The sequence below is a fragment of the Aythya fuligula genome, chromosome W (genome assembly GCF_009819795.1).
Source record: "Aythya fuligula isolate bAytFul2 chromosome W, bAytFul2.pri, whole genome shotgun sequence".
Taxonomy (NCBI): Eukaryota; Metazoa; Chordata; class Aves; order Anseriformes; family Anatidae; genus Aythya; species Aythya fuligula.
The window spans coordinates 1,915,519-2,059,697 of NC_045594.1; the positions used below are offsets into that span (position 1 = coordinate 1,915,519).

The following is a 144,179-nucleotide window of genomic DNA, read 5'->3' on the forward strand; positions in this document are numbered from 1 at the left end:
TAATATAGAGAGCCACACCACCACCCCTTCTGTGCTGCCTGTGCCTTCTGAAGAGCTTATAGCCAGGCATTGCAGCACTCCAGTCATGAGAGTGGTCCCACCACGTCTCCGTGATGGCAACCAAGTCGTAGCCTGCCTGCCGCACGATGGCTTCCAGCTCCTCCTGTTTGTTACCCATGCTGCGTGCATTGTTGTAGATGCACTTCAGCTGGGCCTTATCCTCCGGCCTTGCCATTGTTCCCCCTGGCTCAGCCCCAACAATCCTAGCCTCAGCCCCATCCCCCTTCCTACCTAGTTTAAAGCCCTCTCAATGAGCCCTGCCAGCTCCTGGCCCAGGATCCTTTTTCCCCTAAAAGATAGGGACCCGTCTGTGGCCATCAGACCAGGTGCTGAGTAAAGTGCCCCATGGTCGAAAAAACCAAGATTTCTGCGTTGGCACCAGCCCCTGAGCCACGTGTTTAACAGGTGGGCTTTCCGTGTCCTCTCTGTACCCCTCCCTGCCACCGTAGGGATGGATGAAAACACCACCTGCACTCCCGCTCCATCCACTAACCGACCCAGCCCCCTAAAGTCTCGTTTGATAGCCTTCAGGCTTCTCTCTTCGATGTTGTCACTGCCCGCCTGGACTATCAAAAGAGGATAATAATCAGAGGGGCTTACCAGGTTGGGAAGCTTCCTGGCAACGTCCCTGACCCTGGCCCCAGGGAGGCAGCAGACTTCCCTACGGGTAGGGTCAGGCCGACAAATAGGGCCCTCTGTTCCCCTAAGAATAGAGTCTCCAACAACAATAACCCTCCTGTCTTTCTTGATGGAGGCAGTCCTGAGGTGTGGAGTCGACCTCCTCGCCCTAGGCATCCTCCTGGGAACACTTGCTACCTCTTCCTCAGCTACAGGTCTCTCGAGCTACAGGGCACCTGGGAAGGTGGGGCCAGAAGGGGAGGGTGTCGCCTGAGATGTCGAGCAGGGACCTGTTTCCATTCCTCCTCAGCTCCCAGATCCCCTCCCTCTGCCCAACGGCTACAGGGCAGGGGGTCCACCCCCATTTGAGGAGTCTCACCTCGGTACCTCTCCTTGAGGCCCTGCAGGGAGTTACTCCACCAGTCTATCTCCTGCTCACACTCCCTGATATTCCCTCAACCTCTCCACCTTCTCCTTGAGCTCCACCACCATGCGGATCAGGTCATCCACCTGCTCACACCTCACGCACACAGTTTCTCTGCCTCCCGCCGATGGCAGGAACAGGCTCAGACACTCCTTGCATCCAGTGACCTGAACCGCTGCATTTTTTAACGGGTAGTCGGTCTGGGTGTGAACCGACTTCCTGGAAAGCGCACCGTGCCTGGTGGAAACCATTATCACCTAGCTAACGGCTGTCCTTAAGGAGGTGTTCGTATGGGCGGGGGGAAGCACTCTGCCCTGCCTGCGCGAACTGCCGCGCCACTCCCTTCTGACGCACCACACCCTGTTTGCCCGCCCTGGTCGCCGCGCTCCCTAGGGGCAGCTTTTAAACGGCTGGGGAGGGTGCGCTGCTGGCTCCGCCTTCGCCTCGTCAGCCTCCCTCACGAGGGCTGCTGGGTCCTGGCGGCTCCCTCAAGTAGGCTCGATGCCGGAAAAATTAGCCCTGCCTGGCCTGATCCCCCGCTCCGCTGCAGAACGCGTCTGCCCCGGAGCCGATCGCCTCGGCAAATGGCAACAGAAATTAGAGGGGAGCTTATGAGCAACAGAAATTAGAAGGGAGAGTTTGGTAACATCATGCCTTGCTTGTCCTCTAATGGGATAAAGCTGCTTCTTCCAGAACCATCTCCAGCTGAGCTTGACGTGGTTATAAGGCATTTTGCTCTTTTTGTCTTCATATATGTGAAAATATTGTCCCATTCAAGACCTCAAGTTTGCTTCTGCCGCCTATCCTCCATTTCATTTACCCTCATCAACATCACGTCTTTCCTATAGTATAAAATATGTATATATACATGTTTCTCTCATATCCACTTGCTGGCTAAAAATTTGTGGTAGCTGTCAAAGAGTCTGATACAAGAGCACAATGAAAATACCTTCCTATTACCCTTAATATTCTGATGATTAATAAATAATAGTAATTAAAAAAAAATCAGAGTAATACTTTATCTAGGGTTCTCTAAGCCCAGGATACAGGAATAAATATCACCTGTGACACTCCCAGCACTTCTCATCCTCGGAGATGTTTCCAGAGGTTCAGCAATGCAGGAGCCAACAAGAGGCTTCTCATGGATTGGCCGCTTCCTGGGTTTCAGGCTGGCAGTGTGGGCAGCAGCATTTTATTGACATTGGCATTTTATTGACATTTTATTGACATTTTATTGACATTGGTGGCTACAGAGACCAGAAACCTTGAGGCTTTCTGCCAAAGTCTGGGGCAGCCCTAGGTGGGCTACAGCTGCTCAGGCACATATTTATTGCTCTAAACACTTCATTTTCTTTCCTGTGAGGGTGCTCAATCACTGCAAGGCTGATGCCCTGTGCCTCTCGCTGGGCAAGAGGCATTTGGATAATGCCCTCATCTGCAGGCTTCAACATCTGCTTAGCTCTCAAGTGCTCAGGCACTTGCACTCAACTGTCTTGGTACGTCCCTGCCAACTGAACTATTTGATTTGATTCGATTCTATCATGTTCTGCATCACAGGAATGAGAGGGGAGATTTGGAAATTCCCACCGACAGGTTTTGTGCTGGTCTACTTCTCTCACCTTATCTCATGGCCTTCAGGCTCAGTGTGTCGGCGGCTGGTGCTCTATCAAGGCCCTGCACCGAGCAATTTCCCCCCATTGTCCTACCTCTGGAGCCTGCCCGAGTGGCTCCCACAGGCACTATCTCCTCTCCCCACCTGCTGGGTGCCTCTGGGAGACGCTTGCACAGCTCTGCAGCCAGCTCGTGTCCTGGGCTGCCCTGTGGTCCTGGCCCTACTGCTGGGGCTTTGCTGGTGCAAAAGTGCATCCCTCTCTTTGCTCTTCCAGCTCTTCACCCTTTACAGAGCATCTCTCTGTCTGTGTGCCCTGTTTATATGGAAAGGCTTCCCTTGGTCATCCCCATGGGCTCGGTGCCCCATACAGCCACGCTGGGCTGAGCTCCAGGGACAGATTCATGCAAGTGGATAACAAACTTACCAGGACCGACGTGGTATTTCAGTATTGGGCAACTGGGACCGCTTCACTGCCTGCAGTTACCTGATCCTGGCTCCTCTTACAGTACAGAGAAGCATTTGCAATGGCAAGCAGGGAGAGAAGAGAATCACAACCAGCCCCAAAACAATCACCTTCCTTTTCTTGTCTATAGAAATGGTCCATCAAGCCCAGTACCACTCTTCATGAAAGTCCACCCTTGGACACCCATGGAAGGATGTCAGAAGATGCGATACTTCCCCAGAATAGTTCCCTGACCTCCGACAATTTTCTGTGACTCAGAATCCCTGAGTCAGAGGTGTCTGTATGTAATAGTCTTCAGCAGATTTTTCTTCCATTAATTTATTTGGTTATTTTTGAAGTTGACTACATTTTAAGCATTTGCAACATCCTGTGGCACACAGCTTCCCTCTCTAATGACCTGTTTGGGTGCAAAATCATTTCCTTTGGTTTGTTTTAGTTCAGGTTTGTTCAGCTCTTTAGTCGGCTGAATATGAGCCAGCAGTGTGCTCAGGTGGCCAAGAAGGCCAACGGCATCCTGGCTTGTATAAGAAGCAGTGTGGCCAGCAGGTCTACGGAAGTGATCGTCTCCCTGTACTCAGCTCTGGTGAGGCCGCACCTCGAGTACTGTGTTCAGTTTTGGGCCCCTCGCTACAAGAAGGACATCGAGGTGCTTGAGCGAGTCCAGAGAAGGGCGACGAAGCTGGTGAGGGGCCTGGAGAACAAGTCCTACGAGGAGCGAATGAGGGAGCTGGGCTTGTTGAGCCTGGAGAAAAGGAGGCTCAGGGGTGACCTTATTGCTCTCTACAGGTACCTCAAAGGAGGCTGTAGTGAGGTGGGGGTTGGCCTGTTCTCCCACGTGCCTGGTGACAGGACGAGGGGGAATGGGCTAAAGTTGAGCCAGGGGAGTTTTAGGTTGGATGTTAGGAAGAACTTCTTTACCGAAAGGGTTGTTAGACATTGGAACAGGCTGCCCAGGGAAGTGGTGGAGTCACCATCCCTGGAAGTCTTTAAAAGACATTTAGATGTAGAGCTTAGCGATATGGTTTAGTGGAGGACTTGTTAGTGTTAGGTCAGAGGTTGGACTTGATGATCTTGAGGTCTCTTCCAACCTAGAAATTCTATGATTCTGTGATTCTGTTTTGATCCTGCCACCTGCTAGCTTTTTTGATGCCCTTATCCTCACGTTGGAGGAGATGATGACCAATCCTTGTCTGCCCAAGTGCTTTCTGCCCTTCATTATTTTACAGGATTTACCATAAAGTTTCCCATGCACATCTTCTGGGGACAGGAGAATCTCATCCTGCACAGCTGTCCCTTCTATGGATGCTGAGACCTTAAGCTATTAGGATCACATGAAGACGACTTCCCTTTGGTCTCCATCCCTTTCATGACAAGCACCACAAGTCTCAGGTGCACATCCACAAATTGTCTAAAAGACAAAAAAAAGGAAAATGCCCCCAAATGAGATGTCACCACCAAGGTGACTTCAAATTATCCCCTATCTGTATTTTCTCCCTTGGGTGCTACTGCTGTCCTAACCTAGACTGCAGGACTGGGGGAACCCATCTCTTTGTGTTTGCTTGCACACACAGGGGACACAAAAAACCCTTGAGTGATAGCAGAGCACACAGAACAGTGGCACTTGCTGTCCTGAGGGCTTTAGGGTTTCTGTGGGGAACCTGAGCGAGAGCCCAGGACAAGAGCCTTCCACACCCACAGGACTTCTGACAGCTGTTTCTGCAGAGGCAGAGCTTTCACGCCTGGTCTCTGCTAGCACCTGCTTGTGTGGACTCTCCAGTGGCTAGTAATGAGTTTGGTCCGACTTTGGTCCTTCTCCTCCCAGTTAAGCTGCCTGATCCCACAAAGCATCTCCAAAATTCCAGCATCTGGGGGTGAAGCTGCCCCCATTGGTTCAAAGTTAGGAGTGAGAAGGGATCTGGCAGCGACAGGCAGCGTGGTTGCATCATCTCTGTTTCCGTGGGAAGCGAGAGAAGAATGGGAACTGTGAGGGAGCTGCCTGACCGCCAGTGCCAGCCCTGGCTCAGCCCTCCTGCACCCGGGCAAACCCTGCCACTGCTCTGCCTCAGTTTCCCCATCGGGTGAGCAAAGAGAATGGACCCCAGTGGTCTTGAAGGGTTATTGGGAGCTGGGACAAAGACAAAAAGAGACAGAGCGGTTAAATCTGAGCTAGGCATGCCTTCTGCTATGCAAGTCATCATCATCACCCTCACCATGCCAATGTTTTCCCTTCTTGTCCAGGTGATCCCTTTGCCCTGGCACTATTCACTCCAGCTCAGCCCCATTTGCCCTTCCCGGCTCCATGACAACCAGTGCCACATGAAATGAGGGAAGGATAGAGGGACGGAGGGGGCACTGGGTGCCTTGGTACTGGGAGCTTTAAGCCATGGATAAATAAATGCCACATTTACATGTTCCTGGCTCTCTCCACTACATTTAGTCTCAGAAGCTGCCTTGGAGATTGATTTTTTTTTTTTTTTAATGGAGCAATATTCTGCTGGAGGGAGATTGCCAAAGGCTGTTTTAATGGGATCATGGCAAACAAACCATCGCTGATAATGCATTGCACTAATGCGAGAGGTCCAAGCTTCACAGGTCCTTCCCCTCCCTTGGTGTCCCTGGTGTGATTTTTGGAGGCTGCAGGTTGTTTCTTAGGATTAGAAAAAAATAAAAAAAGGAAAAGGTTTATCCTCCCTGTTGCTATGTGTAAAGCCCACAGCAACAGCAGGGAAATCAGGCAGACTCACTCTCTAGCCTGTTACAGAAAGCAAGCCAAAAGCAAGCAGAAGATAAAAACAAGGACGCAAAACCTTCTACGCAAAAAGCAAACTGGCAATTTAAAAGGAGGCAGATGCTGCTAGTGTGCTATGAAGTGTGTGAGCTTCCCATCAGCTCTCTGTGCAATTCAGGTCACCCAAGTTTTGTGATAAAGCTGTCGGAGCTGCTGGCTTTGGGCAGTCACAACCAGTACATATGGATTATTTAAGTCCTCTCTGATTTTATGACCTTTTAGGGGATTTTTTTGTTTGTAAGTGGAGCATGTAACACACTCTCCCAGAGCACAGCCCACTCGGAAGGGCTCTGGATGTTGTGGGATCCTGGACACTTTTCCAAAGATTATAAACCCTCTTTTTTCTCCTAAGCTCAAGCCACAATTCTCTGTTGAGCCAGGCTGGTCTTCTTCCCCGCCAGCTCGTCTTTGGCCACGTGGGGACAGACCGTTCCTGCGCCATTAAGATTTCCCTCTTGAAGAGCACCCAGCCTTCCTAGACTCCTTTGCCCTTCAGAACCGCCTCCCAAGGGACTCCACCAACCAGTGTCCTGAACAGCTCAAAGTCGGCCCTCCGGAAGTCCAATACAGCGGTTTTACTGGTCCCCTTCCTGGCCTCGCCAAGAATAGAGAACTCCACCATTTCGTGGTCACTCTGCCCAAGACAGCTCCCGACCACCACATCCTCCACCAGTCCTTCTCTGCTTGTGAAGAGAAGGTCTAGCGTGGTGCCACCCCTGGTAGGCTCACTAACCAGCTGCATCAGGAAGCTATCTTCCACGCTCTCCAGAAACCTCCTAGACTGCTTTCTCTGGGATGTGTTGTGCTTCCAGGATATGTCAGGGAAGTTGAAGTCCCCCATGAGAACAAGCGCCGATGATTTCGCAACTTCTGTCAGCTGCCTGGATGGGCCTTTAAATACCCTGACAACCTGAATCTAGCTGGACCTGAGTTTTGGAGCTGTTTCTGCAAAGGCACCATCTTAAAGGGAACATTTCCCCTGCTCCAATAACTCACTTGTAGGCTTCAACCAGCCCAGCTGCACTTGCTTACCCCAGCCTTACAGGAGTTTCCCTACGCAACCTGGGCTCTGCAGTTTTGCCTTGTGCACTCTGCAGATTACATGCAGGATGCCCACCCTGACAAATTGTGAAGTAGTGCTCCCCTGGCTGCTCTGAGCTTGTCCTACCCAGGAGCATACTGGAAATGCTGCCTGTGGCCTGGCTCCTTTGGGAAACAAAGCTATTTTCTGGGTGTGTTGAAAACTTCAGGCATAGTATTTTTGCAATAACTCAGTTTGGTCAGAAATCCTTGTGCCAGAAGCCATGCACAGTTCCTGCCGAACCACCTGAGACATCACTTGGTAGGACAGGGCTGTTAACACCCAACCATGGAGAGCCCATCCATGTGGACAGAGCAAACCATCTCTGCTGTCTGCCAGGAAGATGAGAGGGGGGGCCCTAGATCACTCCTTGGCCTTGTTTCTGGCACTGTGGGGACCAAGCTGCTCGAGTGCAAATGTTACAGTGCCTCCTGCTCCAGGCTGGGTTGAAAACTGCTGTGGGATGACTTTTGCAAGGAATGGTTGGCCATTTTGCCTGGAAGCTAGGAACTGACGGAGAGCTGCAAACACTGTCCTGAGTGCATTAAGAGGATGTATTAGGAGCAAAAAAAAAAATAAAAAAAATATGTGAGAAAAACACCAAAAGTCCTGTTCTGAAAGAATTTTGGAGATGAGCAAAACCCCTGGGGGATGTAAACAGAGGGCTGGAGCCAACCTGAGGCTGCCCCCATCCCCTGATGACCTGTGGTATTAGGACTGCTGCAGTGATGTGACTGGGGGTGTTTTGTTGCAAACTGTATGTAAGCTCATGAAAATTATAGGGCATGTGGGGGCTCTCCTCATTTAAAGGTTGGATGTGGTGCTTAGGGACATGGCTTAGTGGTGATATTGGGCGTAGGGAGATGGTTGGAACAGATGATCCTGGAGGACTTTTCTAACCTTTCTGATTCTGTTATTCTATAGTTTGACTCTGTGGTTCCCCTAGCTAAGTGGCTGTGGCGTCTCATGACCAGACCACAAAATCCCCACAGCTCTGCCCTCAACTCCGTTCCCTCTGCAGCCACCCTGTTCTGTGACACCTCAAACACACACCCCGCAGCGCCAGCCCTGCCCGAGGCCTGGAGCACAGAGCCACACGGCCCCACAGGCTAGGTGCTGCCTGTATCAAGGTCAAAACCCCAAACAGCCCCATTTTGCACCCCCAATCCCCTTTAACACTGCCCCCCAACCGTACCGCCAAGCGCACACAACCGCTGCACCTTCCGCTGCACCTCTCCAGCACGACCTGCCACAAAGCAATGAAGAGCTACCCCTCCCTCTCAAACTTGCCAGGGGCGGAGTGGGAGGAGGAGGCAGCCAATCGGGAGCCCGAAGCGGTGCGTGCGGACCAATGGGCGGGCGGTAGGCGGCCACTAAGCGGGATGGGCTGCGCCATGGGGATGACAGGGAGAAGGAGGCGGTGGCTGTTATGGTGGTGAGGGTCTGTGCCCTTTCCTCCTCGCAGGGTTTAAGGAGCCTGCGCAGGGTTCGCAGCCCCCCTGGGCAGGAAGAGGCCGGTCCCGGTGGGTAGGCTGAGCAGTGAGGAACTGAACCGCCTTAAGGAGACAGAGGATCTTTTCCACTCTAGCCTGCTCCGCCTGTCGATGAGCCCCATCTGTGCTTAAGGCCTGGGGGGGTGGGGTTGGCGTCAGGCTGTGAACAGGCTGCGGAGCTCTCCTAGTGTGTCCCCTGTGGGAGCTGGGCTGGCGGACAGTGGGCATGGTGCAGGGACAAAGTGCAGGCTTCACGAAACTTAGATTATGGGATCTCAGCTGTAGTTGTTATTGCTATCCCACCCTGAGCTTTTTGCTTCATTTATTGCTTTAAAATCGAACATTTCTAGCAGGTGGTTGTAGTGTGTTGGAAGTGTGAGTGCCACATCTTGCTGTGTGGTGATTTATTGCTTATCAGGGTTGGGGATAACACCACCGTGTGTACCTGGTTGCTGCAAATCTTCTGAGTGGGACAGGAGGGTTTTTGTGTTTCAGGAAAACAAGCAGCCTGTGTTAGGAGGGGGTGCTAAATAAATAGTACCTGGTGGCCCTCACATCTGTGGGTTTTATCAGGAGCAGCTCTGATTTCCTGGCTGCTTCCTAGTTTTGGTAGCAGGATTCCTAGGATCTCATTCACAATGTGAACCTGCAAGGTTACTTCTTGAAGCTGGCACTTTGTCATGCAAAAACCTTTATAAGAGTAAAGCCTATGGGTGTCATACCACTTTTTTCATGTCTGGAACTCACACGGAAGTCAGTGGAATGGAGCTGAATTCCATCTAGCACCTCACAGGAGAGGGCAGGAGCTACTGCAGAGGACTGACAGTTCTCTCAGCTCTGAGATGCATTTTTGCAGAGACACAGGCATTGCCCAGCTCACTTTCTGTCTTCTTTACCTGGCTTGCCATCAGTGGTGCAGTTTTAGTATTGTAGCTGCTCTTCATGGTTCCCTTTCCCCTGCAGATTGAAGAACTTCTGAAGGAGGTTATGCTGAAGGAGATGAAGAAGAAGATCGATGCCTTCCTCCATGAAATTAACAGCTTGCTGAGTGCCATCCCGGAGACCATCAGGAAGTGATGTAGGTCCCAGGGGGCTGGAGGAGGCAGGAAGGACCATATGTGAGGGACCTTGTGTGGAGCAGGCTCTGCTGATGACAGAGCCAGTTCCCTGTGGGAACCTCCCTTAGGCACTATTTTTTTCTGTTGCTTGCTTTACGTTGGAGGGGTCTTGAAGTTCTGGGTGTGGGTGCCTGCCAGCTCAGGGCAGTGCTGTGTGGGAAGAGGGGTCTTGTTCTGTGCCCATCTGCTCTTGGTGATGCTTACAGCCTTTATTTCTCCTGCCTGTCCCCAGCTCACCGACCAGACGTGGCTCCCTGGGGATGTGAAGGTGCTGTTCCTGCAGGTGCCTTTTGGTGTGAAGGGCAAGTTCAGCTTCCTGCCCCCAGCCCAGCTGAGCATGGTGGGCAGCTACCTGCTAGGCACCTGCATTAAGCACGAGATCAACACGGATGTGGCCATGATGGTGCCATCACAGAACTGTAGGGGTTGGAAGGGACCTCGAAAGATCATTGGGTCCAACCTCCCTGCCAAAGCAGGTTACTCAGAGCAGGCTGCCCAGGTAGGCATCCAGACAGGCCTTGAATATCTCCAGAGAAGGAGACTCCACAACCTCCCTGGGCAGCGTGTTCCAGTGCTCTGTCACCCTCACCGTGAAGAAGTTCTTTTGCATGTCAGTGCAGAACTTCCTGTGCTCTAACTTGCAGCCATTGCCCCTTGTCCTATCCCCACAAACCACTGAGAAGAGGTTGGCTACATCCTTCTGTCCCCCACCCCTCAGATATTTATATACACTGAGGAGATCCCCTCTCAGTCTTCTCCAGGCTGGACAGACCCAGTTCTCTCAGCCTTTCCTCATAGGGAAGATGCTCCAGGCCCTGTATCATCTTGGTGGCCCTAAGATGATGGGTGAGTCTAGCTGTGCCTGAGCTGAGCCCCATCTCCTGTACCCTGTGGTCCTGCCCCTGTCCTCAATTCTGGACACAAACACAGCGTGGCAACTTCTGTGAGGAGCTGGGGAGTGAGACATCAGTGCTGATGCTGGTTCAGAGATTTTAGTGGCTTTGGTTTTAGCTCCTCGTTATGATCTCCATGCCCTCTCCCTGGGATGAACCTCCTCTATGTTGCTAGGAAAGTAGAATGTTGTCTTGCTTTGAATGCCATTGCATTTCTGCCCCTACTGCCAAGTCTGTGTTAGAGGGAGGCTGATGTTTGCAGGCTGTTATTGGCTTAGAGCTGCCTCCTCTTGCTGTTCAGTGTGTCTCTGATGGGTTTTGAGAAGATAGTGTCCTGTTAGGCTGTGCAGTTTGGCTCTGTGATCCTAGAGCCTGGTGAACCAGCAAGGCGGTGTTCCTCGCTGACCTGGAGCTCCCTCAGGCTGTAGCTGTGTGTCGGAGATGGGGGGAGCTGTGGGTGTGGTGCCTTGGGCTTAACCAGGCTCTGCATGCAGGAGAGCTGAGATTCCCCTGTCCCTCCCCTTGCAGGAAGTCTTCCAGGACAAAGACAACCTGAACCAGTGCTACCATTACAAGAGAGCTGTGTACCTGGCCCACATTGCCCACCACTTCTTCAAGGAGAAGCTCTTTAGCAGCATGAAGTTTCTCTACGTGGAGAGCAACCATCTCAAGCCCATCCTGCTCCTCAGGCCCCAAGGTAGAGCCTTCACCTTCCTCCAGCAGAGGGATCAGTTTGGGGCTGTCCTTGCAATTGGTGGTAAATGTTGGAGCTTTGCTCCCAGTTCTCCCTCTCCTCATCCCTCACCCATCCTCATCCTTGATGTCTCTTCCCCTCCTAGGGTTCTTGAGCCTCCCTCTGCAGGTTGGCTGGGCTCTGCAGGGAACAAAGCAGGTCCTACAGAAACGTGGCTCTGTCTGGCACTGTCCTTCCTGTCCAACCTCCTCACCCCTGCTCCCTGTTATCATCTTCCCCCTTTTTCGTGCTTACAGGCAAGGATGAGAAGCTGGTTACTGTTTGACTTCACACCTGTCCTGCCCCGGTTTCTTCAAGCTGAGCCGCTTCCAAACAAGCAAGAACAATGTTTGGAGAGCCTGGTTCATGGAGCAGAGTGCCCCCAAAGAAGGTAGGGCCTGGGCTGGGGAAACACGAGGCTGCTTGTTGCACCTGGAGCTGGGCTCGCTGCAGCCCTTTTCTGCGAGTGGGAGGTTTGTGATTGGATCCAACATGTTGGTTGCCTCCTTGCACAGGAGCCCCTGAGCTGCCCATCCCACACTACAACTCAATCCTCTGTGACATGGTGCTGCTGTCCCACCTGCAGTTCTTGTCCACTGCCTCCACTGGCTTCCCGGGCATGAAGGATGGCATTGCCCTTCTCAAAGTGTGGCTGAACCAGAGTCTCTGCATGAAGCCTGAACAGAGTAGAGGAAAGGGCGGGGGGGGGGGGGGGGGGTATGGCTCTTCTCCCTCTGTTGCTGAGCCCCTGTGGGCAGGATGAACAGGAGGGGATGTGGTAGCAGAACGTGTTGGAGAGGGGAGGGTAGATCCCAGCACCTTGTTGCAGCCCTGTTTGACATAGCTGAGGACACAGTGGCATTGGCAAATGGCTATACCACCCTCACCAGTGGGGCAGACACAGGTGGCAGCATGACTTGTTCCTTCCTGTTTGCCCACAGCCATCACTGACCTGAGTGTGATGGGGATCAGCCTCATGAAGGATGTGGATGCCTATCTGGTGAGCAATAGCAGTGCTGCCAGCACAGCCAGGGCAGGGAAGTGCCTGCTGTGGAATGGTAGCAAGGTGATGGTTAGTGCTCTGGTGTCTGTGCTGTGGCTCTGTAGGCTTTCTCTGCTCTTCCAGCCTGCCCTGTCTGACTTCCACCAGGCAAAGTGGTCTTTGTGGATCCCTCCGGGCTGGTGAACCTCTGCGCGGGTATGACTGCTAGCAAATACCACCAGGTACCAGCAGGTTGTCAGGGCATCCTAGGATGCTGCCTTAGAGAGCAGAGGCATGCAGAGTGGTTGGGTGTCTGAGAGGAGGCTGTTGGATGTGAGGAGGGGGGTTCAGTTCTGCATTTCAAGCTTTTAATGCCTCTCCTTGGCTCTGAATCTTAGGAGTTCATTTTAAGACTTGGATTTACCTATTGGATGGTGGAAGAAAGTTGTTTTCCTTTGTGTGGGTACCTTCAGGTGAAGCCAAACAGCTGTTTAGCAGGGAAAAAGTTTTGGAACAGAAAAATCCACTTTGATGGCAGGGACATCAAGGGGGGGTGTTTAGCCAGCAGCATAGTGTGCAGTCAAGTGACAGATGAGGGTGGAGGCTGTCTCACCTCAGTGTCTGCTGGGGACCATATAGCTGGGGTTCACTGGGGGACACTGGTGACAGCTGTTGGAGGGATTTGCTTTGCCCCTCCCTTCCTGTTCATGCTCCTGTGTTGTCTCCTTGCTCAGGTCCAGTTGGAAGCCAAGTGCTCCATGGAAATTCTGGATGACAGGATGGTGGATGGCTTCCAGGCATTGCTCATGACCCTGAAGCCCATGCTCAGAACCTTTGACCATGTCTTCCAGTGAGTCTGCTTGTGCTGGTGGGGTGGTGCTGAGTGAGCCTCTTTGGGGAGGAGTGGGCTGTTTCTAGTCTCTGACCAGAGTGGATTTAGACCTGTTTAGTGGGAGATGGCTCTGCTAGCTCTGGGATAGATGTTGGTGTCTCTTCCATTTGGCCCTTCCACTTTTACTGTCTAGATTGACACCCTCCTTCTGGGAAGCTGTGCTTTGGCCTGAGATGCCAAAGTACAGTGTTTCTTCTTGTAGCCCTCATCTTGGGCAAGGACCCTCTGCTCCTTCACTTTACCCATCCTCTAGCATCTCTCTCGCAGAAGGAATTTGGTGAAGGAGGCAGAGGTGGGTGACTGGCTTTTTTCCTCCTGTAGCCTGAAGCATGTCTCCAAGCTACAAAGTGCCTGCAAGAAGATGGAGCTGCTGAACAAGCTGATGGATTGCAGTGGGAACTATGTGGCTGCAGCCTTTCCCTTCATCATCTCGCTGCTGGCCCACAGGCTGGCTGGAAGAGCGCTGCTCATGGCACACTCCTTCTCTCAGACCCCTGAGGTAACACAGTGGGCAGTGACACTAGATCCTTTGCTCCTTGTGGGGTCTTGTACATCCCTCGTGGCACTGCTGGGTGCAGGGAGTGGTTTTTTTACTCACAGGGGAGGAGATGTGCCTGTCCCCTTTGTGTAGGAAGGTAGGACCTGGGGCATGAGGTGTGGCTGGGAGGCTTGGTCTAGGCGGAAGTTGTGGCCCAGCAGTAGGGCAAGGTGAAGGCAAGCAGGTTTCTCACCAGGAAACCTGTTAAGACCTTTCCTGTCTGTGCCCATCTGGGCATCTGAGAGCATATCCTGTGTAGCAGGAAGCTTACCTATCCCAGCAGACACTGCTCTAGCAATGTCATCTCTCCATGTCTTCGTATTTTGTTTCTTCTCAGTGGCCAATTGATGCTGAATCCCCAAAGCACAAGGATGTTGGGTCCCTGATATTTGGGCTCCTGTTTGTTCCTGAGTTTGCTGCCAGCACACTGGAGAAGGGACTGCAAGCTGATTGCTCTGAGATGAGGGGAGTTCCCCTTGTGGGGTGGTGTTAGTTGGGGATGCTAGTGGTTTTGGGGATGCCATGTGTGATGCTGGGTGCCTGCTATGGACAAACCGTTACAGGTCAAGGATGAAGGCACTGCTGAGCTGCTGGTGCTGGCTGTGAGATGTTGATGACATGACGTCCTGGCCCCTGGGATGCCCCTCTGTCTGGGAAGGGTGATGGCCTGTTGAGGGATTTTTGAAACAGCAAGGAGGCCATGACTTGCTGCAGCTGAGCAAACCAAGCTATCAGGACAACTACGAGTAGTTGCCATAATGATGTTCCTTATTGCCCGAGTGAGGAATTAAAAAATACTGTTGCAAGCAGCTGGCACTTCCTTCAAGGACAAGGTCTACATGACTGCTACCACAAGGGAGTTGTTTTCTTGCAGTTGTTTGTCTGAGTGCTTTCAACCAATAATTTTGTGTTAGATGCTATCTGCCCCTGCTAGATTGCTGTAAGAATCAGGCTATTCGAATAATAAAGAGAGAATGATCTGACCATATTGGGGTATGTCATGACTTCGGTTGTTCTTCCTGCAACAAGTGGAGCCTGAGACATGGGACATTGGTGATCGAGCCGGACCTCAAAACTTCTATGGGAGAACAGAGGAGTTGGTGAAGACAACGGAAGAGTAGCGCTGTGAGCCCAGAAGAGTGGTGGGAGGTAGGAGACCGCTTATGGGATAAAGCCATTTCAAGTGGAAAGCTGGATAAAGAAGTATGTGGAACATGGCAGACAGTGATTAATGTGCTATGTGGTATGAAAGCCGAGCAGCAGGAGGTGATGGTGGCTGTGCACGCTCTAGCAGTACCGTGTGGGACTGACAGAACGCCTAGGGCAAAGCGCTGCCAGTCCCACCGCCCACCCTGCTGTCAGCTCTGGGCGCCCGCCCACCTGCCCCGCCGCTGGCTGCTGCATTTCTCTGGTTTGAGCGCCCACCCGCATTGGGTTGCTCTGTCATGTTCTGCCTGCTACTGCGCCCGGGCCTGTTGCCCCGCGGGCCACACTCGCTGCTGCCACTGCTTTCCCTCAGCCCACCGGCCCCTCTGCTGGCGCTGCGGGCTGTCGCTGGCAGCTCAGCCAAGGATGTGGGTGGATCCCCTGAAAAGGCGGACACAGATCTCAGCAGTGAAAACAAGAAACTCAATAAATCCCAGTAGCTAAAAAAAAAAGTTTTCAAAGAGTGTGGTGCTGTAGGGGTTTCATTCCATGTTGGAATTTCATTAGTATTTCTAGGAATCTTCTACGTAACTGTACCAAGTGGTGTGGGAATGACTGTAGTGTATTGCTGTTAGGATGACCAAGTACTTTGTCGATGCCGATTATAATGGACAAAAAAAAAAAGATGCGGGATGCAATATTGTATCAGACTTGCAGTATGTTGAGCAGGACCAGTTTGGGTGCCAAGCCGATTTGTGAAGGCCGCCCAAGATGTCTCAAGGGATGGGGAAGTTACTGATGGTGATTCTAATACTGCCAGCAGGGCTTGCACTTGTGACCAAGACTGCAGATTCCATGGCGGCTCAGGGATAGGGCCTGGCAAGGTATCCCTGCAAATGCTACTGGAGGTCCATGTTACTTAGGTAAACTTACTATATTTGCTCGTAGCTTGTCACAGTTCTGGAAGATCACCAGACATAAACGGGCATTGCTCGCACCGGATTGCAATGATAATGTTCAATTGCTTGGTGTTGCAGCTAGAGCGGCATTGACAAGTTTAGTGCCAGGAACAGCAGCTGCGGCCACACTTAATAATTTAGAAAAATTGGCATGCTGGGCTGAGAAGCAAGCCTATGCCACGACAGAGATACTTGAGGAGATGTTACCAGATCAAAATAGTCTGCGACATGCGCTCTTACAGGATCGAGCTGCTATTGACTTCTTGCTCCTGGCTCAAGGGCATGGGTGTGAGGACTTTGAGGGAATGTGCTGCATGAACCTTTCTGATCATTGTGAGTCAATTCACAAATCCATTACTTTCCTGAAGGAGCACGTGGGAAGGATTCAACATGATATTAGTCCTTTCGATCAATGGATCACTGATTTGTTTGGGACAATGTGTAGATGGTTACTGGGACTAATTAAGGATTCTGTTTGTTGTGGTGTTAATCATCATTGCATGTTGTATTAAATGTGGTTAAAGGGTTACTTGCAAAACTGTTACATCAGACTTGGATTGCTCAAAAAAGAAAAAGGGGGAATTGTTGAGGAATTCTTGAAACAGCAAAGATCCCATGGCTTGCTGCAGCTGAGCAAACCAAGCTACCAGGATGATTACGAGGAGTTGCCATAACGATATTCCCTTATCGCCCAATTGAGGAATTAAAAATATTGTTGATAGCAGCTGGCACTTCCTTCAAGGATGAGATCTACGTGACTGCTAATCACAAGGGGGTTGTCTTCTTATAGTTGTTTCTGAGTGCTTTCGACTAATAATCTTGTGTTAGATGCTCTCTGCCCCTGCTAGATTGCTATAAGAATCAGGCTATTTGGGTAATAAAGAGCATGATCTGACCTTATTGGGGTATGTCATGACTTCAGCCGTTCTTCCTGCAACAGGCCAGCATCGTACAAAGCTGCCCTGGAGATGGGAGCAGCCCTGTTTCTTGTTCACTCTTGCTCTGTTCCCACCTGTCCATGTTTTGGGAGATGTAGGGACAGTGTCTCAATTTCTGCTTGTTTCTTTTGCATGGAGAGGAAGGAACAAGGGGGGAAGACGCCCCTCAGGGCCCTGGAGAAGGGGAAGCACCTCATATTCTCACCTTGAGCATCCCTTTTTGGGCTGTGCGTGGCCTGGGCGTTGCTAAGTCGCTCCCAAACCCTGTTTCTGCTGAGGATCCAGGATGGGGGAGCAAATGCTGGTATCAAACTGTTTTGTCTTGTCTGCAACTCTCCCTAGGTGTGGGGTTCCTGTGCTTCCTCAACTTGCTGGTGACCTTTGACTGGAACAACAACCCTTTCATCATCAACCTGAATGCTGGCCTCACAGGTGAGCGGGCAGCATGTGGGCTGGGGTTGTGGGAGAGCTGTGGTTGTGAGGGTTCTGAGCCCTCCTTTGGTCAGCCCCTGGCTCTGGGGTTTTTGGATATGTGAGTACTTCCAGGCTTCTGTGTTGAACATGGAGACTTTCCTACTCATTTCCTCTTCTGCTGTGTTTAACCTGGCTTTGGAGTTGGGTTGTGGCTTTGAGAGCCCCACTGAGCAGCCTACATCACAGGGGCTATCTGCTGGTTTCCATGCAAGGAAAAAGGGCTACAGTCCTCTACTGTTTGTTACTTATTGAGCTTTGAGGATTTCCTGGTAAAAGTCTCTGTTTCCCAAAGGAACATTTTGGCACATCCAAGTGGACCTGTGGCCCTACACTCTTATTATTTTGTCTGCTGATCGCCTTTCAGGTACATGCTCTATCTTCCTGGGAGCCAGGAGAGACCACAGGATTGTTTTAGCTTTGTTGGGGTGCTAGGGTGGGTGGGAGGGATAGCAACAGCTACAGTGTTTAAAACTGATTTATAAAAGAAGGAAAAGCTGCTTGGGAGTGCAGGCAGGCTCATGGAGGAAGCAGTTGTTTCTGAGGGTTTCAGCACTCCTCCAACTTTCTCTTTTTTGTGAGTTTGGGAGAATGGGTTTTGGAAACAGATTTTTCTGCACTCCATTTTTTCCTAATGAACAAAACAGGAAATGTTTTTGGCCAAAGAACTTTTTCCACTTAAAAAGCAAAGCAGAAGACTCTTCAGGTGCAAACTCCTTTCATTAGCTTCTGATGTGAGCTCCCAGCCCTTGTTAATCTCAGCAACTGCACCTTGAGCTGTGTCTGGGCCCACATGAGAGCACCTGGATGAGTTCAGAGCCAAGGTCCACCCAGCCCTGCATCTTGTCTCTAAAATTTATCATCAGCAGATGCAGAGGGAAGTGCAAGATCAGAGCAAGTGCAGAGCTGATGCTCCTCCTGCTTCTCTCCCAGCTACTTGCAGCATTTGCTAGTGCTTGCCCCTCTGCTGCAGAGGCCTGTTCTTGAGGGCTTGGTGAGTGCCACCCACTGCTTTCCTCACAGAGCTGGTGGTAGGGCTCAACCCCAGGTTCATCCGGCTCTGTATGGCAGCAGAGCAGGGCCAAGGCATGGTGGGAAGGGATAAAAGGTGGCTGTGCTGCTGGGCTTGCCATCTCTAAACCTTCCTGGGCTTCAGCCACCCTCATAGCATGCCCTGGTTCTGGATGCAGAGGGATTGTGTCCCACAGCCTCTGGCCTGCTCTCAGGCTGGCATGTTTTGCAAGCCGGCAGCATGCTGAGAGCTGGGGAGATGCAAGCAGTTGTGTATTGGTACCCTTTCTGTTTAGCAGATGAGAAAAAAAGAGTAAATATCCTGCCCCTAGTTTAAAATGTGCTGGGAAGTACCCAGGCTGGGATTGCAAGGAAGAAAAGGCTCACTGCAAACTCTTATGGAGAGCTAAAAGCTGTGGGAGCTTGTTTTATGACAGATCTATCTGGTTGTGATATATGTTCATCTGATTCATGTCAGTATGGAACAGTGCTAGGGCAACATGGTATGATGAATGTGACCTTCTGTCTTACATACCCTTGTATAACCACAAGTCTAAGAAAAACAGAGTGGTTAATGTATATAGTTCTTGTGTCTTGCAAAGGAATATTTTAACAATTCGTGTCAATAGAAAGCAGTTCTGTCTGTCTCTGGGTCCTGCACTGGCAATTTAATTCTTCCACAGATGTGGTTTCTTCCCTTTCCTCCCAGTGTCCCAGTCTCCCCCTCATTATAGTCAATTTATCAAATCTTCAGAAATATTCCTCAAATCCATGAGCCTATTTGCTTTTGTTATTCCGAACTCTTATTCCTAACAGTTACAGCCTTTTTGCCTTCTTTGTGGTTGATTTAGCACTGCTATAGATGTGACTGGAATGTCCCTGTGAATGGCCTGTGAGGAATGTTTTAACTACTCGTGAAGTGTCAATAGAGAGCTATTTGTAGTTGTATGTTCTTTCTTTGAAGTCTTTGTCTGGGGGTTTCAGAACAACTGCTAACAACTAGTAACTGTTATGGCTTCTGAATGGGACACTATGCAAGCCCCTGATATCTGACCAGGTGGCCAGGAGATTAAGGAGAAGAAAGAAAGAAGCTGAAGGACGGCTAGGAGACAAAACTTGCAGGGAACGCTGTGTAAGCTTTTGACATGCTGCCAAGGAGTACAAAGGGGAAGGACAAGGAAAAAAAAAACTGAGAGGAAGACTATGAGCCTTCAGCATGAAAGGCCCCCAGGGGGACCACCGGAGACTGATGCGCATGCTCCAGTAGGAGGGTTTGGATCCCGGAAGCTAATTATAATAACCCGGGTTTTTTTAGAAGTAGTAATGAATATGTATTAGCCTAGGAGCATAAAAATCAGCTACTTGATGTAACTGGTGTGCGTCTAGGTGGAGCACAGACTCCTGACGCACCCAGCGCTGTTTGCTTACCTCTATTCCTTTAATAAATTGTAAACTTTGATTATAATCCTATTTTGGGACTGAGCGATTTATAACATGGTGGTGTGGCTGTGGGGGAGGAAATGTGACCTGGAGAGTTCCTCTCTTCAGTGGCCTCCTGTCTAGGTGAATGGCTGTAGTTTTGCCCTCATATTTCATGTTCTCTGTGGTCCACAGCACATCCCTCTGCAGCTTGTTTTGTAAGGTCTGCTGGGCACTGAGGTCTGGCTGCATGGGATCAGAGGGTGGGAAAGGTTAAATGTGTGTTGCACCACCCTTTTTTGGACTGATACGTGGGCAAGGAGGCTGGTTGGAGGGCTGTGGGTGCAGCAGAGCATCTCACCCAGTTGCCTGCTCTCTGCAGATGCAAAGTGCACAGAGATCAAGAACAAGTTTGTGGCCATTCACTCTTGTCTCCCTATTGTGTTCATTGCCACCCCCCAAAGACCAGTGGAGCTCGGTGTGGACCTGAGAGCGACCCTCAGCGCAGGTGAGCTGGGGCTCCTGATCCGTGCCTTGTGGTGTCAGGGGCATTTCCCTGCTTCCAGTGTTGGGGGAGCTTTGCCAGCCCCATGGGTGGCTGGGGTTCCCCCTGCATCTAGGAGTTTCACCCTGAAGCTCTCTTTCCTCCACAGATCCTGCAGCGCCTTCTCATGCTGGTCGCGGAGTCTTTCCGAGCCCTGGAGGAGCTCATGGACCCGCTTGGCAGCCAGGACATGAAGGTAATCCCTTGGGGGCCCCACACGAGAGTTTTTGGGTTTTGGCAAAGCAGATGGGAGAGGAGCTGGACATGGAGGAGCTCCAGCCATCATGTGGGCTGCAGGCTGCCCCCTCCAGTCCTGCCCATGTGTGCATGACATGAGCCCCTGAACTCCTGCCCAGTTGCAATTTAATAAATCCTCTGTCTCTCCCCACATCCTGCAATGGGAGAATGGCTCATCCTGACTCCCAGCTTGCCTTGGGGCTTTGCAAAACATCACTTGTTTCTCCCCAGCCTTCACCCTTTTGGTTTAACCTGGACTGAGCTTGGCAGCAGGCACTGTTGCAGGACTTTTTCTGATGGCATTCAGGTTTGGGTGAGCTTGTTGCTGTCTTGACAATGGGAGAGGAATTGGAATCAAGCTGGTCTGGGCTGTTGGGGTGAAGCAGTCTCAATAGAAAGTGGTGGGAGGGAAGAGCTCTGGGAAAATCCACCTAGCAGCATTTCAGACTGTCTCAATGTGGGGTTTTACTTCCATTTGAAAAAGATTAGGGAGGGAAGAGGAGGAAAAGTTAGTCTCCTCTGTGTACCTGGACTGCGGTCCTTCAGCACTGTTTCTGTCTTCCAGACAGAAAGGGACAGACGGTTCTTTCTTGGGATTTGGTGTTTATAGCACCCTGAAGGTGCTCTCTGTTGCCAGCTGCCTTTATTTCTGCAGTTTTAGTCTCACTTGTGGTGTGGACAGTTCCTGTGGTGGCTCTGTAGTCTGTCCTGTGACCAGACCAGTGACACTGCATGCTACTGGGGTGCTGGTTTCGGTGTGCCTAGTCTCCTCCACAAAACATAGGTGCTGACACACCTTTCTCCTGCTCTCAGGTCCGCTGCATAGTCTGTGTGTAACTTGTGGTAGCAGGACTTGTCACCACAGGGTCTAGCACTGTGGGGGCCTTTGATTTTTGCCTGTAAAGTCCCAGAGAAGTGCAGCTGAGCTATGAAGGGCTGCTGATTTCTGGCAGCACTGTTCCATGTTTAAGGGTGGCAGGTGCTGGCCAAGAACTGTGAATTACTTGCTTGTTTTACCTCCTCTCCTGGCTGCTGGTGCTGCACTGTTGCAGTTGGGCTCTTCCCTGGGGGGGATGGCAGTGACATGAGGGAGGCAGGTGGTCAGAGGAGACCCTTGTGTGGCAGTTAGGGGCAGGGCTCAAAGCTGCATCCTGCTCCTTTCTACATCCTTTTTTTGCTGATGACCCTGCTGGGCATTTGGGTGCCAGGATGCTCTGGGAACCTTTTCATTGAATCTGACAGCTCAGGAGAGATGAGGGAATAAAGGGACAAGGGCAGAAGAGCAGAGGCTTGCCTCGGGGTACAGCTTGATTCCTTGCATCCAAGGGATGTGCTGCTTTCTAGTGATGAGCTGTGCAGAGCCTTTCCATGCTCCCTTAGCCGCGTAACTGTGCCATCTGCTCCTTTTGGGAGCCTATTGTGGGACAGAGGAAGAAGAAGATGATAACAGGCAGAACAGCTGATAACTACTACTCTTTTCTGTGTCACAGCCAGGCCAAATGCAGCTTGAAAAGGATCCGGGATGTTGTGTGATAGGGTGATTATTGGCTGTCCTCAGTGTGAATCCTTAGCTGCCTGCCACTTAGCTCTCGGGTAGGATGGGTGGGACCTCCGGCTCCTGCACAGCAGGGACAGGGACCTTGGGATGCTGTCTGTCTGTACTAGGGGAGACAGCCTGTACCTGAGCTGGAGACTGAGAAGAGTCAGGGCTGAGGCTGTGGGGATGGGGTGCAGCCTTGGTGATGTTTCCCGTGGTGATTGAAAGGGGAAGCTGCAGGGCTGGTTTATTTCAGGCTTGTATTCATCCTTTATGCTGCTTTCTACCCAGATTTGTCTGGACCTTCATTGTTCCTCTGTGTTCCCTCCCTGGAATTAGCATTATAGCCTTAGCGTTATGGCCAGCTGTGATATTCTGGCAGCCTTTGTATATCTTTATGGGCTAACGTCCATTTTGGTCATGTTCCTAGGACAGGGGTAGGTGTCTCTGAGCAGCCCCTTTGGGGGGAAGCCCTTGCTAGTAGCTTCTTGTTCCTTGCCTTATTATTTATTACTGAAAGAAACAAACCTGCAGGCTCCCAGTGCCTTTTAAAATATGGGTTTATCTGCAGCATTCCCTATACTATGGAAAACATGTGAGTGATGTTAAATGAGGGGAGAAAAGAATTTTTTGGCCTGGCTGGGAAGTGGATGTGTCCAGTGTAGTGTTTCCAGTTCAATAGTGAGTATGAGGCCACTGATGATGCTGTGGCCCATGTCCAGCCACAAGAGTAACACTTTTATTTCCTTCCGTGTAGGATGTCAGCAGGGTGTCCTTAACCCTAGTGTATGTAGGGACCTGCTTTTGGCCAAGGTGGGGCTTGAGGGCAAAGGTTCTGAGGGGGCTGAGAGCTGGGGTGGCTTAGGGTCAGTCCCTGGCTCTACCACTGGCTTGTGCTTTCACTGTGGCCACATCACTTAATCCTGCTATGAGAGGAGGCTGCTCACTCTCTTTTTGAACTGCAAACTGTCTGTGTGAAGTGAATTGAATAACAAACCCCACAAAGCTCCTTCCCTCCTTCACGTGCCAGCTTGGCTGTAGGGGAGTGTCCTGGGAAGCACAGGCACATTTATTCCATCTTCTCCTTCCTAGCTGCAGCCCCTGCGTCTGAAGTTCCTTATTCCAAACACTAGGCTTTTAACATCAGGCTTCATGCCTAGTTAAACTGCTCAGGGTGTGATAAATTAGTAGGGGTTTGTTCATTGTCCTTGAGTATTTAAAGAATCTACTGAGGAGATAAGGTTTCATAACTCACGGCATTGTAACATGGGGACAAAGCAAGACATCCTGTTTTGCCCCCACTTGAACACAAGCACAACGCATGATCACCGGAGGAAGAACAACGACCCCCAACAACAGACTGCGCAGTCTCAGGACAGGTCTCGACAAGCTGGAACTTCAATGCTATAAAACAGCGACACTGGAAAGGGGAAGTTGCGTGCCGTGGTGGAGCGGAGACTCCCCAGCCGCCCAGCGCTGTTTTGCTTGTGTCTGCTTACTTGATTAATAAAATAATTTCAATAGACCAGTAAATTGTGTGGTCTAACTTATAACAATTTGGTGCCGTGACTCGGATGAAGGCAATCTGATTGAAAGACCTTTGGAGGGGGCGCCCCGCTGATTTCAGCGGCCTTCGCTAGGACTACTTTCATTCAAATCCTTCACCGACGAACCCAAAAATTAGACACAAGCAAATAAAACCGGTAAACCCCAGGCAACCTTTGTGCACGAAGCCTGAACGAAGACCCACAGGGTGGGTAAGTATAGGCCGGTGATCCGTTCGGTTGGGGTTGGGTATCCCGGAACACAACAAACGAGACGTCCAATTGCGGACGAAGCGAGTGTGGACCCCTCGGTAGTGCGGTTCCCACATCCCGCGAGGGACTGGGCCACAAAAAGGGGGAAGCGATCCATGCGTGTGTGTGTGAAGGTGTTCCGGAAGATGGGACAGAAGAAGAGTAAGCCTTCTGGTCCCATGGGTGGGGTAACGTCTGATGTTAGGTTACCCCGGGATTAATGATTAAAAATTGGGAGGATTCCCCTTTTAGGCAGGGAAGGAATAAAGTAAAAATGATACATTATTGTGTTGAAATTTGGGGTGGTAAACAGATTTGAGGAGACCACCTTTACTGGCCTGTATTTGGGTCTTTTGAAGATTGGGTTTGTCAGGCCTAAATATTTATGTAAACTCAAAGGAACCCTTTAGCCTGGAAGAAAGTGAGTATGAGCACCTCTGCATAAATTCAGATACGAGGATGCATCTATATCCTCTAAAAGAAAAAGGAGGGCGGGATAAAAAGAGAAAGGACTTGGAAGTCCCGACACTGCCCCCGCCCTATATTCCACTGCCCACATCAACGGCTCCTGTCCTTAATGGACTCCACGAATTAGCTAACCCAGGAGAATTTGAATCGGATCATGAAACACAGGGGCCGTTAACCAGAAGCAGGGCAAGAAATCAGAAATCTGCTTTAAGGGAGGGATTATATCCCCTACGAGAAATAGCGATGGGGGGACCCCAGCCAGGAATGGAATATGTGGCCATCCCCATTAACTCTGGGGATGTCCGAGATTTTAAGAAAAGGACAGGAGGACGGTAAGTGAGCTTTAATGGCTTCTGGCATAATGTTTGCAGCTGCTGAAGAATAATTCTAACTGGAATAATAACTGTACATTGTATATTGTATATATAAAAGCCCGGGCATATTTGTTAAAGTATTCTTTTATTCATATGTTAATATGTAAATATGTAAATATGAGAACTGCCATTGAGGTGTATGTCTAAGGGAACAAAATTTGCCCAGGCATATTATCGGCTCATCAGGTTTAAATGTCCTCAGTGTAATTGTCAACAGGCAGTTAATTTACAGTGGTCTGATTTTACTTGTGTATCTATATATATTGTGGATTTTGGAGGGATTGGGATTGACTAGTAAAGAGCTTCTAGGAAAACAGTGGAATATTAACCACTGTAGATTACAATAGGAAAGTTCAAAGCAAAGAAATCCGGAGGAAAAGCCCTCTAGGATGTATGCTAACACATTGGATGGATATAGTGGGGTGAGAGGGTACAAAAAGTAAAGAACTCTTATCAAATATTGTAATCAATGGTGGCCACTTTATAAACTAGAGGATGGAGCGGAGTGGCCCCTAAATGGAACTATTAATTATAACACCATATTACAGTTAATGTTGTTTTTGTGGAAAGAAGGAAAATGGGATGAAATATGGTATATTGATTGATATGTTGTTTCAGTATCTGGGAGGGAAAAGTTATGGAATTAAGTCGGACTCTGACTGAGCCTTTGGTGCTGGTATTAGAAAAGTACGGGCTGGAGAAAGATAAAGGAAGTGTTAAAAGGGTTGCTGAAGGTGTTAAAGGTGTGGCATGTAGTATTTAACAGAGCTGTTTGAAATTGAATGAGCAGGGAAAGGGGATGTAGGCATTATCTAAGTAACAGTCTAGAAGTTTTGGTATATTTGCATATTTGCTGTGGTGTTTGGTCAGTTTCCCAAGCATCGGGAGGGGGACGGTGGGGGGAACAGCCTGCTCCACCAGGGGCCTCTCCAGTGGCCGCAGGGGGGCTTCGCCTCCAGCGCCTGGAGCGCCTCCTCCCCCTCCTTCTGCACTGACTTTGGCGTCTGCGGGGGGGTTTCTCGCTCTCCCAACTGCTGTTGAGCAGCAGGTTTTTGTTTGTTTCTTTGTTTGTTTGTTTTCGTGGATGTGCTCTCTCACAGAGGCACGGACTGTGTTGCTTATGGCTTGGCTCTGGGCAGCAGTGGGCCCCTTTGGGGCCAGATGAAATTGTCCCTTATCTGCCACGGGGAGGTTTCTGGGTTTTTCTCACGAGGGCTGCCACTGCAGTTTCCCCACTCCCACACCCCTCACCCCCCCCCCCCCCGAACCCTGCCATCAAACCCAGTACACTGGGGCAGCTAAGTCATTACTGACTTGTAAAGCTTCAGGGATTAAATTAACTAATGAAACCCTAAATGTGATGGGGGTAGAAGGTACTGGGATAACAGTGCCACTTTTGGGGAATACTAAGCTGAGACCAGGGGATAAAATGAGCACTGGGCAATTATTGTATGTATCCAAGGCCGATACTAACTTGTTGGGAAGGGATTTGATGATGAAATTGGGCATTCAACTAGTAAATTGTTAGACTGGAATAACAGTGTTATTAATGGAGTGCTCTCTGGCCCTGAGAGCAAACATACATGTATATTCACCTCTGACTGGAAAGACCCTGAAATGGGGGCGGAAGCAACAATATAGGTGGACAATTTTACCTCAGGGGTTTACAGGGCCACCTATCTATTTGGGTAAATTCTAAAAAAAGATTTTGGAGCAATTACAACCTCCCAAGAAGGTATTAATATTACAAATATGTGGATCATTTTAAGGAAAATCGATACTCCCTGATGGGAGAGAAATGCTGAATGAAGTGATAATGAGGCAAATATTAACTGTTTTACATCAGAAGAGTCATTGGGAGGTGCAAGCAATGTGTGATGTTGTTCTAAGAAAGCATGTCTGCGTAGAAATATATACTTTAGGGAAACACACATGCAGAGGATGTGCTATATTGTGGGAATAGAAATGTTGTTTTTGCAGAGTTACATTGTTTAGAAGGAGGGAATGTGGTACTGAGATATGCTTACAGTGATAAGAAAGTTTAGCAGGCGACCTTGTAAAATGCAGACAATCAGACTCCTTAGGACAATTAGGTGAAAATCACGGTGTCAAGTCAAGTCAGATAAGTGAAGAAACATTACCACTTCAAGCAGTAAAAATGTCAAAAGAAATTTGAAATTTAACAGGCCGGCGACTGAAGGCCATGCATTGTTTGTGAAGCATCAGATAGACTGTGAATCTGGATTACCCACTCAGTGGGGAAACAGGGGAGGGTCCTGCCATCAAAAGGTATATAAACTGTGTTTTGGAACTAGTAGATGCGCTCTCTCCTGCTTGTGGGGCGCCCGCCATTGCAATCGCGAATAAATTACTACTTCACTGAGATCCTCGCCTGAGCCTAAGTTATTGGCTACAGAGTGTTTCTCACAATATGTCAAAGGGTAAATAAAAAGGTCTTCTGTAACCTATCTAGAGGGGGACGGGAGCCAGGGCTTTGACCTTTCCAAAGTATACAGGTAGACTTTACTGAGTTACTTGTTTGTCCTAATTGACCACGTGACTGAATGGGTGTAAAGCTTTACTGCAAGGATTAAAGCAGGCCTTAGAGATTGAGTGGGATTTTCACAGCCCCTGGCACCCCTTCTCTTCTGGAAAGGTAGAGCGAATGAATGGTGAAATTAAGAAACAACTAACAAAACTTATGCTGGAAACTAAGGCTTCTTGGGTAAAATGCTTACCCCTTGCACTGTTAAACATATGGATGCAGCCCAGAACTGATGTAGGAATTTCTCCTTTTGAAATGCTATATGGTATGCCCTATGACTTGGAATTGCCACTTGATCACCCTCAATTCTAATTAAGACTTGGAAAGAGACTTTTATTTTTTAACACCACGATGGGGAAGGCCCCTATGTTGTTTTGCTTACTACAGAAACAGCCGTCCGGACTGCGGAGAAAGGATGGACACGTGCCAGCCGTGTTAAAGGACCCATCTGTGACGAGAAGTGGGAGATCGCTCCAGGAAACAAAGACCTGAAGCTCACATTGCGACGAACTCGATAGGTACCGTGGGTTAAGGTAGAGGCTCTCCCCTGAAGAACACTACTGCTGCCGAGAAGAACTAAAACCTCGTTGGCTGCAACCCAACTGACGAGTGAGGCAGAGGAGTGAATAAGTGGGGAAAGAAATGGGCCTCAGCCATTCCTATCGGTATTTGGGGGTTCTTGCAGTAATTTCATCCTGCATAGCGACTCAACACCACCCCCACCAACCTTTTAAATGGACTTTAAGTCGATTCGAAGATCAACAGGTTATTGCAACCCAGATAACATTGGGGGGGCCAAGCTTTACTTCTACACTATGTCAGCTGATCTCGAGGCCCCGATGCTGGGAATATATGGGATTTTATTTCTGCCCAAGTTCTAACCCGGGAAAGGGATACTGTAAATGCCTGAACGTGTATTATTGTGCATACCGAGGGTGTGAAACCATTGCTACAGACTGGACACTCGGGGCTGGTCGGGATAAATTCTTACAAGTGGAATATGGGCTGCAAGGTTGTAACCGACAATTGGATCCCCGTTACAGGTGGCGAGGGCATGGTATAGGGTATACAGGAACCTTCCATGGAAATAAAGAAATTTGCAAGGTTCTATATATAAATATAACAAACTCAGACGATACTAGCTGGGTACTAGGAAAAATGTCAGATTTTACGAACACGGAACAGATAGGGGAGGACTCATACTAATAAAGAAGGAAAAACCCGAGACTTCCAAGGTAGTCGGGCCTAATAAAGAGTTAATAGGGGAAGGTTTGGTTGTCCAGACTGTAAATATACCTGGGACTGCCCAACCTACTACAGTGTTTTCTAATAAGTTGACAGAGTTATCCTTTCCCACGCTGCTTCCAAGCATTGTGAAAAAAGAAAGGGGTTGTACCCGAGGAGATAACTGAAGGGTGCTGGCTATGTGTAAGTGTTAAGCCCCCATATTCAAATTCTTCCAAGTGCAGTTGGGGTCAGGAAATTGGGATAACTTTGACCCAAGTTACGGGAAAAGGTAGATGTATCGGCACAGTTCCAAGAGATAAAAATGATCTGCGCCATGCCACTGAAAAAAAAAAAATGTACCAAACACACAAATGGTTAATTCCTGCAAATAACACTAGGTGGGTATGTTCATTGTTGGGAGTCACTCCTTGCCTATCTTTAAAATTTTTTAACACATCTCATGATTTTTGTGTACAGGTGGTCATTATACCAAGGATTCTATACCACACTGAAGAGCATATGTATACCCATCACACAGTGGCTGAATACCATCTGGTAAAGATCATACTGGGGTGGTAAGAGATACAATGACTAAATTGCGGGAAGGATTAGAAAAACGCAAAAGGGAAAATGAGGCTCGTCAGAATTGGTATGAATCCTGGTTTAATTACTCACCTTGGCTTACTACCCTGCTACCAACCATAGCAGGGCCCCCTTGTTGTTACTTATATTAACACTGACTTTTGGACCATGTATATTCAGTCAAGTAATCGCAATTGTGAAAAGTCGATTAGAAGCTGCTCATCTTATGCTCGTGCGTGATAAGTATGAATCTCTTGAGCAGGAGGAGGACGACACAGAAACTTTGATGCTCAGCAAGCAGATATTGCAAAAATTCAATGAACAAAATATGTTAGAAAAAGGAGGGATTATAATAAATTAGTAGGGGTTTGTTCATTGTCCTTGAGAATTTAAAGAATCTACTGAGGAGATAAGGTTTCATAACTCACGGCATTGTAACATGGGGACAAAGCAAGACATCCTGTTTTGCCCCCACCTGAACACAAGCACAACGCATGATCACCGGAGGAAGAATCATGACCCCCCAACAACAGACTGCGCAGTCTCAGGACAGGTCTCGACAAGTCGACAAGTGGACAGGTCTTGACAAGTCTCGACAAGCTGGAACTTCAATGCTATAAAACAGCGACACTGGAAAGGGGAAGTTGCGTGCCGTGGTGGAGCGGAGACTCCCCAGCCGCCCAGCGCTGTTTTGCTTGTGTCTGCTTACTTGATTAATAAAATAATTTCAATAGACCAGTAAATTGTGTGGTCTAACTTATAACAAGGGTAAAATAATGCAGGCTTCTCTGCCTGTGAGTCAGAAGTGCTGTCGTGGATGGAGGGAGCTGCAGCCCTTTCAGTTCCATCTGCAGATCCTCTGTAGCTGCTCAGCCCTCTGTGCCAGGAAAGGGGGCTGGCCTGTGGTGAGTAGAGCTTCAGCCATAGCCTGTGAAGAAGGAAATAAGTTTATTATTTAAAAAAAAAAAAAAAAAGGCGGGGGGGGCGCAGAAATTCCTGGTCTTACAGTAATGTCCAACAGCGCCTCTAAGTGACTTTGGCTTCTGCACTGGAGTCTGACTGACCCCAGGGTGGTGAAGGTTTTGGTAGGATGCCAGCAGCTGCTTCAGGAAGGCTTTATTTTAGTTTGAGCAGAGAAAAAAGTCCATATGCATCCCTCTTCATTTCCTGGGATTTTATTTTTTTTTGGACAGGTTAAAAAAAATCTTTTACTCAAATAGATGAGGGAGATTCAGGCACGTTTACCTGCACTTTGAAGGGAGGTATGTCGGCTTCTGAGGGGAGCTTGTTCTGGCATGTCAAGTCCTAGCTTAGGCAGCTGAAGCTCAGAGGACTTGAAAAGCCAAGCAGTGGTTAGATATATGACGGAGTCCCATTTTGGAGGGGGCTTTTTTTTTTTTTTTTTTTTTTTTTTTTTTTCCTGTTTAGCCAGTGAAAAAAAGGGCTTTCACTTCTGCTGTGTTCTTTTTGCTGGAAGTATTACAGAGGTGAGATCTACTTGAGGTGGGGTAGCATCCACTACAGGGCTGTAAAATTACTATTTCTTTGCTGATCTCTCTGTTTTGTTGTATGAATGTTCCTGGGCCAGCTGAAAACAGCAGGTGTTCAAGCAGCCCTTACCTGGGGAGTTGTGTGTGGTGAAAGAAAGCAGTGCTGCCATTCGGATGGTGTTGTTTGCTTGGAGGCTCAGAAAAGGCCTTGGAAAAGGTCTCAGCGCATTAATTCCCTAGCTCGGACTCACCTCAGCCATCTGCTGCTTGTCAAGTGTCTTCAACTCAATCGAGTTGAGAAATAGAAACAACCCAGAGGTAGGGAGAGGTATCACTGTAGTTTCTGATCAGGCCCAAAGCTTTATTTTGGGTGGCAGCTTGGCCAAGTTTACCTTAGACTGGGGTTAGGCTGTGCTGGGATGGGCCTGAGCTGCCCTGGGGCTGGGCCTGGCTTGGGGCTGGATGTCTGAGCCCTGGTGTGATGGGGGAAGGAAGAGGAGGAGGACTTGTGTTGCGAAGCATGGCCGAAAGCACGACAGACACCAGATCATGCTGCTCCATTTTATTGCCCGAATAGCCTAACTTTTATAGTGAATTTTACAGGGGTGGACAGTGTTTCACACAAGATTATTGGTCAAAAGCACTCAGACAAACCGTTAAGAAAATAACACCACCTGCAAGAAAAGAACCCCCCTTTTGATTAGCAGTCAGGAAAACAACCCCCTTTGTGCTTAACGGCCACGTAGACCTAGTCCTTGAGGCCAGCTGCTGATAACAATATATTTCTGAGTTCCTTAATTGGGTGATGTGGGAGTCATTGCAGTGGGAGCTTCTCACAGTTACTCTGGCAGCTTGGTTTGCTCAGCTATAGCAGGCCCTGAGATTTCTAAGGCCTACCCCTGGTTGCTTAAAGCAAGCTCAAATTGAACAATTGTTCCACAGGCACGTGTCCTGTATGCCAATTCCCAACAATTCCCCTGTTTTCTTTTTGTACCAGCAGTACTTGTGTTTTTTTTTTTTTTTTTTTTTTTTTTTTTTTCATGAAATATTGAATACATAATGTAACACGATACAACTTAACCCTAATAACACTATAATTACTGTAAGCACTTAATGGTAACACACTTAAACCTAATCACTTGATGGTAAACACTTAAACCTAATCACTTGATGGTAATCAAAGGCTGTTCTTGACAGTCCTTGAGGTGTCACAGCCCACGTCATTGTCAGAATGATTATCAGGAACCTCTTTATGGTCATCTTCAGCGTGTGCAGATTCTAAAACTGCTTTAGTCCACTTTGCAGTAATCCACTGGGTACCTGTTCCCGGCACCACTTCAAAATCCCTATAACATTTTGCAAGTAACCCTTTAACCACATTTATCACAATACTACGTGTAACGATAATTGACACCACAATGAACAGAATCCTTAATCCCCCTTTGACTAATCCCAGTAACCACCTATGCATTGTTTCAAGCAAATCAGTGAACCACTGATTGAAAGGATTGATACCATATTGACTCTTTCTCATGTGCTCTTTCAAGAAAGTAATAAGTTTGTGAGTTGACTCATAATGATCAAAAACGTCTAAACAGTACATTCCCTGAAATTTCTCCAAGTGGCTACTTCAAACAATGACTCTGTACTTGTGAAACATGATTTTGCTCGACCGATCGCAGCTAGTCCTGCTACTTGCTTAAAATCGATTCCCCGTTTTTTCTAAAAAGTGCTGTAATAAATCCATTTTCTATGATTTTTTGCCGGCACCAATTTCCTATGCTTTTAGCTTGCACTATGGCAATATCCCGGGATCCTGCACTATGGCAATAACCTGCACTAAGGCAATAACCTGCACTATGGCAAAAGCGCGCTCTCACTCACACAGTACACAGCACAATCACACATACAGAGCACAATCGCACACCCAGAGGCCTCTGGCACATCTCACTCTCAATCATACCACAATCTCATTCGTACAATTTCGTTGCTGACTCTATCTGCTGTTTACTCTCTATCTGCTGTTTACTCTTCAATATTCTCCTTCTGGCGACAGTCGCTTGTGTCTTCAACGGCTGGTTTTACGCATCAGCTAGGCACCCAGATTGTACCTGTAGGGGAAGAAACACAAACGTAACCGCGTCCCAGGTAGATCACTTCAGCAGGGCCTAGCCATTGCCCTGTTTTCATGTCTCTGTATAACACCTTCATGCGTGGTGGCTTAAAAGTTTCTGCCCCGGCATGGTGACGTACTATAGGGGGCTCAGTGCTGTCACCAAACACACATAAATGGTTAAGTACAAAAAGAGCCTTTCCTATTCTTTCTTTTATGTCTTTAATGTCTCTGAACTTTTCTAAGTATCGTTTCAATGTCCCATTTGCCCTTTCCACTATCGCCTGTCCTGTGGAGGAGTGTGGGATACCAGTAACATGATTGATATTCCATAATTGCATAAATTGCTTCAGTGGCCCACTATTATAAGCTGGACCATTGTCAGTTTTGATAGTGCTAGGTACCCCTAATACAGCAAAACAGCTAGTGAGGTGCCGCCGCACATCCCGAGCTTTTTCTCCGGGTTGTGCAGTAGCCCATATCATGTGGCTATAGTTATCTATTGTTACATGCAAGTATTTTAACCGTCCCAAGGCTGCAACGTGCGTGACATCCATCTGCCACACTTCATTAGCTTTCAACCCTCTTGGGTTAACACCACACCCGAGTCCCATTCCTAAATTATGATGACTACATATGGGACAAGCCTTCACAATTGCTTGAGCGTCAGCATTAGACAAATTATAGGCTCGAGCTAGTCCCTTTGCATTCTGGTGAAATATGGAATGAGCTTCTCGTGCTCGGCAAAACGGTGATAGTGGAGCTTCAGTAACTGTAGCACCAACTAATCGGTCGGCTCGGGCATTCCCTTCTCCGAGCCCTTGTTCCCACTGATGACTGCGAATATGAATCACGGCATACGGCTGTACTGGGTCTGGCTGGAATGTTAACTTTCCCGGCAGCAGCCCATACAGTGCCGTACTCTGTACTTGTAGCTGGAACAGCAGTGTTATCACACCAGTGTTGTGTCTACTGCTGAGCAGCAGTGGCACAGCATTGGGCCTTTCTCTAACCCTCCTAGGGGGTGGGCAAAAAAGTGAGGAGAGAAACATCACTAGGGCAGCTGACCTAAACCAATCAAAGGGATATTCCATACCATGTGGTGTCACACTCAGCAATAAAAGGTGGAAACAGGAAGAAGAGGGGAGGGGTGGGCTCTCGTTGAGAAGACGTCGGTCCTCCTCTCGAACACCGGCTGCGTGCGTTGAGGCCTTGCTTCAAGGACGTGGTCAATCATCGCTCATTTGTGGGAAGTAGAGAGTAATTTCTTTCCTCTGCACTTCCATATAGCTTTCATTTATTTTGTTTGTTTGTTTTCCTCCCTTTTTCCCCTTTCCCTTTTATTTCCCCTTAGTTAAATTGTTTAGTTCATGGTAGTCTTTATTTAATTATTATAATTATTTCCCTTTAATTAAATTATCCTTATCTCAACCCGTGAGTTGTTCTTTGCTTTACTTCTCCCCCTCCTTATCTAAAGGAGGGGGAGTGAGAGAGCGGTTGTGGGGTTTAGCTGCCCAGCACGGTAAAACCACCACAACGGCTCATTTCTCTGTGCGATGGCAAGCCGCAAACTTATCAATAGTTGGATCAGTCGCCCATTCTGCACTTCTCGCAAACTTGAATCCTCAATGCGATTGGCTATGCCTACTACATAAAGAGAATCAGATACAACGTTCAACGGAACATCCTTCCATTTAACAAACGCCCATACTACTGCGAACAGTTCTAGTGTCTGTAGTGAATCCTCTTTCTGAGCTTGCAAAATCTGATGTTGCCAGCCATGCTCATCCTTCAATGTCACTGCAGCAGTTCGGGAGCGCTTACCGGCATCTGTAAAGACTGTTGTTGCGTCTGCAATTGGTTGGGGTGATCGCTTTAGTCTACTTATCCAGCCCTGGTTTTTCATCCAGGACAAGACAGGAGATTTTAACGGTTTTGCTATTAACGTGGCTCCATCATGCAATAGAGCAGTTTGCAGTTCCTCAGAATTTTGTATATACCATTCCAGATCACTTGACCTTATAGGTAGCCATATGGTGTTAGGAGGGACCCCGTCTACTTGCAAGGTTCTGCTTCGTCCCTTTTTAATTAATTCTGCTAATGTGGTGATTTTTTCTTGAATTGTCCGTCGTGGCTATAACGGAGGAGCTAGCCATTCCAATACCACCGTCTCTCCCTGCTTCTCCCCCATTTTTATTTTTTTGCTGTGTTATCGCACCCATCAAATATTGGGGGCCACACAGAATGGTTAGATCAAGAGACGCACCCTCTATACGCCGATGTGTAGCCCATGTTGTAATCATTGAGGCTATTAGTTGTAGTGTTTGTTTTTGTTGGTCTGTTAGCTGAATTGGTGCTGCTGGATCTGTTCCTCGTAGCAGAGGTCGTAGTTGATTTAACAGCTCGTTGGGAATACCAACCACTGGTCGAATCCATTGCAAATCACCCATCAACTTCTGAGCGTCATTAAGAGTCTTAAGGTCTGATTGTATTGTCAATTTCTGCAGTTGAATCGCAGCATCAGTGATATGCCACCCAAGATATTTCCATGGGCTTGTCTCCTGTACCTTCTCGGGGGCAACTACTAATCCTCTCTGTTTAAGTTGCTCCGTTAGTTCATCCTTTTGTTGTGAAGAAAATGGTGTTGACTGTGCCAATAGAATATCGTCCATATAATGATAGATTATTGTTCCTGACCATTTCCGTCGTAACGGCTGTAACGCATCGTCGACATAAAGTTGACACAGAGTTGGCGAATTTCGCATTCCCTGCGGCAGGACTGTCCACTCAAACCTCTGGTCCGGCCCTTCTCGGTTTATTGCAGGAAGTGTAAAAGCGAACCTGTGCTTATCATTTTCGTGAAGAGCAATCGTGAAAAAACAGTCCTTTAAGTCCACTATGAGTAAATGCCATCCTTCAGGTATCATCGCAGGATTAGGCAACCCTGGCTGCACTGCTCCCATATCGTACACCTGCTTATTGACTGCACGCAGATCGTGGAGCAGTCGATACTTTCCCGACTTCTTTTTAATCACAAAGATAGGTGTATTCCACGGGCTTGTTGACAACCTTAAGTGTCCCTGTTGAAATTGTTCTTTAACCAGCTTATGTGCTTGTATTAGACTTTCCCTTTTTAACGGCCATTGCTCGACCTGATTAAGGAGGTATTGGGGAGGTATTGGGGAGGCAAGGACAATCCCCAGACATGGACTGTATATCTCGAAACAAGACACTGGAACTCATGATAAGGAAGCGGCAGACGGACAGAGAAACAAACGTAAGGACTATAAATCTCAAAACTGGACATTGGAATTCATTATAAAGATACAACAAACGGAAGAATTAGCAACAACCAGCTCTTGCAATTAAGAAACCTGCCAATTCAGCAGATTCCTGACCAAAGGTGAAAAGTACACTGTGAGGAAGACTCGGGGTCTTCCTCCCAAAGACCCCTGCCCACGTCCCAAAGACCCCTGCCCACAATTCTTGGAAGGCTCTATGCAGGCGCAAGGTGCCAAAAGGCTAATTAGCATGAGAAGCGAGGGAAGGCGGGGATAGGTAATGAATATGTATAGGCACTTGTAGAATATTGATAGATTCATTGTATAAATTCAAGACTGCTTTCCGCTTTGGGTATGCACGATAGGTGGAGAGATCCCCCGTGCATCCAGCGCTGCAATAAAGAATATACCACTTAAAGGAATTTCGGCTTCGATCTTTGAATCAATCTGGCACCCCAGATGGGATGACCTCTCTGCCGGACCGCAGGACCCGCTGGGGACAGGACTCCCTAGGGTACCCCCGGGATTTCCCGGAGGGACTCCTCGACTCACCGGATCACTGCGGAGGCAGACAAGGACCCCATCATTGTGAGTATATTCTTTATTCTGGTTTGGTTTTCTGGTAGACCGGTCATCTGGGACTGTCCAGTAAGTCGGAAGGTGACTTCTGCAGGACAGTATTTGGTATATACTTTGTGGTTAGTACCACAAGTATATCTGGGGACCTTGGGGTCCATCTGTATCTGGAACTGTCTGTAAGTCAGAAGGTGATCTTCTGCGAGGCAGTGTTTGGTATATACTTTGTGGTAAGCACCAAAAGTATATTTGGGGACCTTAAGGAAAGAGCTCGCTTTAAGGTCCATCTGGAATTGTGTTGTCTATTTCGGTTTTCTGACTCATGGAGTATGGTATTTAACTTTGGTTATTGTTACTGTGATTTTGGCTATTTTTCTGGTGGTAATAGTAGGTTCGTGGCATTGTTATAAGAGAGATATCGTTACGGTGTTACACAGTTCGGTTTTCTGACTTATCGCATGTGGAATTTGACTCTGACTATTGTTATTGTGATTTTAGCAATATTGCTGGTAATAGTAGCTTTGTGACATCGCCACTGAAAGATATTGCGTGCCCGTATTTTTGTGAGTGATAAGTTTTGTGATACGCTTTTGTAAGTAACATGTGTATTCTGAAAGTGTAAACTGGAAAATGGGGGGGCAAACAAGCAGTGAAATTTTAAAGAAAAGTGTGTTAGGATGTGTTTTAAGTCACTGGAAGGATATTGGAGGATCTGCCGGTGGAAGTGTGAACAGGAAAACATTGATAAAATATCGTAATCAGTGGTGGCCACTTTATAAGCTGGAATGTGGAGAAAAGTGGCCCCTAAATGGAACTTTAAACTATAATATTTTGCTACAGTTAGTGTTGTTTTTGGAGAAGCAGAACAGGATGAAATGTTGTATACTGATGTTTCAGCATCTTGGTGGGAAAAGGTACAGAATTAAGTTGGCCCCTGACTGAGCCTTTGATGATGGCATTAGAGAAGTACAGGCTGGAGAAAGATAAAGGAAGTGTTGAAAGGGTTGTTGAAAGTGTTAAAGGTGTTTGAAGTTGAATGAGCAGGGAAAGAGGATGTAGGAATGATAATAGTTCTGCCTCTGCCCGAGGCAGAGATCTTAAAATCAGGGGTGTTAGCCCTTTGGGGCAAAGGGACCACAATGGGTCTGAGAGAGTTGTCACAGAAACAGAAAAGCAGTTAACTCTTAAAACAACCTGAGTTGTCGCGTTAAGGGGTGTAGCTGATTAACCGTTACGGGCCCGGTCAGATTCAGGTTACTGAACCAGTCGGACATTCACCAAAAACACATTAACCGCCTGGGGGTCCAGTCAGACATTCACCAAAAACGCATTAACGGCCTGGGGGTCCGTTCAGACATTCACCAAAAACGCATTAACCATCTGGGGGTCCGCTCGGACATTCACCAAAAATGCATTAACCGCCTGGGGGTCTGGTTAGATTCAGAACACTGAACTATCACGGATAACCACCCTCACCCTCGTTGCACTCAATGAGAGTTATCACAATGCAATCAAGTATGGTTTATTACAGCAACAGATAATCAGGTTCTTTTGGATTGCCGGCGATAGTGACTGTCTGCAAAAGCAAGTTAGTATGCATAAAATACACAGGTGTTATAGGTGTTATAGATGTTATAGATGTTACAGGTGTTTATAGGTGTTACAGATGTTACAGGTGTTACAGATGTTATAGATGTTACAGGTGTTACAGATGTTATAGATGTTATAGATGTTATAGATGTTACAGGTGTTACAGGTGTTATAGATGTTACAGGTGTTATAGATGTTACAGGTGCGCAGCCTAGAAATAAACGCGTTAAAAGGATCAAAGACTCTATAGAGGTTTATAAGCAAGTATTCAGATCTCACCCAAAGGCGTCCCAATGGGGGGGGAAGAGAGGCTCAGCCCGTCGACTGATCCCAAGAGTCAGGAGGTCCTAAGGATGTTGTCCTCGGGATGGTATCTCCCCTGACGGTGGTATCTTCCCTAACATCCCCTTTCTCTTGGGCCAATTTATATTATTTTCTATCTTTTAGGTGGAGCTTGAGTGGCTCTAGTCAAGCATATCTTAGTTATGATTGGTGTAAAGTTTTCCCGTCTCCGTTTAAAGTAATAGGCTCCGAGGAATTCAGAGCGCATGCTCAGTGAGGGGTGGTCGCACCTTGGAGGCGGGTAGCTTTTGGGATGGAGGTGTGTTTTGGTATTATAATGATATTATAATGAGCAAAAAGTACACTAGGGTACAGCATTTGTCAAAACATGACAGGTCTTTGGCTTAGGGTGGCAAAAAGTGCAGCTGTGTGCACAAGAACAATCGAGGCCCCATCTGATTACAGAGCCTAGCCGTGGTGTCTCCACTCCACTCTACGCTCCGTGCTGTTCCTTAGAGCTAGCACACCAAGTTTCCCCAGCGCGATAGCATCAAAGGTTGGGAGCCTAGGGAACGCTCTGATAATGCAGTTATGCCCTACCCTGAAAGCCTCTTCAATGCTGTACCTTTTCCTAAAAATGTGAATGTTAGTTTTATTTTCCTAGTTACTTCAGGCATTTACACCACATAATCCACCCCGTGACTATAGTCACTCAAGCTTCACAACAGTTGGAATATGTCGGGGATATCACATACATTCTCGGATTGAGGTTTATCGAGTGTATGTACATTGTGTAGAGATGCTAAGTGTTTCATCATAAACCAGAGTTTAACATACAAACTAATTGTCAGTATAAAACATAATACAGTGAGTATTAGCAGAACAATAACAGGGTGAAGCATCTTGTTGAAGATTCCCTTGGCAGCTGGCGACCATCCAAACAAAGTGTCCCACCAACGGTGTCTCTCATCTCTCTTTACTCCTTCCATCACTCGATGTATTTCTTGTGCATCATGATGGACAGTAAACAGAGTCTTTTGTCCATTTTCTCGGACCTGTGTCATCAGCTGCTTCAGGTCCTCATGTACCAGCAATTTCTTCACCAAGGTAAGGTTCATTCCAATAGGAGTAGGCAGCAGTTCATGAAGCAGAATATAATTAGATGCAATAAGTTGATAAGAAGTGACAGGAGCTGAGTATTTAAAATCACATCCTAGAATTTTGGTAAAATTGCAAACACAAACATTAGAGTGATTATTGATATCTACCACTGCATTATCTACGACTATAGAATCACAATGAGTCCTCATGCAAACACAACCTTTCCCAATATATACAAGTACAGTTTCAAGGGTTTCATTAGGATGTATCTCAAAGTGGCAAATATTTTGCTCAGTGTCAAGACAAATGTCTTGGGATTCCAGACATGCATTTACATCAATTGTTTGCCACTTTCCTCCCTTTTGATGGGCCCATACTTTATGCTCTTTAGGATAAAGTATAGTTCCATTATGATTGAGTCCTAATGCAATGATTGGATATACATTGTATACGGTGGCATTGCTTATAGTAAGTACGAAGGCAACAATTTTATCATTTTCTGCATAATGGGTAAAGTTGACTAATTGCCATCATGCTTGAAATTCCTTTTCAAATTCTGAAGCATTATCCCAAATCAATTTTTGAATTTCAGTGGGCAAAGTTCCTCCTTCTCCCTCTCCAATAATAGCTGCTGCTACAGATTGTATCCATAACTGTGCTTGGATACAGCTCAAGGCAAGGGAGGTATTGCCTTGGGCTTTTCCAAGGGCATTTACAATTAATTGATAGAAGCCATTGATTTGCTCCTAAAGCCAATAAGGCCAGTTTCCTTAGGTCATCTGTAGTAGCAGTTACTCTACTCATTAAAACCTCAGCATCAATGCTATTTAATATACCTAATCCTGTCCCTAATAACCCAGTTGCATCCCGTGGCCCTCTTTTAGGGACCAACTAGGGTCAAAGAGAATTTGTTGTTGAATTATGTAAGGGCCTGTATTGAAGATGGAAGGAGTTAGACCAATGGGAGGATGAGTCGGTTCGTTTTCAAATATCTGCGGAGGCAGAGGCTTCTTATTCTGTGCCTCTGTAACCCCAAAGACAGTACACAATTATAGGTTTGGTGAATCAATGTATACTGTCTTAATTTCAGTCAGCCGATTATAAGTGGATCGGTTAGTTATTCGGAAACCAATTTGTATTGTCTGTCCAGACATGGCTTGAAGTTCAGCCATTCTTAGAGAATCATTCCAACTCCATTCATCTTTTGAAAATATTTTGTTTCCATGTAGAACTAAAGTAGAGTGATTTAGGTCCTTTCTGTTTTGAGATGTTCCAGTGACTGTGCTATACTGTGACAATACATGGTTAGATGCCATGGTGAAACACCTCAGCTCCATGCACAGCCACAGTAGTTAAGTTTCCTTTAAGGTCTGTAATTGCATCAAGGTCAGGGTAAAGCATGGCATTATTAATCCAAACTGTTGATTCGTCATCTTCCAGCTGTCCATATACAGTTTGCTCAGGGTTCCTGTGAACACAAAAGAAAATAAAATATGCTCGGTTGTATTCAACCGGCAGGGTTAGAAAGAGGGTGAAATAGCAATCTTTGATTTCCCATGCATAGAAATACTTGGGAGTAGTTAGCACTATTACTACTGTTAGATACACAGAGGGCTTTCACTATCTCTGCCATGTTTGGAACTGCGGCAGTCAAAGGTATAGTGTTAGCATTCAACTGTCTGTAATCCACTGTAAAATGCCATTGCCTGGTTGGTTCCTTTACTGGCCACACTGGTGAATTATAAGGTGAATGGGTCCTTTTAATAATGCCTCTTTTTTCCAATTCTGTTACCACCCCGTCAATCCCCGTAAATACTGCTGCTGACAACAGATATTGCCGATCATTAATGATTTTAGCAGGGGATAAGGGTATGGATGTTTGTAACAGGCTCAGTCTCATGGTGCCTGAATCCCTTTGATGTGTCGCGAAACTCCACACAGTTCCATCAGGGAGTTTCCACATACGACCATGCAGTATGTCAAATCCTAAAATATTAGTATATGCAGCACCAACTAATACTTCTATTCTGGTTAATTTTTGTTCCTCTGGCAACCAGAGTGAAATTTTTGCAGTGGGGCATTGTTTTTCCACACCATTGATTCCCATGAATTTAACCCTGCGTTGACCAGGTGTTATGCTCAGGGTTTGTGCTGTCTCATGTGTAATTACTGACATTTGGGTCCTGGTATCAATAAGAAAATTTACCAATATTTTTGGGGGTTCAACAGGAATGGCAATTATAGGGTCAGAGTGTTCATTAGAGAGCCATTGAATTGCTAATACCCGCTGAGCAGGGTGGCTCACTGCCCTCCCCGGGGACAAGAGTTTTTTTTTGCCGACACCACAACTCACTCTGTTCCCTATTAGGTTTGAACCTCTCTTTGAATTTGGGGTATCTGGGATTTATCTATGTCTTGTACCAATTCACTCCAGGTGGGAATAGGGGAGTTAGGATTTCGCCTACAACCACTATCATCATCCCTACAAGCAGCTAGTATGTGATCTTGGGTGTTTTCTACAAACATCTTAAGACAATCAGGGAGTCCACGGATGAGAGGGGTTAATTGAACCGGGTCAATAGGAGCTAACATTGGGGAATTCCTTAATTTATCTCTTTCATATATTGCCTGAATGCAGGCTGCTTTCTGTACTGCTACAGCCAAGTCAGCTCCTGGTGTGGTGGTTAAAAATACTCCAGGTCTCCAAAAGCCTCCTACTTCTTCCTTACACAACATCATTCGATCTCCTCCTTTAAGAGAAACTTGACACACATACTCAACTTCTGATTCCCCTGACCGCCTTGAGAACTTCTCCTGTATTTTAACCAACTCTGCTGGTGACAACGGAATCGTTTGCACAGTAGTACGGATTTCATCATTATCATCAACAGTAGTCTCAGTCTTAACCAAAGGTCTCAAGGAAATCGATTGAGGTTCAGAATCAGAAATCTCTTCAACACCATCATCACTGTCAGACCAGAAATCACTGTCCCAGCTTTCAGGTTCTGCACTATGCAGCACTCCACGAATCTGCTTGACCGGAGCGCAAGGCTGTACTTTATTTAACAGATGACTAACCCTCTCCAGCAATTGTTTAAGATGATTATTTTCACTCACAAGTTTATCATTTTCAGTCACAAGTTTGTCATTCTCAATGGAAAGTTTATTATTTTCATCCAAAAGTTTATCCACTCTGATTCCTAATGTTTTTCCCGTCTCCCTTTCAAAGGCCAATGATGACTTCAACACCTCATTCCCTGATTTCAAAGCTGTATGTTCCGCATCAGAGATCAGTTTGGGAGCAGGAGTTTCCTTAGCTTTTTGCCGAGCACAAGACAAACAGGCTCCTAACACAGCACAAATTGCACCTTTACCCTTTCTTTGACCAATCTTTCGTGAAGCCTGACAATGCTCAATGCACTCTACCACTTTCTCCTCATCTTTCCAAAACTTTTGGGAAAACTCCTTCCCTGCCTGGGAAGGGGCACATTTGTATTTTTGCAGACGTTTATCCATAGCAATCCTGCCGACTACGCCAATTTTACTGTCGCGTTAAGGGGTGTAGCTGATTAACCGTTACGGGCCCGGTCAGATTCAGGTTACTGAACCAGTCGGACATTCACCAAAAACACATTAACCGCCTGGGGGTCCAGTCAGACATTCACCAAAAACGCATTAACGGCCTGGGGGTCCGTTCAGACATTCACCAAAAACGCATTAACCATCTGGGGGTCCGCTCGGACATTCACCAAAAATGCATTAACCGCCTGGGGGTCTGGTTAGATTCAGAACACTGAACTATCACGGATAACCACCCTCACCCTCGTTGCACTCAATGAGAGTTATCACAATGCAATCAAGTATGGTTTATTACAGCAACAGATAATCAGGTTCTTTTGGATTGCCGGCGATAGTGACTGTCTGCAAAAGCAAGTTAGTATGCATAAAATACACAGGTGTTATAGGTGTTATAGATGTTATAGATGTTACAGGTGTTTATAGGTGTTACAGATGTTACAGGTGTTACAGATGTTATAGATGTTACAGGTGTTACAGATGTTATAGATGTTATAGATGTTATAGATGTTACAGGTGTTACAGGTGTTATAGATGTTACAGGTGTTATAGATGTTACAGGTGTTATAGATGTTACAGGTGCGCAGCCTAGAAATAAACGCGTTAAAAGGATCAAAGACTCTATAGAGGTTTATAAGCAAGTATTCAGATCTCACCCAAAGGCGTCCCAATGGGGGGGGAAGAGAGGCTCAGCCCGTCGACTGATCCCAAAAGTCAGGAGGTCCTAAGGATGTTGTCCTCGGGATGGTATCTCCCCTGACGGTGGTATCTTCCCTAACATCCCCTTTCTCTTGGGCCAATTTATATTATTTTCTATCTTTTAGGTGGAGCTTGAGTGGCTCTAGTCAAGCATATCTTAGTTATGATTGGTGTAAAGTTTTCCCGTCTCCGTTTAAAGTAATAGGCTCCGAGGAATTCAGAGCGCATGCTCAGTGAGGGGTGGTCGCACCTTGGAGGCGGGTAGCTTTTGGGATGGAGGTGTGTTTTGGTATTATAATGATATTATAATGAGCAAAAAGTACACTAGGGTACAGCATTTGTCAAAACATGACAGGTCTTTGGCTTAGGGTGGCAAAAAGTGCAGCTGTGTGCACAAGAACAATCGAGGCCCCATCTGATTACAGAGCCTAGCCGTGGTGTCTCCACTCCACTCTACGCTCCGTGCTGTTCCTTAGAGCTAGCACACCAAGTTTCCCCAGCGCGATAGCATCAAAGGTTGGGAGCCTAGGGAACGCTCAGATAATGCAGTTATGCCCTACCCTGAAAGCCTCTTCAATGCTGTACCTTTTCCTAAAAATGTGAATGTTAGTTTTATTTTCCTAGTTACTTCAGGCATTTACACCACACATGTGCGAACTCAGATTGCCGATGGGACCGCTCAGGGAACTGTGGACAATTGCATTCCCCTGACCGACCCCCACTAAGACCCGAATCATCCTGAAAATTATGAACGGTTAAGTAAATACTAAAACCTGGATGAATTGGGAATTGAGAATATGCTTCCAACAAGGTCTAAAAGAAACCCCTATGGAATTTTTGGACCAACTCTGAAATGTAATGAAAATAAATAAATAAATAAATAAATAAATAAATAAATAAATAAAACAAAACGGTTTGGACCTGGCTTTGGAGGACAAATTGACTAGCCTTTTCCTAGGGTAATCGACCCCTGATTTCAACAGGAATAACAGGGACTTGGGGAATCTACCCTAGCGGATCCTCCACTGGTTATAATGAAGCTAGGGGAGGAATGGAAGTGAAATTTCTTATTGATATGGGGCAACATATTCAGTTCTAAATCAAGCATTAATGCCTTCACAGAATTATTATGTTAGGGTAAAAGATGTGTCGTGGTTTAACCCGGCCGGCAGCTAAACACCACACAGCTGTTCGCTCACCCTCCCCCTCCCTCTCTGGGACGGGGGAGAGAAATGGAAAGTGAAGCCCGTGAGTTGAGATAAAGACAGTTTAATAAGACAAAATAATAATAATAATAATAATAATAATAATAATAATAATAATAATAATAATAATAATAATAATAATAATAATAATAATACAATGATGATAATAGTACCACTACTAATAATGTGTACAAACAAGTGATGCACAATGCAATTGCTCACCACCCGCTGACCGATGCCCAGCCTAACCCCGAGCAGTCCGGCCCCCTCCCCCCGGCTAGCCACCCCTATGTATTGTTTAGCCTGACGTCAGATGGTATGGAATACCCCTCTGGCTGGTTTGGGTCACCTGTCCTGGGTCTGTCCCCTCCCAGCTCTTACTGCACCCCCAGCCTGCCTGTTGGCAGGACAGGGCAAAAGGCTGAGATGTCCTTGGCTTGGTATAAGCACTGCTCTGCAACAATTAAAACATCGGGGTGTTATCAGCACTCTTCTCATCCTAAGCCAAAACACAGCATTGTACCAGCTACTAGGAAGAAAATTAACTCTGTTCTAACTGAAACCAGGACAAGGTGTAACTGAAAAGGCTTATTTTTGTGATCCTTTGAAGTACAAGTTAGGGAAACAATGGGGCATACACAGATTTTTATATATGCCTAACTCCTCATGGGCACTCTTAGGTAGAGATTTATTAGAGCAAGTAGGAGCAGAAATTGTCTTTGAAAAAGGGAAAATGGAATTAAGAATAGGAGAAGAACAACTAACAAATGTGTTAAGCTTGGCACTAATACAAACTGACCCTAAAAGTGAAATACCTTTAGAGATCACAGATCAAGTATGTCCAGGAGTTTGGGCTACTGAAGTCCCTGAAAGAGATAAAAATGTGACCTTAATAATTATTAAATTAAAGCCAGGAGAGAAACCCATTAAGGTTAAGTAATATCCTTTGAGGATAGAAGATAGGAAAGGAATTAAAGAGATAATTAATAAATTTTTACAGTGTAGATTATTGAATGCGAATCAGAATACAATGCACCCATATTGCCAATTAAAAAGGCAGATGAAAAAGCTATAGGCTAGTTCAGGATTTGAGGGCCATAAATAAAATCACTGAGGATATACATCCAGTAGTGGCAAACCCTTATACTTTGCTGACTAAATTAAAGAATAGTCAAGTCTGGTTTACCGTACTGGATTTAAAAGATGCCTTCTTCTGCCTAGGCTTAGCCACAGAAAGCCAAAACCTATTCGCCTTTGAATGGGAAAATCCCGATTCAGGCAGAAAGACGCAGCTTACGTGGACATTACTACCTCAAGGATTCAAGAATAGCCCCACTATTTTTGGAAACCAATTAGCAAGGGAACTTGAAACATGGATGCCTCCGGACACTGAAGGTGCTTTGTTACAATATGTAGATGATCTCTTAATAGCTACCGAGACTAAAGGGAGTTGTATTCAATGGACTATAAGTCGTCTTAATTTTCTGGGTTTAAATGGATATCAAGTCTCTTGACAGAAAGTCCAGCTGGCTCAACAAAGTGTGACCTATCTGGGATTTGAAATTTCGGAAGGACAACGAGAACTAGGAACTGAACATAAGGAAGTCATTTGCCGGACTCCAGAACCTCAAATGGTAAAGGAGCTACAAACCTTTTTAGGAATGACAGGTTGGTGTCGCCTTTGGATTTATAATTATGGACTATTGGTAAAGCCTCTATGTGAATTGATAAAGATTAACCAGTCAAAGTTAGTCTGGACTGGAGAAGCACAAAAAGTCTTTAAACAACTTAAACAAGAATTGATGATTTTGAAATATCAAGCAATATTGGTAGAACAGGACAACGTGGAAATTGTGATAACTAATATTGTGAATCTAGCCTCTTTTCTTAGTGATGCTCCGGCACAAGCTGTGATTCACGATTGTTTAGAAACTATAGAGACTGTGTATTCCAGCCGACCAGACCTTAAGGAGGAGCCTATGGAAGATGCAGAAGAAACTTGGTTCACGGATGGGAGCAGTTTTGTTACGCAAAGACAACGTAAAGCTGGATATGCTATAACAACTACTCAGCAGGTAATCGAGTCTAAGCCTTTACCCCCTGGAACATCAGCTCAAAAGGCGGAGATAGTTGCTCTCACGAGAGCATTGGAACTGGCAGCGGGAAAAAGGGTAAATATTTGGACAGATTCTAAATATACATTCAGCGTGGTACATGCTCATGGAGCAATTTGGAAAGAACATGGATTGCTGACCGCTCAGTGAAAACACATAAAGTATGCTGAAGAAATTTTAAAATTGTTAGAGGCTGTAAAACAACCAGAAAAGGTAGCTATCATGCATTGTCAGGGACACCAAAAGGGGAACACCGATTTTGAAATTGGAAATCGATTGGCAGAGGCTAAGCAGGCAGCTGAAATAACTGAGGTGAAGGCATTGTCTTTGATACCAGACGGTAAAATCCAAACTATATCCAAATTATACAAAAGAAGACTTAAAATTAATTGAAGATTTGAAAGGTAAAATGAAACCAGATGGATGAGTATATTTAAAAGATAACCACATAGTAATACCCTCTAGTTTGACATGGCCCATAGTTCTTACAGAACACAATAAAACGTATTGGGGAGCTGGCACACTGCATAAGAGCCTGAGTCAGACATTAGTGGGACTCAACAATGTAGCATTTGCTTACACAGTAACCCCAATACCAAGAATAGAATAAAATTTGGAATAATTGGTAAAGGAAATTATTTGGGGCAACAGTGGCAAATTGATTTTTCAGAACTCCCTAGAAAAGGGGGGTATCATTATTACTGGTTCTGACTGACACGTTTTCAGGAAGGCCTGAAGCCTTTCCCTGTCGAACAAACAAAGCAAGAGAAGTGGTTAAAGTCTTGTTAAATGAAATAATACCATGCTTTGGGATTCTAGTAGCAATGTCTTCTGATAGAGTTTCACATTTTTGTGCACAAGTGGTAGGACAGATAAGTAAGATTCTAAAGATAGATTGGCAACTGCATACTCCTTATAGACCACAGGCAAGTGGACAGGTAGAAAAAATGAACCATTTAATTAAACAATAAATAGCTAAAATTGGATAAGAAGCTAATTTGTCATGGCCTCAATCCCTCCCTTTAGCATTACTTGGAATTAGAGTTAAACCTAGAATAAAAGGGAATTTGAGTCCCTTCAAAATCTTATATGGAAGGCCATAGCAATTTCTATTTAGTGGAGAGGACCTAATGCAGTTAGGATCAGAATATTTATATGCTTATATAACTGAACTTCAGAAACAATTAAATAAAGTACATAAATTTGTTTTAGGGACCAGGGCTAGAGGGTTGGATCAACCAATCCACCCCTTTAAGCTCGGGGATTATATATATATAAAGACTTTTTCAGGACAACCCCTACAGGAAAAATGGAAGGAAAGTGGACGGAACCATACCAAGTATTACTGACAACACACACCGCCATTAAGATTAAGAAGCAAGCAGCTTGGATCCACAATTCAAGGGTGAAGAAGGTCCCGGCGAGGATATAGACCACCACTCCAATTGGACCAACAAAATTACGGTTTTCCAGATCCTAATGATTGCAGGGGTGCGGTTCTCGGATTCGGGGTGGGCAACTTGGGATGAGAACTTACACCTGACCTTAATACAAACAATTTCTCAAGTAACTAATAAGACGAACTGTTGGGTATGCACCCATCTGCCACAGCATGGGAATAAGGGTGTATCGTTAATCAGGATTCCGTTGCCTGCAAATTTATCTTGGACTAATTTGTGGGAAAACACATCTTGGGGTCGAAAATATTAAGCAGTTTTGGAACTAGAAGTGAGTAGCTTCATGCCGTTAGAATCCTATTATGTATGTGTACAAAGGTGTAACCCGCCTAAGGGTATAGGAAAACAGCATTGTATAAATACGGATACTACTTATGTGGGAAATCAGACATCTTGTAATTGAACAATTGATATTAGTACGACTAGCGGCTGGGCAAATTCAACCAGCTGGACGGTTCCAGAAGGAAAAGGGTGGTATTGGCTATGCAATGATACAGCCCGTAAGGTCTTGCCTGAGAATTGGAAGGGAACTTGCACTCTTGGAGCGGTAGTCCCCAATATGACAGTACATGATGTAGTGCCTCGAGGTTACTTGAGAAATCATATCCGGAGAATCAGATGAAAAATTAACAATCCATTGATAGAGAGACACACCCCTTTTCATAGTTTTGTGTGATGGTTTATCACATGGTTAGGAGTGAGTGAATTGGAAAAGGCAATAGTTAATATTTCTGCAATTATAGAGAAGTTAGAAAACAAAATTCTGTATGCTATAAAGGCTCAACAAGAAGAGATATCTAGTTTATCACAGGTAGTATTACAAAATCGGATGACCCTAGACTTGTTACTGGCCACTCAAGGGGGAGTCTGTACAGTAATAAACACAAGTTGTTGTATGTATGTAGATCAGAGTGGAAGGATCTCTACCGACCTGGAAGAAATATGGAAGCAGACCAGGATCCTACATGAGATCAGTAAAGATGATCTTTCATGGAGTTTTAGTGAAATATGGAATAAGTTAACCTCCTGGTTGCCCAATTTCCAATGGTTGAAACAAGTATTCATTGCTCTAATTGTATTAGTAGTGTTAGGAATATTTGTGTGCATGTTGTTTAGATGCCTGCTTTGTTGTGTTACTGTAAATAATGAAAGTATCTGATGCAAAAGAATTTGCATGGGAAAAGAAAAGGGGGGATTGATTAAGGAGGTATTGGGGAGGTATTGGGGAGGCAAGGACAATCCCCAGACATGGACTGTATATCTCGAAACAAGACACTGGAACTCATGATAAGGAAGCGGCAGACGGACAGAGAAACAAACGTAAGGACTATAAATCTCAAAACTGGACATTGGAATTCATTATAAAGATACAACAAACGGAAGAATTAGCAACAACCAGCTCTTGCAATTAAGAAACCTGCCAATTCAGCAGATTCCTGACCAAAGGTGAAAAGTACACTGTGAGGAAGACTCGGGGTCTTCCTCCCAAAGACCCCTGCCCACGTCCCAAAGACCCCTGCCCACAATTCTTGGAAGGCTCTACGCAGGCGCAAGGTGCCAAAAGGCTAATTAGCATGAGAAGCGAGGGAAGGCGGGGATAGGTAATGAATATGTATAGGCACTTGTAGAATATTGATAGATTGATTGTATAAATTCAAGACTGCTTTCCACTTTGGGTATGCACGATAGGTGGAGAGATCCCCCGTGCATCCAGCGCTGCAATAAAGAATATACCACTTAAAGGAATTTCGGCTTCGATCTTTGAATCAGACCCACACTGGATTATCATTCTTCCACCGGAGCGGGATCGGGAAAGTCCAAACAATGGCCATATCTAAAAAGGGTGTTCTGAGGTAAGGACCATCCCCACTTGAGCGAGGATGTCCCGCCCTATTAGTGCGTGCACCCCGTCAGGCAACGGAATAACAGATACACAACATTTCACCACTTTGTCCCCTATTGTCCACCGCAGGGGTGGTAACTGACGGGCAAGTGTCATTCCTCTGACCCCGGCTACCGTGGTATTGGTTTCAGATGTTGGCCAATGCTGCGGCCAATTTTGTGTGTTGATTATAGATACATCGGCTCCTGTGTCAAGTAAGGCATTGATTCTTATGGTTTCTTCTTTATACTGCACCGTGACCATGTGTCGTGGTCTTTGCTGTAACCCCACAGTTAACAAAGCCACATTTCCCGTAGAGCCAAATGCTCCTTGCCCTCGCGGTTGCTCCTGCGTGGGCAAAATGGCTTCCGCAAGATGTGATAAGGGAACCAATTGTGCTACCTTGGTGCCCTTAGGCACAAATAACGGTGGAAACAACGTCTGGGCCATTATTTGAATTTCTCCTTGATAGTCTTTATCAATAAGTCCCACCAATACTTGTAGTCCCAGCATGGTCACTGATGACCTCCCTATAAGTAATGCGCCCACAGCTTGTCCATTAATACAAATTGGTCCTTTGACACCTGTAGCAATGCAAACAGGTTTTGAATCCATCAACGTGCAATCTACTGCTGTTGCCAGGTCCAAGCCGAGGCTTCCTCTCGTGGCTGGTCGGAGAGGAACGGGTTTCCCCTCGGTGTAGCTGTGTATGCGGCCGCGTTTTGTGTCGTCGCGGGGTGACTCTTCCTGCTGTTCCGGCCGTTTCCCGGCACGTTGCATCGACATGCCGCTTCATTGTGATTATTCGACTGACAATTTGGGCACCATACTGCCCCAGCTCTGCAGTTTCATCTCACGTGTCCAAAAGCACCACAACGATAACATCGGCAGCGGTGTGGGATTGGCCACTAGGGGGTGGTACTCGACCACCAGAGCGTGAACCGGCGGTTTTCAAAGGAGCAAGAGCTGCAAGGACCTGACTCTGTGTAGAGTGAACATGCTGTTTCACAGCCTGTGCCTGTTCTTTCATACTGTCACTTAATTGCTTTACTGCTTCTACTAACATAGCCTGTGGGCCTGCTGGTACCTGAGCCATTCTTTCTAACCCTTCCTCGATTGTCCATGTCCCGGGTAAGGAAGCCAATATATTGCAAGTAGAGGGGTTGCTATTCTGAATTGCGCACTGTTTTAATATCATGCCCTTAAGGTAATCGGGCACCCCTGCCGCCTGTATTGCGTTTGCAACACAATCAATAAAAAGCCCAAATGGTTCCTCTCTACCCTGTTTGATTCCCATGTAGGAAGGTATTCCCCCTGGCCCTTTTATTCGATCCAATGCTCTTCTGGCCGTTTTCATTGATTCCTTGGCTTTATCAGGTCCCAGCAATGCCTGTGCTTCTGTCCTAAAATACGGTCCTATCCCCATCAACTCTTCCAGCGTGACCCCATGTAAAGGGTCCCCCGGTGCTCTTATCACTGCGACTGCTTCTTGACAAGCAGCGTGCCAATGGGCATTAAATAAGAGCTGCTGGTGTTGGGTCAAAATTAGCTTCATTATGCTACATATGTCTCCTGGAAGCAAAATATTTGTTCCCCAAATGTAGTCCAGCATCTGTCTCGTAGGTTCACCTTTCAGACCTGAGTCATTTACTGTGGACCGCAGCTGAGTTAACAATTTCCAGTCCAAATTCACTAGATTAACCGTAATATTACCCTGGGCGTCCGGTGGTGAATATATTACCGGGAAGGCCTCGGGAGTCAATTGTGTAGCTATGTCGTGTTCACCCTCGCGTAGGGCCTCATTTGGTATTTGATTCCACATCCTCTGCCTCTGTTGAACACCGTCTGTAAACGGGCTTGTGTTTTTTCTTTCTGGTTTTTGCTCTCTTATTTCCTCGTCCATTTCCCCACTTTCGTGAGTAGGAGTCGGTAGTGGTGCTGGCGATGGCGGGGGCACCGATGACGATTCAGAGGATGGCAACGTTATTGTTCTCACTGAAGGGGGCAATGGGCAATCCCCAGCTCCCTCCATCTCTCCCTGTTGAGGGTTAACACTACCAGCTTTTCCTGGCAGTCCCAGTCGCTCTGTAGCGGCAGCAGCGAGTCTCTGCTCAGCCTGATGTGCAGCTAAGGCATTAGTGACTGCTTTCCAAGGCTTCAATAATTTTTTAGCAGTCTTATTGTCATTAATAAGCCATTTCTGGCTGCTCTTGGCTTGGACTGGCGCACGCTTCGTTGGGTTAGAAACTGGCTGGATAGCCGGGCCCAAAGAGTCGTGGTGAATGGAGCCAAGTCCAGTTGGAGGCCAGTCACTAGTGGAGTCCCCCAGGGCTCGGTGCTGGGGCCGGTCCTCTTTAATATCTTCATCGATGATCTGGATGAGGGCATTGAGTGCACCCTCAGTAAGTTTGCAGATGACACCAAGCTATGCGCGTGTGTCGATCTGCTCGAGGGTAGGAAAGCTCTGCAGGAGGATCTGGATAGGCTGCACCAATGGGCTGAGGCCAACTGCATGAAGTTCAACAAGGCCAAGTGCCGGGTCCTGCACCTGGGGCGCAATAACCCCAAGCAGAGCTACAGGCTGGGAGAGGAATGGTTGGAAAGCTGCCAGGCAGAGAAGGACCTGGGAGTGATGGTGGATAGTCGGCTGAATATGAGCCAGCAGTGTGCTCAGGTGGCCAAGAAGGCCAACGGCATCCTGGCTTGTATCAGAAACAGTGTGACCAGAAGGGCTAGGGAAGTGATCGTCCCCCTGTACTCAGCTCTGGTGAGGCTGCACCTCGAGTACTGTGTTCAGTTTTGGGCCCCTCGCTACAAGAAGGACATCGAGGTGCTTGAGCAGGTGCAGAGAAGGGCGACGAAGCTGGTGAGGGGCCTGGAGAACAAGTCCTACGAGGAGCGGCTGAGGGAGCTGGGCTTGTTCAGCCTGGAGAAGAGGAGGCTCAGGGGCGACCTTATCGCTCTCTATAGGTACCTCAAGGGAGGCTGTAGCAAGGTGGGAGTTGGTCTGTTCTCCCACGTGCCTGGTGACAGGACGAGGGGGAATGGGCTTAAGTTGAGCCAGGGGAGTTTTAGGTTAGATGTTAGGAAGAACTTCTTTACTGAAAGGGTTGTGAGGCATTGGAACAGGCTGCCCAGGGAAGTGGTGGAGTCACCATCCCTGGAAGTCTTCAAAAGATGTTTAGATGTAGAGCTTAGGGATATGGTTTAGTGGGGACTGCTAGCGTTAGGTCAGAGGTTGGACTCGATGATCTTGAAGTCTCTTCCAACCTAGAAATTCTGTGATTCTGTGATTCTGTAATAACTTCATTAAACAATTTGTCCCCGAATTTGCGCCACTCTGCTTGTTCAAAAACTGTATCCGGATTGATAAAACAACCCTGTGCCACGCCATATGCTAACAATCCTGGTAACTCCTTTTTGCAGTTTATACCCTGCGTGCCTCGTTTTTCTAAGAAACATTTGAGCAAATCATATGCCGCTTGTCTCTCCATCCCTTTGTTTATGCTGTTACAACCTTTGCGAGACAAGTGACTGGCAGGGACCGTCTATAGGCACTCCCGGGTGCGGGGATTGTGCGTTTATGTTCCGTTCACCTGTCAGAGTGCAGGTGCGAGGATTATCGTCCCTTTCACCGCTACCGCGATCACTTCAATGTCCCGCGATTACTTCGATTTCCTGCGCGGTTCCGTTTCCCGCGTCTCTCACCGTGAGTCCCCGTGTCCCCGCATCCCACCGTGCCCCGTGTCTCTCACCGTGAGTACCGCGTCTCTCACCGTGAGCACCCGCGGCCCACCGTTTCTCACGTCTCTCACCGGGAGTACCACGTTTTCCGTGTTTCTCACCGGGAGTAGCGTATCTCACCGTGAGTCCTGTGTACAGCGTTTGCGGCTCGGTGTCTGGCTACGGCGCCGGTCCGATGTCCGCTCCGATGTCCGCTCCGATGTTCCAGCGGCGCTCCGATGTCCTGCGCCGCTCCGAGGTCTCAGTGTCGGGCTCAGGCTCAGCGCTGTGATGTCGTGGCGCCGCTGATCCCGGCGCCGCGCCGATGTCCCGGCGCCCGGCGCTGCTGATCCCTGATGTCCCGGCGCCGCTGGCTCTCGCGCTGCGCCGATGTCCCGGTGCCCGGCGCCGCTGGTCCCCTGCTCTACCTGCGTTCGGATGTGCCGGCGCCGCTGATGTCCCGCTGCGCTGGTGTCCCGCTGCGCTGCGATGTTCGCCCCGGCGCTGCTGCGATGTCCGCTCCGGTGCTGCAATGTCCTGCTCCGGTGCGATGTCTGTCCCGCTGCGATGTCCTGTTCAGGCCCTGTCCAGGTCTTCCGCTGCGATGTCCTGTTCAGGTCCAGTTCAGGTCTCAGCCTGTTCGGGCGCCATTTGTTGCGAAGCACGGCCGAAAGCACGACAGACACCAGCAGAGTCAGATCATGCTGCTCCATTTTATTGCCCGAATAGCCCAACTTTTATAGTGAATTTTACAGGGGTGGACAGTGTTTCACACAAGATTATTGGTCAAAAGCACTCAGACAAACCGTTAAGAAAATAACACCACCTGCAAGAAAAGAACCCCCCTTTTGATTAGCAGTTAGGAAAACAACCCCCTTTGTGCTTAACGGTCATGTAGACCTAGTCCTTGAGGCCAGCTGCTGATAACAATATTATCTGAGTTCCTTAATTGGGTGATGTGGGAGTCATTGCAGTGGGAGCTTCTCACAGTTACTCTGGCAGCTTGGTTTGCTCAGCTACAGCAGGCCCTGAGATTTCTAAGGCCTACCCCTGGTTGCTTAAAGTAAGCTTAGATCGAACAATTATGCCAATTCCCAACACCTGTTCTCATCCTCTGCTCGCTGGAAGATGCTGCTGCCCTTTGGGACAATCACTTGGACAGATGGGACTGTCCTGCTGTCCTGTAGCTCCTTGTGTTCCTTGGGGTTTCCTTTGACTCCCTCCTTTTCAGGGCCTGTGATTGTAGCTGGAGGGAACCACCTTGCCCCCCAAGAAAGCCCTTCTCTAGGGACTGTCCCTTAGTCACAGGGACACCAGATAGCTTTTTCTGCAGACCTGGGAACCCAGTGGGGTAGAAAAGGCAGTCCTGCATGCTGTGGGTAGGGAGCAACTCCCTTGGCAGAGGGCTTAGCTTGCTGGACACTTGGGCCGCAGCAGTCAGGTGCACTTTGCTGGTGCAGGGAGCACGTATCCTACCCATCAGGAGATGGCCACAGGCGCTGCCACCTTGCTCTTGACAATGTCCTGGTTACAGCTTTGATCTTACTGCATTAAGGAGAAGAGGATGAAATACAAACATTGACTTGGGAAATCTCCTATCTCTCCTGATTGCCTGTGCCCTATATTAAATAGCACCAGTCTTGTAGTCTTGTGTGTTTCTTGTTTTTTATTTATTTATTTATTTATTTATTTATTTATTTTTGTTATTTTTTTTTATATGCAAATTGTCTTCTGCCCTCGTATCACAGAATTTCTAGGTTGGAAGAGACCTCAAGATCATCGAGTCCAATCTCTGACCTAACACTAACAGTCCCCACTAAACCATATCCCTAAGCTCTACATCTAAACGTCTTTTAAAGACCTCCAGGGATGGAGACTCCACCACTTCCCTGGGCAGCCCATTCTAATGCCTCACAACCCTTTCGGTAAAGAAGTTCTTCCTAAGATCCAACCTAAAACTCCCCTGGCACAACTTTAGCCCATTCCCCCTCGTCCTGTCACCAGGCACGTGGGAGAACAGGCCAACCCCCACCTCACTACAGCCTCCTTTGAGGTACCTGTAGAGAGCGATAAGGTCACCCCTGAGCCTCCTTTTCTCCAGACTCAACAAGCCCAGCTCCCTCATTCGCTCCTCGTAGGACTTGTTCTCCAGGCCCCTCACCAGCTTTGTCGCCCTTCTCTGCACCTGCTCAAGCACCTCGATGTCCTTCTTGTAGCGAGGGGCCCAAAACTGAACACAGTACTCGAGGTGCGGCCTCACCAGAGCCGAGTACAGGGGGATGATCACTTCCGTAGACCTGCTGGCCACACTGCTTCTTATACAAGCCAGGATGCTGTTGGCCTTCTTGGCCACCTGAGCACACTGCTGGCTCATATTCAGCCGACTATCAACCATCACTCCCAGGTCCTTCTCTGCCTGGCAGCTTTCCAACCACTCATCTCCCAGCCTGTAGCTCTGCTTGGGGTTATTGCGCCCCAGGTGCAGGACCCGGCACTTGGCCTTGTTGAACTTCATGCAGTTGGCCTCAGCCCATCGGTGCAGCCTATCCAGATCCTCCTGCAGAGCTTTCCTACCCTCGAGCAGATCAACACACGAGCATAGCTTGGTGTCATCTGCAAACTTACTGAGGGTGCACTCAATGCCCTCGTCCAGATCATCGATGAAGATATTAAAGAGGACCGGCCCCAGCACCGAGCCCTGGGGAACGCCACTAGTGACCGGCCTCCAACTGGACTTGACTCCATTCACCACGACTCTTTGGGCCCATCTATCCAGCCAGTTTCTAACCCAACGAAGTGTGCGCCAGTCCAAGCCAAGAGCAGCCAGTTTCTTGAGGAGAATGTTGTGGTAAACAGTGTCAAAAGCCTTGCTGAAGTCAAGGTAGACCACATCCACAGCCTTTCCCTCGTCCACCCAGTGCGTCACTTTGTCATAGAAGGAGATCAGGTTTGTCAAGCAGGACCTGCCTTTCATAAAGCCATGCTGACTGGGCCTGATCGCCTGCTTGCCCTGCAAGTGCTGTGTGATGACTCTCAGGAGGATCTGCTCCATGAGCTTCCCTGGCACTGAGGTCAAACTGACAGGCCTGTAGTTTCCCAGGTCAGTCCTCCGGCCCTTCTTGTAGATGGGCGTCACGTTTGCTAGCCGCCAGTTAACTGGGACCTCCCCCAATAGCCAGGACTGCCGATAAATGATGGAAAGCAGCTTGGCCAGCTCCTCTGCCAGTTCTCTCAGTACCCTCGGGTGGATCCCATCCGGCCCCATCGACTTGTGCACATCCAAGTGCCATACCAGGTCACCAAACAGTTCTTCGTGGATAGTGAGGGCCACATCCTGCTCCCCATCCCCTTCCACCAGCTCAGGGTACTGGGTATCCAGAGAACAACAGGTATTGCCACTAAAGACTGAAGCAAAGAAGGCATTAAGCACCTCTACTTTTTCCTCATCTCTTCTAACTAAATTTCCCCCCGCATCCACTAAAGGATGGAGATTCTCCTTAGTCCTCCTTTTTGTGCTGATGTATTTATAAAAACGTTTTTTGTTATCTTTAATGGCAGTAGCCAGATTGAGCTCCAGATGAGCTTTGGCCTTCCTAGTTTTGTCCCTGCACAGCCTCGCAACATCCTTATAGTCCTCCCTAGTGGCCTGCCCACTTTTCCAAAGATTATAAACCCTCTTTTTTCTCCTAAGCTCAAGCCACAATTTTCTGGTCAGCCAGGCTGGTCTTCTTCCCCGCCAGCTCGTCTTTGGGCATGTGGGGACAGACTGTTCCTGCGCCATTAAGATTTCCCTCTTGAAGAGCGCCCAGACTTCCTGGACTCCTGCCCTTCAGAACCGCCTCCCAAAGGACTCCACCAACCAGTGTCCTGAGCAGCTCAAAGTCAGCCCTCCGAAAGTCCAATACAGCGGTTTTACTGGTCCCCTTCCTGGCCTCGCCAAGAATAGAGAACTCCACCATTTCGTGGTCACTCTGCCCAAGGCAGCTCCCGACAATCACATCCTCCACCAGTCCTTCTCTGTTTGTGAAGAGAAGGTCTAGTGGGGTGCCACCCCTGGTAGGTTCACTAACCAGCTGTGTCAGGAAGTTATCTTCCACGCTCTCCAGAAACCTCCTAGACTGCTTTCTCTGGGCTGTGTTGTGCTTCCAGGATATGTCAGGGAAGTTGAAGTCCCCCACGAGAACAAGTGCTGAAGATTTCACAACTTCTGTCAGCTGCCTGTAGAACTCCTCATCCGTCTCCTCATCCTGGTTCGGCGGTCTATAGCAGACCCCGACCAGGACACTAGCCTTGTTGGCCTTCCTGCCGATCCTAACCCAAAGGGACTCAACCTTGTCATTCCCAGCCTCGAGTTCTACAACCTCGAAAGACTCTCTAATATAGAGAGCCGCACCACCACCCCTTCTGTGTTGCCTGTCCCTTCTGAAGAGCCTATAGCCAGGCATTGCAGTACTCCAGTCATGAGACTGGTCCCACCACGTCTCCGTGATGGCAACCAAGTCATAGCCTGCTGCACGATGGCTTCCAGCTCCTCCTGTTTGTTACCCATGCTGCGTGCATTGTTGTAGATGCACTTCAGCTGGGCCATTGCCTTATCCCCCGGCCTTGCTATTGTTCCCCCTGGCACAGCTCCTTTGGATCTCCACAATGTCCTCATCCACCTGAACTACAACCAGATTCCTCAGGACCTGGAGAGCGTGGACTGTCCGGTGAAGTCGTTTTCCCAGGGGGTGGTGAAGAACAGCGTGGGAGCGAATGTCCTCTTTCCTGTGGTGGATTATGACCCTGTACAGTGCTACCTCCAGGAGCTGAGAGTAAGTCCTTTGGGGAGCTACAGGGGGTTGTCTGTCATTAATTCAGGTCATTAAGTGCCTACTGTTGCAGGTGAGGGTAGATTTAGATTTTCAGGAAGAAATTCCCTGCTTGGGTTGGTGAGGCATTGGCACAGGCTTCCCAGAGAAACTGCTGGAAGGCCAACAGGTGCATGCACCACTGAGGCCAAATACTGGTCACAGATTTGTTTCTCTGGGGCTGGTTACTCATGTGATGACAGAAGAAGTTAGTAAAGGGGATAAATGGAAAACATCAGTATCCAAAAGTCATCAGCCCAGTACTCTTCCACGGTGTGGTCATGCTAAAGTCTCAGCAAGCTGGGGTGAAACACAAGGAGTTGGGTGGCAGTGGGATCCATGTGACATCTGGCCAGCATATGTGCAGCCTCTTTTTGGGGCTTTCTGGCTGTGCTTGTAGTAGCTGAATAAATGTTAATGTGTGGAGATTAGGGGCAGAGATGCCCTTTCATTAAAAACTGGCTTGACTCTCAAGTGATCTGCCTGCAGAGGTGTTGTGAGCAGTATTAGAACACAGGAACCATGAGCTTGCTTTGGAAAGAAGGTGCTGTGCAGATCTCTGGTCCTGTTCCCCACTCAGAGCTGATCCAGCTTGGACATTAGAGGAGGTTGCATAGAGCCCAGTCCTGTTGAATGCTGATATCCCCAGGGATGGAGACTTCCCACATTTTTCCACTTCTGTCTCAATGTTTGATCACTGCTGTGGTGAAAGTTTATTTCCTAATACCTGAATGGCATTTCCCTTGTTGCAACATGCATTGATTGCTCAGTCCACCACAGCAACTGTGCTAGGGGCAGCTTGCTGGAAGGCAGGTCCTCAATTCAAAGATACCTCGAGTAAGACATCAAAATCCTCTCCCAGTTCTCCTGGAAGTGGTGCTGCTCATTTGCCTGGAAGGATGGGGAGGAGAGGGAAAGGAGGTGCCCAGTGCGCAGGGTGGGAGGTCTCCTGCTTCTGAGAAGGAAAGTGATTGAGAACTGCAAGTTCACCGGGCAGATTGCAGAGACCATTGAGAGACTTGCAGGGGAAGCAGGCGATCAGGCCCAGTCAGCATGGCTTTATGAAAGGCAGGTCATGCCTGACGAACCTGATCTCCTTCTATGAAAGAGTGACGCGCTGGGTGGATGAGGGAAAGGCTGTGGATGTGGTCTACCTTGACTTCAGCAAGGCTTTTGACACCGTCTCCCACAGCATTCTCCTCAAGAAACTGGCTGCTCTTGGCTTGGACTGGCGCACGCTTCGTTGGGTTAGAAACTGGCTGGATAGCCGGGCCCAAAGAGTCGTGGTGAATGGAGCCAAGTCCAGTTGGAGGCCAGTCACTAGTGGCGTCCCCCAGGGCTCGGTGCTGGGGCCGGTCCTCTTTAATATCTTCATCGATGATCTGGACGAGGGCATCGAGTGCACCCTCAGTAAGTTCGCAGATGACATCAAGTTAGGTGCGTGTGTCGATCTGCTTGAGGGTAGGAAAGCTCTGCAGGAGGATCTGGATAGGCTGCACCGATGGGCTGAGGTCAACTGCATGAAGTTCAACAAGGCCAAGTGCTGGGTCCTGCACCTGGGGCGCAATAACCCCAAGCAGAGCTACAGGCTGGGAGAGGAATGGTTGGAAAGCTGCCAGGCAGAGAAGGACCTGGGAGTGATGGTTGATAGTCGGCTGAATATGAGCCAGCAGTGTGCTCAGGTGGCCAAGAAGGCCAACGGCATCCTGGCTTGTATCAGGAACAGCGTGACCAGCAGGGCTAGGGAGGTGATCGTCCCCCTGTACTCAGCTCTGGTGAGGCCGCACCTCGAGTACTGTGTTCAGTTTTGGGCCCCTCGCTACAAGAAGGACATGGAGGTGCTTGAGCAGGTGCAGAGAAGAGCGACAAAGCTGGTGAGGGGCCTGGAGAACAAGTCCTACGAGGAGCGGCTGAGGGAGCTGGGCTTGTTCAGCCTGGAGAAGAGGAGGCTCAGGGGCGACCTTATCGCTCTCTATAGGTACCTCAAGGGAGGCTGTAGCAAGGTGGGGGTTGGCCTGTTCTCCCACGTGCCTGGTGACAGGACGAGGGGGAATGGGCTTAAGTTGAGCCAGGGGAGTTTTAGGTTAGATGTTAGGAAGAACTTCTTCACTGAAAGGGTTGTGAGGCATTGGAACAGGCTGCCCAGGGAAGTGGTGGAGTCACCATCCCTGGAAGTCTTCAAAAGACGCTTAGATGTAGAGCTTAGGGATATGGTTTAGTGGAGGGCTGTTAGCGTTAGGTTGGAGGTTGGACTCGATGACCTTGAGGTCTCTTCCAACCTAGAAATTCTGTGATTCTGTGATTCTGTGATTCTGTGACTTCTTGGGGTTCAGGATTTGTGAGATGGAGGGGGAGGAATACCCTGCATGAGGACTGGGAACAACTTAATATTTCAGTCTCTCTGCTGGTGTCTGGATCTGAGATGGATTCTCAGGGCAGGCTCCTCTTCGTTCTCTAAATGACTAGGGTTTGACCTGCCACTATGAAACCTGGACAAGGAGGCACAGTTCTGGGTAGGAAATGGAGTTTAAGCCTGAAATCTTCCTCCAGCCCATGCTGGAAGGGAGGATTAGAGCTGAATGGAGTCTTTCAGCAGCTGCCAAGATGCTGGAGATGCCTGTGTGCATGGGGCCAGAGCTGCTGCATCTCCAGAGAGGTCAGGGCTGAGCGACTCTCGTGGAGACCTGGCAAGAGGCTGACTTCTTATTCGAAGGGGAGTTGGAGACCCCTGGAAGGGCCAGTGGGGAAAGCAGGCTCCCTGGGGAGGCTGTCAACAGACCTGCAGCAAATCTGGCAGTGTAATGAGGCACTTGTCAGGAAACTCATCAGGGTGTGTTGCAGTTAAAGCACTTCTTTGTGCTTCTACTCAACTTGCTGTCTTCAAAGAGATGTCAGCAATGACTCCAGAAGAGAAGAGTGCAGATCTTTCCTGGAAAGCAGTTTTAATTATCCTAAGTTGACTTAATTGATCCATTCAATTACGACATCCAAAGTGTTAATTTCTACTGCCTGTTTGCTCTAATACAGGTAACAATAGACTTGGAATAGGGTTTGGTTTGGGTTACAAGTTACATCTGGCCCTAAATCCAATATACCAACATGCCAGTGAAGAAACGTGGGTACATGCAAAGGTCACCTTGCCTTGTTGGAAGTAGTGTAATGCTCACAAAGAGGAGCATGCAGTCAGTGTCTCTTTTTCTTTGGCCTGAGGATGCAGAGCCAGGAGTTGATGACAGGTTTCTCAAAAGAGCAAGCTTTGGTGAGGCAGATTTCAGGCTCTCTACTCCAGCCTTTTCTGGGGGACATTTCCTACTGTTGAAGGCTCAGGTAGGTATGGCTGTGTTTCCCCCATGGCCATTGTGTGGGAGGTGTCCTGTAGTACCAGCGCACTTGGCTCTTGTAGCCTCCAGGTCAGTAACAGGCAGACCTGAGAGGACTGACAAATATCTCTGGGTAAACAAGCATTCTTTCTGGAAAAAAACAGAGGTAACAGCTGCATGTGAAGGAGTTGCTACTGGGCACCTTTGCTCTTGGGTTGCTCAGCCATGTCAGAAGGCCTCAAAAGCAGACTTTGCACTGCATGGACACCACCAAGCAGGTGATGCAGGGCTGTCGGTAGAATCTACCCCATCAGAAATCACCCAGCCCTGTGTCTTGGGGTCCTGATGCACGGCCTTTGCTGTGCTTTCACCTGGCTTCAGTTGGTAGCCTCTCCAGCATCCTTTTGTTCTCCCTCCCCTGTTTTTTATTGTTCAGAGCAGCATTCCATTCAACTCCTTGTCCTGGAGGCTGGGAGCCCTGGGGCTGATCTGAATGCAGTAAGATGTTGGTACTGGAAAGGAGTGTGGCAACAGCAAATCCTTACAGAAGATTTTTGGATAAGAATGCCTTTCACAGAACTGGCTGGCTTTGACTCAGAGTAATTTGCTCTGCCTTAATAGCATAAACCACAGAATTGAGCAACAGGATTGTAGCCATGGTGGTTTTACAGCAACAGAGGGAGACATCTGCCACACAGCAATGCTGTGGGATTTTGTTCTCTTTTATGGGTGGAAAAGAAATAGCTTTTAATGTGGCAAGCTCAGATTTTTAAGCGTCTGGGCATGTTATTGAGCTGAGAGGGACAAGGAGTAGTCAGTGTCCTTGGCCCAGTAACCAGGACACCCACTTCTGTCCTGTCCAACCTGTTTGCATCGAGAGATGCCCTGTTGTTCTCAAATCAAAGGGGTAGGCAAGGCAGGAGTGCTCTGGAGCTGGAGGATTGCTGCACGCCTACCCCAGTAGGAGAAAATAAAAGGAGGGGAGGTGCTAAGTCCTGACTGCTTTGATTTTTCCTGCTTCAAGGAGATGTGCTACAGGAACTGGTCTGATTGAGTTGATCTGGTGCCTGAGAGGCTCTGGGTAAAGATGAAAGGCTGGTCATGGCATTCAGACAGTGAATTCTTAAATTCCAAGACAGATCTGATGGAAAAGGCCTATTCTGGGAGTTGGTCCAGATGAAAAGGCTTTGGAGACAGACACTTTTGAAGGAAAATAGGTGCCAGACAACCCACGGAGAGGGCTTCCCTCATGTCTCAGCCTGGAACCAGATTCCCCAGTGCCTACTGTCCCAAACACCTTGGTGAACAATCCCTGGGTCAGGTCCTTGGGGATTCTCCAGCAAGACTAAATCAAGTTTTCAACTGATTCAACTGAGGTTTCCTTTGGATCCCCATTGTGACCGCAGGTTTGTGTTGTGGCTGCCATCGAGCAGCGCCTGCAGTTCTGCTCCCTTTGCTGGGGATGTGGCATAAAGGGTCAGTCAGCACAGCTCTTGCTCTAGGGTGGCTTGGGTGTCTGCTCTTCCACCTGCATCCAGTGAGCGCTGTGGCTGTGCTTATATCCATCTGCATCCATTCAGCAGCTCACAAAGCCCAAAGACTCTGGTTGCCTTGCAAAGGTCTAGAACAGTTCCTTCATGGAAGGGAAAGTTGAATGAGTCAGTCCTTGTGTCTATAATGGCTGCTAAGACTTTTTTTTTTTTTTTTTTTTTACAGGGTCTTTAGTCTTACTGGATATGAAGCACTCAGATTTAGCTTTCTCTGGTTGCATGTACCTGTTAGAGAGCTCATGTCATTTTGTACAGAGACCTTTCCTGTGTGGACAAGCAGGAGTATGTTTCCTGCTGTACTGTATAGGAAGGGACTTTTCCTTGGTGGACCAGTGGATGAGGCATGTTTACTAATACAGCCAGGAGATTGTGGGTGTCAGATTTTGGTGGTGGCAGTGTGTTTTTTTTTTTTTTTTTTTTTTTGTTTCCCCCCACCATACATACCTGCCACTAACCTGAACCCCCAGGAGGGGGATGCTTGTGTGATTCTGGTGAAGTGCTAGGAGGTGGAACAGCGTAGATGGGTTGAAAAAAACATCTTACCAGGGAAATCCCAAACCTAACACTCAGGTTTCTTTTATCTTTTAAAACTCCTGTGATAGAGAAGTAACCCCAGCTGTTTGTTTTTTTTTTGTTGTTGTTTGTTTTTTTGACAGTACTCCTTCCTTTGTGTGTTTGTGTGTGGGCTCCATGTGCATCATATACTGTGGGTATTGGGGCCAGGTTGTGGTAGCGTGACAAAGACTTTAAAGCATTAACCACACGTGTAGTTTGTTGGAAGTATGTAGCTTTTAACAGTTTTATACTGTCAGGTTCCTCATTGAGAGCACTTAAACATTTGCTCAGTGGTTAGAACGCTTTAAGCGGCCAGTGCATTCGTCAACTGCATCATGCCATGAAAAGCTGCTAGGCCTATCTCAGAGACCTCCCCAAATGGCTCCTAATTTTGTAGCAGAAGTGGTGCAATGAGAGCCTGATCTCCAGGTGTAAGCAAGCACAGTGTGGTGGTTTTACCGTGCTGGGCAGCTAAACCCCACAACCGCTCTCTCACTCCCCCTCCTTTAGATGAGGAGGGGGAGAAGTAAAGCAAAGAACAACTCACGGGTTGAGATAAGGATAATTTAATTAAAGGGAAATAATTATAATAATTAAATAAAGACTACCATGAACTAAACAATTTAACTAAGGGGAAATAAAAGGGAAAGGGGAAAAAAGGGAGGAAAACAAACAAACAAAATAAATGAAAGCTATATGGAAGTGCAGAGGAAAGAAATTACTCTCTACTTCCCACAAATGAGCGATGATTGACCACGTCCTTGAAGCAAGGCCTCAACGCACGCAGCCGGTGTTCGAGAGGAGGACCGACGTCTTCTCAACGAGAGCCCACCCCTCCCCTCTTCTTCCTGTTTCCACCTTTTATTGCTGAGTGTGACACCACATGGTGTGGAATATCCCTTTGATTGGTTTAGGTCAGCTGCCCTAGTGATGTTTCTCTCCTCACTTTTTTGCCCACCCCCTAGGAGGGTTAGAGAAAGGCCCAATGCTGTGCCACTGCTGCTCAGCAGTAGACACAACACTGGTGTGATAACACTGCTGTTCCAGCTACAAGTACAGAGTACGGCACTGTATGGGCTGCTGCCGGGAAAGTTAACATTCCAGCCAGACCCAGTACACACAGTGGAAAAGTGGGTGGATAAATGATTAGGCAAAAAGAAACCCACCCCTAAACAACAATAAAGTAGTTGCTTAACTAGCAAGTGCTTACCTCATAGCTAAATTCATGCTTCAGCCCTAGTTGCTTAATCCAGTAATCCCATTTCAGATGAGGGTATTGTTTTACTTGCCACCTCTCTGCATCCCTTCAGTCCTCCTACCCTGGTGGCTTCCTACAGACCTTGGGCTAATCTTCTCCCAGGCACTTCTTGCCCTTTGGCCAAATGATGAGGCCCCCTGTGGGTCACAGCCTGCAGATCCCTTGTACAAACTGGGAACCAGGTGTAGGGTTTGGTGGTGGTCAGGATCCTTCTGAGCAGGGAGAGCTTTCCCTGGGTCTTTAAAGCTGACTTGTGACCAAAGATACGGCAGCTTGAGAAGGGAGTAGGGGTTCAAATGTGGTCTCCACCTTTATCCATTTTCTCACAAACTTTCCCTTGCGGGAGGTGTTTTCGAGCTGAGACAAGCCCAGTGGCACTGAGACTATGGGATGTGGAAAGGGAGGTTAACTGTTTGCTATTACTTCCCAAGCCTCTGTACAAACAGAAGCACGGTGACTAATGCACCAGGTTCTTTTAATGCTGCAGTTTCCCAAGAGTTGGATGTGTATCTCTGCAGCTTGGGGAAGCCAGCCTGAAGCGCTGTCATGTGGACCTTGCTGGGAGCAGCACGGGAGCAGAAGCTCGCCCTTTGCTGGGGTTTTGAATTGGATGCTGTGGTTTTAATGTCAGCCCTCTGCTCCCTCCTGGATGTACAAAAGGTGCTGGATATCAGGCAGAGCAGTGGTGTGTTATGGGGAAATGAGCTGAGCCTGGGAGGGTTCCTTTCCTGCAAATGCTCCTGGTTCCTGTCCAATGTAAAAATACTTCTAGGGTGCATCATATGGCACTCAGGACTTCACCCCGTAGACTAACAAGGCCTTTTCAGGTTGTAATATGCTCTGGTCCCTTTTGATTCAGAGAGCTGTGCATTGGCAGTCATTGTGCTATGTGCTTTGCCCTTTGTTGAGCTTACCTTCCCTCCTGCCATTTGCCTTTTGGCACAACTGGGAGTTTTCCTTGGTGACTGGGCTCTGAGCATTGCCCATTGCTCTCAGCTGAGAAGCACCAGGGTAGGTTGCTGCCTCCTCAGTGTATTTTTAGAAAGTGGCCAAAATATCTTGAAAAAACAGGTAATGCCCTGACCAGCCTTGCTCCCTTGAAGGTCCCATGCAGTGGGATGAGCTGGTAAGTCTCTGGACCCTCCCAGCTTGCTGGCCTAACCATGTTGCACTCTGTGCTGCTTTAAGTCCGAACTCATAAATCTGGTTGTGAAGGTTGCAGACAACACTGCCCGTCCCTGCTTATCGGCTCCTTACACTTAAAATGCCACCCCTCCCTTTGGGATCAGTGGTAATACCAACTCAATCCACCTTTTCCTCCTCCTACTGCAATCCTGCTGTGTCCATGGATGGTGCCTGACTCATGGAAAGCTGACTCCACAATCAGTAAGATTGTAAAGTATAGGTATGTTTATTCAGCACTGGGCAGCATGGGGGATAGTCACATCAAAGTCATGCACCCCTAACACGGCAACTTGCTTTGGTTATATGCAGTAAAGATTTACATATGCATGAGGTTTCCTAGTATGCCTGTACATATTCATAACCTGTCCCCGCTTAGTATTAAAATTAGCTCCAAGGAGTCATTTCCGTAAACTCCTCCCCTCTGTGCTTGCACAGTGCAAGCAAGGTGGTGGGCGCTGAGGGTTGTGAGGATGAAGTAAGATGTCTTCATCAGGGTTGAACTTTTCACCTCGTCTCCTTGGGCATGCTCTCTGAGCCCTTGGTCACAATCCGGGCCATAAGGTTGGTTTGGTCCAGTTCTCCGGATCTGAGGGGCTCCTGTTATCTTGAGGCCTTTCATGTTTGACGTCCTTTTTTAAGAACAGTCCTCCTTATCCTTGAGCCCTTGGTCACAGTCCAAACCATATGGTTGGTTTGATCTGGTTCTTGGGGTCCCAGGGGCTCCTGTTATCTGGAGGCCTAAGCGCAGCACAGACACATCGCAAATGTAGCACGTATTAAAGAATGAGTGTTGCCTACATATTCATTCTTAATCAATCACTCTCTAATTTCTAAACCCATGTTTCAGTGCCTTCCAAACTTGCCTTCTTCTTTATTTATGCGTATCATCATAAAAATATCATGATACAATGATGCTGGGAGAGACCTTTCTTTGTAAGAGTGTGACAGAGATGAAGCTGGGGAAACTAGGGGAACGTGGTTACTGTGGTCCTGTTGACCATCAGAAGGATGAAGAGGAAACAGATTTCTGTGTTTCTTGCAGTAGGTTGCTCCAAAGCTAGCAAGGCCATGTGCAGAAACTTGCCATGCCACTGGTGCTGCAGGGGGGTGTCTTTGCTCAGCACATTAAGCAATTGCATTACCTGATGCAAGTCTCCACCGTGATGAACAGATATCAGGGAGCAGCTTCTTGGCTGCTTGCTCAGCTGCCCTTGGGATGTGTATCTCTAGGTACCAGCGTGTTGGGTGCTGTGATATATGAAGTAATAATTTGTGTCAAGAAGATGGTTGATATTAACAAAGAAGGGGGAGATGTGGGAGTGTGGCCACTGTTATAAAAGCCAAAAGTCATGGAGTGGTAATTTGTGTCGAGAAAATGGTTGATATTAATAAAGAAGGGGGAGATGTGGGAGTGTGGCCATGGGGGTCAGCAAGCCCCATCATTGATGATAACATCAGACTCTTAATGATGAGGCCATCAGGGATGTAAAAGAGTTTAGAGGGAACAAAGAAGGGTGATTCAGGAGACTCCATGCAGTCTCCGGTTTCTTGTTCTCCAGATGGTTCTCTTGTTCTCCAGCCATTAAGGCATGGATGTTTCAGGGTGCTTGCTGTTGTTGCTACATTCAAAGTTGTTTGACCAATGAAAAGTTGTTTTGAAAAGAACTGCTGTGGAGAGAAGGGTATAAGAGGGGAACCTGCCCTCAAGATAAAACAAAACAAAACAAAACAAAACAAAACAAACAAACAAACAAAAAAAACAACCAATATGTCTCACTTTAAGTTGTCAAGCAACTCGGTCTTCAGGCCTTATGTATCCCGTTCTTCCCAGATCGAAGAAAAGCATATCCATCTCCTTTTCAAGGCCAATAGGCCTGGGTCAAAAGGCACGTTCAGGTCAACAGGGGGCGTAGCAGCAAAGGCCTTTGATGGCTGTAGCAGTAGAGGGGCCCATGTTGTAGCAGTCGGATCAGTAAAGGAGCCCGCAGTTCCCTCACTATCTCGCAAACCATACGTGTCTGACTGTGGTCCCACATGTCTCTTTAAGGCCTCAGAGATTGCTCGCCAGGTGCCGAGCAATCCCACTGCAACCTTGTCATTTTTAGTTGCAGAGTCCCACACCTTGACCTCAGTTTGGTCCCATATTTCAGGCTCATAAACTGTCCAATTGTTAGTAAGGAGAATAAGCTGTAAGGCTACCAGGACAGTCTTTGTTCCTAAGGACGTATGCTTCCCCATAATGTGCAACTGCTTACCAGCGAGAGGCAGTTGTGTGCACGGGTCCGCTTCTCTCAGCTCGAGCTTCTCTCCAGCTCCAGTGCGCCTGTTTCCAGCGACTTTCTGTACAAGCTTCTCTGAGCAGTTTGCTGAGTCTGGCCGAACCTATCTTCATGAGGCAATCAAAGTGCCTGTTCCTGTCCTGGCCTCCATTCTGCCAGCCTGTTCCTCTTCACTTCTTTGTCCTGCTTCTTTATTGATGACATAACTTCATCCTGTTGCCTTTTTTTTAATCTTGAGGGCAGGCTCCCCTCTTATACCCTTCTCTCCACAGCAGTTCTTTTCAAAACAACTTTTCATTGGTCAAACAACTTTGAATGTAGCAACAACAGCAAGCACCCTGAAACATCCATGCCTTAATGGCTGGAGAACAAGAGAACCATCTGGAGAACAAGAAACCGGCTGGAGAACAAGAGAACCATCTGGAGAACAAGAAACCGGAGACTGCATGGAGTATCCTGAATCACCCTTCTTTGTTCCCTCTAAACTCTTTTACATTCCTGATGGCCTAGTCGTTTAGAGTCTGATGTTATCACCAACCATGGGGCTTTCCAACCCCCATGCCGACCATCCTGGCGCAACCAGGATGTGCCACTCAACCCGGGACCACTAGACAATAAAAGGGGACCCTGGCAGGGGTAAGGCGCGCCGTTGGTGGAGCAAGAGACTCCCTGGCTGCCCAGCGCTGTTTTGCCTGCTTGACCACTTGCTTTAATAAATTCTGTTTTGATAAGTACTGTTATAAATGAAGTCTCTACTCAATCTGAAATTTTTAATATCTATAAAACAAATATTTATAAAAGGTATAAAAGATATAAAAGGTATAAAAGATATAAAAGGCAAGTAAACAGCGCTGGGTCAGCGGGGAGTCTACGCTCCACCAACACGCATACACAAACATTGAACATTCTAAATATATAGAACATTGCTTTACATACTAAACCCGAGTATGCCTATACATACTATTATATATGGAGTGGTAATTTGTGTCGAGAAAATGGTTGATATTAATAAAGAAGGGGGAGATTTTGGAATGTGGCCATGGGGGTTGGAAAGCCCCGTGGTTGAGATAACATTAGACACTTAACGACTAGGCCATCAGGAATGTAAAAGAGTTTAGAGGGAACAAAGAAGGGTGATTCAGGAGACTCCATGCAGTCTCCGGTTTCTTGTTCTCCAGATGGTTCTCTTGTTCTCCAGCCGGTTTCTTGTTCTCCAGATGGTTCTCTTGTTCTCCAGCCATTAAGGCATGGATGTTTCAGGGTGCTTGCTGTTGTTGCTACATTCAAAGTTGTTTGACCAATGAAAAGTTGTTTTGAAAAGAACTGCTGTGGAGAGAAGGGTATAAGAGGGGAGCCTGCCTTCAAGATAAAAAAGGCAACACGATGAAGTTATGTCATCAATAAAGAAGCAGGACAAAGAAGTGAAGAGGAACAGGCTGGCAGAATGGAGGCCAGGACAGGAACAGGCACTTTGATTGCCTCATGAAGATAGGTTTGGCCAAACTCAGCAAACTGCTCAGAGAAGCTTGTACAGAAAGTCGCTGGAAACAGGCGCACTGGAGCTGGAGAGAAGCAGACCCGTGCACACAACTGCCTCTCGCTGGTAAGCAGTTGCGCATTATGGGGAAGCATACATCCTTAGGAACAAAGACTGTCCTGGTAGCCTTACAGCTTATTCTCCTTACTAACAATTGGACAGTTTATGAGCCTGAAATATGGGACCAAACTGAGGTCAAGGTGTGGGACTCTGCAACTAAAAATGACAAGGTTGCAGTGGGATTGCTCGGCACCTGGCGAGCAATCTCTGAGGCCTTAAAGAGACATGTGGGACCACAGTCAGACACGTATGGTTTGCGAGATAGTGAGGGAACTGCGGGCTCCTTTACTGATCCGACTGCTACAACATGGGCCCCTCTGCTGCTACAGCCATCAAAGGCCTTTGCTGTTACGCCCCCTGCTGACTTGATCGTGCCTTTTGACCCAGGCCTATTGGCCTTGAAAAGGAGATGGATATGCTTTTCTTCGATCTGGGAAGAACGGGATACATAAGGCCTGAAGACCGAGTTGCTTGACAACTTAAAGTGAGACATATTGTTCAAAGGGAATGGAAAATGGAGACTTGTATGTAATCAAGGAGTGGAAAATGGAGACTGTTGAGTCGTGGAACTTGGAGGATTGTTTGTTACCTTTCCTGGTTGTACATATGTATAGGCATACTTTTTTTTAGTATGTAAAGCAATGTTCTGTATATTTAGAATATTTGATGTTTGTGTGTGCATGTTGGTGGAGCGTAGATTCCCTGCACACCCAGCGCTGTTTACTTGCCTTTTACACCTTTTAGAAATATTTCTTTTATAAATATTACAAAAATCAGATTGAGTTGAGATCTTATTTATAACAGTCGGCTACCTGGCGATTTATCTCTGAGGCCTTAAAGAGCCATGTGGGGCCACAATCAGAAACGTGTTTTGCCAGATAGTGAAGGATCTGTGGGCTTGTCCACCAATCCTTCTGCTACACCACTGGCCCCCCTGATGCTACTGTCATCGCAGGCCTTTGCTGTTACACCCCCTGGTGGCCTGGATGTGTGTCTTTTGACCCAGGCCCTGTTGGCCTTGAAAAGGAGATGGATATGTTTCCCTTCCATCCGGAAAGAATAGGTTACATAAGGCCCGAAGGCCGAGTTGCTTAACAAAGTGAGTCATATTGTTCCCACAACTAGCCCTGGAATTCTCCGGTGTTTGTAATCAAGAAAAGGAATGGAAAATGGAGACTGTTATATGATCTGAGAAAAATTAATGAAGTCATGGAAGATATGGGAGCACTTCAACCAGGATTACCAACTCCAACTATGCTCCCCAGTCATGGAACTTAAAGGATTGTTAGTTACCTTTTCTGACTGTACATATGTATAGGCATACTCGCATTTAATATGTACAAGAAAAGGAATGGAAAATAGAGACTGTTCTGTATATTTAGCAAGTTCAATGTTAGTGTGTGCGTGTTGGTAGAGCATAGACTCCCTGCACACCCAGTGCTGTTTACTTGCCTTTTATAAATATTACTAAATTCAGATTGAGTTGAGACTTCATTTATAACAGTGCTGAGCTTTTGGGACAGACTGTTAGGTTTGAAGTTGCTTGCACGTGGTGTTGTTTACTTCTGCTGCAGTGCTCATCCCCTGCCTCCTTGCAATGGTGGGAATCCAGCTCACGTGGGCTTGGGGGAAGCCAGGCTGTGGGCTTCAGTCAGCTCTTCTTGCAAGCTCCTTTTGAGCTCTCCTGCCCAGCACCGTCCGAAGAGGTCACTCGCTGACGTAGCTGCTGAAACATAGAGGGGAAGGAGAACAGATTGCTTCAGTCCATCCTACATTTATTTGCACCTCGTAGGACTTTGTAACTTGAGATTTCTGGTAAGTGTCCTTTTGGGATGCTGAGTATTGACAGCTCATGTGCTGTCTGTCCTGGGGGAAGAAGGAGCTCTGGTTGCACAAGACTGTAGAGCTATAGATGCTGACCTTCAGGAAGGCATTTAACTGGGGTTTGTCTTTGCTGCCTTGCAGCAAAACTTTCTGTGGAAGGATCACCTGCTGGGCAGGACCTGCCTCTTGCCATATGCTGCACTGTGCAGTCTTGGATGCAGCTGCTAGACCCTGGGTTTGGGCAGCTTGATGGTGCCAGGTCAAGCTACTAAGGGGACCGTGGTGAGGAACGCCTTCAGTGGGTTTCCACCCAAGGGATCCAACTTCCTAGATCTGGTTCTGAAACATGGGATTAGAAATTAGAGAGTGATTGATTAAGAATGAATATATAGGCAACACTCATTGCTTAATGCGTGCTACATTTGCGATGTGCAGTCATGTAGATCTCGTCCTTGAAGCCATTTGCTGGCAACCATATTTTTTAATTCCTCAATCAGATGATGTGGGAACATTGTCATGGGAACTTCTCATAGTTGTCCTGGTAGCTTGGTTTGCTCAGCTGCAGCAAGTCATGGCCTCCTTGCTGTTTCAAAAATCCCTCAACAGAGGAGGATGGTGCAGGGTTCAGTATGGATGCAAGAACTGTCTTCTGTACGAAGAGGGGAAAAGCAAACAGTTGGGAAGACTGCAACTCTATAGCGAAGGCATTGCAGGTGGCTATGGCAATTATCAGCTGACCCTAAGTCAACAGAGTCATGGTGTTGCAAAAAAGAAAGGAAAAGTTAAACATCCCTGGGATATATAAACAGCAGCATTGTTTGTAGGACACATGAAATAGTTCCAACAACTGTTATTGTAGACAATGTATATGCTGTAGTAATGTGACTAGCTCTGGGCACTGCCCTGCAGGAAAGATATGTACCAGTGGGAGAGTGTCCAGGGGAATGCAACTGAAGTGATTGGAGGGTGGTGTAATAAATGAATAAGTCCCAAACAAGATTATAATCAAAGTTTACAGTTTATTAAACGAATAGAGGTAAGGAAACAGTGTATTAAACATGGAATTATTGACAGTCCTCCACATATCCCCAATACAGCCATTCTTATTTTAGCAAACCAGTCACCACACATAAAGCCCCCTCCCATAATCCTCTTAGTTCAATTCCATTCCGAGTTTGAACTGGGACATGTGCAATTTTCTCCATTTCTTTTACAAGTTCGTTTACAGCTTTTCCTTCCATTGTGGTTTAACCCAGCCAGCAGCTAAACACTACACAGTTGTTTGCTCACCCTCCCCCCTCCCTCTTTGGGATGGGAGAGAGAAACAGGAAAATGAAGCCTGTGAGTTGAGATAAAGACAGGGAAATAATAATAACAATAATGACAATAATTATGATAATAGTACTACTACTACTAATGTGTACGAAACAAGTGATGCACAATGCAATTGCTCATCACCCGCTGACCGATGCTCAGTCTGGCCCTCTTCCCCCTTTGGCCAGTTTGCTGCACCCCCAGCCTGCCTGTTGCCAGGACAGAGTGAGAAGCTGAAACGTCCTTGGCTTGGTGTAAGCACTGCTCTACAACAATTAAAACATCAGCATATTATCAGCATTCTTCTCATCCTAAGCCAGAACATAGCATTCTACCAGCTACTAGGAAGAAACACCCTCATCATCAATCTTTAAACAGCAATTACTAAAGTTAAATTTTCCACAGACTTCTCCTTCTTGTGCTAGTAAATAATCCAAAGCTAAGCGATTTTGATACAAAGCAGTTCTCATCTTGATATTTTGCTTTGCAATTAATCCAAGTGCATCTCTGATTTTATTTACAACTATTTCTATTACAGTTTGTAACCTAATTATTCTATTAAGCATACATATTGGGGTCCTATAGCCCCAGGATCCGTCTTCTGCCCACGTAGCTGGATCATAATAGGCAAACGCCTTCAATGAAGGGGTTGGGCTCACTTTCAGGGTCCATTCGGGCTTGTGTTACCGTTCAGCCTGTCAGGGTGATCCAGCTCCTGGAAAACGAATCACAATTTTATATGGGTTTAAAAAAAAAAAAAAAAAAAAAAAAGGTTCTTATGTTATTTTCTCGGGAGACCCTGACCTTAGGGTGGGAGAAGTCCGGTCGAGGCCCTCTCACTCGGCAGTCAATACCCATAGGGGTTGCCTCCCTTGGTAGACCATACACACCACAGTGGAGGGTCCTGCCCCGGTCTTGCCTTCTCCCTTTCCTCCCTTCAGGCTCGTCCCCTTTATCTGATGCCCTTAATTCATGCAGAGCCTAGTTGCCACCAGAGTATTAGTCCCTCTTTAGCCTTAGTTTCAGTTTCCCAGGAGTGGACTCCACCTTCCAAGCTTCAGAAGTTACTGGTCCTTTTATTCTGGATGTGTGGGTCCAACCCCTTCCTGCTGTTCTCACAGCTGTTTCAGTAGTAAGTAAAACAAGGTACGGTCCCTTCCATTGGGGGTTCAACGATTCTTCCCTCCAGGTTTTTATTAAGACCTTGTCCCCTGGTTGTATCTTATGAATAGCAAATCCTAAAGGTGGTGTTTGAGCCATCATTCCAATTTCTCTTAGCTCTTGTAATCTCCTTCCAATAGTAATTATATATTTCTGGATGCTATGATCCTCAACTACATTGTTCCCTAGAGGCATCCCTTGAGAATAAGGCATACCATACAACATTTCATATGGTTATAATCCAGTCTCACTGTGTGGTTTAGTTCTTATGTTTAAAAGTGCCAATGGTAAGCATTTCGTCCAGGGCATTTGTGTCTCGATCATTAACTTAGCCAATTGTTGTTTTATAGTTTGATTCAGTCTTTCTACTTTCCCTGAGCTTTGTGGGTGCCACGGAGTATGGTATTCCCACCGAATACCTAATGATTGACATAATAATCTTATTATTTTAGAAGTAAAGTGTGTGCCCTGATCAGAATCATTGTACTGGATTATCCCATATTTAGGTATCAGGTGTTCTAATAGAATTTTTACCACCATTTGTGCCGTAGCTCGTGCTACAGGATAAGCTTCTACCCATTGTGTTAAATGGTCTACTATTACCAATTTTATCCTCTCTACTTTGGGCAATTCAGTGAAATCAACTTATACATTATCAAAAGGCCTATAAGCTGTTTTTTTCCCTCCTGTGGCTGCTTGTCGAAACACTTTCTTATTTATCTTCTGACAAGTTAAGCAACGTTGTGTAATTTGCTTTGCTATTTCAAAAATCCCAATGCAATCTAATCCCTTTTGGTGTCCTTTCACATGTACCACTGCTATCTCCTTTGGTTCTCTTAATGCCCTTAAAATTTTTATTATTGATTCTATATATTTAAGATTCTTCTCTCTCTCCGGTCAAGGTCTTTTTCTGACTTTCTCTTACTGCTGCTACAAAGATCTTGGCTTTTGCTTTTTGTTTTTCCTCATCTCTCCTAACATATACTTTCTGTGCTTCCCTAAGTAATTCTTACATCTGTGGTATTTAATGGGACTGCCACAAACCCAATGCCTCCCTGATTGCCTCCGGGGGGTACCTCTCTTAAGGGATATAGAGAAGCTCTCTCAGATTCGGTGGTCCTACTTCTCGTACATGCAGCCGGAGGTCAGTCTAATTCTGGTGCTGTTGGTGGTGGAGGCAGGGGCAACGGTGGTACTGGTGGAGATACCACGGCCACCGGAGGGGGAGCTGCCGGGGGTGGATTCTTAGGATATGGAGGTGGTAGGTTATTCAACAGCTCCCGTTTATCATCTTTTTATTTTTCCTGTTTTTCTTCTTCTTCAAATTTCTCGTCTGCTTTTAGTGTAAATATTGAGGCTGGAAAAGGACGTGAAGTCCTGATCCATAATCCTGCATAATCACTTTCTTCCTGGCTAAAAGGTTTATTTGAATTAACGTGTATATTTAAGGCCTGGCAAATCTAGTCTTCAAAGGATCCAAAAACAGGCCAAAAACCATGTGGTCTTAAAGGCTCCTTTGGCCATTCTATCATACAATACTGGACCATTTTTAATTTACTTTTTCCTTTTCTCGGGCCCCTATCATTCCAATTTCTAATCGTTATTCCTAATGGACTTTCTGGTGGTACGTCTGGTAATTTGCTCCCTTTCTTCTGGTCCTTGGTCTTCAATTCCGTCTGACCCATCTAGGAATTTTAATATGGCAATTCCCACAGCCCTTGGTTACCTTAGTAAGAGTGTCTTGCAGGGGGTTTAGGACCTATCACCCACCCACGAATCCTATAGGAATCGCTTCGGTCCTTCACCAGCCAAGTCCCTCGCAGGAGATTGGAACCACAGTTAGAAGACCTCCACACTCACTTCGGAACTGAGTTCCGTCTCAGTCACACTCTTACACACACAGCAATCGAATCCCACCCAACCGAATGGTATACACCTTAAATACTTACGACTCCATCGTCTTCATTCGGATCTTCGTGCGCAGAATTACGGGCAAAATACTGTGCTTCAGCCGGCAAGGGAGCTCATAAAAAAAATCAAAATCTTTGCTTACCTTTATTCAGGTTCAAGATGGCATTAGTCCTGACCTGACTCGAACAGGAGCCACCAAATGGTGGGGTGCCTCTCCTAGATCAAATCAGAATTCAGGAACCAAAGCCATCCCAGATGAGCCCCCAGTTATAATGAATGACTAAGTCCCAAATAGGATTGCAATTAAAGTTTACAATTTATTAAACAAATAGAGGTAAGCAAACAGCGCTGGGTGCTATTATGACTATTGCATGGGACACTATGCAAGTCTCTGATATCTGGCCAAGAGATTAAGGAGAAGGGAAAAAGCTGAAGGACGACTAAAAGGCAAAACTTGCATGGGATGCTGCACAAGTCTCTGACATACAGCCAAGTTAGACAAAGGAGAAGGACAAGAAAAAAGCCTGGGAGGAAGACTACGAGCCTTCAGCACGAGAGACCCCCAGAGGGACCACCAGACACTGATATGCATGCGCCAGTGGGAAGGTTTGGATTCTGGGAACTAATTATAATAACCCTGCCTTTTCCAAAAAGTGCTGTGGAATATGTATTAGCCTAGGAGCATAAAAACCATCCACCTGATGTAACTGGTGTGCGTTTTGGTGGAGCAGAGACTCCCAGCACACCCCTTTGTTCTCTTATCCCCTAGACCTGAGTTTCAAGGTTTACCCTTCAAACCTTCAAACCCTCTATTGACATGAACTGCTAGACCATTCCTTTGCAAGATACAAGAACTATATACGTTAACCACTCTGTTTTCCTTAGACTTGTGGTTATACAAGGGTATGTAAGACAGAAGGTCACATTTCATCATATCATGCGGCCTTAGCATTGTTCCATATTGATACGAATCAGATGAACACATTTCACAGTGGGAAATATGATGCATGGAAAAGGACTGAAGAAACAGTTTATTTAGTCTAGAGCAGAGACTTTTTGATCTGTGGTCTGTTGTCTTCTGGCCTATTTTTAAAGGGTCTGGGAGAGGTGGCTAAGAAAAGCACATTTCTATGTGCTATAGAGCTGTCTGCAGATATAACGTCTCCAAAAAGGTCTGTGCTTGCAGGAGAACTTATTTAGGGTCCAACACTGAAGTGAGAGACAGCAAACTATTGTGGTTGCAGAGAAGACTGAAAGGGGCCCAGTGCCAGTTTTTGAATGTGTGAATTGTGATTGAAGGAAGAAGTTCTCTCAGTTGGAGGTGCAGAAAGTTAAGAGGATGCATTGCAGCAATGGAGATGTAGGGAGCAAAATCTTAAGGACAGTAGGATTGTGAAGTGCTTGAATGCATCTTCTGGGCAGACTGAAGATTCCCGGTATGGGAATCTGAAATAACAGGATAGATAAACATCTGTCTGTAGTCACAAGGATAGAGCTGACCCCACCTTGCACCCCAATCCTCTGTTTTTATAAGTAGTGCTAATTTATGGTCTCTGATATTCAATATATTCATAAACACTCTTGAGAAGGAAGTAAGCAATGATCCAGTTGTCACTTAACTGCTTACTTCCTTTTCTGGATTAGCAAAAGTATATTAAGCAACACTAATCCAACCCCTAGTATTGACTAATTGCTAGGCAGATCTCCCCAAATCTATTTTTCTATAATTCTGCATCACAAGACTGGCATATTGGTTCTGAGAAAATCTGGCTTCAGAAAATCTTTTTTACAGTCTCAGATCCGAGGCTAACTTGTCACCGTGCTGACAAACAAACATTTTGAACGTCATCCACCTCTCTGATCCATGCTGTTTTGAATCTTACCTGGTAGATGTCAGACAGAATGTGATTCCAAGAAGGGCAGGCAGAAACCTTGGCTGTGATGCTTCTGCTGTTGCTTGCCAAAGACAAGTTCCATGGAAAAAGAAAAACACTTGATGTGGCTTGAAGAAAGCAAAAGATGTAGTTATTCACAGTATCTGTATTTTCTAGTGAGGAGAGTTATTTGAAAGCCAGTAAAAGACTTTTTGTTCATGTAGCTTTGTTACAAAGGTAGCACCTCTTGCAAAAGACTTTACCAAGAGGCAGGAGAAAGAGTAGAACTGATGGATCTGGCAGGTGGCTTGAGGACAGTATTGAATGGGGATGAGACAGGTGAGGTGAGACACTTGTACTTCTCAAGGGCAGATTAAAGACCTCTGTAATTGCAGCGCAAGGGCGGGAGCCTGCTTTTTTTGCTCTTTTGATTCTATCCCAGTTCCATTTACTGCAGCTCCTTTGGAGTTTTAAAAGTTTCTTGTCTCTCCAGTCCTTGACTGCTGTGTCTGAAAGGCTTTGAGAAGCTGAAGCACAATTTAGAAGTGGGGTAGTCATTATGTCTCCAGCATGCAGTAACTTACTGCCCTCCATTAACTTCACAGCACTGGTGCAAGTAGATCTCACCTCAATGTGGACACCACCCAAGGCACTTCCACGTGCTGTTTTTTCTTAACACTCTCCTTTCTGATTCATGGAGATGGGATTTCCACTCCAGAAGGTTTCATGGGTATCTGCCCAAGACTTACAGGGCACATGATCAAAGGTAAAGTTATTTTGTAGGGTGATTTATTGTTAAAGTAGACAGAAAGCAAACAGTGTTTCCTACTAGCTGCAATCTCTTTGGAATGACTCTCTGCAGAAAGGCTCTGCAGGGATTATAGCTCTGAGCTGGTTCACCTTTTTGCCCAAATTAGTAGAAGAGCTGCTGCGTGGTGTCATCAGAAGCTATGAGGGTTCACAGATGTCGTGGTTCCGCTCGAGTGGGCAGCCGAGCTCCACCACAGCTGCTCTCTCACTCCCCGTCCTCAAAGAGGAATGGGGAGAAAATATGTGAAAAGGGCTCAAAGGTTGAGATAAGGACGAGAAAATCATGCAGTGTCGTGGTTTAACCCGGCCGGCAGCTAAACACTACGCAGCCGTTCACTCACCCTCCCCCCTCCCTCTCTGGGACGGGGGAGAGAAATGGAAAGTGAAGCCCGTGAGTTGAGATAAAGACAGTTTAATAAGACAGGAAAATAATAATAACAAAATAATAATAATAATAATAATGATACAATGGTGATAATAGGAAAGTAATAATAATATGTACAAACAAGTGATGCACAATGCAATTGCTCACCACCCGCTGACCGATGCCCAGCCTAACCCCGAGCAGTCCGGCCCCCTCCCCCCGGCTAGCCACCCCTATATATTGTTTAGCATGACGTCAGATGGTATGGAATACCCCTTTGGCTAGTTTGGGTCACCTGTCCTGGGTCTGTCCCCTCCCAGCTCTTACTGCACCCCCAGCCTGCCTGTTGGCAGGACAGAGCAAGAAGCTGAGATGTCCTTGGCTTGGTATAAGCACTGCTCTGCAACAATTAAAACATCGGGGTGTTATCAGCACTCTTCTCATCCTAAGCCAAAACATAGCATTCTACCAGCTACTAGGAAGAAAATTAACTCTGTTCTAACTGAAACCAGGACATCTATCCACCCCTTATTCCATACCATTTATGTCATGCTCAGGTTACACTCTTTTCCATACATTCTAATTAGTCATCATTTTCATGTAGGGTATATAGTAGTCATGGTAGTGATAACATACAGTATTATATAGTAATTAACATGGTACAATTCAATTCATGGGCTATTCTCACCCAGTATTAAATCTCCTTCAGGTACACACCGGACCTCTCTGTTCTTTTGCATCACCCACCAAGTATATCCAGGTCCCTGAGCGAAAACAATTCCACGAATAGTTTTGCCTTTTCCTGAGGCAGGAGTAGCCCACACTGCTTTACCCAGCATATTTCTTACATGCACTACAGGAACTTTATCCCCTTCTACAGTACGTAACAAGTTTGATTGGGCAGGACCAGCTCGGTTGGCAGATCCCCTAGTATTGACTAACCAGGTGGCCTTTGCGTATCCCAATTTTTGAATGTCCCAGCGCCCATTGCTTTCAATGTAGTCTTTAACAGTCCATTGTATCGTTCAACTTTCCCGGAGGCTGGTGCATGATAGGGGATGTGATACACCCACTCAATACCATGCTCTTTGGCCCAAGTGTCTATAAGGTTGTTTCGGAAATGAGTTCCATTGTCTGACTCTGTTCTTTCTGGGGTGCCATGTCGCCATAGGACTTGCTTTTCAAGGCCCAGGATAGTGTTCCGGGCGGTGGCAAGAGGCACAGGATATGTTTCCAGCCATCCGGTGGTTGCTTCCACCATTGTAAGTACGTGGCGCTTGCCATTGCGAGTTTGAGGGAGTGTGATGTAATCAATCTGCCAGGCCTCTCCATATTTATATTTCAGCCATCGTCCTCCATACCAAAGAGGCTTTGACCGTTTGGCTTGCTTGATTGCAGCACATGTTTCACAGTCATGAATAACCTGTGCTATAGCGTCCATGGTCAGGTCCACCCCTCGATCACGAGCCCATCTGTATGTCGCATCTCTGCCTTGATGGCCTGAGGTGTCATGGGCCCATCGGGCTATAAATAATTCACCTTTATGTTGCCAGTCCAGGTCCACCTGAGCTACTTCAATCTTAGCAGCCTGATCCACCTGCTGGTTGTTTTGATGTTCTTCAGTAGCCCGATTCTTGGGCACATGAGCATCTATGTGGCGTACTTTTACAACCAGGTTCCCTACCCGAGCAGCAATATCTTGCCACAGTGCAGCAGCCCAGATGGGTTTGCCCCTGCGCTGCCAGTTGTTTTGCTTCCATTGCTGTAACCACCCCCACAGGGCATTTGCTACCATCCATGAATCGGTGTAGAGATAGAGAACTGGCCATTTTTCTCGTTCAGCAATGTCTAAAGCCAGCTGAATGGCCTTCACTTCTGCAAACTGACTCGATTCACCTTCTCCCTCAGCAGCTTCTGCAACTTGTCGTGTAGGACTCCATACAGCAGCCTTCCATCTCCGATGCTTCCCCACAATACGACAGGACCCATCAGTGAACAGGGCATATTTCTTCTCATTCTCTGGTAACTGGTTGTACAGTGGGGCTTCTTCAGCACGACCCACCTCCTCCTCGGATGATATCCCAAAGTATTTGCCTTCTGGCCAGTCCATAATCACTTCCAATATTCCTGGGCGACTGGGGTTTCCTATTTGAGCCCACTGAGTAATCAGTGCAACCCACTTGCTCCATGTAGCATCAGTTGCATGATGTGCAGAGGAGACCCTTCCTTTGAACATATTAGGGAATCAGAGATGGAAATTGACTGGTGGAGGTGCACTCTACCCTCTCTGAGGCAGGCTCACGAGCCTGCCACAGCACAGGCGTCTCCTGTTATGCAGAAGACGGAGGTTCCCTCCTCCTGCCAGGCAGCGGGAGGAGACCTAGATCAAGGGGGGGAATGGAGGCAGGTGCCTATTCGGGGTGGTAGGCGAGCCCTCTCTCTGCCCACCTCACCTTCTCATCTACCCTTAAATAATCGATATGAAGGACTAGAACAAGACAATCTGAATGACAAAGTAGATAAAAACCCGTCCCAGTTGGAGGGGGCGCCTAAGACAAGGCGACTTACACATCGCATTGCCACATCATCCTTCAAAAAAGAAAGAAGGGCCATTGTTATGGGGGGCTCCCTTCTGAAAGGGACAGAGGGACTGATATGCCGACCGGACCCAACTCGCAGAGAAGTCTGTTGCCTCCCTGGGGCTCGAGTGAGAGACTTTGCCAAGAAAGTCAAGCGCCTGGTACGGCCCACTGACTACTACCCGCTACTGGTCTTTCAGGCTGGTAGCGATGAAGTAGCAACGAGAAGTCCGAAGGCGATCAAAAGAGACTTTAGGGATTTGGGGCGACTACTTAGAGGATCAGGGGCGCAGGTTGTGTTTGCCTCTGTCCTTCCGATAGGGGGGATCGAAGCTGAAAGGCGTGCTGTTCACATAAACTCGTGGCTTCGAGACTGGTGTGACCGGCAGAACTTTGGGTTCTTTGATCACGGGAAGGTCTATGCTACACCGGGCCTGATGGCACCGGATGGGATGCGCCTCTCTCGGAGAGGGGTAAGGATCTTTGGTCAGGAGTTGGCAGGGCTGATAGATAGGGCTTTAAACTAGAGTCGAAGGGGAAGGGGCTAAAACCAGGCACGCCAGTGAAGACCTAAGGGATGGTATGCTAGAATCAGAGGGGCTGTGTGCCAGTGAGGTCCTTCGGTCAGATCCACAAGGTGCTGAGTGTAAGGAGACGCACTTGAAGTGCTTCTACACGAACGCACGCAGTATGAGGAATAAAATGGATGAGCTAGAAGTCCTGGCCCAGTCCCGCAACTACGACATCATCGGCATAAGCGAAACCTGGTGGGATGAGTCCTGTGACTGGGGTGTTGCGATAGATGGTTACAGGCTCTTCAGGAGGGACAGGCAGGGTAGGCAAGGTGGAGGGGTGGCGATGTATGTGAAGCAGGGGCTGGACTGTGTGGAACTTCAGGTCGGCGATGGCAAAGTTGAGAGCCTCTGGGTAAGGATCAAGGGACGAACGAATAAAGGGGATGTCGTTGTGGGAGTCTATTACAGACTGCCTGGCCAGGATGATAGCGCCGATAAATTATTCTTTACAGAACTAAGAAAGGCCTCGAGATTAACTCCCCTTGTCCTTATGGGGGACTTCAACTTGCCGGACGTTAACTGGGAGTGCCACACGGCTGACACGAGCAAGTCCAGGAGGTTCATGAAGCACCTAGATGATAACTTCTTGGTGCAGGTGCTAACGGAGCCAACTAGGAAAGGAGCCCTCCTAGACCTGTTGCTGGAAAACAGAGAGGGTCTGGTGGGAGATGTGGTGATTGGTGGCCGCCTTGGTCATAGCGACCATGAAGTGGTTGAGTTCAAAATTTACGGTGACAGAAGGAAAAGTGCCACCAAAACCTCATCCCTAGATATGGGGAAAGCGGACTTCAGGCTGCTCAGGGAACTAGTCAGCAAGGTCCCCTAGGAAACTGCTCTTGAAGGCCTCGATGTCCACCAGTGCTGGTCATTCTTTAAGCGATGCCTCCTAGAAGCACAAGATCAGGCAATTCCTAAATATCGCAAGTCAGGCAGGCGGGGCAGGAGGCCGGCGTGGCTGACCAGGAACATTCTAATGGAGATTAGGCGGAGAGTGTTTCGCTACTGGAAGGAGGGCCAGGTGTCATGGAAAGAATACAGGGATGCTGTTCGTGTTTGTAGGGAGAAAATTCGTGTGGCCGAAGCTCAACTAGAGTTGAAGCTGGCTGTGTCTGTGAGAGAAAATAAAAAGGGTTTTTTTAGATATGTGAATGGAAAAAGAAGAACTAAAGAATACATAGGGCCGCTCCTTGATAGGGAAGGTCTCCTCACAGACAATGACATAGACAAAGCAGAGATGCTTAACGCCTTCTTTGCCTCTGTCTTCAATGCCGATGATGGGCTTCGGGACCCAGGGTGCCCTGAGCTGGAGGACCGGGACGGTGGGGATGACAAACTCCCAACCGACCCTGAACGTGTGCGGGATTTGCTACTCCACCTGGATCCCTACAAGTCCATGGGTCCGGATGGGATTCATCCCCAGGTGCTGAAAGAGCTGGCGGACGTCATCGCGGAACCTCTCTCAATTATTTTTCAATGATCCTGGGAATTTGGAGAGGTCCCGGTAGACTGGAAGCTGGCAAATGTTGTGCCGATTTTCAAGAAGGGTCAGAAAGAAGACCCTAGCAATTACAGGCCTGTCAGTCTCACGTCAGTGCCTGGTAAAATCATGGAGAAGATGGTTCTTGAACTTATTGAGGCGCACCTGGGGGACAAAGCAGTCATTGGTCCCAGCCAGCATGGGTTTGTGAAGGGTAGGTCCTGCCTAACTAACCTGATTTCCTTTTATGATAAGATCACCCGTATGGTGGACCAAGGGAAACCAGCTGATGTGATTTTTTTGGACTTCAGCAAGGCTTTTGACACGGTTTCCCATAGGATCCTACTGGACAAAATGTCCACCATACAGCTAAATAAAAACATCATACGATGGGTGAGCAATTGGCTAACGGGCAGGGCCCAAAGGGTTATGGTAAATGGGGCTGCGTCAGGCTGGCGGGTGGTCACCAGTGGGGTCCCTCAAGGCTCCATTTTAGGGCCGGTACTTTTCAATATTTTTATAAACGATCTGGATGTAGGAATAGAAGGTATTTTGAGCAAGTTTGCTGATGACACCAAACTTGGAGGAGTTGTGGACTCGAATGAGGGTGGAAAGGCCTTGCAGAGGGATCTGGATAGGTTGGAGAGCTGGGCGATCACCAACCGCATGAAGTTCAATAAGAGCAAGTGCCGGGTCCTGCACCTGGGACGGGGAAACCCTGGCTGCACGTACAGACTGGGCGATGAGACGCTGGAGAGCAGCCTAGAAGAGAGGGATCTGGGGGTCGTGGTAGACAGCAAGTTGAATATGAGCCAGCAGTGTGCCCTGGCAGCCAGGAGGGCCAACCGTGTCCTGGGGTGCATCAAGCACGGCATCGCTAGTAGGTCAAGGGAGGTGATTGTCCCGCTCTACTCTGCACTGGTGCGGCCTCACCTCGAGTACTGTGTGCAGTTCTGGGCACCACAGTATAAAAAGGGCATGAAACTGTTGGAGAGTGTCCAGAGGAGGGCTACGAAGATGGTGAAAGGCCTGGAGGGGAAGACGTACAAAGAACGGCTGAGGTCTCTGGGCCTGTTCAGCCTGGAGAAGAGGAGGCTGAGGGGAGATCTCATCACAGTCTACAACTTCCTCGTTAGGGGGTGTCAAGAGGCAGGAGACCTTTTCTCCATTAACACCAGTGACAGGACCTGCGGGAACGGGGTTAAGCTGAGGCAGGGGAAATTTAGGCTTGACATCAGGAGGGGGTTCTTCACAGAGAGGGTGGTTGCACACTGGAACAGGCTTCCCAGGGAAGTGGTCACTGCAACGAGCCTGTCTGAATTTAAGAAGAGATTGGACTGTGCACTTAGTCACATGGTCTGAACTTTTGGGTAGACCTGTGCGGTGTCAAGAGTTGGACTTGATGATCCTTAAGGGTCCCTTCCAACTCAGGATATTCTGATTCTATGATTCTATGATCCAGCCTAGTACCGGCAATCGGGGTGCTAGGAGGAGCTGTGCTTCAGTACCGACCACCTCCGAAGCAGATCGAAATCCTTCATATGCTGCCAATATCTCCTTTTCAGTTGGAGTATAGCGGGCCTCAGATCCTCTGTATCCCCGACTCCAAAACCCCAGGGGCCGACCTCGAGTTTCCCCAGGTTCTTTCTGCCAGAGGCTCCAGGTGGGGCCGTTCTCCCCGGCTGCAGTGTAGAGCACATTCTTTACATCTGGTCCTGTTCAAACTGGCCCAAGGGCTACTGCATGAAATATTTCCTGCTTGATTTGTTCAAAGGCTTGTCGTTGCTCAGGGCCCCATTCAAACTCATTCTTCTTACAGGTTACTTGGTAGAGCGGGTTTACAATCAGACTGTAATTTGGGATGTGCATTCTCCAAAACCCCACAACACCTAGGAAAGTCTGTGTTTCTTTTTTGCTAGTTGGTGGAGACATAGCTGTTATTTTGTTGATCACATCCATTGGGATTTGACGACGTCCATCTTGCCATTTTATTCCTAAAAACTGGATCTCTCGTGCAGGTCCTCTGACTTAATTTTTTTTTTTTATGGCAAAACCGGCTTTCAGAAGGATTTGGACTATTTTCTTCCCTTTCTCGAAAACTTCCTCTGCTGTGTCACCCCACACAATAATGTCATCGGTGTATTGCAGGTGTTCAGTTGCCGCCGGTGCACAGTTGTGGTAGCGATTGGCACTTGCTGTTCTTCGACCCTCAGCAACCCCACAACAGAGGGGTCCTCTGAGAGACCAGGCAAGGTAGATAATTGTTTAATGCCCTCTGTCTCTAAGGCAGCTATACCAAAAGCCCACCGGAACCCTTTTGGGTCCTTGCAATATCCTCTTCTAAGATAGTCTATGCCAAGGATACATGGAGCATACGGGCCAGTCACAATGCGGTGCTTTTGCCACTCATTCCCAGTCAGACTCACTTCAGCCTCCAATACAGTCAACTGCTGAGATCCCCCTGTCACTCCACAAATACAGATGGGCTCTGGCCCTTTATAGCCCAATGGCATTACAGTACATTGTGCACTGGTGTCTACTAAAGCCTTATACTTCTGTGCGTCTGATGTGCCAGGCCATTGAATCCACACAGTCCAATAAACTCGATTGTCCCTTTCCTCCCCCTGGCTGGAGGCAGGGCCCCCCTAATCCTGGTCAGAATCTTCTTCGTTTCTGTGTTTGAAGGACTGTCTGCTGGAAGTTGGAGCAGCAAACTTTTCAGAGAATCCCTTTATCCTGATTGTTTTCTTTTGCAACTCACGTACCCGTGCCTCTAGGGTCGCGGTAGATTTTCCATCCCATTTTCTCATGTCCTCTCCATGGTCTCGTAAGTAAAACCACAGGGTGGCACGGGGTGAGTACCCACCATATCGTCTTCCTTGTGTGGATGAACGCCTACCCCTGATAGCTGAGACACTGCTTTGTACAGGTGCAGAGGAGAATAATCTCTCTTCAAGTTGGTGAACCTTTTCAGAAAGTTTCTCCCAAGTGTTCTCTTTTGGTCGGTGGACACTGGTTGGTTCAGGTGGGGAAGAAGATAGATTCTCTTTAAGTTGGTGGACCTCTTCAGAAAGTTTCTCCACAGCTGAGACGCAGGCCTGTAAGGAAGAAGAGAGACTTTCTTCGTACTGCCGGAGTTGTTTAGCCACTTCATCCACTGTGGGTTCCTCATCCTCTTTCCAGGCCATTATTGCCAATGAGCTGGCATATGATGATGGTGCACTCCGTACAAACTTCCGCCACATGGGTCGTGTACACCTGACTTCATCTGGATCTTTGGATGTTTGTCTGAGGTCTGGATCCTCATAAATCAGTTCCCGTACGGCTAATTCTCTCAGGTACTGGATTCCCTTCTCCATAGTGGTCCACTTGCCTGGTAGACATACAAGTTCTTCCTTGAAGGGATACCTTTCCCTCACAGCTGAGAGGAGATGCCTCCAGAGGCTGTGAGATTGTGCTCCATCTGCAATTGCTTTGTCAATGCCAGCGTCTCTAGCAAGGGATCCCAGCCGCCTGGCTTCCCTGCCCTCTAATTGCACACAATTGGCTCCAGTGTCCCAGCACCGGAGCAGCCAGGTGACAAGCTGCTCACCTATGCAATGACCAAAATCTTTTCGCACATCTCGTAGCTCACGCTCGTTTAGGCTTCGGGTAGTTACTGTTGATTTTTTGGCATCCTCATCTTCCTCCTCCTGAATCCCTGATGGCCCAGCGTCGTCGTCATCTCTATACCTAGATTTGGCAGAAGACTCTCTGCGTTCTAAACGACCTGAATCTCTATACCATTTTTTCACCTTCTCTACAGGGGCAGCTTGCACTGCTACAGCTCGTTTCTCTGACCTCATTATAGGATCTGCTACAGGGGTTGGAATACCCTCTGCAGGGTCAACTTGCACTGCTACAGCTCATTTCTCTGACCCAGCCACAGGAGCTGGAGCGGCTGCAGGAACCGGAGCTGGAGCGGCTGCAGGAACTGGAACTGGAGTGACTGCAGGAACTGGAACTGGAGCAGCTTCAGGAACTGGAACTGGAGCAGCTTCAGGAACTGGAACTGGAGCGGCTGCAGGAACTGGAACTGGAGCAGCTTCATGAACTGGAACTGGAGCGGCTGCAGGAGCTGGGACTGGAGCGGCTGCAGGAGCTGGAACTGGAGCAGCTGCAGGAGCTAGGACTGGAGCGGCTGCAGGAGCTGGGACTGGAGCGGCTGCAGGAGCTGGAACTGGAGCGGCTGCAGAGTCCACCGTAGGGGTCACAGTGGCCGTTGGATCTGTCACGGGACTTGGAGTGGCCGCAGGGTCTGTCACTAAGTTTATAGCAGTATCAATGGCAGCTCAATAGGCATGAGCCAGGCCCCAGCACGTTACAATGATTTGTGTTACTTTGGAACTGCCAGAATCATGACACCTTTTTTTCAAGCATTCTGCCAGTTTTTGAGGATTTTGCACTTGTTCAGGGGTGAATTTCCAAAACACTGGGGGTGCCAACTGATCTAGATGCCTGCCCATATCCTCCCATACTCCCTGCCACCCACAACTATACTGCCTCCGAGCAGATCTCCGGATGAGCTTCCTAAGTAGTTGTTTAACTTTAAGCAGAATCTGAAGCGCATTCAGGAGGCAGAACAACAAGACCATGCTGGTCTGAGTATCCCAGGGATATTCAATATCTTGGAGAGCTATTGTAACAAGCTTGGAGGATAAGAGGGTGGTGAAAGAGAAAGGGAGAGTGATCAAGGAGGATACAGGGGTGGTGAAGGAGAAAGGGAGAGTAATCAAGTAAGAAAAAATATCTTCCCCTTTCCCCTCCACAGATTGACTCCCTAATGGAAAAAAACAATAGGTATAATTGCTAATAGTTTCCAAGATACAGTTTCCAAAATACAGAGTCGATGATGTTACTGAGTACAAATACCAAGTTAGACTCATGACCAGATATTTCATCGTCTCATAAGCCACTGTTACAACACACAGTACCATAATGATCTGAATCCAGGGCCCGGAGAGGATAAACAACATGACAGAGAGCACATACGGAAAATAATGTGCTATAATACTCAATTTGGAAAACAGGCGCAGCAGAGTTGAGATTAAAGCAATCAGCATTATGACAAGTGACTATTAAGCAGGTCTAATACTTACACCAATTTTAGTTTAACACACTCTGGTCAGATCTGCCGTTATCTCAACCTTTCGAGCCCCACGTTGGGCGCCAAAAAGACTGTCGTGGTTTAACCCGGCCGGCAGCTAAACACCATGCAGCCGTTCGCTCACCCTTCCCCCTCCCTCTCTGGGACGGGGGAGAGAGACGGAAAGTGAAGCCCGTGAGTTGAGATAAAGACAGTTTAATAAGACAGGAAAATAATAATAACAACAACAACAACAACAATAACAGCAATAATAATAATAATAATAATAATAATAGTTATGATAATAGTACTACTAATAATAATATGTACAAACAAGTGATGCACAATGCAATTGCTCACCACCTGCTGACCGATGCCCAGCCTAACCCTGAGCAGTCCGGCCCCCTCCCCCGGCTAGCCACCCCTATATATTGTTTAGCATGACGTCAGATGGTATGGAATACCCCTTTGGCTAGTTTGGGTCACCTGTCCTGGGTCTGTCCCCTCCCAGCTCTTACTGCACCCCCAGCCTGTCTGTTGGCAGGACAGAGCAAGAAGCTGAGATGTCCTTGGCTTGGTATAAGCACTGCTCTGCAACAATTAAAACATCGGGGTGTTATCAGCACTCTTCTCATCCTAAGCCAAAACATAGCATTCTACCAGCTACTAGGAAGAAAATTAACTCTGTTCTAACTGAAACCAGGGCATGCAGTAATTATTGTAACGGGCAAAACTGACTCGGCATAGGGAGATAGTAAGATTTATTGCTTATTACTAACAAGCTAGAGAAGTGAGAAACAAAGGAAAGAAACCAAAAGCACCTTCCCCCCCCCATCCACCCTCTTCCACCTCCTCCCCCCGAGTGGAGCAGGGGAACGGGGGAATGGGGGTTATGGTCAGTCTACAGCGCTTCTCTGCCGCTCCTTCTTGATCACTCTTGTCCCCTGTGCTGTGGGGTCCCACCCACGGGATGCAGTCCTTGATGAGCTGATCCGATGTGGGATTCCCACATGCAGCAGCTCTTCCAGAACAGCTTCAGATATGGGTCCGTACCACGGGGTCCATCCCTCAGGAGAAAACTGCTCCAACCTGGCTCCCCCATGGGCAGCAGCTCCTGCCAGGTCACCTGCTCCTGCGTGGTCTCCTCTCCACAGGCTACAGGTCTGGCCCAGAATCTGCTCCGGCAGGGGTCTTCCACAGGCGGCAGCCTCCGTCGGTGCAGGGCCACCTGCTCCACCGTGGTCTCCTCCACGGGCTGCAGCGTGGAACCCTGCTCCACCGTGGTACTCCATGGGCTGCAGGGGGACATCCTGCTTCACCATGGTCCTCACCACAGGCCGCAGGGTACTTCTGCTCCGGCACCTGGAGCACCTCTCCCCCTCCTTCTGCACTGCCCTTGGCACCTGCAAGGCCATTCCTCACTCCTCTCACTCTCCCGGCTGCTGTGTGGCGCAGCGTTTTTTTCCCTGTCTTAAATATGCTCTCACAGAGGCGCAAAACAACATCGCTTATTGGCTCAGCTCTTGAAAACAATGGGGCCCTTCCCAAACATGGGGCAGCTTCTAGATCCTTCTCACAGAAACCACCCCTATGGCTCCCTGCTACCAAAACCTTGCCACGTAAACCAACTACAACAGACAGCAGTAACATTTCCTTGTTGGAGAATCCTTGTGGGCATCTCAAGGATAACAAACTCTTAGGTTCAGTGGACAAGCACAAGTGCTATTAATAAATCCTATGAAATCAAAGAAGTTCTCTTTGCCTATTATTGAGAAAAAGTTATCTAAATTCTTCTCTTGTGATAACAAATCTCAGTAACCACCCAAAGCAGTCAAATCCTACTGGTTTTCTTTCTTATGGAAATTTTGTTTTTTTCACCTCCAGGAAAACATCCCAAACAATCAGGAATGTAACAAGGATATACTGAATTAGCTGGAATGTCTAAAAAACACATTAACATATAGAAAGGTGTCAGGATGATTCTTGGGCAGTGGCTTAAAAGCTTTGCCCCACCTATACTGCAGAAGTCTCCGATATGTCATTTTGCTGAGTCTGACAGTTGTGCTATGAGAAACTTTTATTTCTGTTGTTCCTCCTGCCAGTGTTGTTTGCAGAGGGTGTGATGAGCCCCTAGGGAGTGTGAGTGACCAGGAGTGCGGAGAACAGGATGGGCAGTCAGGGCGTGGCATATCAGTCAGGGCATGGTGCAGCAGTTCGCCTGGGCAGGGCGTGCTCAGACAGGGCAGAGCATCCTGTCCCACTCAGGAGAATAGCTCATCTACCGGCTGTCTACCTATGGCTAAACTGCCATGGTCTGCACTAGGCAGAAAGCTCTTTCTAGAAAGTCTGTGGCCACCCAGACTGACTGCCTGCTCAAAAATGCGGCAGTTCAGGTCTCTGGATGCAGGGAGTGCCTGAGCCTGTTGCTGCCATCTGAGCGTGGCAGAGACACCATGCGTGTGAGGTGTGAGCAGGTGGATGACCTGGTCAGTCTGGTGGCAGAGCTCAAGGAGGAGGTGGAAAGGTTAAGGCCCATCAGGGAGTGTGAGTGGGAGACTGGTGGAGCAACTCCTTGCCAGGTCTGAAGGAAAGGCACTGGGGTGACACCTCAAACAGTGGTGGACCCTCTGCCCAGTTGCTGTTGAGCAGAGGGAGGGGACCTAGGAGATGAGGAGGAATAGAAACAGGCCCCTGCTTGGTGTCGCAGGCAACCCCACTCCCTACTGGCCCCACGTTCCCAGGTGCCCTTATACAATAGGTTTGAGGCCCTGGAGCTTGAGAGACTGGTGGATGAGGATGAGGTCAAAAGTCCACCCAGGAGGATAACTAGGGTGAAGAAGTTGACTCCATACCTCAGGACTGCCTCCACTAAGAAAGAAAGAAGGGTAATTGTTGTAGGCGACTCCCTTCTCAGGGGAACAGAGGGCCCTATATGTCAGCATGACCCTACCCGTAGGGAAGTCTGCTGCCTCCCTGGGGCCCAGGTTGGGGACATTGCTGGAAACCTTCCTAACCTGGTTCACCCCTCTGATTACTATATTCTATTGATAGTCCAGGCTGGCAGTGATGAAATTGCTGAGAGAAGCCTGAAGGCTATTAAACAAGACTTCAGGGGACTGGGACAATTAGTAGATGGAGCGGGAGTATAGGTGGTGTTTTCGTCCATCCCTACAGTGGCAGGGAGAGGTACAGAGAGGACCTGGAAAGCCCACCTGATAAACACGTGGCTCAGAGGCTGGTGCCAACACAGAATTTTTATTTTTTTTTTGACCATGGAGCGCTTTACTCGGCACCCGGCCTGATAGCTTCAGCTGGGTCCCACCTATCTCTAAGAGGAAAATGGATCCTAGCCCAGGAGCTGTCGGGGCTCATTGAAAGGGCTTTAAACTAGGTAAGAAGGGGGATGGGGCTGAAATAAGGCTTGTTAGAAGTGAGCCTGGGGGAACAATGGCAAGGCCAGGGGAGAGGGCAATGGCCCAACTAAAGTGCATCTACACTAATGCAAGCAGCATGGGCAACAAACAGGAGGAGCTGGAAGCCATTGTGCAGTGGACAAGCTATGACTTGATTGCCATCACTGAAACGTGGTGGTGTCACGTTAAGGGGTGTAGCTGATTAACTGTTATGGGCCCAGTCGGATTCAGGGTACTGAATCAGTCGGACATTCACCAAAAACACATTAACCGTCTGGGGGTCCAGTCAGACATTCACCATCAACGCATTAATGGCCTGGGGGTCCGTTCAGACATTCACCAAAAACGCATTAACCATCTGGGGGTCCGTTCAGACATTCACCATCAACGCATTAACCGTCTGGGGGTCCATTCAGACATTCACCAAAAATACATTAACCGTCTGGGGGTCTGGTTGGATTCAGAACACTGAACTATCATGGATAACCACCCTCACCCTAGTTGCACTTAATGAGAGCTATCACAATGCAATCAAGTATGGTTTATTACAGCAACAGATAATCAGGTTCTTTTGGATTGCCAGCGATAGTGACTGTCTGCAAAAGCAAGCTAGTATGCATGAAATACACAGGTGTTATAGGTGTTATAGGTGTTACAGATGTTATAGATGTTACAGGTGTTACAGGTGTGTTACAGGTGTTACAGGTGTTACAGGTGCGCAGCCTAGAAATAAACGCGTTAAAAGGATTAAAGACTCTATAGAGATTTATAAGCAAGTATTCAGATCTCACCCAAAGGCGTCCCAATGGAGGGGGAAGAGAGGCTCAGCCCATCGACTGATCCCAGGGGTCAGGAGGTCCTAAGGGTGTTGTATTTCCTCGGGATGGTATCTCCCCTGACGGTGGGATCTTCCCTAACATCCCCTCTCTCTTGAGCCAATTTATATTATTTTCTATCTTATAGGTGGAGCTTGAGTGGCTCTAGTCAAGCATATCTTAGTTATGATTGGTGTAAAGTTCTCCCGTCTCCGTTTAAAGTAATAGGCTCCGAGAAATTCAGAGCGCATGCTCAGTGAGGGGTGGTCGCACCTTGGAGGCGGGTCGCTTTTGGGATGGAGGTGTGTTTTGGTATTATAATGTGGGCTTAAGTTAAGTTATGTTAGGAAGAACTTCTTTACCGAAAGGGTTTTTAGACATTGGAACAGGCTGCCCAGGGAAGTGGTGGAGTCACCATCCCTGGAAGTCTTTAAAAGACGTTTAGATGTAGAGCTTAGGGATATGGCTTAGTGGGGACTGCTAGCGTTAGGTCAGAGGTTGGACTCGATGATCTTGAGGTCTCTTCCAACCTAGAAATTCTGTGATTCTGTGAAAGACTGGTCTCAGCATCAGAGACCCAGGGAGTATCAGGTCCTGGTGGACCCAATGCTACAGAACTGGGAGGTCTCAGGTAACCTGTCATGACCAGTCAGCAGACCCAGCCTAGGGATATATTCTTCAGCCCTATGAAGACCCAATACTTCTCTGATGGTTTTGGCTTATCCCACCCAATGTCAACTGCGGAGGCATCCCCTGGAGGAAGGAACGGCGCAAAAAAAAAACATTCACTGTGAAAGTAGAACCTGACTTCCCTTTCTTCCAACTGCCGATGAATAATGCTCTTACATCTTGAGTTGGCAGGGTCCTTTTTGCGTGAGGTGACTGAGGAGAAGGAGAGCCGGAGCAGTGCTGGGGAGGGGACGACTGCATGGAGTCAGGGCCTGATAGTGACGGGGGGGATGCTGGCCTTGTGGGGGCCTCAAGCAGAGGGGTGCTGCTTCCAGTCCTGCAAGAGCGGCTCCATCCTCCTTGCTGAATCACCTGTGTTGTGTCACCTGAGGCATTAATCAGGGAACAGGACTGAAAAGGTGATGGTGACTCCTTGCTCCTTCCTTTAACATGCTTCCCTCACTCTTGCGGGCTTTCCGTCAGCCCCTTGCAAGGCCTCTGCTGGACACAGGCTGCTGAATGCGTGCAGCTCTCTGGTTCCTGGTCAGGGCCTCATGCCCTTGGTTTTATACAGGGAGAAAGATCTATGTTTTAATTGGGTCCTGACTGGTGAAAACTACTGTGTCCACGTCTGTCTGCGCAAAGGTAACACCTCTCCCATGAGAGCACTTGAATGCACAGTGTTCTTTTCCCCTAAATTTGCAGCAACTTGCAAAACCCTTGTTTGCAAAAGTGATAACAGCACATTCTGGAGCTGGGAGACCACAAATATTGGCACTAGCACCTCAGTGGTGACTGCAGACCCTCACTCTTCCCCCCTCGTGTGGGTGCCCCAGCCCTGCCTGCACATTCAATGGGTGCAATGCTCGTGATCCTCATGCTGGGCTCTGGGCAGCTGGGAGCTGGGATTCAGGCAGGCTGCATGTCCCACCAAACCTCTCCCTTTGAAATCTTCAGCCCTTCTTGCTGATCTGTCCTTGACTCTATCAGGCTTGTCTGTGTTTTTTTGGAGGTGCAGCCATGCAGTTGGACACCACACTCCAACCCCAGCTTCATCAGCACCAGGTAAAGCAAAATAATTACTTTCTGTGCCTTAGTTCTGTCTCTCCTGTCCACATCACCTGCACAATAGTTACCCTTTTTTGCCTGGGAACCATAGCTTTTAAGTTTGTGAGCAAGCCCACCTTATCTCCAGACCCTTCTTCTGTTGTTTTGCATCTGAGTCCTCCTCTCTGACAGTAGAAATTTGATTTTCATGAATTTCATTTGTTTTCCTAAAGTCATTTATATTTTACCTGAGCCTTTTCTCCAAAGCTCTCCCATAGCATCCTATTCTTCTTAGCATCCTATTTTTCTGCCTGTGAATTAAAAAGAATACAGTCCAAAAGGCTAGCCCCTCTGGGCCAGTCACTGCATTCTTTTGAGATGTTCCCAGATTTTAGAGTGTGTTGCACATCAATATTTCTGAGTGCATATTTATTTGTTTTTTAACCAGAACTTCAGCTGTGGTCTGTTGATTTTATATTAGGATTTCATGCAGGACAGTGCCAAGAGTGGTATCTCATCTCCTGATTCCTCCCAGAGCACAGGGTAATCTGCCAGGAAACAGGTTTGATTTGACGTGGTTTCTTCTCAACAAATCCATCTTGATGCAGCTGTCACCACACTGCGTTCCCAGCACTTACAAATGGAGCGGTGAATAGAGCAGCTTCCCAGGTACAGAAGGTGGCTCGATGGAGATGGGACTCCTGGTGTCCTCCCGGGCCTGCTTTTTAAAGATAGATATTGTGTTTACCTTGTAGCAGTCCTATGGGAACACCAAGAGTTCTCAGTGATAATTACTAATGGGTCCAAAGTGTTTCCAGCTGCTTCCTTAAGTACCCCCAGTTTATTAGACTCTGCACACTGGCCGACCTGTGTTTTTCCTATTCTAGACCTTTCTCCCACCCCTTATTAACAATTTCTGTAGCTGATGGCTTGTTGTCGCGTTAAGGGGTTTAACCGATTAACCGTTATGGGTCTGGTTGGATTCAGGGTACTGAACTATCACAATCACAGATTCACCAATAACACATTAACTGTTAGGGGTCCGGTCGGATTCACCAATCACGCATTAACCGTCAGGGGTCTGGTTGGATTCAGAGCACTGAAATAACTTGGTCACGGATTCACCAATAACATATAACCACCCTTACTCTAGTCACATTTAATGAGAACTATCACAGCTAGGAACAATGCAATCAAGTGCAATTTATTACAGCAACAGGTACACAGGTTCTTTGGATTGCTGGCGATAGTTACTGTCTGCAAAAGCAAGCTAGCATGCATGAAATACACAGGTGACACAGGTGCGCAGCCTGGAAATTAAAGCGTTAAAAGGCACAAAGACTCTATAGAGATTTCTAAGTTTCCGCGGAGACACACAGTATAACAAACTGTTCAAATCTCACCCAAAGGCATCTCAATTGGGGGGGAAGAGAGGCTCAGCCCGTCAACTGATCCCAGGGGTCAGGAGGTCCTTGGGATGGTATCTCCCCTGATGGTGGGATCTTCCCTAACATCCCCTCTCTCTTAGGCCAATTTATATTATTTTCTATCTTTTAGGTGGAGCTTGAGTGACTCTAGTCAAGCATATCTTAGTTATGATTGGTGAAAGGTTTTCTCATCTCTGTTTAAAGTAATAGGCTCTGAGAAATTCAGAGCGCATGCTCAGTGAGGGGTGGTCGCACCTTGGAGGCAGGTCGCTTTTGGTATGGAGGTGTGTTTTGGTATGAAGTAATGACTTCTGATGCACTAATTAATCACTTGTGATGATGTAAAAACATCCATAATGTCTTCTGTTAGCACACAAGCTCTCTTGTACCTGCTTTATTGACTTAGGTGTGTTTTTGTTGTTGTTGTTTGTTTGTTTTTTCCCCTAAGGTAAATTCCCCAAGTTTGCTTATTGCTTCTTTTTAAAAACCCATTATCCATTTTTTAAATCCTCTCTTTGGAGCTGTCTGTCCTTATTCTGCTTCTGGCATACAAGATCCAACAGGATACGGGAAGGTTGGCAGAGGACAATATGTCAATTTGAATTGACAGATGTATGGAGAAAAACAAAGACCATGTTGTCTTTTCTGCCATTGCCACCTCCAGCCTGCAGAACATGCAGATGACTTTCTACCTGACACCCTGAGGGTGGCTGTCAGTCCCGTCTCTTTTGACAGAGGCATCTTCCAATGTGGAGTCATTGGTCACAGCCAGGAGAAATCTCATAGAGGAGGAAGTTGCGGGATCTGATAGATGGTGGAAGATGAGGATTAAGTGGCCTCACCTTCACAAGACAGTGTTGGTATTTCCTTTCTTCTTTCCTCCTCTTGGCATGCATTTACTTTGTAACTTTCACCATGGCAGGAAACCCAGCTAGAGCAGAGATATGTGCTGTGAGTAGTTCAGCTATGTGCATGCTCCCAACCTACCCAAAGGTCTAGGACAATTTGCAGGTGTCGTTTGCTAAAATAAGGCAAGGTCTGGTCTGCCCTCGTAAGCAGATATGGCTTGGGGAACACAGAAACACTAAAAGGAGGTCCACTGTTATGACTGAAGCACTGCTGAGACCTCATTTCTGGTGGGATCCCCGTACTAGAGGTGGTGGGGTGTCCTAGCTTGTCTGCAGTGAAGTAAGGTCAGTTGTTTGGAAAATGTAGAGACAGGGAACAAGATAAGATGGAATGGGGGCTGTGAAAGAGTGTAATAGTAGTGAGTATGGGAGTCAGGACAAATGAGACAGTAGATGCAGACGGGGTGGAGTTGTTCAGATGGAAATCTACCTCTTCTCAGCTGAAGAAGCATAAACAGGAAGATGCTGTGACTCATCATTTATTTATTGTTTCTTCTTGTTGGACAGTAAGAGACAGATTGGATGCCTGCAATTTACTTTTTGACTCTGCATTCATTGGGGAATCAGGCAAGATCCACACCCTGGAGTCCGAAGTGTTTATGGCCACTGGTATGTCTCCTCTGAGGACCTCCAGGCAGAACAGACAGAAGAAGAATAGACTCCAGGCCTAGAATTGGGCATAACACCTTGTCCCAGTTTCAGTTAGGACAGAGTTAATTTTCCTCCTAGTAGCTGGTAGAATGCTATGTTTTGGCTTAGGATGAGAAGAGTGCTGATAACACCCTGATGTTTTAATTGTTGCAGAGCAGTGCTTACACCAAGCCAAGGACTTTTCAGCTTCTCGCTCTGTCCTGCCAACAGACAGGCTGGGGGTGCAGCAAGAGCTGGGAGGGGACAGACCCAGAGCAGCTGACCCAAACTAGCCAAAGGGGTATTCCATACCATCTGACGTCATGCTAAACAATATATAGGGGTGGCTAGCCGGGGGGAGGAGGGCTGGACTGCTCGGGGATAGGCTGGGCATCGGTCAGCGGGTAGCGAGCAATTGCATTGTGCATCACTTGTTTGTACACATTATTATTAGTAGTACTATTATCGTCATTATTGTTATTATTATTATTGTTATTATTATGTTCCTGTCTTAATAAAAAGTATCTCAACTCACAGGCTTCACTTTCCCATTTATCTCCCCCATCCCAGAGAGGGAGGGGGGAGGGTGAGCGAACAGCTGTGTGGTGTTTAGCTACCAGACGGGTTAAACCACAACACACCTACTTTTTAATACATTTATTTCTATTTCGCACTGTTTAGTCCTATTTAGTCCTTCTATGACAAAGTGACGCGCTTGGTGGATGAGGCTGTGGATGTGGTCTACCTTGACTTCAGTAAGGCTTCTGACACCGTTTCCCACAGCATTCACCTCGAGAAACTGTCTGCTTGTGGCTTGGACTGCTGTACATTGTTGGGTTAGAAACTGGCTGGATGGCCAGGCCCAAAGAGTTGTGGTGAATGGAGTCAAATCCAGCTGGAGGCCGGTCACTAGTGGTGTCCCCCAGGGCTCGGTACTGGGGCCAGTCCTCTTTAATATCTTTATTGATGATCTGGATGAGGGGATCAAGTGCACCCTCAGTAAGTTTGCAGATGACACCAAGTTAGGTGCGTGTGTCGATCTGCTCGAGGGTAGGAAGGCTCTGCAGGAGGATCTGGATAGGCTGCACCAATGGGCTGAGGCCAACTGTATGAAGTTCAACAAGGCCAAGTGCCGGGTCCTGCACCTGGGGCGCAACAACCCCAAGCAGAGCTACAGGCTGGGAGATGAGTGGTTGGAAAGCTGCCTGGCGGACAAGGACCTGGGAGTATTGGTTGATAGTCGGCTGAATATGAGCCAGCAGTGTGCTCAGGTGGCCTAGAAGGCCAATGGCATCCTGGCTTGTATAAGAAGCAGTGTGGCCAGCAGGTCTAGGGAAGTGATCGTCCCCCTGTACTCGGCTCTGGTGAGGCCGCACCTCGAGTACTGTGTTCAGTTTTGGGCCCCTCGCTACAAGAGGGACATGGAGGTGCTCGAGCGAGTCCAGAGAAGGGCGACGAAGCTGGTGAGGGGCCTGGAGAACAAGTCCTACAAGGAGTGGCTGAGGGAGCTGGGGTTGTTGAGCCTGGAGAAGAGGAGGCTCAGGGGCGACCTTATCGCTCTCTACAGGTACATTAAAGGAGGCTGTAGCAAGGTGGGGGTTGGTCTATTCTCTCACGTGCCTGGTGACAGGACGAGGGGGAATGGGCTAAAGTTGCGCCAGGAGAGGTTTAGGTTGGATGTTAGGAAGAACTTCTTTACCGAAAGGCTTGTTAGGCATTGGAATGGGCTGCCCAGGGAAGTGGTGGAGTCACCATCCCTGGAAGTCTTTAAAAGACGTTTAGATGTAGAGCTTAGTGATGTGGTTTAGTGGAGGACTTGTTAGTGTTAGGTCAGAGGTTGGACTAGGTGATCTTGGAGGTCTCTTCCAATCTAGAAATTCTGTGATTCTGTGAAACCTCCCACAAATGACTGACATGTCTTATTTCTTCCCAATGGCCCATGCTGCAGTATCCCACCAAGTTTTCTCTGCCTCTCTGTCCTGCTTTCACCATTTTCCACCCCCACATGCCAGGAGGAGGGATGGTGGCTGTGCCAAGCCCCAATCCTTCTCATGCACATCATCATTTCTGCCAGCTGAGCGTATTCATTGTGGGAGGGGTGGGAGAGCATGTGTGGAGCTTGGGTTGGTGCCTCTTCATGAGGGTTTTGCAAGGCTGAGCCAATGCTCCATCTGGGTGCCTACAATAGATAGTCCCCAAACCACAAGCGGGAGGAGTGTAAATGATCTTATCTCACCGTTCAGTGATAGGTATCCAATTTGCTGACTCCAGTTGCTCAACTCAAGTCTGATTCAGGTCCCCATGGGCTTCTTGCAGGATGTGATGGCAGGAGTGGTAGGTATGATGTCTGAGTGGCAGGCTTGGGAAACGGGGGTGGACATGAAAGACCTGCACCTCCCAGGAGGTCCTGGGGGGGTTGATAACCCAAGCCCAGAGCTGAAGAATGTGTATATCAGTGTGTAGGTCAACAGGAAAAGCTGAAGAGATGCTGCCTGTCCCCAGAGGATGGAGAGAGCCTGCATGGGAAGCCCCATGACTTTCATTAACAGATTTTGCTGGTAAATATCTCCCCAAGCAGTGTGTGGCATGATACCAGCTGTTTCAGAGCTGTAGAAGGTCATTTTTGTACCATGGTAGCATTGCCCTGCTCTTACCACTCCACAAAACACACAGTACAGCAAAGCACATGTGTTGAGGGATTTTTGAAACAGCAAAGATCCCATGGCTTGCTGAAGATGAGCAAACCAAGCTACCAGGGCAACTATGAGAAGTTCCCATGACAGTGTTCCCACATCGCCCAATTGAGGAATTTAGAAAAATATTGTTGCCAGCAGCTGGCTTCAAGGACGGGATCTACGTGACTGCTAATCACAAGGGGGTTGTTTTCTTGTAGTTGTTTGTGTGAGTGCTTTTGACCAATAATCTTGTGTGAGACACTATCCGCCCCTGTTAAGTTCACTATAAAAGTCAGGCTATTCGGGCAATAAAATGGAGCATGATCTGACCATACTAGTGTCTGTCGTGCTTTCGGCCATGCTTCCTGCAACACACATGGAGCCCTTCTATGATTCTATGAGGGGGAGACCCAGAGCTGCTCTTGTCCCCTTCCTGGTGTTCCCTTCTTTCTAGTCTGCAAATGAACAGGAGCTGTGGTGGGGACAGAACTCCACTATTGGGATTTGCTGGGAGGGCTGGGGCTGGGAGCTTGGGGCCACAAGGACGAAGTGAGCTATTCCCTCTGCAGCCTGGGGTGGGGGGAGATGTAAGGCCCCCCAGGGTGGTGGGAGAGGACCCCTTGCTCATCCCTTCAGTACGCTGCATGCTTGCTCCACCTGGTGCTGCTTTCAGGGCTCATCTTGCCCTCACCGGGCACTGGCAGCCAGCAGGGCTGTGGGAAAATGGGTTTTCTGATTCTGATTCCCAAATCCATTCCCAGGAAGACTGGATTTGGGAGCTGCTGCCAAATGTTGGCTACAAATACACAAGTAACTCACCGGCTCCTGTCTGCTCATTTCTGATCCCCAGACTCCTTGTCCTGCCCCAGGGGGAGCAGTGGGGCTCCTATGGCCTTGGTGCTGGTGGTCTCAACACCCAGCCCTGCCCTCGGCCGTAAGGGAGGCATGGGGAGGTAAGGGAGGTCAAAGCTGCGCTGCCTGTTTGGGGAGGGATTGCCCCTGTCATGTCCTCCCCCCTGCTTTTACACACCACTCTGGTTTGACAGTGGGTTTCTCGAGATAAAACCCACCCTTGTTTTGGGTCTTGAAGCAACCCAAGACTTGGCCTTCCTGTGCCCCCACATGGGAATTATTGTATGTATTCAGTGCTCTGGCTTAGGACTGAAATTCTAAGTATCTCCTACATCCTATTTTGGCATCTACGTTTGCTGACTCTTCTTAGGGCTTCCAGTGTGTAAAGCCCTGTTTTTTCCCCTTCTGGGCAGGCTAAGAAAAATAGGTCAAGATATTTTTCTAAGGAAATGTTGGCTCTTCGCCCTTGGGATATTCCAGGTCAGTGGTAGGATCAGTCAAGCCCCAATATAGCTCCATCCAAGGGAAAGGAAAAGAAGATTGTAGCTCTCATCAGAAAGCCATTAAAGTACTTTGATTTTCTCCACACATGAGATGGAGCCTTAGTTGAAGCCTCCAGATCCAGTTTAAAAGCTACAGCCCCAAACCACCCTGTGTCCTGTGACTGCTGATGTCTGTACAGGAGCCGTTGGGTAGAGGACATTCTCCCTCCTTTTGGGAGAGGGACTCTCCTGGTGAATTGGGAGGTAGGTGCTTCCCTCCCTTCAGACCCAGAGTGTTGTACCCACCGAATAGCCCAGTCCTTCTCTTTACAGCTGCAGTCCTTATCTCCACAGCCGCAGGTGCTCCTCTCAGGTGGCCTGTTGTAGTGGGTTTACATGGCAAGGTTTTGGTAGCAGGGAGCCATAGGGGTGGTTTCTGTGAGAAGGATCTAGAAGCTGCCCCATGTTTGGGAAGGGCCCCATTGTTTTCAAGAGCTGAGCCAATAAGCGATGTTGTTTTGCGCCTCTGTGAGAGCATATTTAAGACAGGGAAAAAAACGCTGCGCCACACAGCAGCCGGGAGAGTGAAGGGAGTGAGGAACGGCCTTGCAGGTGCCAAGGGCAGTGCAGAAGGAGGGGGAGAGGTGCTCCAGGTGCTGGAGCAGAAGTACCCTGCGGCCTGTGGTGAGGACCATGGTGAAGCAGGATGTCCCCCTGCAGCCCGTGGAGTACCACGGTGGAGCAGGGTTCCATGCTGCAGCCCGTGGAGGAGACCACGGTGGAGCAGGTGGCCCTGCACCGACGGAGGCTGCCGCCTGTGGAAGACCCCTGCTGGAGCAGATTCCGGGCTGGACCTGTAGCCCGTGGAGAGGAGCCCACGCAGGAGCAGGTGACCTGGCAGGAGCTGCTGCCCGTAGGGGAGCCAGGTTGGAGCAGTTTTCTCCTGAGGGATGGACCCCGTGGTACGGACCCATATCTGGAGCAGTTCTGGAAGAGCTGCTGCCTGTGGGAAGCCCACGCCGGATCATTTCATCAAGGACTGCATCCCGTGAGTGGGACCCCACAGCACAGGGGACGAGAGTGACCGAGAAGGAGCAGCAGAGAAGAAGTGCTGTAGACTGACCATAACCCCCATTACCCGTTCCCCTGCGCCACTCGGGGGGAGGAGGTGGAAGAGGGTGGATGGGGGGGGAAGGTGTTTTTGGTTTCTTTCCTTTGTTTCTCACTTCTCTAGCTTGTTAGTAATAAGCAATAAATCTTACTATCTCCTTATGCTGAGTCTGTTTTGCCCGTTAAAATAATTACTGCGTGATTTTCTCATCCTTATCTCAACCCTTGAGCCCTTTTCACATATTTTCTCCCCATTCCTCTTTGAGGAGGGGGAGTGAGAGAGCGGCTGTGGTGGAGCTCGGCTGCCCACTCGAGCGGAACCACGACACCTGTCCATGCTAAATCCCTGCTGCATTATGGAATCTCAGAAATGCCCATTACGATTCAGTTCCTCAATGCCTGCTTGGTGAAAGAAGATGTTTAATACTTAATCTAACCAGGGGAAAAATAAATGAGGTCAGGATGGAAATTCCCCCGGGATTCAGGCTGATGCAAAATCAGCTGAAGCAATGAAAGTCCCAAGGAGGATAGCAGGCTCTTTTCTCACTTGCAGCAAATGTAGGCAATCTTACTTTGCATTTGCAGGGGTGGATTTAGGGAGTGTCCAGGTGAATTTGTAGTTAAAGTCCTTAGACAGCCCTGAGGTCATAGGAGACAGAGAGGGTAGCTTGCTCCAAAGCTCCTGTTACAATTTGGTAGCTTGATTCTCTCCTGTGAGGGTGCAGGTTAGCGGGAATTTCTGTTCTGAGACTATGAGGGCAAGCAAGACTTGGGATTCTAGAACTGGGTCAAGGTACAGAAATAGGGGAAAAAGAATTACCTATTTCAGGGAAGACTGTGTCTCCTGTCTGAAAGCTATCCCATTTCTAATTTAACCCTCTGGTACTTTCTGCCCTTGTTTTTCCTGGGAAAGTGTGAGAAAAATCTCAAATAATTTTCTTCAGACAGGATCTTCTGTGAAACTTTTTATATTCGTGATTGCAATGGCAGGCATCCTGTCAATCAGGAGTGCATTTTAGTAAACAAATCATAACCTTTTATTCCCCATTATCCAACACCTGATCACCTCCCCTGTTTCCTCATTGGCAGGTTCACAAGCTACTTGACGCTCCTCTATACCATATATGTTCAATTTTTCTTTTTTTCAACCCTTTAATTTCTCCTTTCTTATGTTTTGAGAACTTGTGACTTTTGTTTTACTGTTCTCACACTGCTCATCCTGTTTTTCTCAAGCTTCTACCTTATTTTGGAACAGTGAGGCCCAGCACTGTTTGCTTCCCTCTATTCGTTTAATAAATTGTAAACTTTGATTGTAACCCTACTTGGGACTTAGCCATTTATTACATCCTCATCTTCACCTTATCTGAGTAAGGTGGTGGCTCCATGGTCATTTGTTTCAATAGTGCAGTTTCAGTTAACCACTGCACTAGTCCTCTGACACAGGGGATAATGCAGCAACCAACGGCTGTCAAAACTCCTACAACTACGATGTAAATATGTCTAATTTTTCTGCTATTTCACTGTGTTATAAATGAAGATACAACTCAATCTGAATTTAGTAATATTTATAAAAGGCAAGTAAACAGCACTGGGTGCACAGGGAGTCTATGCTCTACCAACACGCACACACTAACATCAAACATTTACTTTTACATATTAAATCCGAGTACGCCTATACGTACGTACAATCATGTTGCAGGAAGAACGGCCAAAAGCACAACAGACACTAGTATGGTCAGATCATGCTCCATTTTATTACCCAAATAGCCTGACTTTTATAGTGAACTTAACAGGGGCGGATAGTGTCTCACACAAGATTATTGGTCAAAAGCACTCACACAAACAACTACAAGAAAACAACCCCACCTGCAAGAAAACAACCCCCTTGTGATTAGCAGTCACGTAGATCCTGGCCTTGAAGCCAGCTGCTGGCAACAATATTTTTCTAAATTCCTCAATTGGGCGATGTGGGAACACTGTCATGGGAACTTCTCATAGTTGCCCTGGTAGCTTGGTTTGCTCAGCTGCAGCAAGCCATGGGATCTTTGCTGTTTCAAAAATCCCTCAACACAATCAGAAAAGGTATCAATTGAAACATAAAACTGGCAAAGTTTTAAAAAGCAAGTGTTTAACAAACAATCCTTTTATTATATTACTATTAATGTCCATGACTGGGGAGCATAGTTGGAGTTGGTAATCCTGATTGAAGTACTCCCATATCTTCCATGACTTAATTAATTTTTCTCAGATCATATAACAGTCTCCATTTTCCATTCCTTTTCTTGATTACAAACACCGGAGAATTCCAGGGCTAGTTGTGGGAACAATATGTCTCACTTTAAGTTGTTAAGCAACTCGGACGTCGGGCCTTATGTATCCCGTTCTTCCCAGATCGAAGAAAAGCATATACATCTCCTTTTCAAGGCCAATAGGGCCTGGATCAAAAGGCACGTTCAGGTCACCAGGGGGCGTAACAGTGTGGTGGTTTTACCGTGCTGGGCAGCTAAACCCCACAACCGCTCTCTCACTCCCCCTCCTTTAGATAAGGAGGGGGAGAAGTAAAGCAAAGAACAACTCACGGGTTGAGATAAGGATAATTTAATTAAAGGGAAATAATTATAATAATTAAATAAAGACTACCATGAACTAAACAATTTAACTAAGGGGAAATAAAAGGGAAAGGGGAAAAAGGGAGGAAAACAAACAAACAAAATAAATGAAAGCTATATGGAAGTGCAGAGGAAAGAAATTACTCTCTACTTCCCACAAATGAGCGATGATTGACCACGTCCTTGAAGCAAGGCCTCAACGCACGCAGCCGGTGTTCGAGAGGAGGACCGACGTCTTCTCAACGAGAGCCCACCCCTCCCCTCTTCTTCCTGTTTCCACCTTTTATTGCTGAGTGTGACACCACATGGTATGGAATATCCCTTTGATTGGTTTAGGTCAGCTGCCCTAGTGATGTTTCTCTCCTCACTTTTTTGCCCACCCCCTAGGAGGGTTAGAGAAAGGCCCAATGCTGTGCCACTGCTGCTCAGCAGTAGACACAACACTGGTGTGATAACACTGCTGTTCCAGCTACAAGTACAGAGTACGGCACTGAATGGGCTGCTGCCGGGAAAGTTAACATTCCAGCCAGACCCAGTACAACCTCCACCCCTTATTCCATAACATTTGTGTCACACTCAGATCCCCATACTTTAGCATACAAGCATTCTCATCATTATCCCTTGTCCTTTAACAGGACAAGGATTTAACAGGACAGGATTAATAGGCAGATGTATCTTTTCATTCCATAGGTCTTTCTTGGAAAATGTTCATAAGAACTGTTGATTATTAGGTCTTCGTCTGCCAAAGTGGCCACTCAAGGCAGGCGGAGTTGGATGTCTGGACACCAGCACCAGCTTAGCTCAAGTCCTTGTTGCACTGCCCGGCTCCTTGCAAAGTTGACCTGTCGTTGATCCTACAGCATCTTCCTACAACATATAACTTAGATTATAGATTAGTTTTCTCTCAATGTCAAATCTCCTTGAGGCACACACTTGATATCCCCATTCTTTTGCATGACCCACCAGGTATACCCTGGTCCTTGGGCGAAGACAATCCCACGAGTGGGTTTGCCTTTTCCCGAGGCAGGAGCAACCCACACTGCCTTCCCCATCCACCTTCCTATATGCACTACGGGAACCTTAGCTCCTTTCACAGTGTGTAGGGGTTTTGTTTCGGCAGGACCAGCACGGCTGTCAGACCCCCTATTGTTAACTAGCCAAGTGGCTTCTGGTAGATTTGTGTCCCATTGTTTCCACGTCCCAGCACCTAATGCTCGTAACATAGTCTTTAACAGTCCATTGTACCTCTCAACCTTCCCAGAGGCTTGTGGGTGGTAAGGGATGTGGTACACCCACTCAATACCATGCCTCTTTGCCCAGGAGGTAACAAGATTGTTTCGGAAATGACTCCCATTGTCAGACTCAATTCTCTCTGGTGTACCATGACGCCACAATACTTGTCTTTCCAGGCCCAAGATAGTGTTTCGGGCTGTGGCATGGTTTACAGGGTATGTTTCCAGCCACCCAGTAGTTGCTTCTACCATGGTGAGTATGTACCGTTTGCCTTGGCGAGTTTTTGGGAGTGGTCCGATATAGTCAATTTGCCAGGCCTCACCATATTGAAACCCTAACCATCTCCCCCTGTTCCAGGGAGATTTTACCTTCATGGCTTTCTTGATTGCAGCACAGGTCTCACACTCATGGGTAACCTGTGTGATGGCCTCAATGGTCAAGTCCACCCCTCGATCACGAGCCCATCTGTAAGTGGCATCTCTCCCCAGATGTCCTGATGTTTCATGGGCCCATCGAGCTACAAACAGCTCACCCTTACGTTCCCAGTCTAGGTCCACCTGAGCCACTTCAATTTTCGAAGCTCGATCCACTTCTTTGTTGTTCTGATGTTCTTCAGTAGTGCGACTCTTGGGCATGTGGGCATCTACATGACGTACTTTAACATCCAGGTTTTCTACCCGGGCAGCAATATCTTGCCACAGGGTAGCAGCCCAGATAGGCTTACCTCTGCGCTGCCAGTTGCTCTCTTTCCATTGCTGCAGCCACCCCCACAGAGCATTTGCCACCATCCATGAGTCAGTATAAAGATACAATACTGGCCAATTTTCTCTTTCGGCGATATCTAGGGCTAGTTGTATGGCTTTTACTTCTGCATACTGACTCGACTCACCTTCCCCTTCCATGGCTTCCACAACTCGTCGTATGGGATTCCACACAGCAGCTTTCCATTTCCGATGGCTCCCTATCACACGGCAGGATCCGTCAGTAAACAACGCATACTGCTTTCTGTCTTCTGGCAACTCATTGTATGGTGGTGCCTCTTCAGCACGGGTTACCTCCTCTGTTGGCACTCCGAAATCTCTGCCTTCCGGCCAGTCCATAATCTCTTCCAGGATTCCTGGGCGATTGGGTTTTCCCATTCGAGCCCGCTGTGTAATTAACGCTATCCACTTACTCCATGTAGCATCAGTTGCATGGTGTGTAGTGGGAATTTTCTCTTTGAACATCCAATGTAACACAGGTAGCCGCGGTGCCAAGAGGAGCTGTGCCTCTGTACCCACAACTTCTGAAGCAGCTCGAACACCCTCATATGCTGTGAGTATTTCCTTTTCAGTTGGGGTGTAATTGGCTTCTGATCCTCGATAGCCCCGACTCCAGAAGCCCAGAGGTCGACCTCGAGTTTCTTCTGGGGTTTTCTGCCAAAGGCTCCAGGTGAGCCCATGCTCCCCAGCTGCAGTGTACAGTATATTTTGCACAGCTGGTCCAGTACGGACAGGCCCAAGGGCTACTGCACGAGCTATTTCTTGTTTGATTTGTTCAAATGCCTGTTGTTGCTCAGGGCCCCACTCGAAATAGTTTCTCTTTCGAGTCACTCGATATAGAGGACTCACAAGCTGACTGTAGCCTGGCACATGCATTCTCCAGAATCCCACGAGGCCTAGGAAAGCTTGCGTTTCCTTTTTGCTAGTTGGCGGAGACATTGCTGTTATTTTATTGATCACATCCATTGGAATATGGTGACGTCCATCCTGCCATTTTACCCCCAAGAACTGGATTTCCTGTGTAGGCCCCTTGACCTTGCTCTTTTTAATGGCAAAACCAGCTTTCAGGAGAATTTGGATTATTTTCTTCCCTTTCTCAAAAACTTCTTCTGCTGTGTTGCCCCACACGAGGATGTCGTCAATGTACTGAAGGTGCTCAGGAGCTCCCCCTTGCTCCAGTGCAGACTGGATCAGTCCATGGCAAATGGTAGGGCTGTGTTTTCACCCCTGGGGCAGCCGATTCCAGGTGTATTGGATGCCCCTCCAAGTGAAAGCAAACTGCGGCCTGCATGCTGCTGCTAAAGGGATGGAGAAAAATGCATTAGCAATATCAATTGTGGCATACCACTTGGCTGCCTTTGACTCTAGTTCGTACTGAAGTTCTAGCATGTCCGGCACTGCAGCACTCAGTGGTGGCGTGACTTCATTCAGGCCTCGATAGTCCACTGTTAGCCTCCACTCGCCATTAGACTTTCGTACTGGCCATATAGGACTATTAAAGGGTGAGCGAGTCTTGCTGATTACTCCCTGACTCTCCAGTCGGTGAACCAACTCATGGATGGGAATCAGGGAGTCTCGGTTGGTGCGATATTGCCGTCGGTGCACCGTTGTGGTAGCAATTGGTACCTGTTGTTCTTCAACCTTCAGCAATCCTACAACAGAAGGGTCTTCTGAAAGGCCAGGCAGGGTAGACAGCTGCCTAATCTTCTCTGTGCTCAAAGCAGCTATGCCAAAAGCCCACCGGTATCCTTTTGGATCCTTGAAGTACCCTCTCTTGAGGTAGTCTATGCCAAGGATGCACGGAGCCTCTGGGCCAGTCACAATGGGATGCTTTTGCCACTCATTCCCAGTTAGACTCACTTCAGCTTCCAGTACAGATAGTTGTTGGGATCCCCCTGTCACTCCAGAGATACAGGTGAGTTCTGTCCCTTGGTAGCCTGATGGCATTAAGGTACATTGTGCGCCAGTGTCCACTAAAGCTTTGTATTCCTGTGGTTCTGATGTTCCAGGCCATCGGATCCACACAGTCCAATAAATCCGGTTATCCCTCTCCTCTACCTGGCCAGAGGCAGGGCCCCTCTAGTCCTGGCTGGAGCGTCTGCCACTTAATTCTTGCAAATGCACAAATTCTGGCAAATGAGAGGTAGAGGTCCCTTCATCGTGGTCAAGAATAACATCAGCTCTTCTACTGCCTCTGGGGTACTGCCCAATAGAAACTGGAGCAGCATTTCTCTTAGGAGCCCCTCTTCTTGCTGCTGTATTTCCTTTCAGTTCACGTACCCGAGCAGCTAGGGTTGAAGTAGGTACACCATCCCATTTCCTCATATCTTCCCCATGGTCACGCAGATAAAACCACAAGGTGCAACGTGGTGTACGTCTTGGGTACTCTCTCTCTTGAGCAGGCGAATGCTGATTCTTAGTGGCTGAAGTATCACTCTGTCTAGATGAGGGGGAATATACTTTCTCCACAAGCTTGTCAAGTCCTTTAGACAATTTCTCCACAGCTGAGACACAGGACTGTAGTGGAGCAGAGAGATTGTCTTCATATTTTTGAAGCTGGCAGGAGACATCATACATTGTTGGTCCCATCCCCTCATCCCAGTGAATTGCTGCCAGGGTACTGGCATGTGCTGATGGTGCACTCCGCACAAATTTACGCCACATGGATGTTGTGCACTGGACTTCATCGGGGTCTTGAGGTGTCTGGGCATTGTCCAAATCACTATAAATCATCTCCCGCACAGCTAATTCCCGCAGATGTTGGAGACCTTTATCCACAGTGGTCCACTTGCCTATGTGATATACAATATCTTCCTTATGGGGATATCTTTCTTTGATAGCTGCCAGGAGTCGTCTCCAGAGGCTGAGGGCCTGTGCTCCTCTCCCGATTACTTTGTCGATTACCCTTTCTCTAGAGAGGGATCCCAGCTGCTTGGCTTCATTGCCTTCTAATTGTAGGCTACTGGCCCCAGCATCCCAGCATCGGAGCAGCCAAGTGAGGATGTGTTCACCTGGGCGTCGACCATAATCCTTTCGTATTTCTCGCATCTCACTCAGGGATAAGGATCGAGTGATTTCTGATTCCTTTATGATTTCCGTCTCGTCTTCCTGCTGTTTTTGTGATGGCTCTGCTTTAGAGGTGCCTGCCAATTCCCCTTCTCCCTCCTTCTTAGGAGAGCCTTCTTCCCTTACTAAACGAGCTGACCTCCGTTTCCATTGTTTTGACTTGACTATGGGGGCGACTGATACCATAGTTGGTTGGTCCTCTGGGTCAGCTACAGCATGTGTTACTTGGTCATCAGATTCAGAGACTTCCTCCCTCTCTTCAAGTTGCTGGATGATGTTAAACAGTGTTTGATAGGAATAAACCAGGACCCAGCACAATGCTGCAAGCTGTTGTTCTCCGGCATTATCAGGATCAGGACATACAACTCTCAAACATTCTACCAAGTTTTTAGGATTTAGCACTTGCTCAGGGGTGAAGTTCAAAACTATTGGAGGAGACACTCGTGACAGGTATCTGCTAACATCATCCCACACACCGTGCCACTCACCACGAGACTGTTTTGGGACAGATTCCCAAATAAGTTTTCTAAACAATCGACTAATCTTAGAGAGAAAACGAAACCTGTTATTCAGAATTAGAAATAGCAATACATGGGTTACAGATGGATCTTCAAAATACTCCCAAACTGTTGTAATTAGCCCACTGTGAAAGAAGGGAAAGGTACCATTCCTGATATTATTAATAAACTCGTGTCCAGATGAGAAAAGGAAGGCAGTGTAGTTCTGAATATTCTCTGAAAGATAGTTTCCATGGGACCCAAATGATAACAGCGCAGAGCCTGAATTCCAGAGTAAAACCAAGGTCAGTGCTTGGCAGCACAACGAATTAAAAAAAGTGAACACAGATTGTAGCACTTTGTCGGATCGGATATATAGGAGAAAGGAGAATATGACACAAATTGCATGACATATGAACAAAGCCATTATTATTAACAGGGCAAGGAACATGGTTACTAGCAAGCAAGTGTGTTAGTTGTATGCGTTTAATCAATTCTATTGTTATCTCAACCCTTCGAGCCCCACGTTGGGCGCCAAAAAGGACTGTGGTGGTTTTACCGTGCTGGGCAGCTAAACCCCACAACCGCTCTCTCACTCCCCCTCCTTTAGATAAGGAGGGGGAGAAGTAAAGCAAAGAACAACTCACGGGTTGAGATAAGGATAATTTAATTAAAGGGAAATAATTATAATAATTAAATAAAGACTACCATGAACTAAACAATTTAACTAAGGGGAAATAAAAGGGAAAGGGGAAAAAGGGAGGAAAACAAACAAACAAAATAAATGAAAGCTATATGGAAGTGCAGAGGAAAGAAATTACTCTCTACTTCCCACAAATGAGTGATGATTGACCACGTCCTTGAAGCAAGGCCTCAACGCACGCAGCCGGTGTTCGAGAGGAGGACCGACGTCTTCTCAACGAGAGCCCACCCCTCCCCTCTTCTTCCTGTTTCCACCTTTTATTGCTGAGTGTGACACCACATGGTATGGAATATCCCTTTGATTGGTTTAGGTCAGCTGCCCTAGTGATGTTTCTCTCCTCACTTTTTTGCCCACCCCCTAGGAGGGTTAGAGAAAGGCCCAATGCTGTGCCACTGCTGCTCAGCAGTAGACACAACACTGGTGTGATAACACTGCTGTTCCAGCTACAAGTACAGAGTACGGCACTGAATGGGCTGCTGCCGGGAAAGTTAACATTCCAGCCAGACCCAGTACAAACAGCAAAGGCCTGCGATGGCTGCAGCATTTGGGGGGGCGATGGTGTAGCAGAAGGATCAGTAGCTCCCTCACTATCTGGCAAACCACACGTTTCTGACTGTGGTCTCACATGGCTCTTTAAGGCCTCAGAGACTGCTCGCCAGGTGCTGAGCAATCCCACTGCAACCTTGTTGTTTTTAGTTGCAGAGTCCCACACCTTGACCTCAATTTGGTCCCATATTTCAGGATCATAAACGGTCCGACTGTTAATAAGGAGAATAAGCTGTAAGGCTACCAGGACAGTCTTTGTTTCTAAGGACGTATGATTCCCCATAATGCGCAACTGCTTACCAGCGAGGGGCAGTTGTGTGCGCGGGTCCGCTTCTCTCAGCTTGAGCTTCTTTCCAGCTCTGGTGTGGCTATTTCCAGTGACTTTCTGTACGAGCTTCGTTGAGCAGTTTGCTGAGTTTGGCCGAACCTATCTTCATGAGGCAATCAATGTCCCTGTTCCCGTCCTTGTCTCCGTTCTGCTAGCCTGTCCCTATTCATTCCTTTTTCATTATATCATGATGCCTTTTTTTATCTTGAGGACAGGCTCCCCTTTTATACCCTTTGTGATAAATTAGTAGGGGTTTGTTCATTGTCCTTGAGAATTTAAAGAATCTACTGAGGAGATAAGGTTTCACAACTCACGGCATTGTAACATGGGGACAAATGGGGAAGGGGGGGTTGGGTGAACATCCTTGTTAAAACAAAGATTTTGTAAGATACCACCCACCCACCACAAGACACCCTGTTTTGCCCCCACCTGAACACAAGCACAACGCATGATCACCGGAGGAAGAATAACGACCCCCAACAACAGACTGCGCAGTCTCAGGACAGGTCTCGACAGGTCTCAACAAGTCGACAGGTCTCGACAAGCCGGAACTTCAATGCTATAAAACAGCGACACTGGAAAGGGGAAGTTGCGTGCCGTGGTGGAGCGGAGACTCCCCAGCCGCCCAGCGCTGTTTTGCTTGTGTCTGCTTACTTGATTAATAAAATAATTTCAATAGACCAGTAAATTGTGTGGTCTAACTTATAACAATTTGGTGCCGTGACTCGGATGAAGGCAATCTGATTGAAAGACCTTCGGAGGGGGCGCCCCGCTGATTTCAGCGGCCTTCGCTAGGATTACTTTCATTCAAATCCTTCACCGACGAACCCAAAATTAGACACAAGCAAATAAAACCGGTAAACCCCAGGCAACCTTTGTGCACGAAGCCCGAACGAAGACCCACAGGGTGGGTAAGTATAGGCCGGTGATCCGTTCGGTTGGGGTTGGGTATCCCGGAACACAACAAACGAGACGTCCAATTGCGGACGAAGCGAGTGTGGACCCCTCGGTAGTGCGGTTCCCACATCCCGCGAGGGACTGGGCCACGAAAAGGGGGAAGCGATCCATGCCTGTGTGTGTGAAGGTGTTCCGGAAGATGGGACAGAAGAAGAGTAAGCCTTCTGGTCCCATGGGTGGGGTAACGTCTGATGTTAGGTTACCCCGGGATTAATGATTAAAAATTGGGAGGATTCCCCTTTTAGGCGGGGAAGGAATAAAGTAAAAATGATACATTATTGTGTTGAAATTTGGGGTGGTAAACAGTTCCGAGGAGACCACCTTTACTGGCCTGTATTTGGGTCTTTTGAAGATTGGGTTTGTCAGGCCTAAATATTTATGTAAACTCAAAGGAACCCTTTAGCCTGGAAGAAAGTGAGTATGCGCACCTCTGGATAAATTCAGATACGAGGATGCATCTATATCCTCTAAAAGAAAAAAGAGGGCGGGATAAAAAGAGAAAGGACTTGGAAGTCCCGACACCACCCCCGCCCTATATTCCACCGCCCACATCAACGGCTCCCGTCCTTAAAGGACTCCCCGAATCAGCTAATCCAGGAGAATCGGAATCGGATCATGAAACACAGGGGCCGGTAACCAGAAGCAGGGCAAGAAATCAGAAATCTGCTTTAAGGGAGGGATTATATCCCCTACGAGAAATAGCGATGGGGGGGACCCCAGCCAGGAATGGAATATGTGGCCATCCCCATTAACTCTGGGGATGTCCGAGATTTTAAGAAAAGGACAGGAGGACGGTAAGCGAGCTTTAATGGCAACTGGCATAGTGTTTGCAGCTGCTGAGGAATAATTCTAACTGGAATAATAACTGTACATTGTATATTGTATATATAAAAGCCCGGGCATTTTTGTTAAAGTATTCTTTTATTCATATGTTAATATGTAAATATGTAAATATAAGAACTGCCTTTGAGGTGTATGTCTAAGGGAACAAAAGTTGCCCAGGTATATTATCGGCTCATCAGGTTTAAATGTCCTCAGTGTAATTGTCAACAGGCAGTTAATTTACAGTGGTTTGATTTTATTTGTGTATCTATATATTGTGGATTTTGGAGGGATTGGGATTGACTAGTAAAGAGCTTCTAGGAAAACAGTGGAATATTAACCACTGTAGATTACAATAGGAAAAGTTCAAAGCAAAGAAATCCCGAGGAAAAGCCCCCTAGGGTGTATACTAACACATTGGAGGGATATAGTGGGGTGAGAGGGTACAGAAAGTAAAAGAACTCTTATCAAATATTGTAATCAATGGTGGCCACTTTATAAACTAGAGGATGGAGCCGAGTGGCCCCTAAATGGAACTATTAATTATAACACCATATTACAGTTAATGTTGTTTTTGTGGAAAGAAGGAAAATGGGATGAAATATGGTATATTGATTGATATGTTGTTTCAGTATCTGTGAGGGAAAAGGTATGGAATTAAGTTGGACTCTGACTGAGCCTTTGGTGCTGGTATTAGAAAAGTACGGGCTGGAGAAAGATAAAGGAAGTTTTAAAAGGGTTGCTGAAGGTGTTAAAGGTGTGGCATGTAATATTTAACAGAGCTGTTTGAAATTGAATGAGCAGGGAAAGGGGATGTAGGCATTATCTAAGTAACAGTCTAGAAGTTTTGGTATATTTGCATATTTGCTGTGGTGTTTGGTCAGTTTCCCAAGCATCGGGGAGGGGGGGAACAGCCTGCTCCACCAGGGGCCTCTCCAGCGGCCGCAGGGGGGCTTCGGCTCCAGCGCCTGGAGCGCCTCCTCCCCCTCCTTCTGCACTGACTTTGGTGTCTGCGGGGGGGGGGGGTTCTCGCTCTCCCAGCTGCTGTTGAGCAGCAGGTTTTTGTTCGTTTGTTTGTTTTCGTGAATGTGCTCTCACAGAGGCACGGACTGTGTTGCTCATGGCTTGGCTCTGGGCAGCAGTGGGCCCCTTTGGGGCCAGATGAAATTGTTCCTTGTCTACCACGGGGAGGCTTCTGGGTTTTTCTCACGGGGGCTGCCACTGCAGTTTCCCACTCTCACACCCCTCACACCCCCCCCCCCCCCGAACCTTGCCATCAAACCCAATACACTGGGGCAGCTAAGTCATTACTGACTTGTAAAGCTTCAGGGATTAAATTAACTAATGAAACCCTAAAAAGTGATGGGGGTAGAAGGTACTGGGATAACAGTGCCACTTTTGGGGAATACTAAGCTGAGACCAGGGGATAAAATGATCACTGGGCAATTATTGTATGTATCCAAGGCAGAAACTAACTTGTTGGGAAGGGATTTGATGATTAAATTGGGCATTCAACTAGTAAATTGTTAGACTGGAATAACAGTGTTATTTATGGAGTGCTCTCAGGCCCTGAGAGCAAACATATATTCACCTCTGACTGGAAAGAGCCTGAAATGGGGGTGGAAGCAACAATATAGGTGAACAATTTTACCTTAGGGGTTTACAGGGCCACCTATCTATTTGAGTAAATTCTAAAAATGTTTTGGAGCAATTACAACCTCCCAAGGAGGTATTAATGTTACAAATATGTGGATCATTTTAAGGAAAATCGATACTCCCCGATGGGAGAGAAATGCTGAATAAAGTGATAATGAGGCAAATATTAACTGTTTTACATCAGAAGAGTCATTGTCATCAGAAGGTGCAAGGAATGTGTGATGTTGTTCTAAGAAAGCATGTCTGCGTAGGAATATATACTTTAGGGAAGCACACATGCAGAGGATGTACTATATGTCAAAGGATAAATAAAAAGGTCTTCTGTAACCTATCTAGAGGGGGATGGGAGCCAGGGCTTTGACCTTTCCAAAGTATACAGGTAGACTTTACTGAGTTACTTGTTTGTCCTAATTGACCACGTGACTGAATGGGTGTAAAGCTTTACTGCAAGGATTAAAGCAGGCCTTAGAGATTGAGTGGGATTTTCACAGCCCCTGGCACCCCTCCTCTTCTGGAAAGGTAGAGCGAATGAATGGTGAAATTAAGAAACAACTAACAAAACTTATGCTGGAAACAAAGGCTTCTTGGGTAAAATGCTTACCCCTTGCACTGTTAAACATATGGATGCAGCCCAGAACTGATGTAGGAATTTCTCCTTTTGAAATGCTATATGGTATGCCCTATGACTTGGAATTGCCACTTGATCACCCTCAATTCTAATTAAGTCTTGGAAAGAGACTTTTTTTTAACACCACGATGGGGAAGGCCCCTATGTTGTTTTGCTTACTACAGAAACAGCCGTCCGGACTGCGGAGAAAGGATGGACACATGCCAGCCGTTTTAAAGGACCCATCTGTGACGAGAAGTGGGAGATCGCTCCAGGAAACAAAGACCTGAAGCTCACATTGCGACGAACTTGATAGGTACCGTGGGTTAAGGTAGAGGCTCTCCCCTGAAGAACACTACTGCTGCTGAGAAGAACTAAAACCTCGTAGTTGGCTGCAACCCAACTGACGAGTGAGGCAGAGGAGTGAATAAGTGGGGAAAGAAATGGGCCTCAGCCATTCCTATCGGTATTTGGGGGTTCTCGCAGTAATTTCATCCTGCATAGCGACTCAACACCACCCCCACCAACCTTTTAAATGGACTTTAAGTCAATTCGAAGATCAACAGGTTATTGCAACCCAGATAACATTGGGGGGGCCAAGCTTTACTTCTACACTATGTCAGCTGATCTCGAGGACCCGATGCTGGGAATATATGGGATTTTATTTCTGCCCAAGTTCTAACCTGGGAAGGGGGTACTGTAAATGCCTGAACGTGTATTATTGTGCATACCGGGGGTGTGAAACCATTGCTACAGACTGGACACTCGGGGCTGGTCGGGATAAATTCTTACAAGTGGAATATGGGCTGCAAGGTTGTAACCGACAATTGGATCCCCGTTACAGGTGGCGAGGGCATGGTATAGGGTATACAGGAACCTTCCATGGAAATAAAGAAATTTGCAAGGTTCTATATATAAATATAACAAACTCAGACGATACTAGCTGGGTACTAGGAAAAATGTCAGATTTTACGAACACGGAACAGATAGGGGAGGACTCATCCTAATAAAGAAGGGAAAACCCGAGACTTCCAAGGTAGTCGGGCCTAATAAGGAGTTAATAGGGGAAGGTTTGGTTGTCCAGACTGTAAATATACCTGGGACTGCCCAACCTACTACAGTGTTTACTAATAAGTCGACAGAGTTATCCTTTCCCACACTGCTTCTAAGCATTGTGAAAAAAGAAAGGGGTTGTACCCGAGAGTAGTATGTGGAAAGTTATAAATGCTAGTTTCCAGGTACTAAATCAAACTAATCCTGAGATAACTGAAGGGTGCTGGCTATGTGTAAGTGTTAAGCCCCCATATTATGAAGCTATAGGAGATATGGGGAGGTCTGAATATTCAAATGAGTCAAATCCTTCCAAGTGCAGTTGGGGTCAGGAAATCGGGATAACTTTGACTCAAGTTACGGGAAAAGGTAGATGTATCGGCACAGTTCCAAGAGATAAAAATGATCTGTGCCATGCCACTGAAAAAAATGGACCAAACACACAAATGGTTAATTCCTGCAAATAACACTAGGTGAGTATGTTCATCTCTGGGGGTAACTCCATGCTTATCTTTAAAGCTGTTCAACTCTTCACATGATTTCTGTGTACAGGTAGTGATCATACCCAGGATTCTTTACCATTCTGAGGAATATATGTACACCCAACATACTGTAGCAGAATATCATTTATAAAGAAGGGAACCTATTATGGCTGTCACCTTAGGCACACTAATGGCTCTCGGGGCTGCAGGAGCAGGAACTGGAATTGCCTCCCTGGTAAAACAAAGCCAGGAATTTACCTCTCTACGCATTGCTGTAGATGAGGATTTGGCCCGCATTGAACAATCCATATCGGCTTTAGAAAAATCGGTTAGATCCCTATCTGAAGTGGTGCTTCAAAACTGTAGAGGGTTGGATTTGATTTTCTTACAACAAGGAGGACTGTGTGCAGCCCTACATGAAGAATGTTGTATATGCAGATCATACTGGGGTGGTAAGAGATACAATGACTAAATTGCGGGAAGGATTAGAAAAACACAAAAGGGAAAATGAGGCTCGTCAGAATTGGTACGAATCCTGGTTTAATTACTCACCTTGGCTTACTACCCTGCTATCAACCATAGCGGGGCTCTTGTTGTTACTTACATTAGCACTGACTTTTGGACCATGTATATTCAATCGAGTAATCACAATTGTGAAAAGCCGATTAGAGGCAGCTCATCTTATGCTCGTGCGTGATAAGTATGAATCTCTTGAGCAGGAGAAGGACGACGCAGAAACTTTGATGCTCAGCAAGCAAATATTGCAAAAATTCAATGAACAAAATATGTTAGAAAAAGAAAAAGGGGGGATTGTGATAAATTAGTGGGGGTTTGTTCATTGTCTTTGAGGACTTTGGAGAATCTGCTGGGGAGAGAAGGTTGTAAAATTTAATGGCCTTGATAAGGGAGGAAGCAGGAGGGGGTGTTAGGTGAACATCCTTGAGTTAAACCAGACTCTGTGAAATTCCTTATCACAAGACATCCTTTTTGCTGCTTCACTACCCCCACCTGAACACAAAGCAGAGGAATAACGACCCCCCCTCTCAACAATACACTGCGCAGCCTCAGCCAGTTCAACAAGTCCTGCTAAGCCGGAATTCAACTGCTATAAAACAGCAACACTGGAAAGGGAAGTTGCGTGCTGTTGCGGAGCGGAGACTCCCCAGCCGCCCAGCGCTGTTTTGCTTGTGTCTGCTTACTTGATTAATAAAATAATTTCAATAGACCAGTAAATTGTGTGGTCTAATTTATAACAGGATGGAGGTGTGTTTTGGTATTATAATGATATTATAATGAGCAAAAGTACACTAGGGTACAGCATTTGTCAAAGCATGACAGGTCCTTGGCTCAGGGTAGCAAAAATTGCAGCTTATCGGTCTTGGTGTGCACAAGAACAATCGAATCCCCACCTGGTCACAGAGCCTAGCCGTGGTGTCTCTACTCAGCTCTACGCTCCGTACTGTTCCTTAGAGCTAGCACACCAGGTTTCCCCAGCGTGATAGCATCTAACGTTGGAAGCCTAGGGAATGCTCGGGTAATGCAGCTATGCCCTACCCTGTTTGAAAACAAACAAAAACCTGCTGCTCAACAACAGCTGGGAGAGCGAGGAGCCAGAAACCTCCCTGCACACACAAGTCAGCGCAGAAGGAAGGGGAGGAGGCGCTCCAGGTGCCGGAGCCGAAGCCCCTCTGCGGCCTGTGGAGAGGCCTCGGTGGAGCAGGCTGTCCTCCCCCTCCCCCTCCCCCCCCCCCTTCCTGATACTTGGGAAACTGACCAAACACCACAGCAAGTATACCAAAACTTCTAGACTGTTACTTAGATAATGCCTACATCCTTTTTCCCTGCTCATTCAACTTCAAACAGCTCTGTCAAACACTACATACCACATCTTTTAACACTTCTTTCTATCTTTCTCCAGCCTGTACTTTCACCAAAGTCTCAGTCATTGGCCAACTTAATTCCATACCTTTCTCCCTCCTGTGACTTGCGGAAAACGGACTCCACAATCAGTAAGACTGTAAAGTAGGTATGTTTATTCAGCACTGGGCAGCATGGGGGTTAGTTCCATCAAAGTGGTGCACACCTGATGCAGCAACTTGCCTTGGTTATATGCAGTAAAGAGGTACATATGCAAGAAGTTTCACAATATGCCTATACAGATTCAGAACCTGTCCCCGCTTCGTATTAAAATTAGTTCCAAGGAGTCATTTCCATAAACTCCTCCCATCTGCGCTTGCGCAGTGTATTCTGGTGGTGGTCGTCGGGGGTCATGGGGATGAAGATTGATGACTCTTCCTCGTCACCGCTAGTTGACCTCTTGTCTTTGCGCAGACTCAGTTGCTCCTTGGCTCTTGTCCATCCTCAGGACCAGTTTCTGCCAGTTTCTTAAGATAGGCTCACACTTATTAGGAGACTGACCTTGGTAAGCGGCCCAAGGCTTCTTGCTTCAGTTAATTTGCACAATAGTAATAAGTAGCATCCTAGTTTAATGCTGTCAGCGCTCTATCTTTACTTGATAAGATTCTCCTAACTCCCTCTCTCACCTGGATGCTGAAACAACATATCAGTATAGAATATTTCATGCCATTTTCCTTCTTTCCTCTTTCTTCCACTCCGGATATTCCTATTTGAAGTGGCCAGCCTGGCCACACTTAAAACATCTCAAAGCCTATCCCTGCTAGGATTCAGGCTGCAACACATGTAGCTTTCCTTGCCCCTCATTCCTTCATCTCTCTTCCTCTCCTTTCCATCCTGGCCCTGACTCCCCTGAAAGATTCTCTTCCTCTTCCTCCAACCCTCTGCCTCACTACCCGCTGCACTGTTAATACCATTAGTTTCGCGCTCTCCTTTTCCTTCTCATCTCCCCTCCTGACACACACCTCCAGGGCCTCCCGCAGGAGGGCCCCCAGTGACTGCTCACTACATCCCCCCACCTTCTGGAGCATTTTCCGTGTATCTTGCCAGGCTTTAATCACACAATGAACTTTCAAGAGCCCTTGGGATACCAGGTCCTCAGGATTCATCCCCGACTTTCTCATTCTGACCCCAAGTCTCTCGTATGATTTCTGTGTTGCACACTATTATTATTCCAGCCAGGACCGGCAAGTGGGTATTTCTGCCCTGCCAGTACTACCCTTGGTCCCGGAGGATGAGCTCTTTCCCATTTTTGTATAGCAGCTCTCCTCCTGATCATTCCCCTTTCTTCCCCTGTAAACAACATACTTATAATTCCCCCCAAGAGTATAAGTTAGGTCGTAGGAACTGGTCTAATAGTTCAGCTAGCCTGACGGGGTCCTCAGTTAAAGACTTCGTCTCCTCTTAAAACTCCTAACCTCTCTGCTGGTAAGGAGAGAGGGTGTCCTTCCCTAGAGGGTGTCCTTCCCTAGAGGGACAGTGTTAATTGCAGTCCCTGTCTCCCTTCCTGGAGTGACTGCTGCTGCCACCAGTTCAATATTAAGATTATAGGGAGCATAACTTGACTCCTTCTCTGAAAAAGGAATCTTATTGTTTACACATAAATTTAAAGCCTGAATTTTCATCAGACCCATATTTTGGCCAAAATACTGTTGTTTCCTTAATTGGTTCTTTTGTCCAGACTGATACCCAATATTTAACCTTTTTATTATTTTTTTTTTCTTTTACAATCTCCTCTAATTTTGGGATTATGTTTACAATTTCTTATCATTCTTCAGGAAGAACTGTTGGTAGGCACTCCCCCAGGGATATCTCCCTGTCCCCTGGAACCCATATTTCCCATTTTTCCTAGCCCTTCTCAGTGTGCTGCTACAGAAATTTCCCTCCTGCAGGGTACCACACACTAACGTTCTGATTCTGGAAAATGGGGGTGTACTGCCAAGCACTTCCCCGTGCAAGGGTTACCGCACACCTATGAGTTTACCAGATTCCCTGGTGTACTACCCAGCACTTCCCCGTGCAAGGGCTTACCATACACCAAATTTCCCAAGACTCTCCCTTTCTCTCTCTTATATCACGCTTCGTCCATCTCTGGCCACACCCCTTGCGGAGCTATGGAACCGCAGATCAGGATTCCACACTCGCTTCGTACAAAAATACGTCTTAATCACACATCACGCAGAGTCTCACCCGACCCCCAAGGCAATACTTAATATTTCTTACCTTGGTCTGTGCACAGAGTTACTGGATCAATTCTTAAACCCGGAGTGCCTACCTTCTTCCCTTCCCCACTAGTTCACGGATCCTGCTTCTTTAATCAGTCTCAGGCCCTCTGTCAGCTCTCCTCAGAACCTCCACCGTTGATGCACAGGACCCCTGAAATCAGCGGGGCATGCCTTCCTGCTGCTGCAGCGGTGAGGCTCCCCGGTAGGTGACTGGATCCTGGAGGAGCCCCCAAATTGTGAGAAACACTCTGTAGCCAATAACTTAGGCTCAGGCGAGGATCTCAGTGAAGTAGTAATTTATTCTCGATTGCAATGGTGGGCGCCCCACAAGCAGGAAAGCACCTACTAGTTCCAAAACACAGTTTATATACTTTTTGATGACAGGACTCTCCCCTGTTTCCCCACTAAGTGGGTAATCTAGGTTCACAACCTATCCAATGCTTCACAAACAATGCATGGCCTTCAGTTGACGGCCTGTCAAATTTCAAATTTCTTTTGACATTTTTACTGCTTGAAGTGGTAATGTTTCTTCACTTATCTGACTTGACTTGACACCGTGATTTTCTCCTAATTGCTCTAAGGAGTCTGGTTGTCTGCATTTTACAAGGTTGTTTGTTGAGCTTTCTTATCACTGCAAGCATATCTCAATACCACATTACTTTCCTTTAAACAATGGAACTCTGGAAAAACAACATTTCTATTCCCACAGCCTTCAGGCTTCTCTCTTCAATATTATCACTGCCAGCCTGGACTATCAAAAGAGGATAGTAATCAGAGGGGCAAACCAGGTTGGGAAGCTTTCTGGTAATGTCCCTGACCCTGGCCCCAGGGAGGAAGCAGACTTCCCTACGGGTAGGGTCAGGCTGACAAATAGGGCCCTCTGTTCCCCTGAGAAGGGAGTTGCCTACAATGATTACCCTTCTATCTTTCTTCATGGAGGCAGTCTTGAGGCGTGGTGTCGACTTCCTCACTCTAGGCATCCTCCTGGGTACACTTTCTGCCTTAACCTCACCCACCAGTCTCTCAAGCTCCAGGGCATCAAATCTGTTATGTAAGGGCACCTGGGAAGGTGGGGCCAGTAGGGCTGATAAGGGGGGGGGGGGGGGGGGGCGTTGCCTGCGAGGTCGAGCAGGGACTTGTCTCCATTCCTCCTCAATTCCCAGGCCCCCTCCCTCTGCCCGACTGCAACAGGGCAGGGGGTACACCCCCATTTGGGGTGTCTCACTCCAGCACCTCTCCTTCAGGCCTGGCAGGGAGTTGCTCCACCAGTCTATCTCCCGCTCACACTCCCTGATGGCCCTCAGCCTCTCCACCTCCTCCTTGAGCTCTGCCACCAGGCTGACCAGGTCATCCTCACACACACAGTCTCTCTGCCTCCCTCAGAGGGCAGCAACAGGCTCAGGCACTCCCTGCATCCAGAGACCTAAACTGCCACGTTTTTGAGCGGGCAGTCAGTCTGAGTGTTTACAGACTTTCTAGGGAGATCTCTCAGCCTAGTGTAGACCATTGCAGCTAGTGGTAGACAGCCATTAGATGAGTTGTTCTTATGGGCGGGGGGGGTCGCTCTGCCCTGCCCATGCAAACTGCCGCACCCTGCCCTGTTTGCCTGTCCTAGTCACCTCGCTCCCTAGGGGCTGCTTTTGAACGGCCGGGGAGGGGGCGCTGCTGGCTCCGCCTATGCCTTGTCAGCCTCCCTTGCGAGGGCTGCCGGGTCCTGGTGGCTCCCTCGGCTGCCTCAATGCCAGAAAAAAAAGCCCTGCCTGTCCCGATCCCCTGCTCCGCTGCAAAACTCATCTGCCCTGGAGCCAATCGCCTCGGCAAGTAGTCTGTGGTCTACAGAGAGCTAAGCAGAGGATATCTAATTCCTAAAGGACTAAAGCTAGGAGCTCTCTCCCCTGCACCATTCAACTGCCCAGGGGAAATGGGTCAGCTTGGCATCTGTGCAGGAGGGAGACCCTGCCCAGTGAGAGCCTTGGTGCTTGCTACTCTAGGGTCTGAGTCTACTCTGGGATATGGGGCATGCTCCAAATCTGGTGCATCAGGGCCAATATCACTCTCCTTTGTTCTGATTTTTGCAGGAGCTCATATGAATGCTGCTATCACCATCACACACTGCATTTTAGGAAACCTCCCCTAGAAAAAGCTTACAGCTTATCTGCTCAGCCAGTTCCTGGGCTCCCTTCTGGAAGCAGCCACCATCTTTGGTACCTACTATGGTATAGTGGTGTCTTTATCACAGATTCACAGAATCACGGAATTGTCTAAGTGGGAAGAGACCTCAAGATCATCGAGTCCAACCTCTGACCTAACACTAACCAGGCCTCCACTAAACCACATCACTAAGTTCAACATCTAAACATCTTTTAAAGACCTCCAGGGATGGTGACTCCACCACTTCCCTGGGCAGCCCATTCCAATGCCTCACAACCCTCTCAGTAAAGAAGTTCTTCCTAATATCCAACCTAAACCTCCCCTGGCACAACTTTAGCCCATTCCCCCTCATCCTGTCACCAGGCACATGGGAGAATACACCAACCCCCACATCACTACAGCCTCCTTTAATGTACCTGTAGAGAGCGATAAGGTCGCCCCTGAGCCTCCTCTTCTCCAGGCTCAACAACCCCAGCTCCCTCAGCCACTCCTTGTAGGACTTGTTCTCCAGGCCCCTCACCAGCTTCGTCGCCCTTCTCTGGACTCGCTCAAGCACCTCGATGTCCTTCTTGTAGCGAGGGGCCCAAAACTGAACACAGTACTCGAGGTGCGGCCTCACCAGAGCCGAGTACAGGGGGACGATCACCTCCCTAGCCCTGCTGGTCACACTGCTTCTTATACAAGCCAGGATGCCATTGGCCTTCTTGGCCACCTGAGCACACTGCTGGCTCATATTCAGCCGACTATCCACCATCACTCCCAGGTCCTTCTCCACCAGGCAGCTTTCCAACCACTCATGTCCCAGCCTGTAGCTCTGCTTGGGGTTGTTGTGCCCCAGGTGCAGGACCCATCACTTGGCCTTGTTGAACTTCATACAGTTGACCTCAGCCCATCGGTCCAGCCTATCCAAATCCTCCTGCAGAGTCTTCCTACCCTCGAGAAGATCGACACACGCACCTAACTTGGTGTCATCTGCAAACTTACTGAGGGTGCACTCAATGCCCTCATCCAGATCATCGATAAAGATATTAAAGAGGACCGGCCCCAGTACCGAGCCCTGGGGAATGCCACTAGTGACCGGCCTCCAACTGGATTTGACTCCATTCACCACAACTCTTTGGGCCCGGCAGGGAGAATGTTGTGGGAAACGGTGTCAAAAGCCTTACTGAAATCAAGGTAGACCACATCCACAGCCTTTCCCCCATCCATCCACTCTACCAACCAGTGTCCTGAACAGCTCAAAGTCGGCCCTCTGGAAGTCCAATACAGCGGTTTTACTGGTCCCCTTCCTGGCCTCGCCAAGAATAGAGAACTCCACCATTTCATGGTCACTCTGCCCAAGACAGCTTCCAACCACCACATCCTCCACCAGTCCTTCTCTGTTTGTGAAGAGAAGGTCTAGCGTGGTGCCACCCCTGGTAGGCTCACTAACCAGCTGCGTCAGGAAGCTATCTTCCATGCTCTCCAGAAACCTCCTAGACTGCTTTCTCAGGGCTGTGTTGTGCTTCCAGGATATATCTGGGAAGTTGAAATCCCCCTCAAGAACAAGCGCTGAAGATTTTGCAACTTCTGTCCGCTGCCTGTAGAACTCCTCATCCGTCTCCTCATCCTGGTTCAGCAGTCTATAACAGACCCCCACCAGGATGCTTGCCTTGTTGGCCTTCCCGCTTGTCGTGGTTTAACCCGGCTGGCAGCTAAACACCACGCAGCCGTTCGCTCACCCTCCCCCTCCCTCTCTGGGACGGGGGAGAGAAATGGAAAGTGAAGCCCATGAGTTGAGATAAAGACAGTTTAATAAGACAGGAAAATAATAATAACAAAATAATAATAACAATAATAACAATAATGTTACAATGGTGATAATAGGAAAGTAATAATAATATGTACAAACAAGTGATGCACAATGCAATTGCTCACCACCCGCTGACCGATGCACAGCCTAACCCCGAGCAGTCCGGCCCCCTCCCCCGGCTAGCCACCCCTATATATTGTTTAGCATGACGTCAGATGGTATGGAATACCCCTTTGGCTAGTTTGGGTCACCTGTCCTGGGTCTGTCCCCTCCCAGCTCTTACTGCCCGTGGGCAGGACAGAGCAAAAGGCTGAGATGTCCTTGGCTTGGTGTAAGCACTGCTCTGCAACAATTAAAACATCGGGGTGTTATCAGCACTCTTCTCATCCCAAGCCAAAACATAGCATTCCACCAGCTACTAGGAAGAAAATTCTGTTCTAACTGAAACCAGGATATCTATCCACCCCTTATTCCATACCATTTATGTCATGCTCAGGTTACACTCTTTTCTATGCATTCTAATTAGTCACCATTTTCATGTAGGGTATATAGTAGTCATGGTAGTGATAACATACAGTATTATATAGTAATTAACATGGTACAATTCAATTCATGGGCTTTCTCACCCAGTATTAAATCCCCTTGAGGTTCACACCGGACCTCTCCGTTCTTTTGCATCACCCACCAAGTGTATCCAGGTCCCTGAGCGAAAACAATTCCACAAATGGGTTTGCCTTTTCCTGAGGCAGGAGTAGCCCAGACTGTTTTACCCAGCATATTTCTTACATGCACTACAGGAACTTTATCCCCATCTACAGTACGTAACAGGTTTGATTGGGCAGGTCCAGCTCGGTTGGCAGATCCCCTAGTATTGACTAACCAGGTGGCCTTTGCCAAATGCGAATCCCAATTTTTGAATGTCCCAGCACCCATTGCTTTCAATGTAGTCTTTAACAGTCCACTGTATCGTTCAACTTTCCCGGAGGCTGGTGCATAATAGGGGATGTGATACACCCACTCAATACCATGCTCTTTGGCCCAAGTGTCTATAAGGTTGTTTCGGAAATGAGTTCCATTGTCTGACTCTATTCTTTCTGGGGTGCCATGTCGCCATAGGACTTGCTTTTCAAGGCCCAGGATAGTGTTCCGGGCAGTGGCATGAGGCACAGGATATGTTTCCAGCCATCCGGTGGTTGCTTCCACCACTGTAAGTACTTGGCGCTTGCCATTGCGAGTTTGAGGGAGTGTGATGTAATCAATCTGCCAGGCCTCTCCATATTTATATTTCAGCCATCGTCCTCCATACCAAAGAGGCTTTGACCGTTTGGCTTGCTTGATTGCAGCACATGTTTCACAGTCATGAATAACCTGTGCTATAGCGTCCATGGTCAGGTCCACCCCTTGATCACGAGCCCATCTGTATGTCGCATCTCTGCCTTGATGGCCTGAGGTGTCATGGGCCCATCGGGCTATAAATAATTCACCTTTATGTTGCCAGTCCAGGTCCACCTGAGCTACTTCAATCTTAGCAGCCTGATCCACCTGCTGGTTGTTTTCATGTTCTTCAGTAGCCCGATTCTTGGGCACATGAGCATCTACGTGGCGTACTTTCACAGCCAGGTTCTCTACCCGAGCAGCAATATCTTGCCACAGTGCAGCAGCCCAGATGGGTTTGCCCGTACGCTGCCAGTTGTTTTGCTTCCATTGCTGTAACCATCCCCACAGGGCATTTGCTACCATCCATGAATCGGTGTAGAGATAGAGAACTGGCCATTTTTCTCGTTCAGCAATGTCTAAAGCCAGCTGAATGGCCTTCACTTCTGCAAACTGACTCGATTCACCTTCTCCCTCAGCAGCTTCTGCAACTTGTCGTGTAGGACTCCATACAGCAGCCTTCCATCTCCGATGCTTCCCCACAATACAACAGGACCCATCAGTGAACAGGGCATATTTCTTTTCATTCTCTGGTAACTGGTTGTACAGTGGGGCTTCTTCAGCACGACCCACCTCCTCCTCGGATGATATCCCAAAGTATTTGCCTTCTGGCCAGTCCATAATCACTTCCAATATTCCTGGGCGACTGGGGTTTCCTATTTGAGCCCGCTGAGTGCAACCCACTTGCTCCATGTAGCATCAGTTGCATGATGTGCAGAGGGGACCCTTCCCTTGAACATCCAGCGCAGTACCGGCAATCGGGGTGCTAGGAGGAGCTGCGCTTCAGTACCGACCACCTCCGAAGCAGATCGAACTCCTTCATATGCTGCCAATATCTCCTTTTCAGTTGGAGTATAGTGGGCCTCAGATCCTCTGTATCCCCGACTCCAAAACCCCAGGGGCCGACCTCGAGTTTCCCCAGGTTCTTTCTGCCAGAGGCTCCAGGTGGGGCCGTTCTCCCCGGCTGCAGTGTAGAGCACATTCTTTACATCTGGTCCTGTTCAAACTGGCCCAAGGGCTACTGCATGAAATATTTCCTGCTTGATTTGTTCAAAGGCTTGTCGTTGCTCAGGGCCCCATTCAAACTCATTCTTCTTACGGGTTACTTGGTAGAGCGGGTTTACAATCAGACTGTAATTTGGGATGTGCATTCTCCAAAACCCCACAACACCTAGGAAAGTCTGTGTTTCTTTTTTGTTAGTTGGTGGAGACATGGCCGTTATTTTGTTGATCACATCCATTGGGATTTGACGACGTCCATCTTGCCATTTTATTCCTAAAAACTGGATCTCTCGTGCAGGTCCTCTGACTTTATTTTGTTTTATGGCAAAACCGGCTTTCAGAAGGATTTGGACTATTTTCTTCCCTTTCTCAAAAACTTCCTCTGCTGTGTCACCCCACACAATAATGTCATCGATGTATTGCAGGTGTTCAGGAGCTTCCCCCTGCTCCAGCGCAGATTGGATCAGTCCATGGCAAATGGTAGGGCTGTGTTTCCACCCCTGGGGCAGCTGACTCCAAGTATATTGGACTCCCCTCCAAGTGAAAGCAAATTGTGGCCTGCACTCTGCTGCTAGAGGGATGGAGAAAAATGCATTAGCGATATCAACTGTGGCGTACCACTTGGCTGCCTTCGATTCAAGTTCGTACTGAAGTTCCAGCATGTCCGGCACTGCAGCACTCAGTGGTGGCGTCACTTCGTTCAGGCCACGATAGTCCACTGTTAGTCTCCACTCACAATTAGACTATCGCACTGGCCATATGGGACTATTGAAAGGTGAATGAGCCTTGCTGATCACTCCTTGGCTCTCCAATTGACGAATTAGCTTATGGATGGGAATCAGGGAGTCTCGGTTGGTGCGATATTGCCGCCGGTGCACAGTTGTGGTAGCGATTGGCACTTGTTGTTCTTCAACCCTTAGCAACTCCACAACAGAGGGGTCCTCTGAGAGACCAGGCAAGGTAGATAATTGATTAATGCCCTCTGTCTCTAAGGCAGCTATACCAAAAGCCCACCGGAACCCTTTTGGGTCCTTGCAATATCCTCTTCTAAGATAGCCTATGCCAAGTATACATGGAGCATCCGGGCCAGTCACAATGCGGTGCTTTTCCCACTCATTCCCAGTCAGACTCACTTCAGCCTCCAATACAGTCAACTGCTGAGATCCCCCTGTCACTCCACGAATACAGATGGGCTCTGGCCCTTTATAGCTCAATGGCATTACAGTACATTGTGCACCAGTGTCCACTAAAGCCTTATACTTCTGTGTGTCTGACGTGCCAGGCCATCGAATCCACACAGTCCAATAAACTCGATTGTCCCTTTCCACCCCCTGGCTGGAGGCAGGGCCCCCCTAATCCTGGTCAGAATCTTCTTTGTTTCTGTGTTTGAAGGACTGTCTGCTGGAAGTTGGAGCAGCAAATTTTTCAGAGAATCCCTTTTTCCTGATTGTTTTCTTTTGCAACTCACGCACCCGTGCCTCTAGGGTCGCAGTAGATTTTCCATCCCATTTTCTCATGTCCTCTCCATGGTCTCGTAAGTAAAACCACAGGGTGGCACGGGGTGAGTACCCACCATATCGTCTTCCTTGTGTGGATGAACGCCTACCCCTGATAGCTGAGACACTGCTCTGTACAGGTGCAGAGGAGAATAATCTCTCTTCAAGTTGGTGAACCTTTTCAGAAAGTTTCTCCACAGTGTTCTCTTTTGGTCGGTGGACACTGGTTGGTTCAGGTGGGGAAGAAGATAGATTCTCTTTAAGTTGGTGGAACTCTTCAGAAAGTTTCTCCACAGCTGAGACGCAGGCCTGTAAGGAAGAGGAGAGACTTTCTTCGTACTGCCGGAGTTGTTTAGCCACTTCATCCACTGTGGGTTCCTCATCCTCTTTCCAGGCCATTATTGCCAATGAGCTGGCATATGATGATGGTGCACTCCGTACAAACTTCCGCCACATGGGTCGTGTACACCTGACTTCATCTGGATCTTTGGATGTTTGTCTGAGGTCTGGATCCTCATAAATCACTTCCCGTACAGCTAATTCTCTCAGGTACTTGTGGTGGTTTTACCGTGCTGGGCAGCTAAACCCCACAACCGCTCTCTCACTCCCCCTCCTTTAGATAAGGAGGGGGAGAAGTAAAGCAAAGAACAACTCACGGGTTGAGATAAGGATAATTTAATTAAAGGGAAATAATTATAATAATTAAATAAAGACTACCATGAACTAAACAATTTAACTAAGGGGAAATAAAAGGGAAAGGGGAAAAAGGGAGGAAAACAAACAAACAAAATAAATGAAGGCTATATGGAAGTGCAGAGGAAAGAAATTACTCTCTACTTCCCACAAATGAGCGATGATTGACCACGTCCTTGAAGCAAGGCCTCAACGCACGCAGCCGGTGTTCGAGAGGAGGACCGACGTCTTCTCAACGAGAGCCCACCCCTCCTGTTTCCACCTTTTATTGCTGAGTGTGACACCACATGGTATGGAATATCCCTTTGATTGGTTTAGGTCAGCTGCCCTAGTGATGTTTCTCTGCTCATTTTTTTGCCCACCCCCTAGGAGGGTTAGAGAAAGGCCCAATGCTGTGCCACTGCTGCTCAGCAGTAGACACAACACTGGTGTGATAACACTGCTGTTCCAGCTACAAGTACAGAGTACGGCACTGAATGGGCTGCTGCCGGGAAAGTTAACATTCCAGCCAGACCCAGTACAACCTCCACCCCTTATTCCATAACATTTGTGTCACACTCAGATCCCCATACTTTAGCATACAAGCATTCTCATCATTATCCCTTGTCCTTTAACAGGACAAGGATTTAACAGGACAGGATTAATAGGCAGATGTATCTTTTCATTCCATAGGTCTTTCTTGGAAAATGTTCATAAGAACTGTTGATTATTAGGTCTTCGTCTGCCAAAGTGGCCACTCAAGGCAGGCGGAGTTGGATGTCTGGACACCAGCACCAGCTTAGCTCAAGTCCTTGTTGCACTGCCCGGCTCCTTGCAAAGTTGACCTGTCGTTGATCCTACAGCATCTTCCTACAACATATAACTTAGATTATAGATTAGTTTTCTCTCAATGTCAAATCTCCTTGAGGCACACACTTGATATCCCCATTCTTTTGCATGACCCACCAGGTATACCCTGGTCCTTGGGCGAAGACAATCCCACGAGTGGGTTTGCCTTTTCCCGAGGCAGGAGCAACCCACACTGCCTTCCCCATCCACCTTCCTATATGCACTACGGGAACCTTAGCTCCTTTCACAGTGTGTAGGGGTTTTGTTTCGGCAGGACCAGCACGGCTGTCAGACCCCCTATTGTTAACTAGCCAAGTGGCTTCTGGTAGACTTATGTCCCATTGTTTCCACGTCCCAGCACCTAATGCTCGTAACATAGTCTTTAACAGTCCATTGTACCTCTCAACCTTCCCAGAGGCTTGTGGGTGGTAAGGGATGTGGTACACCCACTCAATACCATGCCTCTTTGCCCAGGAGGTAACAAGATTGTTTCGGAAATGACTCCCATTGTCAGACTCAATTCTCTCTGGTGTACCATGACGCCACAATACTTGTCTTTCCAGGCCCAAGATAGTGTTTCGGGCTGTGGCATGGTTTACAGGGTATGTTTCCAGCCACCCAGTAGTTGCTTCTACCATGGTGAGTATGTACCGTTTGCCTTGGCGAGTTTTTGGGAGTGGTCCGATATAGTCAATTTGCCAGGCCTCACCATATTGAAACCCTAACCATCTCCCTCTGTTCCAGGGAGATTTTACCTTCATGGCTTTCTTGATTGCAGCACAGGTCTCACACTCATGGGTAACCTGTGTGATGGCCTCAATGGTCAAGTCCACCCCTCGATCACGAGCCCATCTGTAAGTGGCATCTCTCCCCAGATGTCCTGATGTTTCATGGGCCCATCGAGCTACAAACAGCTCACCCTTACGTTCCCAGTCTAGGTCCACCTGAGCCACTTCAATTTTCGAAGCTCGATCCACTTCTTTGTTGTTCTGATGTTCTTCAGTAGTGCGACTCTTGGGCATGTGGGCATCTACATGACGTACTTTAACATCCAGGTTTTCTACCCGGGCAGCAATATCTTGCCACAGGGTAGCAGCCCAGATAGGCTTACCTCTGCGCTGCCAGTTGCTCTCTTTCCATTGCTGCAGCCACCCCCACAGAGCATTTGCCACCATCCATGAGTCAGTATAAAGATACAATACTGGCCAATTTTCTCTTTCGGCGATATCTAGGGCTAGTTGTATGGCTTTTACTTCTGCATACTGACTCGACTCACCTTCCCCTTCCATGGCTTCCACAACTCGTCGTATGGGATTCCACACAGCAGCTTTCCATTTCCGATGGCTCCCTATCACACGGCAGGATCCGTCAGTAAACAACGCATACTGCTTTCTGTCTTCTGGCAACTCATTGTATGGTGGTGCCTCTTCAGCACGGGTTACCTCCTCTGTTGGCACTCCGAAATCTCTGCCTTCCGGCCAGTCCATAATCTCTTCCAGGATTCCTGGGCGATTGGGTTTTCCCATTCGAGCCCGCTGTGTAATTAACGCTATCCACTTACTCCATGTAGCATCAGTTGCATGGTGTGTAGTGGGAATTTTCTCTTTGAACATCCAATGTAACACAGGTAGCCGCGGTGCCAAGAGGAGCTGTGCCTCTGTACCCACAACTTCTGAAGCAGCTCGAACACCCTCATATGCTGTGAGTATTTCCTTTTCAGTTGGGGTGTAATTGGCTTCTGATCCTCGATAGCCCCGACTCCAGAAGCCCAGAGGTCGACCTCGAGTTTCTTCTGGGGTTTTCTGCCAAAGGCTCCAGGTGAGCCCATGCTCCCCAGCTGCAGTGTACAGCATATTTTGCACAGCTGGTCCAGTACGGACAGGCCCAAGGGCTACTGCACGAGCTATTTCTTGTTTGATTTGTTCAAATGCCTGTTGTTGCTCAGGGCCCCACTCGAAATAGTTTCTCTTTCGAGTCACTCGATATAGAGGACTCACAAGCTGACTGTAGCCTGGCACATGCATTCTCCAGAATCCCACGAGGCCTAGGAAAGCTTGCGTTTCCTTTTTGCTAGTTGGCGGAGACATTGCTGTTATTTTATTGATCACATCCATTGGAATATGGTGACGTCCATCCTGCCATTTTACCCCCAAGAACTGGATTTCCTGTGTAGGCCCCTTGACCTTGCTCTTTTTAATGGCAAAACCAGCTTTCAGGAGAATTTGGATTATTTTCTTCCCTTTCTCAAAAACTTCTTCTGCTGTGTTGCCCCACACGAGGATGTCGTCAATGTACTGAAGGTGCTCAGGAGCTCCCCCTTGCTCCAGTGCAGACTGGATCAGTCCATGGCAAATGGTAGGGCTGTGTTTTCACCCCTGGGGCAGCCGATTCCAGGTGTATTGGATGCCCCTCCAAGTGAAAGCAAACTGCGGCCTGCATGCTGCTGCTAAAGGGATGGAGAAAAATGCATTAGCAATATCAATTGTGGCATACCACTTGGCTGCCTTTGACTCTAGTTCGTACTGAAGTTCTAGCATGTCCGGCACTGCAGCACTCAGTGGTGGCGTGACTTCATTCAGGCCTCGATAGTCCACTGTTAGCCTCCACTCGCCATTAGACTTTCGTACTGGCCATATAGGACTATTAAAGGGTGAGCGAGTCTTGCTGATTACTCCCTGACTCTCCAGTCGGTGAACCAACTCATGGATGGGAATCAGGGAGTCTCGGTTGGTGCGATATTGCCGTCGGTGCACCGTTGTGGTAGCAATTGGTACCTGTTGTTCTTCAACCTTCAGCAATCCTACAACAGAAGGGTCTTCTGAAAGGCCAGGCAGGGTAGACAGCTGCCTAATCTTCTCTGTGCTCAAAGCAGCTATGCCAAAAGCCCACCGGTATCCTTTTGGATCCTTGAAGTACCCTCTCTTGAGGTAGTCTATGCCAAGGATGCACGGAGCCTCTGGGCCAGTCACAATGGGATGCTTTTTGCCACTCATTCCCAGTTAGACTCACTTCAGCTTCCAGTACAGATAGTTGTTGGGATCCCCCTGTCAATCCAGAGATACAGGTGAGTTCTGTCCCTTGGTAGCCTGATGGCATTAAGGTACATTGTGCGCCAGTGTCCACTAAAGCTTTGTATTCCTGTGGTTCTGATGTTCCAGGCCATCGGATCCACACAGTCCAATAAATCCGGTTATCCCTCTCCTCTACCTGGCCAGAGGCAGGGCCCCTCTAGTCCTGGCTGGAGCGTCTGCCACTTAATTCTTGCAAATGCACAAATTCTGGCAAATGAGAGGTAGAGGTCCCTTCATCGTGGTCAAGAATAACATCAGCTCTTCTACTGCCTCTGGGGTACTGCCCAATAGAAACTGGAGCAGCATTTCTCTTAGGAGCCCCTCTTCTTGCTGCTGTATTTCCTTTCAGTTCACGTACCCGAGCAGCTAGGGTTGAAGTAGGTACACCATCCCATTTCCTCATATCTTCCCCATGGTCACGCAGATAAAACCACAAGGTGCCACGTGGTGTACGTCTTGGGTACTCTCTCTCGAGCAGGCGAATGCTGATTCTTAGTGGCTGAAGTATCACTCTGTCTAGATGAGGGGGAATATACTTTCTCCACAAGCTTGTCAAGTCCTTTAGACAATTTCTCCACAGCTGAGACACAGGACTGTAGTGGAGCAGAGAGATTGTCTTCATATTTTTGAAGCTGGCAGGAGACATCATACATTGTTGGTCCCATCCCCTCATCCCAGTGAATTGCTGCCAGGGTACTGGCATGTGCTGATGGTGCACTCCGCACAAATTTACGCCACATGGATGTTGTGCACTGGACTTCATCGGGGTCTTGAGGTGTCTGGGCATTGTCCAAATCACTATAAATCATCTCCCGCACAGCTAATTCCCGCAGATGTTGGAGACCTTTATCCACAGTGGTCCACTTGCCTATGTGATATACAATATCTTCCTTATGGGGATATCTTTCTTTGATAGCTGCCAGGAGTCGTCTCCAGAGGCTGAGGGCCTGTGCTCCTCTCCCGATTACTTTGTCGATTACCCTTTCTCTAGAGAGGGATCCCAGCTGCTTGGCTTCATTGCCTTCTAATTGTAGGCTACTGGCCCCAGCATCCCAGCATCGGAGCAGCCAAGTGAGGATGTGTTCACCTGGGCGTCGACCATAATCCTTTCGTATTTCTCGCATCTCACTCAGGGATAAGGATCGAGTGATTTCTGATTCCTTTATGATTTCCGTCTCGTCTTCCTGCTGTTTTTGTGATGGCTCTGCTTTAGAGGTGCCTGCCAATTCCCCTTCTCCCTCCTTCTTAGGAGAGCCTTCTTCCCTTACTAAACGAGCTGACCTCCGTTTCCATTGTTTTGACTTGACTATGGGGGCGACTGATACCATAGTTGGTTGGTCCTCTGGGTCAGCCACAGCATGTGTTACTTGGTCATCAGATTCAGAGACTTCCTCCCTCTCTTCAAGTTGCTGGATGATGTTAAACAGTGTTTGATAGGAATAAACCAGGACCCAGCACAATGCTGCAAGCTGTTGTTCTCCGGCATTATCAGGATCAGGACATACAACTCTCAAACATTCTACCAAGTTTTTAGGATTTAGCACTTGCTCAGGGGTGAAGTTCAAAACTATTGGAGGAGACACTCGTGACAGGTATCTGCTAACATCATCCCACACACCGTGCCACTCACCACGAGACTGTTTTGGGACAGATTCCCAAATAAGTTTTCTAAACAATCGACTAATCTTAGAGAGAAAATGAAACCTGTTATTCAGAATTAGAAATAGCAATACATGGGTTACAGATGGATCTTCAAAATACTCCCAAACTGTTGTAATTAGCCCACATTGAAAGAAGGGAAAGGTACCATTCCTGATATTATTAATAAACTCGTGTCCAGATGAGAAAAGGAAGGCAGTGTAGTTCTGAATATTCTCTGAAAGATAGTTTCCATGGGACCCAAATGATAACAGCACAGAGCCTGAATTCCAGAGTAAAACCAAGGTCAGTGCTTGGCAGCACAACGAATTAAAAAAAGTGAACACAGATTGTAGCACTTTGTCGGATCGGATATATAGGAGAAAGGAGAATATGACACAAATTGCATGACATATGAACAAAGCCATTATTATTAACAGGGCAAGGAACATGGTTACTAGCAAGTAAGTGTGTTAGTTGTATGCGTTTAATCAATTCTATTGTTATCTCAACCCTTCGTGCCCCACGTTGGGCGCCAAAAAGGACTGTGGTGGTTTTACCGTGCTGGGCAGCTAAACCCCACAACCGCTCTCTCACTCCCCCTCCTTTAGATAAGGAGGGGGAGAAGTAAAGCAAAGAACAACTCATGGGTTGAGATAAGGATAATTTAATTAAAGGGAAATAATTATAATAATTAAATAAAGACTACCATGAACTAAACAATTTAACTAAGGGGAAATAAAAGGGAAAGGGGAAAAAGGGAGGAAAACAAACAAACAAAATAAATGAAAGCTATATGGAAGTGCAGAGGAAAGAAATTACTCTCTACTTCCCACAAATGAGCGATGATTGACCACGTCCTTGAAGCAAGGCCTCAACGCACGCAGCCGGTGTTCGAGAGGAGAATCGACGTCTTCTCAACGAGAGCCCACCCCTCCCCTCTTCTTCCTGTTTCCACCTTTTATTGCTGAGTGTGACACCACATGGTATGGAATATCCCTTTGATTGGTTTAGGTCAGCTGCCCTAGTGATGTTTCTCTCCTCACTTTTTTGCCCACCCCCTAGGAGGGTTAGAGAAAGGCCCAATGCTGTGCCACTGCTGCTCAGCAGTAGACACAACACTGGTGTGATAACACTGCTGTTCCAGCTACAAGTACAGAGTACGGCACTGAATGGGCTGCTGCCGGGAAAGTTAACATTCCAGCCAGACCCAGTACAGTACTGGATTCCCTTCTCCATAGTGGTCCACTTGCCTGGTAGTCATACAAGTTCTTCCTTGAAGGGACACCTTTCCTTCACAGCTGAGAGGAGACGCCTCCAGAGGCTGTGAGATTGTGCTCCATCTGCAATTGCTTTGTCAATGCCTGCGTCTCTAGCAAGGGATCCCAGCCGCCTGGCTTCCCTGCCCTCTAATTCCACACAAATGGCTCCAGTGTCCCAGCACCGGAGCAGCCAGGTGACAAGCTGCTCACCTATACAGCGACCAAAATCTTTTTGCACATCTCGTAGCTCACGCTCATTTAGGCTTCGGGTAGTTACTGTTGATTTTTTGGCATCCTCATCTTCCTCCTCCTGAATCCCTGATGGCCCAGCGTCGTCGTCATCTCTATACCTAGATTTGGCAGAAGACTCTCTGCGTTCTAAACGACCTGAATCTCTATACCATTTTTTCACCTTCTCTACAGGGGCAGCTTGCACTGCTACAGCTCGTTTCTCTGACCTCATTATAGGATCTGCCACAGAGGTTGGAATACCCTCTGCAGGGTCAACTTGCACTGCTACAGCTCATTTCTCTGACCCAGCCACAGGAGCTGGAGCAGCTGCAGGAACTGGAGCTGGAGCGGCTACAGGAACTGGAACTGGAGCGGCTGAAGGAACTGGAACTGGAGCGGCTGAAGGAACTGGAACTAGAGAGGCTGCAGGAGCTGGGACTGGAGCAGCTGCAGGAACTGGAACTGGAGCAGCTTCAGGAACTGGAACTGGAGCGGCTGCAGGAACTGGAACTGGAGCAGCTTCATGAACTGGAACTGGAGCGGCTGCAGGAGCTGGGACTGGAGCGGCTGCAGGAGCTGGAACTGGAGCGGCTGCAGGAGCTGGGACTGGAGCAGCTGCAGAGTCCACCGTAGGGGTCACAGTGGCCGTTGGATCTGTCACAGGCCTTGGAACAATGATTTGTGTTACTTTGAAACTGCCAGAATCATGACACCTTTTTCTCAAGCATTCTGCCAGTTTTTGAGGATTTTGCAGTTGTTCAGGGGTGAATTTCCAAAACACTGGGGGTGCCAACTGATCTAGATGCCTGCCCATATCCTCCCATACTCCCTGCCACCCACAACTATACTGCCTCCGAGCAGATCTCCGGATGAGCTTCTTAAGTAGTTGTTTAAATTTAAGCAGAACCTGAAGCGCATTCAGGAGGCAGAACAACAAGACCATGCTGGTCTGAGTATCCCAAGGATATTCAATATCTTGGAGAGCTATTGTAACAAGCTCGGAGGGTAAGAGGGTGGTGAAGGAGGAAGGCATAGTGATCCAGGAGGATACAGGGGTGGTGAAGGAGAAAGGGAGAGTAATCAAGTAAGAAAAAATATCTTCCCCTTTCCCCTCCACAGATTGACTCCCTAATGGAAAAAAACAATAGGTATAATTGCTAATAGTTTCCAAGATACAGTTTCCAAAGTACAGAGTCAACGATGTTACTGAGTACAAATACCAAGTTAGAGTCATGGCCAGATATCTCATCGTCTCGTAAGCCATTGCTACAACACTCAGTACCATAATGATCTGAAACCAGGGCCCGGAGAGGATAAGCAACATGACAGAGAGCAAAAACGGAAAATTATGTGCTATAATACTCAATTTGGAAAACAGGCACAGCAGAGTTGAGATTAAAGCAATCAGCACTATGACAAGTGACTATTAAGCAGGTCTAATACTTACACCAATTTTAGTTTAACACACTCTGGTCAGATCTGCCGTTATCTCAACCTTTCGAGCCCCACGTTGGGCGCCAAAAGACTGTCGTGGTTTAACCCGGCCGGCAGCTAAACACCACGCAGCCGTTTGCTCCCCCTCCCCCTCCCTCTCTGGGACGGGGGAGAGAAATGGAAAGTGAAGCCCGTGAGTTGAGATAAAGACAGTTTAATAAGACAGGAAAATAATAATAACAATAGTAATAGTAATAATAATAATAATACAATGGTGATAATAGTACTACTACTAATAATATGTACAAACAAGTGATACACAATGCAATTGCTCACCACCCGCTGACCGATGCCCAGCCTAACCCCGAGCAGTCCGGCCCCCTCCCCCGGCTAGCCACCCCTATATATTGTTTAGCATGACGTCAGATGGTATGGAATATCCCTTTGGCTAGTTTGGGTCACCTGTCCTGGGTCTGTCCCCTCCCAGCTCTTACTGCACCCCCAGCCTGCCTGTTGGCAGGACAGAGCAAAAGGCTGAGATGTCCTTGGCTTGGTATAAGCACTGCTCTGCAACAATTAAAACATCGGGGTGTTATCAGCACTCTTCTCATCCCAAGCCAAAACATAGTATTCCACCAGCTACTAGGAAGAAAATTCTGTTCTAACTGAAACCAGGACACCGCTGATCCTAACTGATAGGGACTCAACCTTATCATTCCCAGCCTCAAGTTCCACGACATCAAAACTCTCTCTGATATAGAGAGCCACACCACCACCCCTTCCATGCTGCCTGTCCCTTTTAAAGAGCCTATAGCCAGACATTGCAGCACTCCAGTCATGAATCACAGGGGTTGCTGTGGATACCTTTTCAGTCTCAACTCACAGGTCATCAAAAATGTATCCTTTTGCAGTCCCCAGCATTATATCTCGGTGATGATGTTGAACTTGTGGGACAGACCTTTATAGCTCAAGGCCAGTCAGGGCACAGATATTCCTGGGAAGGATGTTCACTTCCTGGAGAACACAGCTCCTTTTTCACAGGGCATTCCCACTGCTAAAACCTGTCTCAACACCAGTAATTTTGTCAAATTTATTTTATTTTATTTTATTTTATTTTATTTTATTTTATTTTATTTTATTTTATTTTATTTTATTTTTTTAATTAAAAAAAAAAAAGTTCAGAAAAAAGCATTTTATCTGCCTTTTGTTTCCAAGGGCTTGCAAGGGCTTGAGTTGGATGGACCACGAAGTATTAGGCACAGCCAGAGCTCTGTGGGACTCTGCTGGTCTGTGGCAAATAAGACAACAGTTACTCCTGTTTATGAGTTGTTAGCAGGAGACACACCACCAGCATGTCTCAGTCCCCAAAGGTCACAGAGGGACAGAGGCCTGCCAGTGCATCCAGAGCATCCAGCCTGCCCCAGGATCCCTGAGCAGGGACAAGGAGCTGGCATGCATAAGGATCTTGCATTAACATCCTTGCATAAACATGCATGCTGCCTGTCCCTTCTGAAGACCCTATAGCCAGACATTGCAGCACTCCAGTCATGAGAGTGGTCCCACCACGTCTCCGTGATAGCAATCAAGTCGTAGCCTGCCTGCTGCACGATGGCTTCCAGCTCCTCCTGTTTGTTACCCATGCTGCTTGCATTGATGTAGATGCACTTCAGCTGGGCCATTGCCTTATCCCCTGGCCTTGCCATTGTTCCCCCTGGCACAGCTCCAACAAGCCTTGTTTCAGCCCCATCCCCCATCTTACCTAGTTTAAAGCCCTCTCAATGAGCCCCGCCAGCTCCTGGCCTAGGATCCGTTTTCCCCTTAGAGATAGGGACCGGTCTACAGCCATCAGGCCGGGTGCCGAGTAAAGCGCCCCATTGTCAGAAAAAAACAAAATTTCTGTGTTGGCACCAGCCTCTGAGCCACGTGTTTATCAGGTGGGCTTTCTGTGTCCTCTCTGTACCCCTCCCTGTCACCATAGGGATAGACAAAAACACCACCTGTACTCCCACTCCATCCACTAACCGTCCCATATTTGGCCTCACATCGTATATCTGGACTGGAGCTTTTCAGCAGCCACTAAACAGAGCAACACAAGAGGGGCACCAAGTCACCTCACAACACCCAGGTAACTGCTTGTCAGCAGGTCAACAAGTAAGGTGTCCTCACCTGTCCTGGAGGCAGGAAGCAGTTCACACACCATACTCCAGGCAAGGAATCTCATCCCCTGCCCTGGGGTCAGGATGGTCAGTTGCAGTCAAAGGCAGCCTGATCCCTCACATGCCACTAGCTGTGAAGGCTGGCCTCTCTTAGGCACATGGGGTCCTGCAAGCCAGCTGGCCTGGGCTGGACTCGTGGGCTTAGATGGAGATGAGCTGTGTCTAGGTGCATAAATTATGAGGTTTCATGTAAGCAAGCAGAAAGAAGTCAAAGACAGTTTCATTTGAGACATGCAAGGTGCAGAGGATGTTATACAGAAGGTTTTTCAGATCCCAAGGAAGATGTTTCAGTCTGTTCCAGGCCAGCATCAGAAATGAGTAGAAAGCTATAGGATATCCTGAGAAGGAAGAGAAGAATACGGGGATAGATGGGAACTATGCAAAGCCCCTGCAAGGAGCTAAGCTAGTTTAGGATCCTGAAACCAGTAAAACCACCATCTCAGGCACCGTTTCCTGTTAATTTTCAGAAGTATATCCTATTTGGCATCTTCAGTCCGAGAGCTTGCTCTCCTTGTTGTCCATTTGACTCCTTTGTCAGATTCCGGATCAGCCCCAACTGGACAGGTTCTGGTGGGGAAATGCATTGCTAACAGCCCTTTATCTTCAGATCAGCTGCCAGATACACACTGAAGAACAACTCAGACTTAATTTAACATGGTCTTCTGCAGTGATCTCACCCAAAATAAAAAGCTGCAGTTCAATGTGAAGGCTGCAAGACTCTTTTTATGTCCTCTGCCACTCTCCAACATCTTTCTGGCCAAAGGGGAGATGTGCTGCAGCTGGTGGGGCATGAGCTGAACCAGTCTGTCCCCCAGCACAATTCTCAGGGACAATTCTCAGCACAATTCTTCAGCTATAAATGCCACCCAGCCTCAGCCTGTATAACAGTAGATGAATGGAGCCCATCGTCCATGCTCCAGAAGAACAGGATCAGAAGCCCTACAACTACTTAGACTCCCACACTACTTGCGGCCAGATTTACCAATATACTTTGTAGGAGTGTGACTTGCAATCACATGAAAAGGGATAGGACCACATTCCCACAGGTGTATAAATCAGTTTGGTGATATTTCGCACTTGCTTCCCACAGGTATCGCTGATGTACCACTGGTGTGAGAAACAAAGTTGTGTTTTTGCAGTAGAGAACTAATTTTCTGTATTCAAAGGTAGTTGTGTAATCATAATAAGGAGAAATGCTAAGTAGATAAGTGCACAGTAGAAGGCCTCGCTGTTCCAAAATAAGATAGAGGCTTGAGAAAAACAGGATGAGCAGTGTGAGAACAGTAAAACAAAGATCACAAGTTCTCAAAACATAAAAAAGGAAGAAAAAAAAGGAAAAAGGAGAAATTAAAGGGTGGAAGAAAAAAAAAATTATACATATATGGTATTGAGGAGTGTCGAGTAGCTTGTGAACCTGTAGTAGCCAACCAATAAGGAAACGGGAGAAATCAGGTGTAGGGTAATAGGGAATAAAAGGTTATGATTTGTTTACTATAATGCACTCCTAAATGGTAGGATGCCCACCAATGCAATCACAAATAAAATAGCTTCACAGAAGATCCTGTCTGAAGAAAATTATTGAGAGTTTTCTCACAATTTGGGGGCTCATCCAGGATCTTATCGCCTACTGAAGAGTTCTTACCACAAGTGTCGCATTAAGGGGTGTAGCTGATTAACTGTTATGGGCCCGATCGGATTCAGGGTACTGAAATATCACAACCACAGATTTCACCAATAACGCATTAACCGTTAGGGGTCTGGTTGGATTCAAAACACAAAACTATCACGGTCACGGATTCAC

General features: G+C 47.6%; 1 protein-coding gene across 1 annotated transcript; it reads left to right on the forward strand.

The window, feature by feature from the left end:
- Positions 1–8,305: 8,305 nt before the first annotated feature.
- Positions 8,306–61,936, forward strand: LOC116501266 (nucleolar protein 6-like). The gene is given in 20 exon segments (XM_032206787.1): positions 8,306–8,408; positions 8,520–8,643; positions 9,496–9,587; positions 9,864–10,048; positions 11,055–11,247; positions 11,541–11,582; positions 11,585–11,674; positions 11,799–11,969; positions 12,225–12,283; positions 12,410–12,434; positions 12,437–12,507; positions 13,000–13,115; positions 13,479–13,656; positions 14,033–14,147; positions 17,081–17,170; positions 20,022–20,143; positions 20,293–20,379; positions 53,919–54,024; positions 58,668–58,852; positions 61,916–61,936. Coding segments are annotated over 20 exon segments (2,175 nt in total).
- Positions 61,937–144,179: the final 82,243 nt, after the last annotated feature.